Source organism: Callospermophilus lateralis, chromosome 4, assembly GCF_048772815.1.
Source record: "Callospermophilus lateralis isolate mCalLat2 chromosome 4, mCalLat2.hap1, whole genome shotgun sequence".
Classification (NCBI taxonomy): Eukaryota; Metazoa; Chordata; class Mammalia; order Rodentia; family Sciuridae; genus Callospermophilus; species Callospermophilus lateralis.
Genome location: NC_135308.1, coordinates 77,710,450 through 77,824,814, shown reverse-complemented (window position 1 = coordinate 77,824,814; position 114,365 = coordinate 77,710,450). Strand labels below are relative to the sequence as shown.

Below are 114,365 nucleotides of genomic sequence, written 5' to 3'. Positions count from 1 at the left end.
GCCAGGCCTAAGTGAGACAGTGATTTACTGCTTTCCTTTGTGAAAAGATGATGCAGGCTCATTATCTTGTGTTTCCTTTTGTTTACTCTTTGATAGCCAGAAGGTGTTGAAAAGGAAATGACCCAGAGTTTCCTTATCTGTACAAAAGGTAAAGGTAAGAAGTTATTTGAGGTGGTGGTGAATTAGTCCTAAAGAAAATTTATCAATGTGGTCAGTTTATTGTATAAATTTAGCAAAAAAAAAAAAAAAAAAAAAAAAAAATATATATATATATATATATATATATATATATATATATATATCTATATATATGTAGTTTTTTAGTTCACCTGTGGCATTGTTCTTCCTCAACCTGTTTTTCTTAATCTTATGTATGCTTGACTCCTTTTTATTATGATTGTCACATGGTTTTGGTCATTGAGAAATCAGGATTATGTTTACATAGCACATAATATAACCTTTGCTTTTGTACTCTTAGGATCAAATAATACATAGATATATCACTAATCCTCAATTGCCTTCTTTATGGGCCTCAGGAGTACTATTTTACCTGGATAATGGTGATCTGATTTTAATATTTAACCAGAATCTTCAACCTGTACTTTTTATATGGACTGTTTTAAATATCTTAGTCAGAAGTTTTTGCATTTTTACTTTTTGCATCTTTACTTTTTACTGAAATATGGCTTAGACACTAAACTCATGCCAAACGGGTGCTACTAAAAACACAGAAATATAGCATCTTCTGAAGATATTGCTAACTAAACTAGAGCAAACCCTTGATTTAATTTCATATAACAAGCAATTCATAAAATGAAAATAAATAATGAAATCGGTTTCTAATGTGTTTCTAAAATCTATTACTTATGAAAAGAAGTTTTCACATTATTTTTTATGGATGTTTTCTTTTTAGGTGCCAGAGCCTCTGAGGACATAGTTTTGGACCTGCCAAATAATGTAATAGAAGGCTCAGCCAGAGCCTTTGTCACTGTTGTGGGTAAATAGATTAAATTTTGTTTCATGATATTTGACAATCTTGGTTGAGGTGAATTTCCTAAAATAATAGAATGGAGAGATTTTCCTAAGCTATCAGTTAGAAGAAATTATTGTTTAGGTCTTCCCTTTTTTATTTCCATAGGGGCTGTAAAGGGATTATAATACCATTCCCAAACCATGTGTTGCCAAGAAACATTAGTTTTGGCAGATGATCAGGGGTTCTGGGATTTTCTAGTAGAAGGAGAAATCTGTTTTATGAAAGGAAAAGTTCTTGTCTATCATGAACACTCTTTGGAGAGAGAAAGATTACAGTTCATACTTCATAGGATCAGTTTCTCCAAAACAAACAAGCAAAACACACTTTCCTAACTTCCTATTTTCTCTGGTTAAAGAGATTTTCTGAAATATTTTTCACAGCTGAAATCCCTTTAATTCTATCTGTGTTAGTCAGTTTTTTGTCACCATGGCTAAAATACTTAACCAGGAACAACTTAGAGGAAAAGTTTATTTGGAGCTCACAGTTTGAGAGGTTTCAGCCTATAGACTGCTGATTTCATTGCTCTGGGTGAGGCAGAACATCATGGTGGAAGCTATGGTGGAAGAATTAGGCTCACTTCATGGTAGCAGAACCAGAGAGTGAAGAGGGGAAGGGAAGACATGACAAATGCATCCTGCCAGGGCATATTTCCAGGGACATACCTCCTCCACGTATGCTTCACCTGCCCACATTTACCAGTCTCTTTAAACTAACATGGACTGATTAGGTTACAGCTCATAAGCCAATCATCTTGCCTCTGAATATTCCTGTATTAACACAGGAGCTTTGGGGGATACCACATATACAAACCATAGCATTTCTCTTCATATCCATCTACCTGGAATTACTTTATAAAAATTTTCCTTGTTTCTGCATTTTACACTCAAAGTGATTTTCTAATTCCCCTATGCCTTTTTTAATATTTATTTTTTAGTTGTAGTTGGACACAATATCTTTATTTTATTTATTTATATGTGGTGCTGAGGATCAAACCCAGGGCCTTGCATGTGCTAGGCAAGCACTCTACTGATGAGCCACAATCCAAGCCCTTCCCCTATGCCTTTTTAATCTTTGGCTATTCATGCTGAGATGGCAAGAATAATTGATAGGACTTTCTGTTTTTCCTGTTTCCACAGGTGACATTCTAGGAGTTGCAAAGCAGAATCTGGATAATCTTGTCCAAGTGCCTTATGAATCTGGAGAGCAGAATATTGCCCTTCTATCTTCTAATACCTATGTCCTTGACTACCTGAAATTTACTGAACAATTAACAGAGGAATTTAAATCTAAAACTTTCTTTCTCTTATCTAATGGTAAGATGACTTAGGCAATTTCTGCCCGTAGTTAGTCAAATTGATTGCTAATAACATCAAGAAGTCATAAAGCTGTAATTATACACTTGTCTGGTAGAGCAAAAGTGAACATGAGTCTAGCCAGTCTGAGTCTTAGGTTTGTTTTCTCTTTGACTTCAAAATTTGTGTGGGCATTTAGCTTCATAATTTAGTGCTGTAAAGATTCAGATTATAAATTAATTTATTTTAATGCCAAATGTTTTGACAGATTACCTTGTTTATTGTTGTTAATAATAGATGTAAATGATTTATATTTCATCTCCTGGATTTGCTTTCCAGTTGTGTTTAATTGTAGTATTGAGATTTGTATGTAGAAAGGGGCATATAATGTGATATTAAGGAAGCATGTGCTATAAAGGAAAAATCCAAGAGCAAAATGTCTTTGTTTTGTTTGTTTTTTTCAGAAAGGTAAAACTAAATAAAGTAAAATCATCTTTAAGGGAAAAGTATGGATTAGTAAGCAAAATGATGAGACAGTTATTAAGCTAGGCATTTTTCCCAGGAGACTTATTTGCCATAAAAATGCATAGGAAATAAGTTATTTATTCCCCATATGGATAGAGTATCCAACTGTCAGAAATTAAAATCAGAAGTATTCATCATTCTAGTAATTTTTGTGTAACATCAAAACTCAGGGAATGCGCTATACCCTTCTTTTTCTTGTATCTTCCTTAGGTTAAAAATAATGTCCTACTACATTGTATTTTAGGTTATCAAAAGCAATTGTCTTTTAGAAACTCTGATGGTTCATATAGTTTGTTTTGGCAGTGGAATCGGAAAGGAAGCATATGGTGAGACAACAATTTTATTTTTTATAATATAGGAATTATCTGAGGAGGGCTTAAAAGGAGGCTAAGGAGGATTGAGTTCAGTGTAGTTTTTCCAGCAAAGTAGATTTCAAAGTAAATTTACATAGAAGAATCAGATAAAACCAAATTATTTGATTATTCTAATTCTCATTTGACAATTTGCCTGTAGTCTCATATAATTTGCTTAACAGCTTGATCATTTCATGACAATCTCTATGTTTATACAGTTGGCTAACTTCATGGAAAATGGCACCTTCTACTCTACATTTCTCAGCATTCCATTTAGATTTAGGAAAGTGACCCTGATGTCGGCAGTTTTGTCTCCATGTACATACAATCTAACAGACTGTATGGCAAGACCTTTGAACTTAAACAGGCTAAAAACTACCTGCTCTAACTTATACAGATTGTTTTTCATAATATTTTAGTAACACCAAAGAAATAGCCACTATCAATCAACATTGGTTGCCCTCAATATTAGACAAGGTGAACGCATCCATCACCCAAAGGGAACAGCAGTGATGAGTTGGCTGGGGAGCTGACATCATCGTTTGTGTTTTTATCCAACTTTTGCTTTGGCCGTCCACATTACAGGCTCACTGCCCTTACTTTTAAGACATTGGAGAAAATGAAAGAATGTGTATTTATTGATGAAACAGTTCAAAAGCAGAGTTTAATCTGGCTTTCAAGCAAACAGAAAAGCAATGGCTGCTTTGAAAATGATGACAAGCTTTTCAACAAAAAGGTGAGGAACTAATAGCAGAGACATTCCTTGTTCCTCTGCCTACCTGTTCCTTCTCGTACCTCTGGCCTATTGTATCTGGAATAAGATCACTTGGTGGGGGAATGTTATGCCTTCTGAATGGTCTGTAGTCACAGGCCTGTGGTGTCCTGGTCAACAGCATGGTTCCTGTTGTATGCACGTTTAACCATAACCAGGATACAACTCTTCCCAAATTTCGCATACATTATAAAGTCCTTAGTCCTTCCATTGTCAATCCTTTGCTGTAAACAAATTGAAAAGAGGATAGAGAGGAAGAGAAGAAAACTTAGAGAGCAAATCTCAATAAATTTGGAGCCAAAGAATATTTTAAAGGAAAGGGAGAGCTTTGAGAGTATGAGAAATGTAAATTTGTACCTATTCATGGGATCAAGAAATCTCAGGGGACAGTATTGAGTAATTATCATTGTTTCAGTGAGGAAGACTATTCTAATACCCTCTCAAGGAAGTATGAATTGGTCAAATACCTATAATATAAATGAGGTGAAGTGTGTCCTTGGCAGGACTCACTTTTTGCCCTTTCCTGCCCACATTTAGGTAAATCACTAAGCATTCTTCCTTCCTTCATATTTCTGTTCTTTGAAGATAGCTATCCATCTCTTCCCCATCATGTGTCTCCTCTGAACTTTGTTTCCCTTTGGATGCTTGAAATCTCCTACCCTGATATGTTAGCATAACCTAATAGCTCCTAAAAAAATTTCCTGGGCTTTTCCTCTGTAACATTACTAATAACCACTTTTACTTTGGGAGTGAGGACTATAAATTTAATCATTACAAAATATGGATGAATAGTAACTCCTTATGAAATAGGACAGAAGAGTCTGGACACCCAATGAATTTTCAGGAAGCAGGTTTATTGGCTGTAGCTGGCCAGTCAAGAGTATGACTCATGCCTGAATTCTCCTCTACACCAAGAGTCTAGAAATTCTTGGAACTTTATACCTGTTGAATCCCAACACAAAGAAAAGACCACCAACTCCAATTTTTAATCAAATTAAAGCAAACTTGTATTTGTGTACACAAAGGGAGCTGATCAGCAGCTGTATCCCCTAACACAGGCTGGAAACCAGCCCCCAGCTCTCCAGGAACGAGGTTTTATAGCTCAAAAAGTTGCAAAGGTAGGTGCTTGAGAACTTACAGATAACAGGATTTTGACAAACATAATATAAAGACAGATAGTAGGTTCATGATCTACAAGGCATGATATTTCAAGGTAGGGAGTAAATTCAGATTCCAACATCAGAATTTATGAGACACTGCTGAAGTTTCAGAAAGATCTGTTATCTGGTCAGGGGGGGCTAGGATTTATGAGGCACCACTAAGGTTTTATAGAGAGGGTTGTTTCCTGGGCAGGGAAAACCAGGCATTGGTGAGTTCAAGGCATGGGCAGGAATTCCAAACAAGTTTAGAAATCGCAGTAATTTATAGTAAAAGAGAAATTAACTTTTCAGGATTTTGTGACGAGATGGCTCCCAATCTTAAGATGGAATTAGGCCAGGTTCATCAATACCCAGTTCAAAATTCTTTGAACTTTATGCATTGGTGTTTTACATTTTTGTGGAAGTCTACATAAAATAACTTTTTTATTTTGAGTTCTCAGAAAGTGCTTTTTAGGCCAGACAGAGGTTTTAAAGTTTTTACCAAGAAAACAGAGAAATATACTTTTGTGTCACAAGCTAGACTCTAAATTTGTCATACCTTTTGTGTGCAAACCTGGCTTTTTATAAGAAAGAGGAAGCTTCAAACCACAATTCCCTTTACAGACATTTTGCTGATACTATTTGTAAAAATCTTTCTGACAAAAGGAGAAGCTTAATTATGGTCAGGGTCTTTTCGGCGGGGGTACCTGGTCTACTTCACTTATTGGTATTTAACTTCTTCTTTTTTTTAATGGTGCTTGGAATTGAACTCAAGGCACTGTGCACACAAGACAAGCACTCTACCAACTGAGCTATATTCCCAACCTGGTATTTAACTTTAATGCAGTTTATTTTATATAACCCTCTTTAAGTTACTCCAGGACCCTTAGGAGAAGAGTTATTGTTTCTATGTAGAAAAATCAATGACTTTTTAATGTTCTCTTTTAAACCACCTTCTCCACATCTTTCTTCTTATTGGATGTGTTAGTGATCACTGCTTCTATTTGTGTGATCTTACCCAATCCATTCTCTATGCAGTATAGCTGGCCCTCTGTATCCAAGAGCTCCACATGTGTGGATTCAACCAGCCTAGGATTAAAAGTCTCTGGAGCGGGATGAAGGATTACTTCTGTATTGAACATGTACTAACTTTTTCCCATGTCATTATTCCCCAAACAATATAAGAGCTATTTATAGCAATGTAGAGCAATTTAGTATAGCAATTATATCATATTAGGTATTGTAAATATTTTAGAGATGATTTACATCATACAGAACCTGGTCATCCAGGGTTTTTTTTTTTTTTTTTTTTTTGGTATCTGCAGTGCATCCTGGAACCAATTCCCCATGGATACATAGGGATGACTGCAATAAAGTGTGTGTGTGTGGGGGGTAGATTATGAGAAAGAAAGATGCAAGAGAAAAATAAAAATGTGGCAGAAGAATGGTGATACCACTTAACTATAATTTAAATGTACTGCTAATCACATCTTACTTTGGTGTCCACCCTGTGCTATTTTTGCACCTTGAAAACTTTGTTCTTCAGAAATATTACTTTTCTGAAGAAAAAATACTTCTTTTTTTCTTAGATAAAAATGAGAGTTTTGTATTAGATCATTGGAACTCAAATGCCAGTCTGAATGCTATTTGCATCAGAATCACTACAGTACCCATTACAACTTATTTCCCTCAGCACCCATTACAATTCATATTTCTGAGTTTTTTAATTATAATCTCTTGTGTGGATGCTAGCTTATTTAATGCTTGAGTTTCTTAGGGAACTTTTATACACAGTGAATTGCAAATTACTTGATTTATAGTTTTTTGATTTTTTTAGTTTTATATTGTAAGACTCTACCTGACAACTGTTACCTCCTAATAATTTTGCATAGAGTTTTCAGTGACTTTCTATTTTACCCTATTACAAATTCTTTATTTGCTCTTTTCAAATTAATGCCAAATAGTGTCAAATAGAGTCATATGAGTTTCTTGGAGTTCCTGCTTAATACCAGGCCACATAAATATCAGATATGCATTAAATATATTTAAAATTGTTAAGTTTTATTTAATCATTACGTTGGATATTAATTGATTCCTGTTCAGATAGAATGGATATTAATTAGCAAGTTTAAAGTTTTTACATGTTTTGGTTTGAGGTTATAGTTTAGTGGTAGAACACTTGCCTAGCATATGAACCCTTGGGTTTGATCACCAGCATTGTGCGTGCATGCACACATGCACACACACACACACACACACACACACACAATTGCATGTGTTCAAGTATTTTATGAAAAAAGGATATTTGTGATATTTGTCCTGGTATTTCTTTCCACTTAGTTTCACTGCAGAAGAATAGCTGGGTTTTGGTTGTCTACTGTCTTATGTGACTCACTGTTGTCCTTTTTAGGGTGGCGATGAAGAGGACATTTTACTCACTGCATATATCCTTGGAGCGCTCCTTGAAGCTGGGCTCAGTGCCACTGTATGAATTCCCATCAACTTCCAGTTTCAGCATCTGAATGCACATTAAATAGACTCTAGATTAAGAGTGGTTCAAAATTCTTGGAGGAAAACTGCCATATTCTTATTACCTAAATTTTGTTTCTCACATAGTAATAATAACATTACAAATGTATTTCAGTGATACTTTTGAAGTGTATTACTTTTAAGTATATATGAATCAGTTTACATGCAAAATATATTTCAAAGATTACACACATATTATATATTATAATATATAATATATATATGTATATATATGTATATATATATATATATATATATATATATAATGAACAATGACTAGTTTAAATATCCAGCAAGCTTATACAATGTTGAGAATCATTGTAAAATATGTTTTTCCTCACTAGTTTCCTGTTCTGCACAATGGGCTCTTTTGCCTAGAGGAAGCATTGGAAAGCGGTGTCTCTAATGGCCATACTCAGGCAATCCTAGCTTACGCTTTTGCATTAGCTGGAAAAGAAGAGAAAGTGGAAGCCTTATTCCAGATCCTGGATCAATCTGCTGTAAAAATAAGTAAGTCATAACATTCAATTTTGCTATAGGAGATGATCTTTAAAACAACATGATGTAACTTAATACACAATCATTTCCTAACCCTGTCTTCACTAGAATGTTCCCACTCCTCTTAAGAAATTCAACTGTTTCCCTTTTTCTTTAAAGAATACTGTGTATTTTAGATTCCCCTCTTTCTCTTTTCTGTTAGATTCCTCTCAAATGAGTATAGTAATGTAAACCAGGCACAGCAACCATGTTATATACAATATCTTCTTCTGTTTTATTGTTTTGTTTTGGTTTTGGTTTAGTTTTAGCAGTTCTTGAGAGGAAACCCAGGGCCCCATGCATTATAGGCTAGTAATGTACCACTGAAACACATCAATAATCCATACTTATGAAACTTAAGCACATACCACTTTTGCCCTTACATAGTTGCTCTTTGGAGTTATATTATTTTTCTAGAGCTATTAAACAAAAGACCACAGTGACTTAAACAACATAAAATTATTTACTCACAGTTCTGAAGAGCAGAAGTCTAAGATGAAAAAGTCAATAGGTATAATTTTTTTTTTTTTACTTTAACTGGGCATCTCCTCCCTGTCTTCACCTGGTTTTTCCTTTGAGTATAAGAATTCCTGGAGTTCCTTCTATGTCTCCAAATTTCTTATAAGAACATCAGATTAAATTTAACCCCACCCTAATGAACTCATTTGAACTTTATCTCTTCAAAGATCTCATATTCAATCACATTCTGAGATCCCAGGAGTTAAGACTTCAGTAGACGAATTTTAAGGAGGTATAACTCAACTCATAACAGAGGCCAAAAATGGAATTTCCCCCTCCTTATCTATAAGTTCATAGGAACTTGTTTTTCAGACTATGTGAAAATTCATCCTTTTTCTCAGATAATGTGATATATTGGGAAAGAGAAAAGAAACCCAACACAGAAGAATCCCCATCCTATACTCCTTGGGCACATTCTGGGGACAATGAGAAGACTTGCTATGTGCTGTTGGCTGTCATTTCCTGGAAAACTCAGGACCTCAGCTATGCTAGTAAGATTGTGCAGTGGCTGGCTCAACAGATGAACTCCCATGGTGGCTTCTCTTCCAGCCAGGTGATTGATGTGGGCCTGCCATTTATAACAAAAATGCAGAAGATGATATGCCATAAAAATCTAGATAGCAAAGATATTCACCAAAATTTACCTTCTAAGATGAAGAACATTAGATAATATATAAATCATCTTAGTCAACAATTATTTATGGGACAGTTATTGTACATCAGATACTCTATTAGGAAATCTGTATAAACAAATGAATAAAATGAGGCTCCATATGTAGAAATTTACACTAGTTTACAGCTCCAATTTAAACAGTAAAAGCAGAATGCAAGTCTAGAAATAATTTCTACTACAAGCACCAGAATCTCAGTACATTAGATATCTGATGACCCTGTAGTCAAAGTATATATCTGTGAAGAAGAAAGATTTCTTTCTAATTCTGTGCTCTAAACATTGAAAAAAGTAAATGATAAGAGTGGATAACAGGAGAAATCCATAACCATAAAAATAATGATTTCTTTCTTTCCCTAGTGGAGAAAAATGAAACTTCAAGGAAATATGATTTATTTATACACGAAAAATGTTCATTTCCCTCCTATTTTAGTCTCAGTGTGTCATTAAAACCTTAGGCAGAGATTATATGTATAAATAAAATTATATCTATTATATTAAATATCATTTAAAATCTTTTAGAAAACTAAAATCAAATTAAGTTTTCTTGAAGACTGTCAAATGGCAACTACTTATACAAGTAAATATATTTTTTTAATTGTTCAGGATATTGCTTCTTGATGTTCTGTTGACTGTTTTAGGGATATTTATATGAATTGATTGAAGATTTACAAATGATGACTAATATTGCCTCATAACAGAACTTGGGTCATTGCTTGTACTATTTCTGTGCAGGACACCATAGTCTGCCTTCTTGCCATAACTCGCTACATGAAATTAACCTTCTCTAGTGATCAAAACACCATCACCTTTAGAAGTCAACAATCCAATGAGATTTTCCAGATCAACAATGATAACCGCCTACTGGTTCAACATTTAGAACTAACAAAAGCACATGGACAATACACAGTAGATGTGGAAGGACACGGCTGCACATTTATCCAGGTAATAGAAATCAACCTAAGAAGACATAGAAAAATGTTTACCAGTGAATTGGCATCAGACCAATTGTTCAATTGTATATGAAGGGTTATTTTGCCATTTTGTATTATTTTGTGATATCTCTATTCTTGCTCTCATACATGTTTTCTAATTAATAGCAGAAAATACAAGTTATTTTATGAAGAATCACTCACTTATTTTTATGAGTTCATTTTAGCTATATATACTATTAGGGTTCATTTTGACATGATTCTAAAACCAAGGAATATATTTTGCTCTAATTAAGTTTCTAGTACTCAATACATTGTGATGGTTCCAATTTTCACTCTTCCAGTGATATAAACCCAACTCCAATTTCCAATCATGCAAAAGATGCTGTGACATATTAATAAAAAATGTATAACAGTTTGTCTTAGTATGTATGTACATGTCAGTAAGTTCTCTGGGAGGCATACTGTGGAACAAATATTCAGAATTATAGGACATTTATCTTTATTTAACTAAATTATTAATTATTAATCTTTATTTTAACTAAAACATATCAGCACTCTCTACATGAGTCTAGAGACTCACCCAGGTTCATAAACAGTGGTGTCATCTAGCCTTCTAGTTTTGTTAGTCTTTTGGCTATGAGAAGCAAATATATTGTAATTTAAATTTGCATTTATTTGATTATTTATGGTTATGAATATTTCTTTTTTATTTTGTTGGTTCTTTTTAGTGTACTCACTGTTAAGTCTAGCTGGCTAGCAAAAGTTTCTTGAGGAATATTGCCATTAGAAAGTATTCTGCCTTCAATAAATTTTGTTGTTAAAAATTTTATGTCTGGGGGCTGCTGCTGTAGCTCAGTGGTAGAGCATTTGCTTAGCATGTGTGAGGCACTGGATTCGATCCTTAGCACCACATAAAAATAAATAAATAAAATAAAAGATCCATCTACAACTACAAAACATTTTTAAAAATTCTATGTCTGACGAAAACTAAACCTGATTCCTTGATGATAAGTATATCAAATGCATTAATAATAGGTTTAGAGAACAGTTCCTTCCATTCTTAATACAGGATGAATTTTCTCATGATGTGTCATCCTTTCTAGGCAACCCTCAAGTATAATGTGCCACTTCCTAAGGAAGCTTCTGGATTTTCCCTTTCCTTGAACATAGTAAAGAATAACTCCTCAGATATATTCCAGGCTAATTTTGATCTTACAGTGACTTTCAAGTAAGTGTTGCATTTTGATGTCAGCTCCCAGGTTGGATAATAGTAATGTATAAAAAACAATTAAATAGAAGAGAAATAACAAAATATAAATGATGCTACCTGAGATAAGTTCACATGGTAGTGGTGGTGATAGTTCTGCAGAACAGTCACTTGCCAGCTTTGTGTGCAGACACCACCATTTAGTACATCTTTAGCTAAATCAGAGCTAAGATTATGCAAGTACAGTTTGTACTCTGTGCAAATAAAAATGGAATATTTCACCATGCTGATATTAACAGCAATGCTTTTATTTATTTGGTGTGTGTGTGTGTGTAATTACTTCTAATTTGGTACAATGGAGACAGTGTATTTTCTTCTCAAGACAGGTATAGGTGGCCCTACAGTGGAAATTCCACAAATTATATTTTATACCTAGAAGAGCCAAATATTAGATTTCTACTTTTTAGAATGGAAAAAAATCATCTTGAATTCAAATATGATTTATAGACACTAGAGAGTTTTATCATAAGTTAATGTCGAGAAAAATTATTTGGGGAGAGTGTACCTAGGATTTATAAATGAAAAATCTCTTGAATACCACAGCCATGGAGTAAATACATTGTGGAACTCTTAACTTTATGTCCCATTAATGCTTTCCAGAGGCAGAAACAGGTCTAGAATATGTGAGGGCATATGTGTACCAGAATACTGTCCTTCAAACTAAGATCTCTTCTACATGTTGTGCCCATCTAAGGTTAGCATGAGTATAAGTAATATAAGTGTATAAGCTTTACTTATAAGTTTTGGCATTAAGATCTCAGCTGAACTTAAGAGCAGTGTTTAGGGAGAGTTTAGATCTAGATACTTTCTTATAGCTCTGGATTATGTTGGTTTGTATCATCTCATCTATTATCACTCTGGTTGTACCAATTTTCAGATGTTTGAGGATAAATTTTCTAAGGTCTTTCTTCTTTAGCTTTTGCCTTTCCTCCAGACTTTTAGCCTATCAGTATTTATCCATCTTCCCCCTTTACTATGAATTAAGTCACATTTCTAAACTGATGTCTAAACTAATGTTGTAATTGTTTTTAAATTTAAGATATACTGGAATTCACAATAACTCCATTATGGTCCTTGTGGATGTAAAGATGCTATCAGGATTTACTCCCATCCTGACATCCATTCAAGAGGTAAACAGTTGAAATACAATCTTTTGGTACAGAGAAAATTATCCTTGTAAATAGATGAAATAAACCATTGGTTAGCAAACAAATCCATGTAATTTTTACTTAAACATCCTCTTTAGAGTCCACATTTGTATTTTTGCTGTAACATAACTAGAGGGATGATGTTTTCAATTTGGAGCAATTCACAGTCATTTTCCCCCCATGGCTCATAGTATATTTGTTTGGTTCCTATGTGTGCTTATATAAACACCTCATAAATAATAACCTGACAAAATAACAACATGAACATACAATTTGGGAATGCTTCCCTCTGTGTTCTAATATCTAACTCATCTTCCCTGCCACTTTCTTCTAAGCTTGAGAACAATGTCCAAGTAATGAAGACTGAAGTAAAAAATGACCATGTTCTTTTCTACATGGAAAATGTAAGTTCACAATAATTTCTTTGTTTCATGCCTTTTTTTGTTGTGTCTTCTGAAAGATTATTGGGTGTTTCTTTTTCATATAGACATAAATTAGAGAGTTTACAAAAAATATGAGATATTAAATATCCTGTCCAACTGATCCTCTTCTCCCTGTTAACTGTAAAGTTGTTTAATTCAAGCTTTCGTTACCTGAATAGATAGTTCTCAAGTTTAGAATCTTCACCTCCTCATTTTTCATTCCCAACAACATCTGACATAGTCTGGTTACTGAGTAGAGATATATTTTACTCAGATTTTTCACCACGGCAACTAAAAGATCCGACTAGAACAATTTTAAAGGAGGAAAGTTTAATTGGAGGTTCACGGTTTCAGATGTCTAAGTCCATGGAGAGCTGACTCCATCCCTCAGGGCTCAAGGTGAGGCAGAACATCATGGTGGAAAAATGTGGCAGGTTGAAGCAGCTTACATGGTGATCAGGAGGTAGAGAGATGGTCCACTCACCAGATACATACCCAAAGCCATGTCACAATTCCCACTTCCTCCACCCACACCCTACCATGTCAGTTACCAATCAGTTAATCTCTATTGGGGGATTAATTCATTGATTGGGTTAAGAATCTTATAACCCAATCATTTCTCCTCTGCACCTTCCTGCATTGTCTCACACCTGAGCTTTTGGGAGATACTCCACATCCAAAACATAACAAGATATAATTATTTCATCATTTGACTTCAATTCCAATGAAGGTGGAGATAATTTTTTAAATTCATTGAAATTGTATATATTTAAGGTGTACAGTGTGATGTTTCATATGTATTTGCTTAGTGAAGTGAATGTTATGATCAAATTAATTAACACAATATCTCTTTATATAATTACCTTTTTGTGAAGATAACACTTAAGATCTATTAGCAAATTTTGAGTATACAGCAGAGTATTATTGACTATTGATCTCATACTTTAGATCTTTATAACTTATTCATTCTATATAACTGAAACAGTACACCTTGATTCCCTGACAACTACCATTCTGCTTTCTGCATCTGGGAATTTAACTTTTTATATTTTACTTCTAAGTAAGATCATGCAGTATTATTTTCTTTATATGATTTATTTCACTTAGCATAATTTCCTTCAGGTTCATCAGTGTTGTCAAAATTGAAGATTTCTTTCCTTTCTAAGGCTAAATAATTTTCTTTTTTTAAAAAGAGAGAGTGAGAGAGGGAGAGAGAGAGAGAGAGAATTTTTTAATATTTATTTATTTATTTATTTATTTATTTTTTAGTTATCAGCTGACACAACATCTTTGTTTATATGTGGTACTGAGGATCGAACCCGGGCCGCACGCATGCCAGGCGAGCGCGCTACCACTTGAGCCACATCCCCAGCCCCACTAAATAATTTTCAATTTTGCATATGTACCATGGTTTCTTCATCTGTTCACAAACACTTAGGTTATTTTCAGATCTTGGTAATTGTGAACAGTGCTGCATTGAACATGGGAGTGCAAATCTTTCTTCAATATAATAATTCAGTTTCTTTTGAATGCATACTCAGAAGTGGGATTGCTGAATCATATAGTAGTTCTACTTTAACTTATTTAAAGAAACTTCAAATTATATCATGAATTTTAGAGCCCACCTTTCTATGTACACATCACTGTCACTCACATGAATATTCCTCTAACATTTTCAATTAAATTGCTTGCACCTCAATATAAACAATGGAACTGAAGGTGGTATACACTTTAACAATAGCTAGCTCATAGTTTTTGCTATTATGCAAGATAATGATCACACTAGATGTCTTTAATTGAGTAAATCACGAACAGCCTCGTGTTAAATTTCTCAGTAATTTCTTTTTCAGACATGTTAAGATGTATTTATCATTGTTTCTTTCTAGGTTCCTGGTATAGTAAAAAGTTTTACTTTTTCTGTTGAGCAAAGCAACCTCGTATATAACATTCAACCTGCACCTGTCATGGTCTATAATTATTATGAAAAAGGTAGGAAATCTAACATTCTATGAGCTATGGGAGCTTTCCAAAGTCATCCTCTGTCTTGAAAAACTAAACAATGGATGGTTTTACATTGTATGATGATTATTATTACTCTGTGATATATTCCTGATTAGCCTATTTTCCAGTTACTGGAGTTTTTCAACACTTTATTTGTGATATAATGTGAAAAGACTCCCCTTTAACTTGAAATACAAACCATGCTAAGATTCTAAGTCTTTCTTGTTTTTGTCATTGTTGTTGATTCCAAGACTTACCCTTTCTTGCTACCTCAAAAGATTCACTTATGGGCGGGAGGGTGAACAATATTCTCAAGTGTTATAGGAGAATTTCAGTAGCTTATGTGCCAGAACAGTTTCTAATACATTGTAGAATCCATAAAACTCTTCCCTGAAAGGTTGATACTGTTACTTTCTTGTTAAATTGCATATGAAGTTTGTCAAAAAGTATTTTAACTCTGTCTCTGTCATTTGTGAATTGAATGCATTCTATCAAGTAACTTAGATTTTAGCAGAATATTTATGAATTTCTAAAATGGAGAAGTGACTGCTTCCCTTGAAAATTTATTGAAAGATTAAATATAACATGTTTATATTGTCTGACATAGTCTGATTATGGACAGTTGGAGTGTCAATATGGATGGATATTCCCTTTATTTTTCAGATGAATATGCCTTTAATTCTTACAACATCAATAACATTCCAGTTTTCTGATGAATCAAAGGTAAGGAAATAACCAAGATTATAGACTTGAAAGCATTCTTGGTAGAAAAGTGAAAATATAAAAATAGAACAATGTATCAAGCCAAGAGAAGTCTGTAGTACCTCATAAGAATTATGTACATATGTGTGCTACATCACTATTCTGATGTTCATTAAAACTTTCTCATATTGTCTAAAATAGCTTTAAGAAGTGTATAGCTATTTAAGTTTTTTTTTAAGCAACTTGTCATTTTTGTTTATAAGTTTGCAGGTCATTAAATCTATGTGCAAATATATTTGATATAATTCATGTATACATCCTATGTATTTATGTATATTTTCTGAACATGTATATATTAGTACATTTTTATGTCTATTTATTAACACAAAAATATATGCATATATGCATTTGTCTATTTCTTAAACTATGTTTTAAATCCCAGGTGGAGAACTACTTCTTTTGACAAATTCCATTTCTGTATCAACCCTGAAGGAGCCATGATGACCTCACATCCTGAAAAATTTGAAATCTGTTTTGTCTTTTTATCAGATTTTATTTCTTTATTATCCCATTAAATGCTGTCATTTCACATCTGAGTGCCTCATTTTCATTTATTTTAGTATTCATTCATAGTTTTTATTCTAGAAAACTTGAGGCTTCATGTGATACCACCTTGTATAATGCACTTTATTGTTTCCAACTCAGAATTCAAGCTTTTAGACATTATGACATATAGAATTGGAATCTTCCAATATGCAAAGAAAGATTGAGAAGTGGAGGAAAGGAGAAAGATTATGTGAAAGTTGAAAAGGACTTTATAAAAGCTCAAGGAAACAAACATAAACATGCAAACACAACAAAACAGACTCTTCTCAGTAAAATATTATAAAGAGGAAAAAAGTAGAGAAGAGTCACAAATTAAGTGATAATTTTATTGGATTTATATGCAAGATCAAGATGTTAATCTCAGAGCATTTACCTTTTTAAATTTTTTTATTCTTCTGAGTTTATCATTTACTGCTGAAAAGTCATACTCAATATTAATCCTTTGCCTTATTTAACACAACTACTGAATGAATAATGAGGCAAGAAGAGCTTTCAGGAAAAGGATTGGGGGTCACTATTTGGACTTTGGCTTTCATTGTTCAGAATAAACCTGGCACTCACTGCAGAATTTGGGTAGAGGACAGACCTGCCCCAGTTGTTTTAAATATATCTCTTGGCTTCTGTATTGAGAAGAGGTGGTAGGAGTGCAAGAGGAGAAATAAGGAAACTTGGTAGAATCTGCTGCAATGATCTAAGCAAAAAATGATGGTTACTTGAACCAGTGTTAAAGCTGGGCAGATGGTGAAAAGTGAACAGGTTCCAGATATGTTTTGATGGTAAATCCAATAGGTTTTCTTGATGGATTAGATATAAGGAATGATAAAAATAGTGAACTGAGATTATTTTAAATGTGTTTTGCTTGAGCTTTGGAAATATAGAATCATCATCATCTGAGCTGGTCATGGTTGAAGTAGGTTTGAGATGGAAGATTAAGAATTCATTGGGGAGGTTTTGATGTTATAAACAGAAGTGGAGATATCAAGTTGGAAGTTGAATAATCAGTATAGGAATTTGAGAAAGGGAACTGTGTATTAAAAATATAAATTTGGGAGTTTTGGTAACGTTACGAATAATCTCTTCCCTTTCAGGAAGTGAGTCTGGATAGAGAAAAGAATCAAGAACTTTGCTGTGAGCATTGCAAGGTAGAGAAGGCCAGTTAAGAAGGAATCAGCTTTGGAGACCAAAGGAGGGGCGAGTGAGATGGAAAGCCAAGGGAAACTAGAAAGGAAAAAGTGTCAAGTACTTAGTTATGGAAAATGACAACTGCAAATTGATCATTTACTTATGTAGCAGAAAACAAAGTTACAAACTGTTTGATTTTGGTCTCATAAGAAATATCATATATCAAAGTAACTGGATTCTGTTGAGACCATGGCCTGGTTCTAATAGGGCAGTGGAATAGGTTGCCAAAAGGTGAAAGAAAATGCCTGAAGATAGTATTCAAGATACAAGGTTTATTGGAAAACGCTTTCAGGGAAATTCATGGTGACAGGCTAGAAAGAGAGCACCTCTATCCTTCTTGGCACTTTGTCCAGTGGCAGCCAAATGGAAAAGTAGCCCTTATCCTTTCCATAGTGCCACCAACTGTGTACTAGTTACTACACAGGAAGTGTTTTATAAGGTAGGCGACAGAAGCAGTGACATTGTTATTTTGCCTAGTGTGCTTTGTTCTTTGTATGACTAGCATTCCAAGAAGCAGGTATTCTGGTATGCACGCAAGAAAGTAGTTCCTGCATATAATACTAGTTTTCCCCAGTTGCTACATAGGTGAGAAAGAGAGTTAGTGTCCTGTTCAAGATAGTAATTATTTGGATGTTCTGGTCTGAGCCCGCTTTTATTGTTCCCTTATCTTGACTAAGTTCTTGGGAATGGAAAGAGGAGTTTCAAGGACATGGTGTTTTATTGTCCTTTTTAAAGGATAGCATGCATTCATTCTTCTTACACCCCTAGCACAAGTGTACTAGAAGAATCACATTTTTTTGGAAAGAATTTCTTGAACTTCATAATAGCCTAGGGTACTGGTTCTCTTTTTACAGTAAAAAATGTGAATTCTTGTGTTTTACCTTCACTAACTTAATGAGAATCTCTGAGATAGTGGTGCTTGAACTTTAGTTGCCAGAACCACCTAGGTAATGAGATTGTTGAGGCTCTTTCCCAGGAGTCTGACTCAGACCATCTGGATGAACATAGTCTTTGTATTTTGAATAGATTCTAAGGTATTTCTGGTACTGTTAGGCTCAGGAAAACAACTAAAATTTTCTGATGTAAGAGTGTAGCTTTGGCATCAAAGCTCTCCAGGCATTTCTCCTATTGAACTGGTTGAAGGCTGCTGCTTAGGAGGCTTGCCAATTCAAATGTGGTTAGAAGAGTAGCAGCATTGGCATTGCAGTGAGCCAGTTGGAAGTGAAAGGTGTCAGGTCTACATACACTGAATCAAAACCCATATGTTGAGGAGATCCTCAGATGATGCATAGACATGCTAAAGCTTCAGAAGCCCTGTTTGGACCATGTCTGAATGCTTCTTTCAGGAAACACCACACATGTAGTAGTAACTAGAGAGAATGGGGAACCTTGAGTGGAACATCTCTCTGAGGATAAGGGAAATTCTCAGAGCTGAAATCATCTGACAACCCAAAGTCCCCAATATTTGGGATTCTGAGTGCTTCTACCATAAAGCAGAGCATCTAAGGGCATACTATAGTAGAGCACACTTTGGTTTAGTAATGAGGGATATATATATATATATATATACACACACATATACCAGAAGGAGCTATACAGAAATGCTTCTTGGTGTGGCATCAGCAAAGACTTCACTCCTTGTTTAAAAGAGAGGAGAAAGTGGAGAAAAAGAAAGAAATGCAAAAGTAGGACATTCTTCCACTGTTGATTCCTTCCTTACAGATGGGATATTACTGGGTAGAAATAATCTCCACTTCTTCACGATCCAAATTGTGGCCAAAAAGGCAATAATATTTATACCCCAAGGATGTAGAGCATAAATAATATACAAATACTTTAAGGGCACAAATGAGATGCTAAATCAATCCCAGCACCACCATTCTTCAAGTTTGTTCCCATTTTCCATAGTAATTTGTGTCTGAGTAGGAACTTGGGAGAGTGTGAGTATGTGACATTTCATCATTGTAAGGATTTATCCAAATGTTTGCTATATGTCAGTCTCTTTGCTGATCCCTTTAAGTATATTGATTTATCTAATTCTTATTATACGTTTATGACTTAACTGTTATTATTCCCAAGTATACACAAAAAGAAATACAGGGAATTTAAGCCACTCATCCAGTTCACTCATCTGGTAAGTGGTACAACCAGGATCTAAATACCAGCTGTAAGGCCTTCACTATCACTGCCTTATAAGGAAAGGAAGGAAAATATTGCACACTAAAAAGATGATGGTCATATACGAACATTTAAAAGTCAGTGTAATTGTAGTCCTGTCAGCCCCAACAAAAACATAACTATTTTTATGAAAAAGACCTGCATCTACTGTAAACCATTCCCACCCAGCAAAGGGCCTTCATTTCCCAGCCACATTCTGCCTCCAAGACTCCATCTGCTTCCTGTGGCAATAAGTTTCTGGAAATGTGTATGACTTGCCATGATAACTTAATGCCAGATCAAACAAGTTTACAGATACTCTATTATGTTCAGTAGTGGTAATCTAGAGGATGCAAGCTTCTATCTACCCTGACACAGCTCCACCAGAGTCCATTCACCTTTGGATCTCAACACAAGGAGAGACTTTCAGGGAGAAGACAAGTGAACACTGCTTACCTTATTCAGCATGAAATACCTACCCACTGTGGTTCTGGAAAGAGCCCTTGTTAAGAACAGGTTCTGCTGGGAAAAGCCAAGTTCTCATTTGTTAAATGACTCATAGTTAAGTTCCTGGCAAATTTCCCCTAAGCCTTTCAACTCTACCTGAGAAGAGACACTGAATGTTATGCAAACTGATGACAGCAAAGGTTGCAAAATGATTAGGTTACTTTCCTGAAGTTTGTGACTTTCTTAATATTCCCCTTAGGAATACTACCACGCTATAAAGAAAGTGAATCAGAAAACATGGCAGGATGTAGGAAAAAATGAGAGGTTATATTTCAAAATTGACATTGAAGTAAAAATATCTTTTCACTAGGAATGGAAACATAATTTATTCTTACTCTTTTTACTTTTCATGAGAATATATGACCTATTTACTTTTTAAGAATATATGTTACTTATATATTCTTCAATCATTTTGAACTATAGACAAAGATATCTAGATATAAATTTTTCTCTTATTTTAAATATAAGAAGTCACTGTAAATAAAAACACAGTATGTATCACCAGAATAAAATTCTTGCCATATATCCACAAAATAAATCATAATAATCTTATTTATATTTTAATTAATAATCACTGAACTTAACTTTTCATTAAAATAATTGCTGCTCTTTGGGGGAAAAATCAATTTGAGGTATTCCAAATACATCCTTGACTAGAACAATAGTCTTAAATTTAGGAGCATTTGTTCAAATTTTATTTGGAACACTTCTCTTATAGTAATTCTAAGGAGGACTTATACCAATACATTTTTTAATAGTTGTGATGAGGTAAATCTCTGTTTCACAGGATGAGGGAATGGATATTAGGATGTAGGTGAATGAAAAGGGATTTTCATATACCCTGTAAATAGTATGACCCAATTCCCTGAAAACCCACACCATCATTTTCTCCACTCTCTACACCACACCCTTAAATTTATTAATGATGTCTTTCTCCTCTTATAAGTAGTAAAATCTTTCCTTACATTAGAAGGGGAATTCCCCATGAGGTGGCCTGAAAATCAGAAACAATTGCTATGTAACCTCTATGCAAATAACATTGCTATTTATTGACTTAATCCAAAAATCCTTGTTCAGATCTGTGTTCATATGTGCATATATCTTTCTGTATTTCTTAATGTTTCCTTTAAAAAATTATATTACCTTTATAAAATTTAGATGGTCTAGTATGGAGATATGTAACTATGTATGTGTGTAGATAACATTTAATGTGCAGTTACTTTGTAGATCTGGGGAGACATCTCAAAAATAAGCAATCCTACTCTCAGTAAGATAAAATTTATTGTAAAAGATATAAGGATAAATAATATAAAGAGAATCATTCCATAAGCATTGGACTTTTATGGAAAGAGAAACCATATTTCTAAATGTGAGCCCCAGGTATACAAATTTTAGGTGCTACTTAGCAATACAGAGCATTTTCATATGGGCCAATGTAGTAAGCTCAAAGATGGAATAAATTTATTTTCCAGAGAGTTATAGTCATGTATTTAAAAATTATAATTGCCTTTACCAAATCAAATTATATGTATGTGTGTAAATATAAATTTCATTCACCTTATAAAAGAGAAGTTTTCTGCAAATTTTCCTCCTACTCAATAATTTGAACACTTGCATTAATTTGTGTTTTTAACATTTTTATGTGAACTTCCTGTTATTGATGTTAGACTTGGACTTCCAAATTGTAATGAGTCAGTAAGATTTTGGAAGGCATTGGACCTCCAGCTGTACTGCTGTGATTTCCGTTGTGCATTTTATTTAGTAAGGGTATTCTATATAGAAGCAAATGTCTGACTGCATTTTTCAAATATTAAGTGACCATTTTAGATTCACACTTTGTAGTGAGTCTTATAGCAAGGGGAAAACAGACCCCAAGGAGTCAGTAATGGAAAAACAGAAAGAGTAGTAGATTTTGGTACTGCTTTTCATAAATAATATCATAAATGATCACCAGTCTGAGACTTTAAACTATCTGACATATAAAAAAAGTAGTAGATTAAAGGTATAAAGTACATACTCTTACTTAAGTGAGAGGGTTCATTTTTCTTCATATTTGGTCAAAACCTTGTAGATGAAGAACAATAAAATACCAAGCTATCTTTCTAGGGGGAGTTAGAGATAAATGCAATAGAAGTAAATAAAAATGAGTACCTCACTAAGCTGACCTGAAGATTATATCATGATGGGCATTATTCCATTTGCATTGACTGCAATGCAGAACAGTAGAAACCTAGGAGAAGACATTATTACTCAGAAAGGGGTGTTTGCCTTTTGGCATCAAAAGCCAGTGTGCTCTCCTTGGATAGAAAGACAGCATCCTAATAAGTGGGTTTGCTCACCAAGTCTGAGAGTCTGCTTACTTACTTCAGAGACCTGCAATATTCTAGCTGTTGGAAAGCCAGCAACAAATCAAATCCGCAAGCTGTGCCTTTGGGATTCTCACAGCCAAGTGGCACATATGACATGAAAACAAACAATTATGGTATAAAATGACATCCTGTAATAGAAATTTGTACCTAAGTAACAGGAATTTAGGGAAGCAATAGCCAATTTCATCTTGGGAAGTCACAAAATTTGAACTGAGTAACGAAGAATGAGAAGGAAATGTATACGTGGTAAAAAGGAAGTCAGAAATGGTGAGAGAGAAGGAGAGTCTAGACACATAAATGTACATGGAAAGATGAAAGAGCGTGGCAGACCTAAGAAACTGCTAGTGTTTTCATGGAAGGAAACAAAAAGTGTCTGTAGGGAAATGGTAGGTACAAAAGTATACAAGTACCTTAGTAAGAAGAAACTTGCTGGAGTTTGGGATTTATCCAATAGGCAGTAGCAGAACACTAGAGAGTTTTAAAGAAAAATTTATATAATTAATTTGCCTCTTAGGAAAATAAAGATTTTTATTCAATATAAAATGGATTTCCTGCTTAGTAAAAAGGGCAATATTAGAGGCAGAGCCTAATTAGAGACGTGATAATATGATGAAATCATAGCAATTGTGAGATGATCTTTCCAAGAGCTTCTTACTTAATCAAAACTCTAGCGATAAAGGACACAAAACACTTGGCAATAAATTTGTAATGGGAAAGACTAAAATTTAATTTAAAAAGTGATATTTCAATAAACTTTCTTGCTAATATACTTTGATATGTTCACTTAAGGCCTTGATGAGGCTTACCTAACTCAGATTCGTCTTAAGTTTGCCTGATTATGGAAGTGAAAGTTATGTCCTCATTTCCTCCTCAGATTCTAAAACAAATTGTTCCTACTCTATTTGGTTCTATTTATAACCTTGGTAAAGTAAAGGGGGCTGAGGTAGGAGGTACAAAAAGAACTAAAACCAAAACAAAACAAAACATTTTATTGCATTTTTTTTCCAAGGATTGTTGGGTATCAGTTTGCTTTAAGTGAAATGTGACTTTCTATGGTTATATCAATATAATAATCCAAATTTATCTTTAAGAAGCCAACTGCTCTTTCTAAATATGTTAATATATGTGCCATTTATTATGCACTTTGCTACATTTTTAAACATAAGAGCAAGAGAAGATAATTTTATAACAATAAATTTTGTTGATTACTATCTTTATTTTTCTTATAATTATTCCTTTGAATATTTGAGAACTGGAATTAATTATTTCCTCTTAGAATTTCAAGTATATATTTGGCATGCAAATTATACTATATGGAAAATACAACATCAACAATTAATAAGTAAAATCACATGATCATGTTTGAATCTTTTATTTTTCCAATCTGAGCTTCCATAAGCCCTTTTCTATTATTTTTACATTATTCCCATTCTAATAACTACATGAACTATTGCCAACCAAAAATCAATACTGTTATTTTCAACACAGATTTAGTTCTCAACCATAATATAATGATTTACCAAATACCAATTTATTTTTAATGATTGAATTTATTGGAATGAAATTTCATTTGTGCTAGAAAGATTCACTCATAGTCATTATGTATTAACTCTAGGAGTATTTTTTGTCAGAAGATGATGACACTCAAATGACACCCTAGTAACATAATAGACATGATTGATTACAGGGTGGTGACTAAAATTTCTAAAGTGTATCCAGTTGGATTACTTGTGTTATTCTTTAGGAATGATTCAGGAAATGGACCCAGAAGTATTGCACGGATATATAGCTCTCCACACTTGGCTTTCTTGGGCAGTGAGAATGTCTGAGCTTCCAGCACATTGACTCACGTGTGGATATAGAGAGCACAGTCTATTGACTTCTTTGTCTATTTGGATCATGAAGTGGATGAAAATACTTCTGGGTGTTCTTCTCTTTCATCTGTCTCTTTCTCAGTCTCCCCAAGTGTAAGTGATTGCATAGAATTTTGTTATTTCATGTGGAACCCAAATAGAGCTTGATATTAAAAATCAGAACTTGTCATATTTTTATTGCAGAGATTAGATTTTAAATATATCCTTACATAGCATAGTAAACATGTTAATTTGTAATGAATTCTGAATTTGAATGGTACCATTTTCTCTGTTAACATGTCTGCTGATAAAATTATAACACAATATTTATACCAATGAAGAGATGTCAAACAATTGCTGGGGGAAAAAAGCTAGACAAACACTAGGAAAAAATGAAATGGAATGTGGGTATCAGTTCAGGAGCAAAAGCATTGCATGAAGACAGATGGTAATTTTCATAGAACTAATGACAAATTACTTGCTTTTTTGCAAATGGTATTATTCTTGATGAATTCATGAATTCAACTCACAGGCAGCATATTCCTATTTCATGAATTTAATAACCTCTAATTTAGCATGCTGTATGTCTCTAACATCGAGAAACAGTACATATTTCTTAAACTGCAATCCTTTAGATAACTAAATAATAGCTAAGTATCAAATACATTTCTTTGACAATTTTAATGTTCCTGCTTAAATTTTGTAGGCAGTATGTTCTGCTGGTTCCTTCTGTTCTCCAAGAAGGCTCTTTGGATAAAGCTTGTGTTCAGCTTTTTAATGTGACTGAGTTTCTTGTTTTGACTGTCTCCATCAACTATGGTGAGGTCCAGACCAAAATACTTGAAGAGCAGGTTACAGGAGAAAATGTCTTCAAATGCTTCAGCTTTGAGGTAAACATTTCATTCTGCTCACTATAGAGAAAATACTGCAGGGGCATGAAAGGCACCCAAAAAACTGACTTTTAAGGACAAATGTTATTTGCCTGTCTATATAAAGTTATTTTAATGTTTTCAAAAACAATATACTCCTCAGTTTCAGATAATGTAAGTACAGTTATAAATGGAGGCAAGGAGAAAAGTCTATTTACTATTTTAAAAGAAATTTATTGAAGAGAAGAAAACACCCACATGCACACACATACATACACACAGAGAGAAATGGAATATTTTAAGAAGGCTAGAGATGCAGCTCAGTGGTAGAGTACTTACCTAGCACCCTAGCATGTGCAAGGATCTGGGTTCAATCCCTAGTACCATCAATAACAACAACAACAAAGATAAAGGAGAATTTATTTAAATGATGAGATAATTTATCTAAATGATGTGACAGAAGCAAGAAAAATGAACAAGATGGGTTATTCAATAAATAGAAACAACAAGTTACGGATTTAAATTCACTGGTTAATAACACACAATTAGTCATGGAGATCTCCTGACAAAACACCAGTCTCATGAAGTATGTATTTATTTGCTCCCTAGGTTCCTCAGGCCAGATTGGACCCAGTGGCTTTCATCACATTCTCGGCTAAAGGAGGCACAATCAATCTGGAAGAGAGAAGAGCTGTGGCAATCAGCCCCAGGGAAAATGTGGTCTTTGTGCAGACAGATAAATCCATCTACATGCCTGGACAGAAAGGTGTGTATACCTACATTCTGTTACCCTCAGCTAATATCAGTTATAGAATGTTTAAAATGATAGTATATAATACAAGCTCAGAAAATTTATTGCATTAAAATCTACTAGGGAGATTGCTTTAAAATACAAAATAGCTCATGTTACCTAAATGTTTGAAATTTAATTTCAGTATGTCTTGGGTAGGGAGCCTCAGAAACTATTTTTAAAGAATTTCTCAATATACTAATATCTAGTAATGTATATGTTTGGAAACCATGACATTTCAACTTATGTGAATTTAGGAATCATGGTTGAATTAGAAATTAAAAAGCAACAAAGTGTTTCAAGAACATATTAAGAGCCAGGAACAGTGGTGCACAACTGTAATTTCAGCTACTTTGGAAACTCAGGCAAGAGGATCACAAGTTCAAGGCAAGCCTGGGAAACTTATAGCAAGAGCTCCTCACAAAATTATAAAATGGGCCAGCAGTGTAACTAAGTGATAGAGTGCTTGCCTAGCATGCTCCAGGCCCTGTGTTCAGTTCTTAGTATCAAAAATACACACACACACACACACACACACACACACACACACAGAAACGGGGGTGGCGGGGGGGGAGAAACGAAGAGAGAGGTTCTCCTAGTGGCTAAGTAATTGCCCTGCATGATGTTGAATTAAACAGAAAAGCCTTCTCTCCTGGGTTTAGAAAGAAATCAGGAACACAGCTACAATCTTAAAAAGGCAGACATTTCTCATAAGCTAATGGAACACAAGAAAACATGGAGGTAGAATTAACTCAAAAGCCAGACCTTAAAATGTTAAAGAGATAAACTTATTTGGAGTAAAGAAAATAAATGGAAGGAATAAGAAATGAAATAAATGACAGTTGAAGAAAAGCCCTGATTGTGAGCTGAAGTGGCATTTTCATGCAGTTGAGAAATATCTATGAGGCGTCACTATGGCTTTGGGAATTATGACATGTAATCCACTATGAGGATTATTCTGAGAAATCTGCACATATTGTTATAGCACATTGTTTTTTTAAGCCATTAGTAGTTGTGATGTTGTAATGAGTAGCACAATGTGCTTGGACAAGAAGAGTGGACATGAACATAGAGTAAAGGTTTGAGGAAAAAACAGACCTGAGTGATTCTATACTTCTGCTCCTCAAACAGGCTCCTTTTAAAAAAGAATAAACAAAAAATTTAAAAATATTACTTCTTTTGACATATGACAGGATGATGTTCTCATTAGACTTGCAAGTATGATCCTGTTGAATAATAAATTGAGACTTAAATATTTATATATCTGTAATATAATATATGGTGACATTTATTTTTGATATACATATTGGGAAAATTCCATGCACTCATATATTTAAAGTTTAATGAAACATGCTGTTAAACTATTTTCATGTGTCAGTTAAAAATATATTTCATTTATGTGATGATCATTACTACCCAAAGTATATTTATGAAGACACCAATTTGGCATGAATATTCTTTGTATACAACCAGAGATATCAAAAATTGTGCTCTCTCTATATATACAAATTGTAATGCATTCTGCTGTCATATATAAATTTTTAAAAAATTTAAAAATATAATTCATTTAAACTAGATGTATTTTTTATTACAGCATTGTAGGTATACTTAGTAGTTGGGTTCATTTTGACAAAATCACACATGCAAAGAATTATATTTCAATCCACAACTTCCCCTCTTTAGCTCCCCCCACTCTCTCCCACTACTCTCCTTCCTCTGCTCTACTGACTTTCTTCTCACTTCTCTATTTATTTTTGATTGGTACTTTCTACATATACATAATGGTGAAATTCCCTTTGGAATTTAACATGATTTTGTTAAATTCAATGGATACTTCCTTCCCTTTTCTGTTCTCCCTCCTTCCCTCTTATTCTCCTACTGATCTACTCCATTGAGCTTTTCTGTATATTTATGATATTTGATCCAGTCCCCAGCTGCCTTCATTCTCATAGATAGATAGATAGATAGATAGATAGATAGAGATGTAGATATTTTTTTGCTCTGGATTTCACATTTGAGAGAAAAATTTGGCCCTTGATTTTTCTGAGTCTGGCTTATTTTACTAAGCCTAAGGTTCTCCATTTTCACCAATTTACCAGCAAATGCCATTATTTTGTTCTTCTTTATGGCTAAGTAAAACTTCCTCATGTATATATACAACATTTTCGTGATCCATTCATCTATTCACAGACATCTGGGTTGATTACATAATTTGACTATTGTAAATTGTGTTTCTATAAACACTGAAGTGGCCATATCACTGTAATATGATGATTTTCATTCCTTTGGATAAATACCAGGGAGTGGGAGAACTGGGCAAATGGTGGTTCCATTCCTAGTTTTTTAAGGAGTCTCCACACTGCTTTCCAGAGTGGTTGTACTAATTTGAAGTTCTACCAACAATGTATGGGTGTACTTTTTCCCTGTATCCTGGGCAGAATTTATTAGTATTAATGTTCTCGATAATTACCATTTTCACTAAAGTGAGATGAAACAGTGGTACAGTTTTGATTTGCATTTCCCTGATTGCTACAGATGTTAAATATTTTTTCATATATTTCTTGACCATTTGTGTTTCTATTTTTAAGAAATTTCTATTTAGTTCTTTGGCCCATTTAATAATTTTGTTACTTGAGGGCTTTTTGGCATTGAGTTTTTTGAGTTCATTATTTATTCTGTTTATTAATACAGCTATTTGAAGTTTCTGTTCTAATTCCCAAGTCTTTGATGCATTTTGATTTCAATTTTGTACAGAGTGAGGAATAAGGATCTAGTTTCATTCTTATATATATGTATATCCAGTTTTCCCAGTACCAATTGTTAAAAAGGCTATTTTTTTTCTCCAACATACATTTTTGACACCTTTATCAAGTATCAGATGACTGTACCTATGTAGGTTTGTCTCTGCGTCCCACATTCTATTCCATTGGACTTCGTGTCTATTTTGATGCAAATACTATACTGATTTTGTTATAGTTCTGAAGTATAATTTGAAATTGAATATTGTGATGTCTCCTACATCACTCCTCTTGGTTAGAATTGCTTTGGCTATTATGGGTATCTTGTTCTTTAAATTAATTTAAGGACTGTTTTTCTAGTTCTGTGAAGCTGGTCACTGGTATTTTTCTTGGAATTACATTGAATCTGTATAACACTTCTAGTAGTATGGGCATTTTGACAATATTTAAATTCTTCCTATTCAAGAACATGGGAGGTGTTTCCATCTTCTACAGTGTTCTTCTATTTCCTTAGTGTTCTTCAGTTTTCATTGTACAGATCTTTCACCTCCTTGGTTAGATTAATTTCCAGATTTTTTTCAGGTTATTTGAAAGAGATGTCCTTCTTGAATTCTTTCTCAGCAGAATCACTGTTGCAGTGTAGAAAATCTATTGATCTATGAATGTTGATCTTGTATCCTGCTACTTTGCTTAATTCATTTATCAGCTCTAGAAGTCTTCTGATGCAATTTTTTAGGTCCTCTAAATGTAGGATCATGTCATCAGCAGAGATAGTTTGAGTTCTTTTTCCATTTGTATCCCTTTAATTTGCTTCTCTTTCTTGATTCCTCTGCCTAGAGTTTCAAAACTATATTGAATAAAAGTAGTGAGAGTGGACATCTTTGTCTTATTCCTAATTTTAGAGGAAATGCTTTCAGTTTTATTCCAATCAGTATGATGTTGGCTTTGAGTTTGTCACATATAACCCTTATATTGTTGAGTAAGTTCTTTCTATCCCTAGCTTGTCTAGCATTTTTAACATGAGTCTGTGCTGGATTTTATCAAAAGCCTTTTCTGCATCTATTGAGAAGATTGGATGATTTTGTTCTTCATTCTATTCAAGTGGTGAATTATGTTTATTGATTTGCATATGTTGAACCAACCTTGCCTTCCTTAGATAAAGTCTACTTGATCATGATATATTATCTTCTTGAAATGTCTTTGAAAGTGTGTGCTAATACTTCGTTGCATCTATGTTCATTAGGGATATTGATCTGTAGTTTTCTTTATGCATCTTTGCCTAGTTTTGGTATCAGGGTGATACTCACTTTATAGAATGTTTGGAGGTAGTCCATCCTTCTCAATGTTATGGAATAGTTTGAGAAAACCTGATTTTTCTTCTTCTTTAAAGGTCTGGTGGAACTCAACTGAGAATTCATTAGGTTTGTGGTCTTTCTTTCTTTTCTTATTTTAAGAGAGAGAGAGAGAGATAGAGAGAGAGATTGAGAGAGAGAGAGAGAATTTTTAATATTTATTTTTTAGTTTTCAGAGGACACAACATCTTTGTTTGTATGTGGTGCTGAGGATCGAACCCAGGCTGCACACATGCCAGGCAAGTGTGCTACCACTTGAGCCACAGCCCCAGCCCCGTGGTCTTTCTTTTTTGGAAGGTTTTAATTACTGTTTCAATTTCACTACTTGATATTGGTCAGTTTAGACCTTCTATATCTTCTTGGTTCAATTTGAGCAGGTTATATGTGCCTAGAAATATGTCAATATCTTCTAGATTTTCCAATTTATTAGAATATAAATTTTCAAAGTAGTTTCTAATGGTCCTCCGGATTTCAGAATTGTCTTGGTGATATCTCCACTTTCATTTCTGATTTTGTTTACTTGGATCTTCTCTCTTTCTTTTTTATTTTTTGGTTCATTTGACTAGGAGTTTATCAATTTTATTTATCTTTTCAAAGAATCAACTTTTTGTTGCATTGATTTGTTGTGTTCTTCTACTATTCTCAATTTCATTAATCTTGGCTCTGATCTGTCTTAAACTGATTTTAGAATTAATTTGTTCTTCCATTTCTGAGTCCTTGAGGTGGAATATTACTTTATTTGGTTGGAATCTCTCTTTTTTAATTGTAACTTAAATGTAGGCATTCAATGCTGTACAATTTTCTTCTTAGAACTGCTTTCATCCTGCCCCACAGATTTTGATATAATATGTTGTATCTGTATTCTCATTTGTTTCTAAGAATTTCTTGAATCCTTGGGGCTGGGGATGTGGCTCAAGCGGTAATGCACTCACCTGGCATGCGCGGGACACTGGGTTTGATCCTCAGCACCACATAAAAATAAAGATGTGTCCACCGAAAACTGAAAAATAAATACTAAAAAAAATTCTCTTTCTCTCTCTCCTCTATCTCTCTCTCTCCTCTCTCAAAAAAAAAAAAAAAGAATTTCTTGAATCCTCTTATTTCTTCTTTGATTCATTCTTCACTTAAGAAAGTATTGTTCAATCTTCATGTGTTTGATTTCTATTATTTTTCTTACTTTTGGGTTCTGGTTTCATTCAATTATAACCCAATATGATGCATGGGATTGTATCAATTTGTTTGTGTTTGCTAAAACTTACACTGTGATCTAGAATATGGTCTATTTTGGGAAAGGTTCCATGAGTTGCTGAGAAGAAGGCAAATTCGGCTTTTTTGGAGTAAAATATTCTGTAGGTGTCTATTAGGTCTATTTGAATTATCAATGGTATTATTTAGTTTGGAAATATCTTTATTGGCTGTTTTGATGATCTTTTTATTGAAGATAAGGATACATTAAAATCATTCTGAACTAAATGTATTTTTACCTTTTATATTATTTTTTCAGAGCATTTTAGCTTTCTTAAATATATTCAGAAAAATACGATTGTCTCTCAGTATACAATGTGAAATTATCAAACCTTATGGATGCTCACATTATTTATAAAATAGCATACTGTTTCTGGGCATGATGACTTATGCCTGTAATTCCAGTGACTTGGGAGGCTAAGGCAGGAGAATCAGAAATTCAAGCCCAACCTCAATGCAGTTTAGCAAGTCCTCAGCAACTTAGAGAGACTATGTTTCAATTTTTTTTAAAAAAATAAAAGTGCTGTGGATGTGGCACAGTGGTAAATATCCCTTGATTCTATACCTACCAAAATATAAAAATTTAAAAATTGTATAGAATTTGCCTAGAAATTATGCACATCCTCCATACTTTAAATCATCCCTACATTATTTATTACTAATACATAGGTAGTGTTTATAAACAGCTGTCATACTGTGTTGCTTGGGGAATAATAACAAGAAAAATCTTTGTACATCTATACATGTTCATCACAGATACAATTGTTTTGTATATGAGTATTTTTAATGTCTGATTAGTTGAATCCATAGATTTATACCCCATGATATAAATAGCCAGCTGTAATACCTTATCAGTTATTGTCCTCCAGGACATAATATTAGGATATATACTTACTCCAGGATATACTATTAGGTATAATTATCATGTATGAACATGGATATGTTATAACTATTTCTTTCTAGTTGTTTACATATAATAGCACAAAAATCTGAGTAGCTACAATTGTTCTCAAGCTTCAGTGACTAAAATTAATTATTTAAGAAGTTTGTTAATCCCAGTGGCTCAGGAGGCTGAGACAGGAAGATCATGACTTCAAACCCAGCCTCAGCAAAAGCTAAACAATTCAGTGAGATCCTGTCTAAATAAAATACAAATTAGGGCTAGGGATATGGCTTAGTGGTCAAGTGCACCTGAGTTCAATCCCCAGTAAAATCCCACCCACCAAAAAAAAAGTAGTTTGTTAAAAGTCCATTTTGCTCTGAAAGCAAAAAATGTTTTAAAATCTGTGTTTTAAAAATAAATTTTATAGGTCTTTTCTTTTTCTGCTCAGGAGACAGAAAAATTGTTTTAGCACTGACCTGCTAGTTGACACTTGATCTTTGAGGTGGGTTTGAGTAAGTTGGGTTTTTCTTAAATCACAGGCTTCTTAGGCATCAACATGCTATGACTATGCAAAGCCCAAACAGGAGATGAAAAATACTGACATTGTAAGAACTGAGATGTATGAGTATTTTCATCCCACACCCTTCCACTCCCCTTTCTCAGAAAAAGTCCAAGATCCAAGGGTCTTTTGATGTTTTGGTTTGTTTTTATGGTGTTAGATAGACCTTTGCCATCACTTCCTCACTACAGGGCAGTCAAAAACATGGGAGTTCACATCAGTACTGGGTTACCAAAGGGAAACAGAAGCACTGCATAAGAAAACCAAGGTATTGATCAGTGCTAAAATTTAGACAGCACCAACGGTTTTTGAACAAACACTATAAATTTACTTGTGGTGGGTTTAGCCGTGCTCAGGAGGAGGAAGATTGTATATAGTAGACACAAGCAAATGCCAAGGAACGTTCCTAGATTCTTGCTAAGAAGAATTGCAGAAGGCAGAGGTTGGTAAGGAAGCTACTACTTCAAACAGCATAGAAATGTAAAAACTTAATCAAAATGAATTTCTTTATTATTCTTATCCTATCTACTTTCTAATAAAGGACCTTATGTGCACAGAAATGGTTTTTCTATACTGCATAAAATGAAGATTGAGTATTAGACAATTAAAGGATATACAGTTTAAAAAAGCCATTCATATCTGATATATAATGCTGTAACTGTTCCTGGTTTACTCATTATAGCAGTTCTTCTTTTATATAAGTACATTGCCATATTAACTATGACCTTATGCTAAAACTTCAGGGCACATATGATTTGTTATAGCTTCCTATGTGACCACTATCTTCATTTTGATGCATATCTATTTCTCATTCTGTCTCCTTCTAAGAAATTACAGATTATATGACATCAATGCAAACTAAAAATTATACAAGAAGTTATTGATGACTTTCATAATAAATTTAACCATTTAAAACTCTTAAGAAAAGGTTTATAAATTAGCTACATGCATTTTTTTAACTTTGTATTTTCCAACTTTCAAAATTGGCCTTTATCTTACATTGAAGTATCTTACCTTATTGTGATTAAAATCTTTAACCAGAATTATCTGGCTGGCTGAAAATTATGTACTTGTCTGACTGGGATTTTACTGGTTATTGTAATCACTTCTTACCAAACTTACCTCATATCAAAAAAAAAAGCAAAGAATTCTAACTCAGAAATCAGAAGTAAGGACAGGGTGGCCATGTAACTTGTCTGCTATCTCATAGGTAATTTGGACAGTAATCCTTAAAAAATTTAGAGCAGGTTCCAACTAGTATAATTTCAGATTGCAAATTCCTCCCAAAGCATAATTACTACCTGATTTTTGTTCCAAGAATTCTGTAGTAAGAGTTTTATTTCATTTGTTTAAAATACTTCTTCAAAACAAAACCTGTTGAACAAAGAGATTTTTATTATTTAAACATTAGGCTTAATATTATAGTTCCCTTTTAAAGGTATATACTCATTGGTAAATCTTTAAAGATGTCAGGCACTTGAATAGAGGAAGAAATGAAACTAAAGTTTTTCCATTTCTGCTGGCAAGTGGGGCCTGCATAAGCTTCAGGCCTCTGTGGCACAGAAATGTGCTACAGTTCTTAATGATGGGCCCCACTTCTATTATCTCACTCTTGGCCTGCAATCCTAGTTTCCTAGGAGGTTGAGATCTGCAGACTGTGAATGCCAGGGGTGGGGATAATGTGGGCTTCTTCAATGGGGCATTAGCTTAGCTAGGTAAGGCTGCTGTGAGACACCAGGTCAGGTGTACCCTGGCATACCACACCTCCAGCTTGAGCTAGCATATTGGGCTCCACCTGGCCATGGTCAGTGCTCACTGCCCATGTTCCAGCTTGCCCAGGCCACTAACTCTGCCACTCCACTAACCCACTGCTACTTCTCAGTGGGGATTAGTAGACTGGCTGTGTGGTGAATGGCTAGGGAGTCATGCCAAAAAAAAGTTCACCAAAAATCTGAAGATGAATTAAGGTCCAAAAACAAAACTCTTAAAACTTAAGGAGAGATTATTTTAATTAACTTACTAGTCTAGAGAAAATAGGAGCACACCCACTCAGCAGAAAAGAAACTTATTCATTTATTATGTTTCCAGTGACAACCATCATCATCTTATGAAGAATATTGACAGTTTGGCATTCTTTTAGCAGTAAGTTTTTCCTAGAGGCATAAGTGAACAATGTCAAATTAAATTATATGACTGTTCAGTTTGGATCAGGTAGCCATCCAGGTGACCGGTCCAGGATACAAGTTCACACAGAGTGGTGGTACTGTTAGGGATTTACTCTCCTAGATGTTCATACAGGAGAGGTGTGGGATGGGCAGTTTTCCTCAGAGATATATACTCTAGTATTAAAAAAGAGCATTGAAGAAAATATTGCTTAACAAAGAAAAAATAAGGCACCCATGATTCTAGCATGTAGGAAATAAGTTAAATAAGGAAATCAGTCTCTTTTTTTTTTTAAGAAAAGGATTAAAGTTATTATAGACAGAAGTGACAGAAATAAAGATAGTGCTCATAATGAAATAACACAGAGGGACATGCTAAATGGTTTCAAGTTAGGTGACACCATGGGGAGAGGCTAGATAGGAGGCTGGAAGGGAGGGGAGTTTAGAAGGGAGGTAAGGCTGGAGTTTTCTAAAGAGAAATGTTACTTGCACATTAAGTTATTAAGACACACTTATTTCGAAATGGGAGGTTTTCTTCAGAGAAAAGATAAGATTTAGTCTTCAGAGGGTTGCTTTTATGACTATAGAAGGATTAAGTAGTTTAGGGCATCTCCAATGGCAGAGATCCAGTTAGTGTATCTTAAAAGAGACCAAGAAAAAGACCTTTATGTGTTGAATAAACTTAATGACAGACTAAAGGAGAAATCATTGTCTAAATGGCAGTGCTAACAAGTGGGTGGAAGGATTGAGGCTAGAGGAAAATACTTGTTTAAGGTAATTGAGCAAAGGCTTCAGTAAAGTGAAGTTGTGCAACATGGGTGAGGAGAGTCATTCTGTGCAAGTGACAAGGGAAGCACAGTATTTCGCAAGTATATAGGGAGGTAACATTGGAAGAAATCCAGGATTTCTGATCTGAACACCTGTAGTTATAAAAATACCCTTTTATAAAATGTGAAAGAGTAGGATTAAGAGTAAGTTTAAATGAGGAAATGGAGTTCATTTTTAACTGGTGATAATAGCTCAGTTACTAGAGAGCTTGCCTGGCATGCTCAAAGCCCTGGGTTCAATCCCCAGTACCACCAAAAAAAAAAAAAAAAAAAGTATCAATGGAGTTCATTTTTAGACACACTAAACACAAGATGGTTTTTAAACAACAAGGCAGATAAGTAAGCAAGTAGGAAGTATGTTTTATAAATCCTTAGGTTAGAAGAAAGGGTTAGAGCAGTGACTTTGGGGAGCCATAAACAGGAAATCACATTTAAAATCATAAGACTTAATAAGATTGGTATTTCTCTGCCAGTTTATGACAGGTCCATGATATACAGAGGCATTTTTTCTTTATCTTCATCACTTGACAATAATCCATGCACACACATATGAGTGATAAAATATATTCTCAATGAACATTTAAAAAATGAGTATGTGCATAAGTAAATTGAAACAAGAAGAGGGTCAATAGTCTGGAAGAATGAGATTAACAAAGCTGATCTCTAACTCACTTTGAAAAACCCTTTTAAAGGGCTTTAACCAGATGACAACATAGGGTTTTAACCATCTGACCCTATAAATGCATGGTGTTTTTCCCCAAAGTGTAATAACATTGACCTATTGACACAAATTTTGACACCAATCTTCACTTTCCTTAAAAGGACAACTAAAGGACCCCACCCCATGGAGCATTTTAAAATGGTCTATGATATATTTATCTGGTAGAAAAGAATGCCATTAACTCATTGAAATCCTTTATATGATTTAAATAGACAATAGCTACTTGCTTTTTTTTTAAACAAATGACATCTAAAATACTTTCTCTTTAATTACAGCAAAAGGAAATTGTTTCATTGGAAGTGTAACTTTGGCAATTTGCTTACTCCCATTTTGGATGCAGGAAGTATCAGGGATTGAACTCAGGAGCACCTGACCACTGAGCCATATCCCCAGCCCTATTTTGTATTTTATTTAGAGACAGGGTCTCATTGAGTTATAGGGTCTCCCTGAGTTGCTTAGCATCTCACTTTTATCGAGGCTGGTTTTGAACTCGCAAATCCTCCTGCCTCAGCAACTACAGCCACTAAGATTATTGGTGAACACTAACACGTTCACTTATTCCCATTTTTAAGTCATATGGATGATGAATTATTCCCATTAGAGAGACCTAAAGGGCAAAAGGTAACCTCAGTGCAGAAAAGAAATTGAAGGAACATTCTGTGAGGAAAATAGGGGCAAAAGAAAACACCTTTAAGCAGAATGAATTTCATTGACAGCACTGTAACATGGATTTGACAAGGGCCATCAGGCTAAGAACAGATAGGACATAAAGAAGAGTGGGAGAGTAGAGGGGCCTGCAGTTGCTTACACTGCATATTTTGGAAGAAGAGAATTAGTTAATGACCTATAGACAGGAAAAAAAAAAGCATACTTGAATTAAGTCCACACAAAATTTCTGGGATGAATTGTACAAGTAAGATAAAAAGTTAACTTATCTCACTTGCTTCCTCTTTCTTTCATTATTTTAAGAAAGCAATTAAGCAACCTTGATCACATTTTATGATGATACTTGGGAGGAGAAAGTGCAGATGGAAGTAAAAGAATGAGAAAGTCATTTTGCTGAACTCTTTCCTGAGTCTGCTTTAACAGTCTCAAGATCATAGCCCCTGTATTTGATTTGTATCACTTTGGATATATGTGTTTCTACTCATTACAATTTGTTGTAGTCTCATGCTTTCTGATTCACCTAGGTTAATCCATTTAGGAGAAAAACTGTTATGACACTAATGATAAATACTGTTTTATTTCCTTCTTCAGTGATGATTCGAGTTATGTCTCTGGATGATTATTTGAAGCCTGTTGAGGAAATGGTAAGTTATACTTGGAAATATGTTGAGCATATACATAGTTCTGTTTCTCATATTATAAAATTAGTCTATGAAAAAGAAGAGATCAGACTTAAATTGTTAGTTCTGTGTTCCCATTAGTCAGTCTATGACCATTGGTGTTCCTCACTTAGAATTATAATACTTCTTCTTCTCCCTCATCCTCTTCCACTTCTCCTTCTCCCCCTACTCTTCCTCCTTCTTTCCTCTCTTCCTCCTGTTCATCCTCTTCCTCCTTTTTCTTCTCCTCTCCCTCTCTGTATATCTTTCTTCCCCCTCTCTCTTTCTCCCTTTCCCTCGCCTCCCTCACCCCCTCTCCCCCTCTCCCTTCTTCTCCCTCTGTCTCTTTCTCTTTGATCAACAAAATAAATATATTTTCCAATTTTAAGCAGAATTCTATAATTTACTGAACTGCCACCACTATAAAGCACTGTGCTACAGTAAACTGTTATCCAAAGATAGAGAAGATATAAATCATTGATTCCTCCTAAATGATTACATTAGAACTGAGTTTTTTGGGAAGAACAAAAATTACCATAAGGAAAGTGGCATTAAAAACATAAAAGAAAATGAATCATTGCATCCTTGGCATCTGGAAGAAAAGAATATGGCAGATCATAGGTTTTTAAATTATATAGTGGGTAAATTCTGTATTGAGTGAATGAGTATTATACAGCATGAATAACATTGTATAGTGCATGCATGAATGAATTTATAATGTATGAATGAAAGCATTATGGTTGCTTCATATTTTAAATTATCAAGAATGTTAAATGAGTCTGCTTTAATAGTCCCAAGATCTTAGTCCCTATATCAAGAGAGACATTAATTTAAGTCACTTCCTCAGAATCAGATTCTGAGACAGAGAAAAATGAAAGAATAAATTATTAAGGAAGTGCTTCAAGATAATTCAATATGGGAGTTGTGGGAAGCAGGACAGTGTGAGGGAAGAAGCCAAGCGTGTGTGCAACTGGTTTCAGGCTAAGTCATCAGCCTGATGGGCAGGAAACTCCAGAACACATGTTATAATTCAGAGTTTGTTCCATTTTTAGAAATATTTTCATATTTCAGCACCAGACGGTTGTTGGTTAGAGGCAGTCCCCTATGTAGAAATAACTTCCCAGGAACTTGCCAAGAGGCCCAATGACAGGGCTCTCAAGAAGTTCAAAGATAAATGCTGCTAGTAGGAACAGAGCTCAGGGAAATTGGGGCTGGGTGCAAAGAACCAGAAAAAGTAATCTGATAGAGAGCATTGGCCACATCTGCTACAGGTGTCAGGGAGAGGTGAAGCTAAGCCACTCCTTAAAAAACAGATGATCCAATGGTTAAATTAGGGATAGTAAGATATTTAGAAAGAGATTCGTGAGAACTAGCCATTCTGTTGTGATGTCCCACGTTGACTCATCGACTGAGCAGTTACATCAAAGCTTGTTAAGCTTATAGAAGCTAAATAGATGGTTTCTCTGTAGGTTGACTATTTCTTTCTCCCTCCAAATAATCCTCATCCTTAAATAGTTAAGACATCAACTCTTTTAATGAACATCTTTTTTTCCCCATCTCCTATAGCTACAGTAATCTTGTAGAATTGCTTCTTATTTTTTAACTTCTAGAACATATACCTATTTTGAATGCTAAAAATTCTTTTAGTAATTTCAATCCTAAATCACTTCTAGGAGACACCAAATGCTCCCTGTTCTCCTTGGTCAAGGTTGAAAGTCATTTTGTTTTTAAGGATGCTTTTCTTTTCTTACAGTGATTTCTACTGTAATCACTGAGTCAAAGATAACTAGCCTTGACTAGAAGGACCATGGGAAAGTGCAGGGTCCCCTGAAAATCTGAGGGTCTCCCTTGTTAGGATCTTCCACCAGTATTGTTTGTTTGTATTGTCAATAAAACCAAATATTATCATCTTATTTCCACATTTAGTAATTATTGCATTTACATGAAGCAAATAGAATCAAATAATTCTTCTTCAAATATTGGTCACAGAAAATAATATCATTTGTATCAGTCATTTCTGGGAAAGATTCTATGGCATAGCAAAGAACATTCACTTTTGTACCGAGATCAAAATTAATGTAGACTTTCCAAAAATGGTAATGATCTGAAGATTACATTTTGTGTATTTTCAGACCAACATTTCTAAGGTCAACCACAGTTTCAGTATCATATTCCATTTAAATAAGTGACTCAATATATATTTCCTTCTACAAGATCAGGAATTCGTAGTAATTTTGATGACAATTACCAAAACATAGTAGTGATATAATTATCAAACGGACAAAGATATAGAGCATGCACCTAATTTCTCCTTCCCAGTCTTCTTTCCCTTCATTCAGAAGGTGACATGAAGATGGTCTTGGTCCTGGGCTGGTTGTGCAGATTAATTTTTTACTAGAGAAGATTCAGCTCCATTTCAATCTTTGTTTTTGAAGAAAACAAGCATCTTAGAACAATGATATTAACTTTTACTTGATTTTTGCATACTAGTTTTGTGAAGTAGTCTATCCTTAGTAAAAACTAGACAAAGTAATAAAGATTTTAAATATTAAACACAATGAAAGACATCTGCACTGGAAGCATCACAAATAGTTTTTAAAAAAGAGATAGTACTCTAACTTTGACCCTCATTATTAGAATTTGGTCCAAGTGGTCAACCTCTACCTATGCTACCTTATGGATAAGAGTTATTTATTTCTCTCCTGTGAGGAAAGCCCATGAGAAGATCTGTCTCCCTTAATATTTGAGTTAATAACACAGTAGTAGTTATCTTCAACACCATCCTGACATTTCATCAAAGAAACACATTTTATGATTCTATAATACAAATAGATACCCCAATTCTGCTCCTTTATTTTTCAGTTCTGAGAATTCCAAAAGCTATGGATCCTGTTTGTATTTCTCTACATGTATGTTTTATCATTTTATTAGATTTATCATGTTTTACAGTTTGTAGGGAGTAAGTAGCACTTTGTTTTGAGAGGTGGATAAAGAAGCTTAGGTAGCTGTTTTAACTTACCCCTTAGCCTGTTCACATCTGTCCCATGGATTCTAAATTACAAGCTTCTTGGTTTTAGTGTCCTGAGAGATTGCACTAAGAGATGAAAAACAAATGGTTGACTTTGTGGGTCTAGGGGGGCAGAGAATGGTATGCACTAGTGAGAACTGTGGGGCTGTGCAAACAGATGCAGGAAGGCAAAGGAGAGAAGACCCTGAGGCCAGATTTAGAACAAATGCCTAAGATTATTCACTCAACTTATACAGAAAAAAAAGCATAAAGAAAAATTAAAAATTTAAGATAAATAATATAAAACTTAAATGATCAAAGTATTTCAGAAGTCAACCAGCAGTGTAAAACATTGTCACTGCTAGATTGAAGACTGGCCATGGATTGTCCATAAGGAAGTAAATCATAAGGTCAGAGAAGGCTTTTTTTTATTATGTTGGAAAGACCTAAGGACAGGGTTGCTTGCTGAAAATGCAAGGTGTGCATTTGTGAAAGCAAGAAGTCAATGAAAATTCTTGGAAACTATGAGACAGATTCAATATACATAATAGACATTCAAACTTTCAGTCAGAAATTAATGCTTGAGTTTTCTTAAATTATCTGCTTATGTACACTTACTTATTCAATAATAGTTTTATAATTAACCTCTGTACTCAGTGATTAAAATCAATCTTGAGAGTTCAAATACTAACATTATTTTATTTTTATTTCAGTATCCAGTAATCACTCTCAAGGTAAGGTAACTGAAAGTTTAAGAGGGTTAATTTTCCACCTCCATTTTAGAGCATCTTCTCAAACCTTAGTATTAAAAGGCAGTTAGCAGGGAACATTATCTATTTAAATTGGTAAGAAATTATTTAGTTTGTGTAGCCATCCTCAAGAGAATAGAAATAAGTTTTTTTTCCTTCTCTTTGATTTAAATTCACATCTATTTTTAATACTGACAGGAAGCCAGTATAATTCATTCAACACTTATTGAATGTATCTAAAAGTGCACTGGGGTCAAAATATAGTTCACCTATAAGAACTGAAATTTTGATGCAGAAAACAGCTGTAACAAAATAATAATTCTAGAGATATGATAATTGAATCCCCAGTACTGCAAAAATAAATAAATAAATACAGACATAAAAATATACTAAATGCTCTGATATATAGAGATATGAATCCATGCAAAACAACAATCACTTCTCTATGGTGAATCATTTAAAACTTGTGTTTTAAATCGGCAGATTAGAATTTTAAGAACTAGGAAGTTACTTGTTGAAACGTTATGATGAATGAAAAATCCAAAATGCAATACAACTTACGTTATTCCTCCTCAGGACCCACAGGGTAATCACATACAACGGTGGGTTAATGAAAAGGCTGTGAAAGGCGTGCTACCACTCTCCTTCCAGTTAATCCCAGAGTCCATCCTAGGATGGTATGAGATCACCGTGGAGATGGGCTCTGGAAACAAAGAATACCACTATTTCTCTGTGGAAGAATATGGTAAACATGCGGCTACAAAAATATGATATATTAATCAGAAAAAATGTAAAACTATCCATTTTTCCAAAGGCCTGTACTTAGTAATTGTGCATCTCTGAATCTTTCCTCCTAATCGTCACACATTTTTCTGTTGACCTAGGATGTCTATTCTATTTTTCTTTTGTGATGTCTAGAACTGAGTTTATATGATGGTTTCACTTTCTTTTTGGCCATATTTATGCTTTGAAGCACTTTTTATTAAAAAAAAGGAATTCACATTAGCTATGTAAGGAGGAGTGCTGCTTGTAGGATTTCAGTAAATCATAGGATTTCATAATGATATCATTATTCTTATTTTACAGATGAAGAGATTGAGGCACACTTACCCCAAATCAATATTTCAGAAGTTATGGATTTGGAATTCACACCCGCATTTTCCTATTCAATTTCAAAGTCCAGCCCTATGTACTTCTGCATCCTTCTAACACTCTTAATTAACAACAAATATCGGCAAAAAACCATGGATTATAAAAGGAGAAAATTGTTTTATATGAATGCCTTATATTCATAAGGTTGTCTTTTTTCTTTTTATAAACAGTGTTACCCAAATTTCAAATGACTGTGGATGCACCAGAAAACATCTTAATTGTGGACTCTGAATTCAAAGTTAACGTCTGTGCCTCGTAAGTACAAATTGTACACCATAAAATGATGTATTCATGGAAATAGAATAGAGTACAGAAGGTAGCTAAAAAGAAGCACAATAAAAAATGATGGAAGACAAAGGAAAAGGACAATGTAAAATTACCTTGCTGATTTTACTTCAAATAATGTAAAATGTAATTACATCAATAATTATTGGAATATGACACATGTTAGGTAACAGTTTGACTACTGATTACTGTCTTACAACATAACACATTGTTTTATACCATCCAATGCAGTGTCTACTGAGTGGCCCTTTGTGGGTAATTATATTCCGACAAATTAAATAAAATTAAACATTCCAATCCCTCAGTTGCACTAGCCACATTACATGTAACCAGTGGATTCTGATTTGGATAGTGTGAATGTACAATGTCATAAGAACTAGGAAGTTACTTGATGAAACATTATGATGAATGAAAAATCCAAAATGCAACACATTAATGTGCTCCCACATTAATGTATATTCAAGCATACTTTACACATCCTAATATTGCACAAAACACAATGTAGTAATAAATGACTTTTAGATAATACTGGCACGATTTAAGAGGGAGGGGAAAGCTTCACATAATGGTTGCACCCCACTATTTTTTTTTAAAAATACCATAAAATCTGCAGTGATTATGTGGTGATATATGGCATTCACATTTCAAGAGAGCTCTACTGGTATTATCATGTGTTTATTCTGACTTCTTGATGAAAGCTCTTCTTATATTACATAATTAGAGAAGAAAAGCATAGGTCAAAATGTATCATAAAGAAAACTGCCATAAGATCTCAAATTGCTCCTGGGCAATCCTGGTACACTGTGTGGAGGATATCAAGGGCAGACAGGGACTTGGAGGGCACATAACAAGATGCTCAGTTGGTATATGGCAGTGGTAATAGCCAGACAGTTCAAGTAATTTTCTCCCTCCCTTTGCCACTAAATAAACAGTTGGCAGAATTTTCATAAACTAGCAAAGACAGCAAGAATGCAAACATCAATTTATTTTATAACCTGTAATTTCTAGTTATAAACAGAGTTTCTGCTTGTGTTCACCCTACACTGGAAATTTAGGATGGTAAAGAAGGGATGTGGCTATCTTGAGTGTAACCTCCACAGTGGGAGGAGAAATAAAGGTCAGGAAAGTTTCACTGTACTTGGATTATAGAGGCAGACAAGTACCAGGCAAGTACCTGTGAAAAATGGAAACCCTAAGAGCCCACATGTCTATTATGTTCCTGTGATTCTTGTCTGTGTCATTTTTGCTGGAGAAACATTGCAATTAAGTGTGATAAGGCTCTCTGGGAAAAGCCAACTGGAAAGCATAAAACATAAGCATAAATGAGTAAGTAGTTGAAAATTCTAACAATTTTTTTTTATTTTTTATTTTTTTTATTATTTTTATTTTTTTCATCTTTCATACATTTGATTCAAGTGAGTTATGCATTTCCATTTTTACCCCAAATACAAATTGCAGAATCACATCAGTTACACATTCACAATGTTTACATGATGCCATATTAGTGACTGTTGTATTCTGCTGTCTTTCCTATCCCCTACTATCCCCCCTCCTCTCCCCTCCCATCTTCCCTCTCTACCTCATCTGTTGTTGTTCCGTTCTCTCCCTCCCCCCCTTTCCCCTCACAACCTCATATATGCTCACCATCTCTAGCAGTCAGAGAAATGCAAATCAAAACCACCCTAAGATACCATCTCACTCCAGTAAGATTGGCAGCCATTAGGAAGTCAAACAACAATAAGTGCTGGCGAGGATGTGGGGAAAAGGGTACACTTGTACATTGCTGGTGGGACTGCAAATTGGTGCGGCCAATTTGGAAAGCAGTATGGAGATTCCTGGGAAAGCTGGGAATGGAACCACCATGTGACCCAGCTATCGCCCTCCTTGGACTATTCCCTGAGGACCTTAAAAGAGCATACTATAGGGATACTGCCACATCAATGATCATAGCAGCACAATTCACAATAGCTAGACTGTGGAACCAACCTAGATGCCCTTCAATAGATGAATGGATAAAAAAAATGTGGCATCTATACACAATGGAGTATTATGCAGCACTAAAAAATGACAAAATCATGGAATTTGCAGGGAAATGGATGGCATTAGAGCAGATTATGCTAAGTGAAGCTAGCCAATCCTTAAAAAACAAATGCCAAATGTCTTCTTTGATTTAAGGAGAGCAACTAAGAACTGAACAGAGGGAAAGAGCATGAGGAAAAGATTAACACTAAACTGAGACAAGTGATGGGAGGGAAAGGGAGAGAGAAGGGAAATTGCAAGGAAACGGAAGGAAACCCTCATCATTATAACAATTTTAAATCATAGCACTAAGCTAAAAAATTGAGCAATTTATACCTGGAAAAATAATTGAAGATCATCCATAATAAAAACTTAGAAATAAATATGATGAGTCAATAGTGTACCTTTAAAATTAATCAAAGGCCTTAAAATTTAGCATATTGATTGATACAGTAAGAATATATAATATATATGTATATATACTGATTGAAAGAATGGATGGTGCTAAAGGCAGAATTAGTGACTTGGAAAATGAAATTGAGGAATTATAAAATGTAGTTCAGAGGATCTACCATTATTTCTTATAGACAATTTTGTTCTTTTCAACCTGTTGCTTGAATTTTAATAATGAGAATTTATTTGTGTACTTAGATATAAATAAAAATAAATATAATTTGTTTTAAAAGTAAAGTCCATAAGAATAATAAATGCTCATATACAATATTTTGGAAACACAAAAAAGCTAAAAGAAGTAAAGTACTATCTTAAGAAATGAAACAATGTTCATGTATACTTTTCCCTTATTATTATTTTTCTTCATTTATACTGTATTTTAGTGACTTACATAAATGAATTCTACATGTTGTCTATTTTGATCATTTTAATTAAAATATATGTTGGCCCAAAGAGATCAGTTCAGTTTTAGTCAATACCATTGTTTAGATTTACTCCAGAAAATAAAATGTAAGATAATTTGTTGTGGCAGTGGTGGTTTTAGGCACTAAAAATCTTTCAAACAATCCTATGCAAACTAATTATACCATTGACTTTCATGGTTGTATTCTTGTTATATCATTTTATTAGATACACCTATGGCAAACCTGTGGAGGGGAAAGTTCACCTTAGTGTATGCAGGGCATCTACTTTTTATGGTACTTGTGGACCTCTCAATTCACTCTGTAAAAACTTTACTCTTCAGGTAAGAGGCACATCTGCAAAATCATAAATAACTGTGCATTAACCTTATGACCTCAGCTTTCATTTACCTTCCTTTCTTCTTGTTTCTCTCTTTAGAATTTAAAATTATACTTCTCTTCTATATACCTATTTCCATTTTTAAAATTTCTATTTTTTTGTTAATTTATCATGTTCTATTAAATGACAAAACACAGATTGTATTACTGGAAAGCTCTAGAGTAAATTTCTATTAATTAAAAATGAATTTGGTTCCATATCAAAATCTATACTCTAACAATGTACTACATGGGATATATCTTTCACTTTATACTTTCTAGATATAGCCAGGGAGATATGAATATATTTATGTGTTTTCAAGATTATTAGACAGGTGATTTTTTTTCCTCAATCTTTTCTCATTGGAATTGGGTGTTTACAGTATTTCCAGATGGTACATATAACAGGTGGAGTTCTTATCTGCTAACAAGAGGAATTGACTTTTCCAAACTTCTAAGGGGAGGAATTTCCTGAAAAGATTCAAGTAAAACTTGAGAACCAGCATCAGAAAATCGACCCAACAAAGCCAGGATATGGCAAGGACTTCAATTATAATTATGCCAGAGTTTGACTTGTTAATACACAACTGCTACTTACATCTCTGTGTCACAAATAGCAGCACACCCACACACATGTACTATACATACACACACGTTATATATTTTTATTATTTATAGAGAAGAATTTTTGATTAAAAATATTTGTGAATCCTTTGGTTCTTAAGTTTAAAAGTTGAATTTGGACAATAAACAATAAAACAGTAATAATTATAATAGCTAACATATTATGGTTGTGTCAAATGCTAGGATTAAGTAGTTCATATACATTTAACTATTAAAACAACTGTATATGTATAGTACTGTTATTATCATTCATCTGCAGATGAATGGATTTAAGTAGGGAGAAGCTTAAGTATATTGCATGATGTCAAATGTATATATTAGTAGCATTGCTGTATCCTTAGGCATTTCAGAGGCTACAGAATTTTCTCCATTTATTTATTCAATATTGAGTTCCTTTAATATATAAATATTATTGTGTTTAGAAGCTCCAGTGTTAAACCACACAGACCTGGTCCTGTCCTCATGGGGCTTGCTTTTTATGAAGTGGTCATTATCTTTATTAGATGCACACTCAGGAAAAAGAATGAACCAATATAAGCCAAGAACATGGGAGTGGATAGATCCCAAAATGAATTACAAAGAAGCTTATGTTATGTAGATGCCCTTCAGAAGATTTGAGAGATCTTTAAATTTAAAATACAGCAGGAGTGTAGCCTAAGTGATTTACCTGACTGCTAACCTTTAACTCTAATGAAATTTGCCTGGACCTTTAAGATTGTGGAACTGTCTTGAGGACTTCATACATAGAGTTTCAGGGGCCCTGAGAAGCAGCATATGATTCTGGTTTGGTATTATTTCTCTTGTTTTGGTGATGCTATGGGTCCAACACAGGGCCTCACATATGCTGAGCATAAAATGGCATAGGATTTTAACCTGCCACTCAAGGACCCAGCTTGCTGATCTCAAGATGAAGGAGTACAACAGCAGCTCAGTTGTCCTGTAATAATCTACTAATCTATGAACGCATTTCATCACCACCCTAAATATCTTTGAAATATTTTCAATTCCTTTTGTTTAACCCTTTCCTAATTATGACATTTTAAAAAGTCCTCAATGAGGCATTCTAAGTTGACCAAATAGACACTGAGACAAATTCAAAGAATCTAATAAGAATAATACCTACCATTTACTAAATGTTCACTGAGTACCAGGCACTATGCTAACCACTTTACAGCAATATGACTGTAACATCTTGTTTTATACCAAGTAGTATAATTATTAAAATCACAGTGTTTGACTCAAAAGTCTATGTCCTTAACTTCCATATAAATTTTAATTCAATAAAAATTCGAGGCATAGTAACTACAAAACATAAAACACAGTTTCAAAACTGAAAAGGAATATGGTTGAAATTAACAAAATTGCAATATTACATCTGAGTAAATGTGATCAGATTTAGATGTGTTAGCTTATAGATTAACAAAGTAATACTGCCAGGAATATTCTGTTTAACTCATATTCTCTTTAACTCAGAATTGTGAGAGTTGATATTTGTTAAAAATTCAAATGAAATCAGAGTTAAATACATGAACTGAAATTTTAAAGCATATAAACACAATGAATTATTTTATAAAGTTCAAATTGGAGTAAAACATTTCTCTTAACGTTGCTTCCTGTAGGTTACATATTTTTTTCCAAAACTGGTATTTCTTATAGTCTTTAAAATTTGACTTATCTTTTATTATTACATTCATTAATGTTTCAGATGGGGAAAGATGGCTGTGTCTCCCAGCTTATTAACACAGATGCTTTTGAGTTAAACCGGGAAGGATACCGGAGTTACTTTGAACTACATGTTCTTGTCACAGAAAGTGGAACAGGTAATGCTCCTTAAACAGTAAGACCCAGTGGATAACATTTTCCTATTTGAACTATTATCTACTAAGGTTAATTTCACAATGTTAATATGTTAATATAGTCATTTTTTGCATAGGATATGTTACCAATTTTTTAGATCCAAACTCTGTTTCTTATTTTAACCATAAGGTTTTAGACACCTATTGATGGAAGGATAAATATTACTTTCAAATGAGACTAAAGTAGAATTCAGAATGCTAGTGTATTAGCATATAAAGGGAAGATCTGTTTTGAATATTGGTATATTCCCTTCCTTAATCATTGCAATATGTAACTGAGAAATATAGTGGTTGATTGCAAAATTTTGGGGGGAGCATAGAATCAAAACAAGGGAAGTAGAATACAGTTTTTTGAGAATATCACCAAACCTCTGAAAATAAATTCAATGAAATATCTTTAACCCACAACCAGGAATATATTTCTAATGACTTATTTTTTCTCTCTCTGATGCAGTATATTTCTCCCTCTTCATTAAATAGAAAGTGATAAATTCTTTTTCTTGAAATGGTCCTGTTCTGGCCATTTCTTTTCTGTTAAAATAGACTTTCTTTAACTCACCTATATGATATTTCAGTAAAAATTTCTGTCCATGATATCTTAAATACTAATATGCTTCAATCCATATTCAAAGTTTTAGAGATATCTATCACATCCATGTCACAGGAAATCCATGTCCTGTGACACATCTGTCACAGGAAATTCAAGTAATAAATAAAAATTTAATGGATAATTAAATATATTTGTCACATTAAACAAAATAAATAATGAAAGGATAGCTAACTAAATGATAACATACATTTATGTCTGCAATATTATGCATCATTAAAAAAATTAGGTTTTTAGAAAGGTATCAAAACCTCAAAATAATGTTTAAAAACATAATGTCAAACTACATATTTTTTACAATGCAGATAAACATATATATTTACACACATTTATAATCCCAACTACATTATTATAAAGGATAATTTAAAGGCTAAAAAACTTGCAGAAAATAGTCTACTTGTTAAATTTTGTTTTCTTTGGCATGTTTAAAAATTTGCATTATCTTTTTAAAAGTTTTAAATTTTTAATAATATACATATATTACCTCTCTTACTATGAATAGATTAAAATGTATGTCTTAAGCAGGGATATTGTGAAATAAAAGTTTCAAACCATTACTGATGAATAATAAGAAAACAACTGGGCATAGTGGCACAAGCCTATAATCCTAAAAGCTTGGGAGGCTAAGGCGGAGAATCCAAAATTCAAAGTCATCCTCAGCAAAAGTGAGGTGCTAAGCAATTCAGTGAAACCCTGTCCATAAATAAAATACAAAATAGGGCTGGGGATGTGGCTCAGTGGTCGAGTACCCCTGAGTTCAATCCCCAGTATCCCCAAAAAAAGAATAATCAAAAATCAGTGATGTTAATCCATCATGAAAGACTAGTAAATGAATTGAACAGTGTATAAAGAGCAAGAGCACTGGTCAAGAATGATAAGCTTCGAAATGGAACCACCATTTGACCCAGCTATTCCCCTACTCGGTCTATTCCCTAAAGACCTAAAAAGAGCACACTATAGGGACACTGCTACATCCATGTTCATAGCAGCACAATTCACAATAGCAAGACTGTGGAACCAACCTAGATGCCCTTCAATAGACAAATGGATAAAAAAAATGTGGCATTTATACACAATGGAGTATTACTCTGCATTAAAAAATGACAAAAATCATAGAATTTGCAGGGAAATGGATGGCATAGAGCAGATTATGTTAAGTGAAGCTAGCCAATCCCTTAAAAACAAATGCCAAATGTCTTCTTTGATATAAGGAGAGTAACTAAGAACAGAGTAGGGACGAAGAGCATGAGAAGAAGATTAACATTAAACAGGGATGAGAGGTGGGAGGGAAAGGGAGAGAGAAGGGAAATTGCAAGGTAATGGAGAGAGACCCTCAGGGGTATACAAAATTACATACAAGAGGAAGTGAGGGGAAAGGGGGAAAAATATAAGGGGGGGAAATGAATTACAGTAGAGGGGGTAGAGAGAGAAGAGGGGAGGGGAGGGGGGATAGTAGAGGATAGGAAAGACAGCAGAATACAACAGATACTAGTATGGCAATATGTAAATCAATGGATGTGCAACTGATGTGATTCTGCAATCTGTAAACGGGGTAAAAATGGGAGTTCATATCCCACTTGAATCAAAGTGTGAAATATGATATATCAAGAACTATGTAATGTTTTGAACAACCAACAATAAAAATTAATTTAAAAAAAAGAATGATAAGCTTTTTTGATTTTTCCCATCTTTATTAATTTACTTTTAAAAACTTCTGAAAAATATAACATGTATTAAAACTGCATAGAAAAAGTGAACTATTACAAAGAATAGTGACATTTTGAGATTTTTTTCCTATAGTTCTGTTTGGCTATATTTTGAGGATATTTTCCTAATAATACTTAATTTACTGCAGGTATACAGCTTACAAAATTAATGATTCTAAATATAGACTCATCAATGGTGAAGATTAGATTTGAAAATATGGAGACAGTCTACAAACAGGGACTCCCTTATTTGGGCCAGGTAAGAGAAGTGATAACTTCTTTACTTTCTCATTCATTTATTCCCTCATCTATCTTTCACTTATTTGTTCATTCATTCATTCATCTATCCAACAGCTCTTTTCTGAGAAATTACAATATTAGAAACTCTGTGTTAAGCATTGTAGGGTGATTTATTATGTTAGTTTTCACAGACCCATCTTGGTTTTGGCCTTTTATGAAGTGGTAACTGTTAACACTATCCTGTTTCACACACAAGTGTCCATGATTGAAAAATAAATTGTTTATTCTGCATCAGAATTAGGATTAAAAAAAGAAAAGCACTACTATTTGCCCTTGAGGGTTTTATAGCTCACAGAAAATAGACATTAAACAAATAATTTTATAAACAATGGATGAACTATAGTCATGGGTGCTCTGTCAGTGAAATACTGACCATTTAGTAACTGTTCTACATTAGGGAATTAGCAAACCTTACTCCTTGGTCAAAAACCAACAGAGTCCCATCTTTCTATAGCCAGTGATTTGGAGTGGTTTATCATTTTTTAAAGATTATAAAAACAACCAAAGGACATGAGAAAGAAATAATATTTGGCCCCCTAAAGTTTACCATATTTATTATATGATCCTTTATAGAAAATTTGCTAAACTCTGGACTAAATAGTCATAGAAAGTTTCTCTAAGGAAGTGATATTTAAGTTGATACAAGAACACTAATAAAATATTGCAAAAGTGAGTTACTGGACTAGATCTTACAGAGAAGTTTTTCTCAAACTTGATACTGTGTCAGAATAACCCAGAGGGCTTGGGAAACAAATGTCAGTAACAGCCATTTTATGAATAAATTTAGATTAAAGTTTGGCTTTGGCAAATAGATAATTTAATATATGATAATTTCATTTACTAAGCAGCCATTGAATATATGCTAACAATTTTTCTCTTCTTTATCTCAATGCATTTTTGTTTGAAATGTTTCCATGTTCTGTTACTTAATATGTAAAGTTGAGGATTATTATACCTTCAAGGAATAAAATTACTTTCCAAATATAAAATAATTTTCTCTGGACTGGCGAGTTTCCCTCAAACAGTGTCATCAAACTCAAATGATTTCAAATGATTTCCTGGGTTCCTCTTTTTCTCTTACATCTTTTCAGTTCCATTTAGAAGCATATTCTATTAAAAGAACATTTTGTGAGAAAATGATATATTTTTAGCATCTTTTGTATACTTAAGTTTCTGGAGTATTGTTTAATAGTTTGTTTTATTTAATTAGCTTAAATCTCCAAATTGAAGATCAAATATAATAGCAGACTTTTTGTCACGTTATGCATTTTGAGGAATCCTTTTTTTAAAAATCTAATCTTCCGGGCTGGGGATGTGGCTCAAGCGTGTGGCCTGGGTTGGATCCTCAGCACCACATACAAACAAATATGTTGTGTCCGCTGAAAACTAAAAAATAAATATTAAAAAAATTCTCTCTTTTAAAAAAAATCTAATCTTCAGGCTTCTAAACAAAAGAATTTTGTAAAACGAATTCTCAAGTCAAAGAATCTCTTTGTTTAAGTTTAATGAGAGCTCTCAGTACAGTTTTGATTTTAGATGTTCTCTTTCTCTTAAGTAATTTTGTTATTGTGTGTGTGTGTGTGTGTGTGTGTGTGTGTGTGTTTCCCATTAAATTTAGGCTTTGAAATTATTTACATTAACATTTCTAATATTCACTTATGATTTGAAGAACTAAGTCTGCCACAATTTATTTTTCATTTTCTATTCCTAGTCTTGTGGGTTTTTTCCTCCACTGGTTGTTGGCTTCCTTAATTATCTTTATTTTTATTTTATTTTTTAAAAAATTTTACTATCATTCAATTTTATTATAACCTTTCTTCTTTGGATTTTATTCCTAACTTCTTGCTATGATTACTTAGGTTAAACTTTCATGTTTTCAAATGTTTACGTTTCTAAGTACTACTTTACTTTTCATAGGTGTTTTTCTGTGCTATTTTTATTTTTGAAATTGTGGTAAAATACATGTTACATAAAAATTATTATCTAAGTCACTTTAAGTTTAGTTAAAATGATTTTTCATGATTTTACAGCTTTTATTTTCACTTTCTCTTTCACCTAAGAATGACTTAGGGTTTTAATTTTTTTTTTTTTTTTTTTTTGCCTAATATGTGTGTTTGTGATTATACATTAAAGAAAAAAAATAAGTAAATTTTTCTGGGTGTGTGATGCACACCTGTAATTTCAGATACTAAAGAGGTGAGACAGGAGGATCACAAGTTCAACACCAGCATGGGCAACTTAGACCCTATCTTAAAATAAAAAATAAAAAGGCCTGGGAATGTAGCTCAGTGATAGAGCACTTGTCTGGCATGCATGAGGCCCCGGGTTCCATCCCCGGTACCTTAAAAATAAAAGGGAAAAAAACAGAAAAGAAAGAAAAGTAATTTTTCTTTTAGCACAGGCAACATATATATTAAAAAGAAAAAAATAATATTATTGATAAAAATATAAAGAACGGCTAGCACTTCCCCTTTAAGAGCTTTATGTCCTGAGCAGCTCTCTAGGAACAACTATTTTAACTCTTTCAGAGATTCCCACAAATATTAATCTTCATTAATATTAATAATATTAACTGTCATTTTGCAAAACAAAGGATAAAGAGCAAACCTTTTACACCTGCCCCATTACTTCTACACTCTGTGCCCCAATGAATTACATATTTCTAATTAGACATTCAATTGTTATATTCTTTTAGTATGTGCATCTATTTTTCACAGGACAACCAATTTAGGATTCTAGGATTAAATCTTATTTGTGCAACATTAGGTTCTCCTTTGCTATTATTATGTGCATGTCACTACTAATGTTCAAAAAGTTCTAAAATTACTCCTGCCGCAGTCTCTGGCTGGGCACGAATCACGAGTCTCCACACAGCTTGTAGATTCAAACAGCAATTCTTTATTCCGGAACTCACACCAGCCGTCTACAAACACGTTCTGGGGGAATCCACGTTCTCTGCCCAAATCCACTCTCTGCCCAAATCCACTCTCTGCCCAAATCCACTCTCTGCCCAAATCCACTCTCTGCCCAAATCCACTACTCTGCCCCAAATCCACTCCACATGGGCTTCTGTCTCCCAAAATATACTGTCTGACCCTAAGAACTCAAGAGGAACTCAGCAGCAGGATACGCCCTATTCTAAAGGGGGAACACCCTAATCTCCTATTATGCTAAACTGCCCTATTCTAAAGGGGGAACACCCTAATCTCCTATTATGCTAAACTGCCCTGGTCCTTGAGCAAGGTCACCTTTCAGAAGTCCTTCCACTAGACAGCATGGAAGTAAGCTGGCAAGGAGATTGTCATACCTACTTGGCTGATGGCTCCCAGCATACTCCCAAAGTTTTAATTAGATGTTCAAAATGCACATGTTACATCTATCATTCTTGATCCATCTGAATTGCTGTCTGTGTTTCTCAAAAGTAATTGTCATTCTCAAAGATAATTCCCCTGATATCTTGATACTTCCCTTTGCTTTTTCCAGCTTCAAATGTCCTGGTTTTTAAATTCCATTTCCTTGGTTTCCACATTAGTTCAATGGATCAAGCCCTCTAGTAGCTTCTTGAGCAAGGACAGATGGTATTTGGAGAAGGTTAAATAGTCTGCATAATTTTTAATTATTGATTGGCCATTTTTAGAGTTTGAATTAAATATTTCTGCAATAATTGTGGATTTGTTAACATTTTTGTCATTTCTGCCAATGTTTGATACATATACACAGACAATGTTGAAATTTTTTTTGTATTATGTATGTAGCCTTTTGTCCCTATTGGTACATTTCACTTCTCCCATTCTGCTTTAATATTTTAAAAATCAGTTTTTGAGTATCACTTTTAATTCCTCTGTTTTAAACCTTCTGTATATTTTTATGCATGTTGATGATGAAGAGTATCTAGATGAATTTTCAAATACAATATAAAAATTTTCCTTATTAATAGGTTTAACCCATTTCTTCATTAATGCTGGTAGAGGTATATTTACTTCTACCACGTTATTTTTGTTTTCTATTCCCATAGAGTTTTTTTTTCAACCACCTCTGTTTTTTTAACCTTGTCTTCTACTCAGTTCTTAAAATTTCTCCTTGTAAGTTTTTCTTATTTCTTAAGTATTTAATACATTTAAATTTCTATTTCTATTTTTACCCTAAAATTTAAGTGTTTTTGAAATCTTAATTTTTTAATTTCCAATTTTACTGCCTATTATTCCACATTAGACTATTTTAATTCATAACCACATCTGCTTAATGCATAAACTTTTTTTTTGACAATATTTCTAGATAGTTACATACATTTATTCTAAAATTCTTCTAAATTATTCTTATCTGGATTTCCTAAACTGCTGATAATAAAAATTTATGGGCATAAGAGGTTATGAATTGTCTTTCATAAGATATATTGTCAAGGACCTGTCACATTTTCTATTTTAGGCTCCCATGCAAATGGTTCAATTAATTAGAATCCTCAGATCATGAAATGATAACATAGAACATATCACTTATTTCATTTATATGTTTATTATTTCTCCTTTATCTTTAGTTCCTCCCCACTCCAGTCTTAGTTATTTACTCTAATATACTTACTTATATTCTTAAATTTCTATTTGTAGACCTTTCTCTAAAATATATCTTCTGCAGTGGAATTGCTGGGTCATCATCAGATACATGTAAAGTTTGACTAGCTATTGCCAAATTGCTCACAATAATAGTTACAAAGTCCCCAGGAAAGACTCAGAGGTCTCACATTCCAGCAGCTCCAATAGCACTGCATCATCACATCTCAACATTTAGCATCACCCAATTAATCAATTATCTTGATAATCCATTGGGCTTTAAAGTGATTTGTCATTATTGCTTGAGTTTGCATTTATCATTTTACTCATTTGCTTCACCATCCCCTCATGTACCTTTTAGTGATTTGAACCTTCTCTTTTGAGAACTGCCTATTTCTATTGGTTTATCATATTTAAGGACACCTTGCTTATTCTAGATGTTAGACTATTTTGCATTTGGGTATTAAAATGTATTCTGCTTTTTATGAATCTGATGACATTTTGTTAAAAAACGACTGGCGACTTTTGTTAAAAATATTTCAAATATTTAAAATATTATAGAAAATAGTATATAAACCACCATGTACTATCACTCAAATAAAACATTTAGAAACTTATGCCAAACTTATTTCCTACATTCATCTACCAAGCTTCCCTTTTAGATTATTATAGATGTATCAGTCCTTCTTTAAACACTTTATTATTTTTTTCTAAAATAGATGGGTTTTTTAAACCTATTACCTCAATTTCATTATTCCATCAAAAAAACAGAATAGTACTTCCTGAAAAATCAAGTTTTAAACTCTCTAACTAGAATTTTAAGTATATTTTAATGTTATTGTAACAGAGAAATAATGTATCTAAGCATAACAGGATAGAAATAAGATCCATAGATTCTATTGGTTAATATGTCTCTTAATTCTATTTAAAATTAAAAGAACCCTCTTTCTTGTTTCTTTTGTTTTCTTGAAATATGTTTATTAGGAAACTGTGTAATTTTTCCTGTAGATTTTTCCAGTGGCTGGATTTTTCTGATTGCATCTGCCAGTTATCATTTAACACTTTTCTCTATCTCTTACATTTCCTATACTCTGGTAGTTAGATTTAGGTGCTTTATCATATTGGAGTTCATTTTTGTGGAGGAAGTCAAGAAAACTTCATAGATATCATCATATATTTTTCTTAGAACAGACTTTCTTATTGTGATGTTCGCAGCCATTGCCAATAATTTCTTAGATACATTATTTCTCTAGCCACTGTCTCTTAGTCTTGGCACTATTTAAATTTTTGGTCAAATAATACTTTGCATGGAGAGCATCCTGGTATGGCAGATGTCTAGCAAGATCTCTGACTTCTTGTTAAACACCAGTAGCACTGGTCCCCTCCCCATTTGCTGCAGCTCAAAATTCTTCAAACATTGTGAAATAGCTACTAGAGGGCAAAATATGTTAGCTAACAAATGAAGCATGATAGAGTTTTGTAAACTCTAGAATAATAATTCTCAACAAAGGGTAATTTGAGATACTTTTGAGCACATTATCTAAATGATATTATTTTATCTAAAAATTAATAATCATTCCCTAAAATTTACTTGTCAACCATGCCATAAACTTAGCTCAGAAATTTTATTTATTTTTCTCCCACACAAGATTTGGGTCTGAAGGGCGTGTGTGTGTGTTTGTGTGTGTGTGTGTTTAGAAGCTAAGCCTCAGCCTAGCTACTAAAGCCCAGGTCTTTACCATTCCTTCTCAAATGTTCTTAATTCCTGAAGGTATAACATCATCTCCCCCTATGATCAGGAACCCCAGGTTATCTCTTCCTATAGGGAAGATTTAGGAAAACTAACTGAGGTGACTCCTAACTTATCATAGGAGAGGGTAATAGGTGACAGCTACATGGCTCAGGAATCTTTGGCAAAGTAGTCTGTTCTACCATAATATGATGCAGCTGTTCAGTGTGGATATATTTTCTTCATTAGCATTTGAAAGAGTTAGTTCTTGGAAACTAACCTAAGAGCTCTCATCTCCTTGACTATTATAGGGGAACAGATGGCAGTCATAAACAGATGTGACTAAGTCTTAATAAATAAAATTGTTTTCATTAAAAAATATGGTTGTGTGAAGTGGTCTCTTCCTGAGTTTTAGATATTTCTTAATGGCAAATGCTCTGATCACTCCCTAGGATGGGCTAGTAAAAATCAATCATTTCTTTTCTACTTTTTAGAAATTAAATGATTACTCTGTGATGCATATTGTAGTAGCTGCATTATTATAAATTGCAAATGGCACATCTGGCTCTGCTTTGAGTATTAGAGAACTCCACACTTGGCTCAGCAATGTTAGGTGGTCCTTTGGATGGCAAGTTTATTACTAGTACTATTTTATCTTTGTGCTATCTGCTGTAAATTTCAAAACTTCAGAGATAAGGTTTCCAGAGATATCTATATTTGATCATGAAAATGGAGCAATGGTGTGGGCTAACAGGATAATTTCTCCGTAAGTGACAGTAGTAGTGTTATCGATGGCTAAAATGATAGTGCTTAAATATGTAAGACACATGACACATAGAGAGTGTCATGTGACACAAAGAGAGTGTTGCATGCCTCCCTGCAGTCTACAGTGAGCTTAATACCACTATTCAAGCCTATTTCAAAGTAAGGACAAAAAACATCCCTAGGAAGCTTGTGGATTATTCCTTCTGTGATAGAAAGGGCTCAAGGATCTTTCTTAAGTGTAATAAGATTAGAATAAATAAATGTCTGTGGGGATCATGGAAGCAGGGTATCATGTGTCAATGGCTGCCACAGTCCAGCTGCAGCAGAATATCCGGGGGGTGATGAATAACTTGTATATCTTGATGCAGCAGGAATTAGAGCCGTTTATTGTAGGATCTGAGCGATATTTATACATTTTACACAGCTTATCTAATTAGCATAAAATAGATACAGCAGTCAACCAATAAGGAATCTCCAGACTTAATGGCTCGCTTTTCTTACTTTACAAACCACTCCCTCTGGCATTTGGCCAGGTGCCATCCAGACTTGTTTACAGACTCTAACAAATGGCCTGTGAATCATAAGTTGAAATTTTTTATGAGGTCAAGCTATAAATTGATACTGAATTTAAAGTCCATGTAAGAGGTGCAAGTGAGGCATGAGTCTACAAATGCAATACAGGGACTGAAATAGGAAAATAACAGGCGCCAGAAATATCAGGGCAGGTGTTTTTCAGAAACCACATGAGCTGAAAAAAGGGTTTCTGAAAAAAAGGATTTTCCCCCTGATATCTGTGGCCTTAGATGTTGTTAAGAAATTGCACTTCAAGGTTCATGACTGGCATAGATATTCATGTAGGCTTTATATCAACCACAAACATGCCAGTTTCGTAAGGAATTTGAAAAGCTAATATTGCCTGTATCAGTAAGACAATGAGAATGAGATTTCTAACAAATAAATGTGATTTAACAGCATTCCCTGAAATGTTTTAGGGAGAAAAATTCTGAGTTCTTAATTTTAGAGAATTTGACTTTTATGCCACTATAAAGAAAGGATAGAAGCATTACAGAATACAGATTGGATAGGAGACATCAACGTATATGAGGAAAAAAAATAAGAAATTGATATAAGGCAGTAATGGTAAGAATGAATATGATAAATTATAAAGAATTATAAAATTTTAAATTAAAAATATTTTATTAACAATTACAAATTGTAGGTTTGGTTTCAGTAGCTAAATGAATGGTTGGGCTGGTCATTGAAATAAATAGGAGAAAAAGAATGAAGAGAAAGTAAGTTGTAGCAATAAATCATGGCATTTTGAGGGTTTCTGTGATATTTTTATTATAAAACATTCAGTATACAATTATATATATGGACTTGAATTTTCAAAGATCTTTATGGGAAGAAGAAATGGAGTTTAGATTGAACAAAATATTGATGGTATGCATCATGCAGTCAACAGGAATTGGAGCTACCTAGGAAGCACAAAAGGAGACATGTCCATGACACAACTTGACAGTTTCATCAAAATTGATCCCCAAATTTATTAGATGCTTCAGAAATTGCTTTTCTTCCTCTTAAACAGATTAAATTGCTTCATCCTGACAACTCTCCCATCCCGAATGAAGTTATCCAATTGCACCTAAAGGACAAAATTGTGGGTAACTACACCACAGATGCAAATGGCATTGCACAATTTTCCTTGGACACATCTAAGCTTACATACCCAAACATCACTTTGAAAGTAAGTTATCCAAAGGCAAGTAGAGAAAAACAAACAAGCAAAAATATATTGGCTAACTAAGGCTTACATTTATGCTACATTTTATTTTTGGAATAGAAATGGGGGGGAAGCATGTTACTTTGAATTTAGAGTGCTACAAAGTGGTTAACTATTAAAGAAATAGTCTCTATAAAATAGATAACCATTTTACAAATCCTGAGAAAGTGCAGGCTAGCCTACACATTAAAGTATATAAAGGAAAATTAACTGAAAATAAGCCACACTTCACTTTTATTGTTGAACTAGAAAGAGAATTGCATTTCTATAGAGGAAAATACTTGTAAAATCTTGTAATCTATTATCATGGATAATGTAAAGAATTTCTCTGCACACATTCAAGAGAGAAGCAACCTAGTATCTTAAATGAGTTAGTAATGACTAAATGTCAAATTTTCCTAGATATTTTTAAAGGACCTCACAGACTTGTGTGTTTGGTAACTGACCATTGTTAGATTAATCTCCTTGCTCTATTTGATAAAAATTTTTTTTCATTTTTCAGAAAATTCCATTGTGTTATTATTTTCAACATCAACTTATGTATGCATTCATATGTTCTTCATATAATATTGAGAGATACAATGTATACATACTTGTAAAAACATCACTTTAGTACAGAGCATAGTAAAACAGTGTAATATTACTGAAACAGGATTTATATAATAATTATAAAAACAATATAGTGGTGATTGTAGAGTATAACTGGAAAGTTGGATTAGGGAATTCAGTCAGACTATAAAGAATGGGCCTGAAATTTTCCTTTAGAGATAAGCACCATGATGAAAAACCATCTTAGCAATATTTTTTCACTTATCCTTTCTTTTTACTTTAAAATAACTAAATTTGATTTTTTGCCTAGGCAACCTACAAGGACAATGAAAATTGCAATGCACAGGGGTGGGTGTTGCCTCATTACCCACAAGCAGAGTACTTTGTGACCCGATTCTACTCCAGGACTAATAGCTTCCTAAAGATTGTCCCAGAGATGGAAGAACTGAAGTGCAACCAGCAGAAGAAGGTGACAGTGCACTACTTTCTCAACACGGAAGACCATGAGGACAAAATCTATACAGTAAACTTCAATTATTTGGTATGAACTGAAACATTCTGCCCAAACTAGAATTGCTTCTTGACTATAAAATTTCTTTGAACCTAATATAAATCCTTTGGCCTGAATATCATGAAAAAGGTCAAAGTAAACATAGAAGAAAAAATTTAACACAACTGAAATTTTAAGGCTCCAGTTTTAAATTTAAAAAACTAATAAATAAAGAGGAACCAGACAGAGGATGTTACCCTAACCTTGATTCACTCCATCATCCTTGCCACTCTTCTTCATAGTTGCCCATTTTTTAAAATACTATCTCTCACTCACATTTTTTCTTTCCTTCAGCATTTCCACAAACATTAAAGTATTTTGGACTAGTAAGTCTGGACACCAAATTCTCAGAATAGTCACTATATAACTCCACACTAACCCTTAGCTAAGCTGACTGTGGCCTCTTTTGTCTCCTGTAGGGCCTGGCACTAGCCAGCTTCATTCTGCCCTTTGGCCTTCTCTACTGCTGACTCATGAGCCTGTTGTTTTTAATGACAAGCCACATTCTTATCTATCTCAGGAGCCTCTCGCAACTTTTTCCCATTTGTTGTTCATAACTGTCATCTTTCCCTTTTGTTGCCACTGCACCTGCACCACCTGTACCCCCTTTTTCTGGTTGATTCTTCCCATCATTTCTCACTCAGGTGAAGTGAACTTTCCTATTCTCACTGGTAATTCAAGTCTTACTATGTACACTTTCACAGTACATTATTGTTATCTATAGTCACTCTGCTGTCCAAAAGCACACCGGAACTATTACTCCTAACTATAACATTGTATTCATTGATTAACCTCTTGTCATCCCTTCCTCCTTCTCACTCACCCAGCCTCTGGCCACCACCATTCTATTCTCAACTTATATGAGATCAACATTTTTAGATTCCACATGAGTGGTATCACACAATACTGGTCTTTCTGCGCCCAGCTTAATTCATTCAATCATCTCCATTTCCTTCCATGCAGCAATAACATGAAAGTCTCTTGATAATGCCTCTGTGAACTGTGTTCCATTAAAATAAATAAATTTAAGTATAATTCAGGAAATAAAAATATGAATGAAAAGTTTTTCATCTGATCATAGGAACTGATTTGGAATATGTAACACTAAATTGTTTTATAGGAAATTTAACCATGAATTTTAAATTCTCTTGAAGATTGTTAATAGGATTGTATGCTCATAGACTTGTATCCTGAGTTCACTGTTAAACATTTTCAGTTATGTTGTTCAGACCGGGAAAACAGAAAAATTGTGTAAGTTTATAATTAAGTGAAGTTTGGTTTCTATTTTATAAACTTTGTCATAATATTTTTTCTCCTAGGTGATTGCAAAAGGTGTAATTGTTCTTCATGGGCAACAGAAAATTGAGAAGAAAGATGCTTGTGAGATTTCTAATTTGAGCATGGGATTTTATGCAAATAGAACAATTTAGTTGGGGCATATTATATATAATTTATATATATATAAAGTCACAGCTTTCACATTTTTAGGCCTACTAACCCTAAATCACCCTTGGAGACCATGTAATACATAAAATAGACAAAATATCAAAGAAAAATAATCAATTAATAAGTATTTATAAAGCTAACTATATTTAAAGCATCGTATATGGGAGAGAGCAATTGTTCCTTCTCTTTCTCTTCCAGGAAATACAGTTAAGTATTTACACACTCAAACAAGAAGGAATAAACAATGAAACAAAATAAAATTTAAGAGTTTGAGGTAATCAGAAATGTCTAACTAGTCCTTCCAGAGCAACTTATGAGCTCCTTCTAAAAAGATTCCATAAATTAAATGTGTTAGATTGGGGGAGTCTTATTCAGTAGCAGTGGGTGGGATGTCTAGGAAGGTTTCTGCAAGATGACAGTCGGCTGTTTTACCAAGGCACTTCTTCAGTTTGAGCTTTTCTTTCCCCAGCTATGAAGGGCATATTTTCCATTCCTATAGATGTTAGTGCCCAGCTAGCTCCTTCTGCAGTTATGCTGGTCTATAGTTTGCATCCTGAAGGAGAAATGATTGCTGACACCACCCGATTCCAAATTGAGAAATGCTTCAAAAATGAGGTGAGGAAAAAGGAGCAAAAGACTCTTTTTCAGATTTGTTCAACTTATTGAAAAACTAAAATGAATTTGAAGTGCATTGTGCTTATACCCCCATTTATTCTGAGTTTAAAATGAAATAAAAGCTAGAATGGTAGTTAATATATTAGACAATCAAAAAGTATCAGGATTAGGCATTCACTTTGGATGTCGTTCCTATCCTTCTAAGTTACTGGTGTCATTAGAAGAATAAATCAGAGAACCCTTCCAACTTGTATGTTTGAAAATTAAAAATAGTTTGAAAGGTGATTCTTCCCAAGTGATTTGCAATACCTTAACCCTTTTTTTTTTTGTTTTGTTTTGTTTTGTTTTTATTTTCAGGTCAACTTAAAATTTTCTAAAGAAAAAAGTTCACCAGGATCTACTATCAGTCTTCAAGTCTCAGCTGCTTCAAATTCTCTTTGTGCTCTTTGGGCTATAGATCAAAGTGTATTGCTACTGGGGAATTATGGTCAGCTCTCAGCACAAAGCGTGAGTGAAACTACCTCTATTTACCACCAACTATAAGGGTTATGTTTTTACCTTTAGATATAATTGAGAAACCTTAAATAAACTACGGCACAAAGAAATTTTCTGGAATCCAAGGAAAAAATATTTCAGTTTAGAAATCAGGTCAAATGGACTTTATTTACTAATTATGCATATTCTCTCATGCTAAAAGTTAGCTTTCCCACTTTTAAAAATGAATTAAAAATTTTTAAATATTATTTTTGTCTTTTAAAATATATATAATATATATGTATATATACTTCTGTATGTATGTGTGGACATTCTTGTACTATTACTATTATATCTTTATTATAACTTTTGCTATCTGGTAGTGCTAATTTTCTGGTCTTAAAAATTATGTTCACTGCTATGATTTATTGGTTCTTTTATATGAATTTTAAGATCAAATTCTTATTCTCTGCTTAGAAAATGAACTGTTGCAAATTCTTAAAATAATTGCATTGAATATATACATTTACTTAAGGAGAAGTTACTTCCATATGATCTTGAGATTCCCATCTCTAAATATGCCTTATCTTTTCATTAAATAAATATTGTTCAATCCAGCTTTAATATTAAATATATATATAATATTAAATATATATATACATATATATAATATTTGATGAATGTCTGCTGTTTGACACATACTATAGTAAATGTCTGGTATATGTTATATAATTTTATTCTCATATAGCATTAATATAATATCCCCATTTTGACAAATGAATAATTTTAGGCTCAGGGAGATTTAACAAATTAACCAAGGGCATTATCTGACAATGTCTTTGAATGAGCCATCAAAGAATATTGAGACTTCCCTTTATCTGGAAGTTATTAAAATCCCATTGAGTTTCACCTATCTTTGTTGATTTTCTTTCAAAATGATTAAGCCAACCATTATTTAAGTGACTAAATATTGTTTCAGTCTTTATAGCTCTTCTTCCCCAGTAACTATATGTTACTCATAAGAAAAAGAATTTTAAAAATTGTTTATATATATATATAATTTTATATTTTTTATATAATTTTATATATATATATAAAATTTATATATATATATAAATTTTATATATATATATAAAAATATATATATAAAATTGATTCTCTTCTATCACTCAGGTATATAATCAGTTAAATTACAGGGAACTATATGGCTATTATTTCAAAAGTTTGAACTTAGAAGATGGCCCAGTAGTGCCATGTCTGAAAAACGAACAAATCCTACATAAAGGAATTTATTATGAGCCTGCGTTGGCTGACTTTGGAAGAGATGCTTATGATCTTGTGAAGGTAAGATGACTAGCATTAAAATGGTGACTGCATGTGACAATATATAAATAAGTAGAATAAAAATAATAAATGTCCATTGTATGAATTTTTAATCCAAGAATTATCAGTTTAATCTATAATTAGTATTAATATCTGAGAACTAATATTTCAAAAATAATTTATAAAAGAACTTATATTATACATTTGTTATAAATGATAATATTACATGATATAATATTATAAATAATTGATAATGTCATAATATTGCTAAAAGAAAACTAATATCTCAGAGAATTAAGTTTTATTGACACAGTATTGTATGCATTTTATGCTGAGTCTCTAATATAAATACACAAATTATGTTGCTCCTACATCTGTGCCCCAAATTCAAATTCTATTATGTTAAGTTATATACATTTTGAAGTGTTTACCAGTGAGATATTTTCACTAATCTAAGAAATATGTCAAATTCAAAACAGTGACAATATAGTGAAGTAGGAGATGAGCTGGGGTCTGGCTGGTTTTTTAGTTTGTTTTCTGTCCTCTCTTATTTAAAGGTTTTCCTCATTATCTGTTAATTGGGAAAAGAAGACAAAGGTCATTAAATCTAAGAACCTAGGGAAATGGAAAACATAGACCTTAGAAAATAGCCATCTATATATGTGACCAGTAGTGATGGAGAAATAAATAAGAGAAAGAAATAAAAACATCATCAGTTTGAAAAAACTGATCAAAATGATAGCCTGTACTGTCATATGATATAAAATTGATTTTTATCTTGAAAGGCAATAGGATTAAAAGTCTTCACCAACTCTCATCACCGGAAACCAGTTCTATGTGAGGATCTCAAACATCCAGGCTATGCTGATGAAAATTATTCAAGTGAGTTGTGATATAATGTAAAAGAGAGATGACAGCTTACAGTCTTGTAATTCATATAAATTGATCTAGCGCAAGAGGAGAGAATGTTGTTTTGTTCTGTCTTGTTTTATAATTAATTCAATAATTAATTCATAGCAAATGCTAGAAATATAGTGAGAATAAGGTAGGCAGATCTTTATATTCAAAGAGTTAGACTGAATTTTGGATCATGATAATATATAAAAGGCATAATTTCAGATGAACGTAAGTGCCCTGATGGCTAATATTTATTGAATGGTTGCTATGTACCAAGCAATATTTCAAGCATTTTACATATATCAACAAATTTGCTCATCACAAGGCTATAGATTAGAAACTGTTATCTACAATTTGGTAGAGAGAAAATGAAGCAGAGGGAGGAGAAGTAGTTTACCCAATGCCACAGAGAATAAGTTACAGAGATGGGAGTGTGGTCCAGGCATTCTGGTCCTAAGTCATATTATATTATGATTTTGTTGGACTCTTTCAAAAAAGTACTATAAAGAAAATATAAGGAAAGAGAGCAGACCATGAGGATGCTGTTTTAAGTAAGGTAGTCAGCAAAACTCTCTATTAAGAGAAAATCTTTGATCAGAAACCTGAAAATTTTCAAGTTCTATATAAAGAAATATCTGTAAATTTTTAAAAATATGAAGACATGATAAAAAAGGAAAACAAGAAAAATACATAAAAATCTTATACAAAATTTTGCTAGTAATTAGGAAAACTGATTAAAAGAACATCAAGAAATCAGTCCACATACATGCTAATAGCAAAAAGAAGAGAAAGAAAAGTCAGATAGCAATAACTGTACAAATTAACAAAATAGGAACACCCCACACACTACAGGAGGGAACCATAAGTCAGCACAGCCATATGTGGGTGAAAATCCTTAAACCAATATGCATTTACCTTCTAACAGCCATTACACTTCTCAGCATATATACCAAAGGATTTTATTCAAATTCACAAGAAGCAAGAATGTTATGGGATATCTAGCCCATTGTTGTGTGTGCTGCCATAGAATGGAGACAACCCAAGGGGCTTTTACTAAAAGGATGCATTAAAATCATGTGATGACTACATGCTATGGAATATTTTATAGCATTAAGAAACAGGATGAAGGCTGGGAGCAGTGGCCACGCCTGTAATCCCAGGGGCTCCTGAGGCAGAGTCAGAAGGATCCAGAGTTCAAAGCCAGCCTGACAATTTAACAAGGCGCTAAGCAAATCAGTGACACCCTGTCTCTAATAAAATACAAAACAGGGCTGGGGATGTGGCTCAGCGGTCTAGTGCCCCTGAGTTCAATCCCCAGTACTCTCTCTACCAAAAAGGAAAAAAAGAAACAGCAGGGATGTGTTTTAAGACCAATTTTTATGTGGGGAAAAGTAAGAAACATAGTAACATCCAAATTATACTATCATTTGCCTTAGTGAAAAATAGATAAATATTTTTCAAAACTTTTCTATTTGTCAAGTATATATATATACATATATATATATATATATATTCAGTATACACATAAAATAACTAGAGTATTAGTGGAGGGAAGAGTTCCTCAGGAAAAAGACAGGGATAATGTTTAGATATTTATATATCATATGTACTAATAATATATTATTTTATGTTTGCTTTCCAAGAAGTAGAAATATGGGCTAAAATTTGCAAATAGAAATAGACACAGATCATAGTCAGCATTCAAGATTATCTAGGTACATCTAAAATAAAGAATCAGGAGACTGTCTAGATGAAAGGCATTTGAAATTTAAAATGTGCTCATGAAACCTCCCATAGAATATGTTCTCATGACTAAGAATTAAAAGCTCCTGAGCAGTATGTATACTTTGAAAGACTATGAAAATGAACAACAAAAAGAAAGCTATCTTTAAAGCTAAATGGACCATTGAATAATAAGAAAAAGATATTAAAATGAATATTATATTGTTAAGGTATTTAAAAAGATGAAGTGAGCATTGGTGGTAAAATTCAAAGGAACTTTGGTTTTGTTTTTTGTCTTTTAATTATTTAGTAGGATAAAGTATTTCCATACTGGTTGTGTAGGATATGTTTAAATACAATATAACAATATATCAGTGATTGATGTTTTCAGGGGTGAATTATTTGACTTTTTAATAAGCATTTGTAAAATTTTCACAGGTTATTTACTAAATATAAGATATACCTAGAAATGGAATTTTAAAGCTTTGTCAAAGATTTTTGTGAGAATTGGATGAGTTTTTTGTTGTTGTTGTTGTTGTTGTTGTTGTTCTAATCAGTTATAAATAACAGCAGATAGAGCACAACTCTTCCTTTCTCTTGTACACAATGTAGATTTGTACCACATGTGCAGTTATACCTGTACCTAGGGGTAATCATGTTCATCTCATTCCACCATCTTTCCTACCCTCATGCCCACTTCCCTTCCCTTTCTCCCCTTGGCCCAATCAAAATTCCTCCATTCTCCCCACCCCCACCCCCATTATGGATCAGCACCCACTTATCAGAGAGAACATTTGGCCTTTGTTTTTTGGGGATTGGCTTACTTCATTTAGCATGATATTCTACAGCTCCATTCATTTACCTGCAAATGCCATAATTTTATTTCTTTTAATGCTGAGTAATATTCCATTGTGTATATATACCATAGTTTCTTTATCCATTCATCTACTGAAGGGTATCTATGTTGGTTCCACAGTTTAGGCATTGTGAATTGTACAGCTATAAATTGAAGTGGCTGTGCCACTATGGTATGCTGTTTTTAAGTCCTTTGGGTATAGACTGAGGAGTGGGATAGTTGGGTCAAATGGCAGTTCCATTCCAAGTTTTCTAAGGAATCTCAATACTGCTTTCCAGACTGGTTGCACAAATTTACAGTCCCACCAGCAATGTATGAGTGTGCCTTGTCATATAGGAAAAGTGCTTTCAATCTTGAGACATGGCAGTACTTCTGTCAGTGATGACTGCTATTATTATTAAATACTGCCCACAAAATATAACCCCATGTATTAAGAAATGAAGTTTGGGATATGAAATATTAATAATTTGCTGCCTTCCTCCAAATATGTTGTATTTTATTCTATTAAGACTTGTAAATTTACAAATAATAATTTTGTGTATTTATGGGGAACAATTGGATGTTTCAGTACAAGCATACATTGTGGAATGATCAAATCAGGCTAATTAACATACCTTTTGCCTTAAGTATTTATAATTTCTTTATGGTAAGAACATTTAACATCTTCTCCTTTACCTGGTGCTGAAGAACTACAATCAGAATCGTATTCTGATCGTGCTCTTGTTGGATCTTATACTGAAACACTGAGGAAATCATTTCCTGAAACATGGGTTTGGAATCTTATTACAACTGAGTGAGTTTTTAAATTATTATTATTATTTTTCTTCATTTAATTTTTTTTTGTCTGAGTGAGAGACAGTATCCATTGTCCTTCACAAAATGAGCATGCCCTAAAGAGTAAAGAGTGTGTCAAAATTCTGCCAAACTGTGATAGGTTTCTACTAAATTCTCTTTTCTTCCTTTTACTTTCTCATTTCTTTCATTTATTTACTTATTTTTCTTACTCTGTTACTTTTTGTCATTTACTTTTATAAGAACTTGACTCTGTTGGAAGGAAAGTTGTATATAAAATAGTCTGGAATTCTGTTTTTTGTTGTGTAACATGGTGAACATGACACTCATCAAGTACACATGGATATAAGGGAAACAGGAGAAAGAAGAAGAAATAAAATGCTAAGGAAGCAAAAGAGAGGGGAACAAAGAAGAAATAATGAAAAGGAGGAAGAAAGGGATGAAGGGAGGTTGAGAAAAATGAATTTCTAAACAGCATCCAAAAAATTAAAGTACAAGGCTAGTGTACACATTTTAAACTTGAAAACCACTTATGTGACTCGATTTCTATGCTTATCATTAAAAGTAGACTAAACCATACCCTAAATTATGTGTTCTGTGCAAATTAAATGCGTCTATAATTACATGTATCCGGCTCACCCAACATTTTTAAATGCTTGAGTGTCTAAGACCATTCATGGTGTCCACTAATAACAAAGATAAAAATATACTCAGATAAAACCATCTTAGTATTTTATAAGAAAGTGAGAGATTTGTGTCTATGTCAAATATCTCAGTAGTTTTTAATTTGGTAGGAATTGTAACCAAAAATATAGTCTCAAAAATATGTAAAGTTAAAAGGATGAGATCACAAAATTAAAAAACAGAGTAGAAGCAAAGACAACTTAGTACTACAATAGGAGCATCTAATGCTCAGAACACAAATACCTGATTTTGAGCTTCTTTATAGATAATGTATAACATAAAGCAAACAGAGTAAGATTAGAATAAAAAGAAGATTTGCTTACTGTAGTTTAGTAGCATTGAACTGTCAAAGGAAAGTCCATAAACATTTGAGTGGATGGGATGAAGTGATTATATGGTGACAGCTCCTCTCTTCAGTGGTACCTGAATCTCCTCTTTTAGCTCCACAGGAATAGCCAACCTTGGTTTGACAGTTCCCGACACCATTACACAGTGGAAGGCAAGTGGATTCTGCATGAATGACAAAGCTGGATTTGGCATCTCTCCAACCATCTCCCTGACAGCTTTTCAGCCCTTCTTTGTTTCCCTCACTTTACCCTATTCAGTGGTTCAAGGAGAAGCATTCACTCTAAAAGCCAATGTGTTCAACTATTTGAACAAAAGTGTTCAGGTACTAACTCAAGACTTCTTAGTAACATATATACCTTAGTAATAATATGCCTTTCCAGGTATGTCCTCCCTACTTTTGAGCATATTAAATAGCTTTACCAACATTTTAGTGTGAAGTTTAGAAATACAAATTACCATACCTGGGTGACTGTCTGAAAATTAAATAATTTAAGACAAGGTTTATGAAGTAAGTCATCTGTTTGTGAGAGGAGGATGGGTGGGAAGATTAAATGAGGAGATATGTGGCACCTCCATTTCTTCAACATATTCAAGAATTTTACACACAAATCCCTCTGAAACAGAAGGATTTACAAAATTAGTAAGATGGATGTTATTAAATTAGAATTTCAGTTGCTTGCCTTTCACCTTTGGATTACCTGAGGATATACAGAATATATGAGATTGTAGTAGTTTTGTGGACTTTTGACATCTGGAAGGTGACTTCAAAACCAAATAGCAATTTCATATTAGAAAAAAGCTCAACATCTAAACCTGGATATCATGTCTTAGTTTTAATAGATTCTAGTTCTGTTGCTTTGAACAAAGTACAACCTTTTTTAGTCTCAGATTAGGAAGGTGTAAAATTATGTTAATAATAGGTATTTCACTGCGTTTTTATGAGAATTGAATGAAATAATATTAATAGTCTTGCACAAAACACTGTCAATAGGCATTGGATTTATCTTACTCATCCCAGTCAGAATGGCAGTCATCAAAAATACAAGTAATAACAAATGCTGGAAAGGACATGGGAAAAAAAGGAACACTTTTACACTATTGATGGGAATGTAAATTAGTACAACAACTATGAAAATCAATATAGAGGTTCCTCAAAAGACTAGGCATGGAAGCACCATATGACCCAGCTACACCACTCCTTGGAATTTATCCTGAAGGATTAAAGTCATCATACTACAATGATACATGAATGCCCATGTTTACAGCAGCACAATTCACAATGGGTAAACTATGGAACCAACCTAGGTGTCCATCAACAGTGAATGGATAAAGAAAATGTGTTACAAATATACAACAGACATAATAAAATTATGTCATTTGGATGGAATTTGAGACCATTTTGTCACTCCTTTATTGATATCCATTTATTGGGTCAAAGTCACCAAACAATAGGTACAGCATGATGTATTCAAAATGCCAAGTAATATAAATAATCAACATATTTTTACTTTAACTGATACTATTTACTGAAAAGAATAAAGGGGATTGTATGTATTGTTCAGTAGTAGAGTACTTTTCTGACACGTGCAAACCCCTTGGTTCAATCCTTGGGAAAAAATAAAGATAAAATTGGAAAATAAATCATAAATATCTATTTAGTTTATCAGGATGCAGTATTGAGTAATAGTGATCTTTAGAAAAAAATAAGAGCATTTTTTTATATTCAAGGAAGTTTGTGTTTGCTTTTTTGTGAGACTGAATTGGAATATACTGTTCTAGATATTCTGTATATGCTATGTTATGAAACCAAGATTCATAAGAGCTTATGCTAATTTATGTGATCAAAACATCAACTTATTTTGCTGCGGATCTCTAAAGAAATGTCTTGTTTAGTCACTAGTGCATTGATTGCTTTTTCAAAATAATTAGTCAGAAAGTGTCAAAGGTCAAATTATAATAATTATGTAATGAGATTTTGAAAGTTTCCCCATGGTTTGGAAACCATTCTTTCTACAGCAGAATGTGAAATGGGAGAAATTTAACTTCTCAGGCATGCATGACTATATTATGTTTACATATGGAAAAGACTAAATCTTTTTCTGTATTTTTTTACCAATCTGTCCTCCACAGATAAATACTGTACTAAAAGCATCTAGTTTTTACCAAGCCAGATTTCTCTCAACCAAGGATGAAAATGATTATATCAATAGCAATGAAAAAAAGTCCTTTACTTGGCTGGTTACCCCACATAAGCTTGGTAAGATTTTATGTAAGACATACTTTTATATAAGATATGCTTTTATATTCTTTTATAATGCTCCTAAGAGTTTGTTATACTATTTCTCTACTATAACAAATTTACCCATTTCATAGTACCACCATCCATTCTCTCTCCCTCTTTCTCTATATATATAGATATAGATATAGATATAGATATAGATATAGATATAGATATACTTAGTTGTATTTGAACACAATATCTTTATTTTATTTATTTATTTTTATGTGGTATCAAACCCAGCACCTCACACATGTTAGGCAAGCACTGTACCACTGAGCCATAACCCCAGCCCCTACAATACTCTTTTATCACCTAAATCCAATATACCTGGGGATAGGAGTAGGGAGTTGAATCAATTTCTGACTTTAAAATTTCCTGTTTTCTATGCAATTCTCAATTTACAGTTCTGTACAATTTCAATCACTTTTACAATTTGCCTCAACTTAGATCCCAAAATGATCACTGCTTTCTTGAATCTTCATTCAAATGACCCTGTCATTCACATTTCTTGCCATTTCAGGTACAATCAACATCACCATTACAACTAAAACCCTGCAGAGGAGTAGCTATGACAACAGGTCATCCATGGGTCAGGATATTGGTTGGAAGGATACATTAATCAAACCACTGCTGGTAGAGGTATGAACTTAAAGGAAAATTGTGGTCCTTCATGTTGATTTCAGCACTGTTTGTATAGCTAAGATGTGGAATCAACCTAGGTGCTCGTCAGAAGGGGAATGGATAAAGAAAATGTGGTTTATATCCACAATGGAGAATTATTCAGTCATAAAGAAAAATGGAATCATTTCATTTGAAGAAAAATGGGTGTAATTGGAGGAGAACATGTTATGTGAAATAAGCCAGATATAGAAAGACAAGTACCATATACTCTTTCTTATATGAAAAAGTGTGAAATAAGCCAGATATAGAAAGACAAGTACCATATACTCTTTCTTATATGAAAAAGTTAAAAATGTTGATTTGAAAGTAGTGATTACTAGAGATTGGGAAACACAAGGAAAAAAGATGAGGATAGAAAAAGGGCGGTTATATTTGCTCACAGTGTATATCACATTTATGCATGGAAATGTCACACCGAACCTCATAACTATGTGCAATTAATGTGTGGTAATTAACAAAAAAAGAAAGAAAGAAACTTAACGGGCTTTGAGGCGAAGCCTACTTGTATTTCAAAATTTTTTCTTCATAAATAGATATTAAGTAGATGTTTCAAAATTCATAGAAATGGGTTTTATTCACTTATATAACAATACAGCACAATATTTTAATAAAATATTTGGGACAAAAGGACAGAGATAGCCATTTATTCCACTCCATAAAGAGAACATTTGCAAACAATGTTTATTATTCTTGAAATTGAGCAACAGAATTTTGGAGATTGAAGGATTTTTGAGAAAGTTCTTGCCTTCAGCTTTTGTAACACTCAGCTTCTTCTTTTATAGCATGCAAAATAAAATTTTCATTTCAGCATTATCTTGGACTTAAAAATTCATATATTCATTACCTGTTACAAATTTTTCAGAATGGTTTATTCATATATTATTATTAATTTACAAATGTTCTGAAATTACTTGAAAAGGAAATTAAGTATAACTACCCTCTCTTCTTTTAACAATTAGCCTGAAGGTATTAAAAAGGAGGTGACACAAGGCTCACTTATTTGCACGAATGGTAAGTAGATATCTTTACACAGGCTTACTGACATGGCATTGTTGAATGACACCTCCATTTGTCTTTGGGGATTATTCTTTTTTATCTCTAATATGTGGCTACTGGGAAAAATTAAGTTACTTTCAAAAATTAAAGTTTAACATCCTATGTATCAAGGTAATTGTAAAACTTAGGTCTTCCTTATTTCCTACACCCTAAATCAAAAACCAGAGCATCCTAATTTTATTAAATCTTAATTCTACTCCTGAATTTCTTTCCATCTAACCCTGATTCTTTCATCAAAATACTCATGATTACAAATGTTCTGTCCAAAGACCACCACCAGAGTAGAATGATCTCTAACTACTTCAAATACATAGCTTCTAGGACCTTCTCTTGTCAGCCTATCTCGGAGCCAAATTATGGTAAGTCTTTTTTCTAACTACTACATCACCAAAGATTCATTACTTACCCAGAGGTTTGACTCATATCTATTGTCTACAAATCTTTCCATTTCACCAAATTCAACAACTAGCTTGCCATATAAATAACAGAGTACAACAAATATTTTTCTATTATCTAACTTATTTTTCAGTGGTTACTATTTTTTTGTTTCCTTATTTGTTTGAATGTTAAAAATGCAAAATTCTTCTAATCAGAGAAGCCAAAAGTCTCATTTTATATTCTAGTATCTTATCACCTCAAGGAGTATACTTAGGTAGTAGAGCACTGTAGCACCTGTGTAGAAATTATATTGACCCTGAATTCAAAAAGTCTGGATCCAAACTAGATGTTCTCTTAACTTTTTTTCTGATTGCTTTACAGTTATGAATAAGCAATAAGAAGATATTAAGTAATTTATTAATAACATATAAATTATAATATAAACCCCTGGCTTTTAAAACAAATGAGAGTTTAAAACAAATGAGTTAATTGATGAACTTTTGTGTTTCTTAGGATCCACAGTATCTCAAACAATAACATTCACTTCACCAGAAAATCTTGTGAAAGATTCACTGAGAGTTTATTGGTCTGTTCTTGGTAAGTCTGAAATACTATGAAATGAGGAAATTATACATAGGTTTAGAAGAGGAAGAAAAAGCATTCCTGTTTTTGCCCTTGTTCTATTTGTTAGCTTGTCTGTCATCTATTTGGGTTCCATATATATCCTTCTAATTTTATGATTGATATTGATATATCTGACTAGATATTCAACTACACTCAGAAATCAATTGTCAGAAACTTTAAAACATCTTGATTTTTGGGCCTCTTACCTTTCCCTTTTTTAACTGAGATAGAGTCTAGCAATATTGCCCAGGATTGGCAATCCTCCTGCTTCAGCCTCCTGAATAGCTGAGATTACAGCTTGGTGCCACCAAACCCCAGCCTCTTTCCTTTTTATAAAGGTCACTGTAACTCTGGTACATACAATTTAGTCTCACTATTGATATTTCCATCTGGTGTCTTAATTAAAGACCACCACAGTAAAGAATAGTTCTGATGTGCTCTCAGAAACTAGTGATTTTCAGAACATAGCATGTAGGACTAGTAATCACTGGTATTTCACTCCTTTTGATTGGAATTATAATACTGAGGCAGAAGCAAATAACACTCCACACAAAGGTAGTGGTTCTTGCAGGCCAATGATCACGGGCAGACAAAGCCTTTTATTTCGCTCTGCAGGCTCTATAAACATAGTCATCTTCAAATAAATGCAAGATCTTGAGGCTAATCAATAACAACTAATAGATGCTTTTGGACAATTGCCCAAGGTAGTTTTAAAATGGAGATCTGAGGGATTCAGTGGAAGGGCTCTGCACTGCATGTGACATTATGTTTAATCCTCTTGTTGCCGAAGAAAAAAGATGGTCTAGAAAAGTGCTCATGAGCAAAACAAGTCAAATCAAAAACATCTTCCAACCTCCAACATCAAAACCCAAAATATGGGGGCTTAGCTAAGCTTACACTTTAGGCAAATCACTCTCATCCCCCAAACTATGCCCTAACAATAGATTGCAAGCATAATTATATTCATGGCAATCACCCCAAAGCATTCCATGATCTTATTTGTAAATAGTTTAATTTATTAAAATGGTGTTGAATTTACTTTGCTAATATTTTGTTGAAGATTTTTGGGTTTATGTTCAGCAAAGTTACTGACATACAGTTTTCTCTTCTTGAGTAAATGCTGGCCACATAAAATAAGTCTGGGAATCCTCTTTAATGTCTTGAAAGAATTTAAGAAAATTTGGTTTAATTATTCTTTAAATATTTAATTGAATTCACTGTTTAGCCATCTGATCCTGAGCTTTTATTTGTTTGAAGACTTTTTTATTTCTCAATCTTATTACGATTATTTTCTATTTCTTCATGATTCAATCTTGGCAGGTTGTTAATTTCTTCTAGCTCATCTAATTCATTGGCATATAATTATTCAAAATAGTTTTTTATGATTCTATATATCTCTGTGACATCCATTCTAGTGTCTTCTTTTTTGCTTTAAAATCTCTCTGATATTAATTATTTGAGTCTTCTCTCTTTTTACTCAGTCTAGGTAAGGGTTTGTCAATTTTTGTTTTTCTTTTCAAACAACCTGCTGCAAGTTTTTTTCCATAATTGTTTTCTAAGTCTTTATTTCGGTTCTGATAATTTATTTTCTTCCTTCTGTTGGACTTAGTTCTTTTTGTAGTCCCTTTAGGTGTAAAGTTAGTCTGTTTATTTGACATCCTTTATTTTTATCAATGTAGGCATTTATTGCTATAAACTTTCTTCTTCAGCTACTTTGCTATATCCGTAAGTTTCTTGTAGTTTGTTTCCATTTCTCTTTTTCTCAAGATTTTTTGTTTTCTTTTGATTTCTTCTTTGATTCATTAGTTGCTCATAAGTGTGTATTTAATTTCCACAGATTTGTGCCTTTTGCAATTTTCCTTCTGCTGTTGATTTCTAGTTTCATATGATTTTCATCAGAACAGATGCTTGAAGTGATTTCAATCTTTAGACCGTGTGCTTTGCTGTAACACAGCACAGCAGATAAGAAAATTGACTCTCACAGAAGGCTACCTAGATTTGAATCACAGATTTACCACTTGCTGTATCATTTTGGACAAGTTTCTAAACCTCTCTGTGCCTCATTTCTTTATCCTTTAAATGAACTTAATAATATCACTTACTTCATAAGCTTGTTATAAAAATTAAAATAAGATGCATAGATACCTCCAGATACATAGCCAGACTATAGAAGTGCTAGGAATTGACAGGAAGTGTGTAGGGAAGGGACTGAGTCCAGGAACTCTGAATCCATATTGATTTGGCTTATTCCTGACTCTGTTGCATCTTTTATGAATGATGGCAAAATATTTTTAGCCTTCTCTGCCTCTATTTCTACATAGATAGGAACTGTATTTATGTTATTTTTCTAGGGAGAGTGAATGAATTAGTATGAGTAAAGTGCTCAAAACAGTATCTGCTACATGTTTCATAGATGCTCAATTGAGGACCACATTTTGTGTCTTTTGATTGACTGACATTTTCTACTTTGTCTTGGGACCTCTTAGGACTTTTGATTCCCACAATCTTTTTAGTTCTTTTTCTCTTGACTGTGCTGGTTGGGATAACAATTCCCCCCCCCCCTTACTTCTGTAAATAGTGCCTTAAATTATCTTGCTAGTTTTATGGTATGGCCTCAACAAACAGAAGAAAGAGAAAGCTCCAATAATATTTTTTTAAAAAGTTATCATGAATATCCATAACACAGAAATCTTGAGCATAAACTAATTTTATTTATTAATTTTTATGAAGCACATCATATTGACTTGATTGTCTTTTCAGGAGACATTCTGGGTTCTGTCATGCAAAACTTACAGAATTTTCTCCAGATGCCTTTTGGGTGTGGAGAACAGAATATGGCCTTATTTGCTCCTAATATTTACATCTTGGACTATTTGAATCAGACTGAACAACTCACAGAAGAGATAAAATCCAAAGCTATTGGATATTTGACCACAGGTGAAACATTTAAAAGCTCTATTTTGTTTATCCCAGTTAAATCTCTGAATCCCAGCTGTTTTGCTTATTAAGTACATAAATGTACACATATATACAAATATACATATATATATATATATGTATATATGCCTATACATGTATATATTTATCCACATGTAATAAACATAAATATTCAATTAATCAAATTTTTCTTCTGGACAATTGCTTTTAAACGGAAAAATAATAACTCTTTTCTTATTTTAGGATATCAGAGGCAGATGTCTTATAAACACTCAGATGGATCATATAGTACCTTTGGACATGAAGATCAACAAAAAAATACATGGTTTGAATGTATTATTTATATCAGCAGTTAACTTGATATTTCAAAATATGTCTACTTTTAAATGGATTTTGGAGATTTTCTAAAAAGTATGGGTCCTGTCCTCCAAAGTATCTATATTATTTTAACAGGACTCTTGAGCTCTTGGATCAAACACTTATGGAATTTCTATATTTTATTTACTAAAAATGCATAGAAAATAAGCAAATCATTAGACAATACACAGTCACTCAGTGAGACAGGATAAGGGATGGGAAATCACACTTATTAAATAGCAAATTATTCCAATTGAAACATTAACATCTTCCAACTCATCTTCAAAGATAGGTCCAATATTGCTTGTGCTGACTTGTGATACTACTCAGAAATCATGTTGTATAGACATGTACTCTCTTAATGGCAAATGAAAAAAAACCCACTAATTTGATTAGAATAATAGTCGCCAAAAATAGTGCAATAAGAACCAATGCAAAATAAATTAAGCATAGGTTATGTTTTTATTGTAAACCTAAAATATAAGATGATCAATGTTATGCTAGTTGTTTTAAATTTTATTCCCATATGATTAACTTTTATTTACAAACACATGTTCACTCCTTGTTAATATGTTCTGAACATTAATATGGTTTTGAGATATAAAAAGATAAATAGTAATTAAAGTAATCATTGTTGTTTCTTTTATAATAGAGTATAATTAATCCCTGTAACAACCCAATGGAGCAGGTAACATTATAATGCTTATTTTGCATATGAAGACATAGTCATTTGTCTGCATCCAAATTTCCTTTTCCTCCTATAAAGACATAAGGCACGTTAGATTAATGTCTAAACAAATATTCCACTTTTACTTTGTTACCTCTTTAAAGACCCTGTCTCCAAATACAGTTACTTTCTGAGGTATTAAGGGTTAGGACTTCAACATATGAGAAAGAGGAAGATACAGTGCAGCCTATATTTCAGAGAGAGTAAATATATTTTTCTAAATGTACTCTACTAATTATGTGGTAGAATTTTAATGTCTTTCCAGAATCTGACCTTTTACCCTGCTCTAATATTTTGCCCCTCAGTACTATATAATCTTTGACCTCAGAGTGTTTGCAGTACACTGGGAAAGAAAATAAAGTACATTGGAACACAACATGGCAAAAGATGTAATAAAAATATACACAAACTGCTATGGTAACTCAGAGGCAGTAAAAGTTCCCCAGGAACTGTATAATGACGTGTTTGTACACATTAACATGTTGATGAATCTGACCTAACACTTAACTGTAAGGAATATAAGTCTAAAAGGGGAAAGGATGCATATCTAAGTACACACCTTATTCATCATGTCTGGAGGAGCCATTTCAGGTAATCTTCTGTGAAAACAAGTCATAAATGCCTGAGCTTGACTGCTAATAGGTTTTCTTTAAAAAAATATTTATTTATTATTTATTTAATATATGACAGCAGAATGCATTACAATTCATATTACATATATAGAGCACATTTTTCATATCTCTGGTTGTATACAAAGTATATTCACACCAATTCGTGTCTTCATACATGTACTTTGTATAAAGATGTCTATCACATTTCACCATCATTTCTAACCCCCTGTCCCCTCCCTTCCCCTCCCACTCCCTACCCTATTTAGAGTTCATCTATTCCTCCCATGCTCCCTCTCCCTACCCCACTATGAATCAGCATCCTTATATCAGAGAAAACATTCAGCATTTGTTTTGGGGGGGATTGGCTAACTTTACTTAGCATTATCTTTTCCAGCTCCATATTACCTGCAAATGCCATTATTTTATTCTCTTTTATTGATGAGTAATATTCCATTGTGTATATATGCCACATTTTTTATCTATTCATCTATTGAAGGGCATCTAGGTTGGTTCCACAGTTTAGCATTATGAATCGTGCTGCTATAAACATTGATGTGGCTGTGTCCCTGTAGTATGCGTTTTTTAAGTCTTTTTGGTATAAACTGAGGAAAGGGTTAGCTCGATCAAATAGTGGTTCCATTCCCAGATTTCCAAGGAATCTCCATACTGCTTTCCATGTTGGTTGCACCAATTTACAGTTCCACCAGCAATGTATGTGAGTGTGCCCTTTTCCCCACATCCTTACCAACACTTATTGTTGTTTGTCTTCATAATAGCTGCCATTCTGACTGGAGTGAGATGATAACCGGTTTTTGATTTCCATTTCTCAAACTGATAGTGATGATGAACATTTTTTCATGTATTTGTTGATTCGTTGTATATGCTCTTCTGAGAAGTGTCTGTTCAGGTCCTTGGACCACTAATAGATTTTCATAGGTATAACTTTATGTAACTTCTTAGACATTAAGAGAAGAGAAATGCAGGAAGTCTACTTTGGCTCAAGGTACAGATAAAAGAATCTGAGAATACAACATAGTGGAGATAACCCTTCATCTGGGACACATGATGAATGGGGAGAAAGAAAAGGAGGAACATGAGCCAAATGAGAGGACATTTGAAAGGAATCGGATATATTATGAGGCTAAAATTTGGGGAAGGAATTTTCAGGATGTGAAATTCAAAAATCCAGTTGTGTCCAATCACCTATGCTAATAAGAAGTTTGTCTTCCTCTCAATGTTTATTATAAATATGCACCATATGTAATTTTTTTCCAGGCTCACTGCATTTGTATACAAGTCATTTGCACAGGCCAAACGCTACATTTACATTGATGACAAAATTCAATCTCAAACACTTATTTGGCTCTTAAGTATTCAAAAATCTGATGGCTGCTTCATAAATCATGGCAAAGTCTTCAACAATGCTTTGAAGGTATGCATGGAATTCTACCTTACAGTTTTCTATTCTTTCATCATGATCATTTAGTGACTCCCAAAGTACCACTTTGGGAAATGTCTACTGTAATCAAACTGGAATTTCTACTCACATAAATTAACTCTCAGGAAAACCAGTAATTTCTTTTTCTCTTCACAAATATATTATTTTGTTTCCATCAGTCAGATTTAAAACTAAAAGAATCTAACAGTAGTTGTGGGGCACTGTGGCAAGATGACTAAGAAAAGTATTAATGGAAATAAAAAATGTAAGAGAACCCAGATAATCACCAATAATTTAATAGTTAATCATTTAAGAAATTATTCTTGGGCAGCTAAGGCAGGAGGATCACATATTTGAGGCCAGGAGGGAAACTTATGACTGGGGATGTAGCTTAGTGGTAGAGAGCTTGCCTAGTTTGCATGAGGGCCTGGGTTCAATTTTCTGGATCACACATGAATAAAGGTTTTTTTCTTAACTTTTTTTAATTATTAGAATTTAATTTGTTGAATTCTCACTTGTTAATATCCCCAAGGTAGTGTTAACAAATGAATTTGTCTTTTATTTCTGAGCTTTTCCTAAACTTGTATTTTCTTCATAATTATCATGTGTTTATAGTACATCACAGATTTAATATAAAACATTTACCAAAATATTATCCCTATGTCAACAACTCAGAAGCAGCCACTGTTTTGGCAATTGTTTCCTTCAGTCATTTCTCCAATGCTATATAAACATAATTTGGATTATTATGTACTGATTTTTTTTAATCTTACTTTTTTGAAACCTAATTTATAATAATGATTTGCCATTCCATTAGAATAACTTAAAATCATAAAATAAATATCTTTTTGTATACTCCATCATATGGATAAATCATCAATTTTAAAATTATTTGATCTTCTTGTATTAAGTGAAAACAATAAATAAGTTGAATATTAAATACAAACTAAAGTTACATAAAAATTCTTATATGTTCTCCGATTTTATTAACTTAAGGACAGATATCTACAAGTAAAATTTTTTGAAGTTCTAAAATGACACCAGACTGATTTCTAGTAAAGTTATGTCAATTTATATTTTCTCTATGTTGAGAGTGTCTATCTGAATCATAGTACTATCACTAAAACTGAGCAATATATGTATGAAAACAGTCTTCAAAAATGTAGGAACACAAAAAAACTGCTTTATTCTATTTCTGTTTACAGGTTAAACAATTTTTTTTCACATGATTACTTTCCATTTATATTTTCTCCCTTGTAATTTTCATTTAATCTTTGGAGTAACTTAGATTTTATTTACTACTAGATTATTGTATAATCTAAAAATCATTTATTTGTCTACTCTAAATAGTTTACCATTTGTATCACCTCCTGATAATTACTGTTGTCTGGGCTTTCTGATTTTTGAGGCCATTTATATTGATGATGAAGTTCAGTCTCAAACTCTTATTTGGTTTCTGCTTTCTGTACTTGCTATGATTTCTTTCTGCTCTGCTTGTTCTGTTGATCAACTTGCCTTTCTATTTTATGCTACACTCTTTTAATCATTGTAATATGTTAGTCTGCATTTTCCATGACACTTTCTAGGTTCTTTCTGGGGTGAGGATGAAGGAGAGAGTTGGGAGATGTTTGCAGAGCATCTTATGCCTCCTTTGATTTTAAATACATTTGTAGGACCATAATTTATTTTTCTAAGTTATGTTACTATTTCTATAAATGCATTATATTTTCATGCACTATTTCCTAATTTATGAGAAGTATCTTTTGAGGATATGAAAATCTTTGCCCCCCAAATTAGGAAAACATATACAAATCTGAAGTTTCCACAATACATTACATTTATTTTTCCATTCGTACATTACAATTATATGTAATAGTAGGTTTCATTATTCCATAATTGTACCTGCATATAATATAATTGGATCAATCTCATTTCCCTGTACCTTCCTTTCCCTCCCCTCTGCCCTTCACTATCTGCTTGCTCTGATCTTCTAATCCTCCTTCTTCTAATTTTATTATTATTTTAATTGGTACATTATAATTATAAAGGTTGACAATACATTGCATTTCAAAAGAAAGGCTTCTTTTCCCCTGAATTTCATGAAACTGACCTGATCATGTTTTATTCAGGGAGAAGGTAATGAAATCTCCCTCACTGCATATGTCATCAACGCTCTGCTTGAAGCTGGTCATCCAGTCTCAGTAAGTCGCTCACAAGTGATACCACTAACTAGCTTCTTAAGAATTCAAAACTTTATGCTAACAATAAAGTAATAGATCTAAAACTGTATGTTCAGAGCTATTGCAGAATACTGCTGAACCAATTTCCTTCTGTTAGATTTAAATACAAGGTGTCCCCAAAAGGTATTGTGTGGGATGATGCAAGAACATTCAAAGGTAAACTGATTAGATTATGAGAGGTGTAACCTGATTAGTGCATTAACTCACTAAAATGGATTAGCTGGGTGGTAATTATAGGAAGACAAGGTGTGACTGGTGAAGATGGGTCACTAGGGCTGTGACTTTGGAGTTCATATTTTGTCCTTGAGCAGAGCTCTCTCTGCTTAATTACTATCTTGTCCTGAGCTGCTTTACTCTGACAAGCCCTTCAACCATGATTGTTCTGCTTCATCTCAGGCCCACAGCTGACTGTGGGCTAACCCTCTGAAATCTTGAGCCAAAATAAACTTTTCCTTCCAAGTATTTATTTAAACAGTGATTTAATAGTCAAATCACACTGTGCAGGTAGAACTATGCAGATATTAAAAATAAATTCATTGAATTTCCCTTTGAACATTTCAGCACAAACAAGATTCATTCCTGATTTTTTTCTGGTAAAAACACACCTTCCTGTATTTGGACATAGGTTTTCATGTGCAAAGATTTTTTCTTTTCCTTTCCTTTTGCAGTTTGTGGCAGTTCAAAAGGGTCTCCAGTGCATAGAGGCTGCATCTAGGAAGAGAGTTCTGACTACCTATGACCAGGCTCTTTTGGCCTACACTTTCAGTTTAGTACAATATAAAGACAAAAGAGAATTCTTCATCAATGAGCTGAGCAAGAAAGCAAAGAAAGCAGGTGAGTGCCTTTGACATCTTTGGAATCACATGTTGAAAAAGAAAAATGGGTAGAAGGGGTATAATTAACATCCTTTCATGTTTCTTTATTTCTAATTGTGGGGTTTGCACTCCCTCAGATATCACTGGTCCAGTTACGCACATATAAAATCCTGTGCTTTGACATAGGTGCTACTACTGACTTCTCTTCACTTTTTCTCAGATGGCTCAGTGTACTGGGAACTGGAAGAGCGAATTTCTATGGAAGGCTCATCCTCTTTCAACTATCCTCAGTCTTCCTCTGCAAACATAGAGACAACCTCTTATGGCCTACTAGCCCTTCTTTCCAAGCCGAGGCTGACTTCAGGAGAGCTGTCCAGTGCTTCACAGGTTGTACAGTGGGTAGCAAAGCAGCAAAATTCCTATGGAGGTTTCTCCTCCACGAAGGTAACAATATCTTTTCTAAATCTCTAAGAAAACTGAGCACCTAATTGACCTTGGCAGTGTTGGTCTTTTAATGCATAAATTATATTTTTCCTGCCGGTGGCCGGGGAGCAGGTGTTGTGGTTCAGCAATAGAGCGCTCACCTAGCACGTGCGGGGCCCTGGGTTCGATCCTCAGCCCCACATAAAAATAAGTAAATAAAATAAAGATATTAAAAATATATATTTTTCCAATTAAATTTGTTATCACTATTAAGTTTGCTATCCTTATTTCACCTGTAGCTCATAGTAATCTTTAATTGGTGTACACTAATCGTATAGAATAGTGGATTTCAATGTGGTATGTTTACACATGCCTATAATTTTTAAATTTGCTGTGTTTCAGGTTTTGGGGAATATTTTCTCTAGTAAGAACTGCAAGTATTTATTCAAAAGATAATTAGCTTTTAATTTTTTTCTGTATAGAAGAATGCCTTTTAATGCAATAGCTTAACACACAGTTCAACAAATTCAGTCAGTTCAAATTAACTTCAACATATTACAAAGAACTAAGAAGCCTGGAGGGGCCACCACTTTGGGGAGGAGGGTGGGAAGGCAAATTGCTTCCCAGAATGGAAGGATACTGACCTCAAGGAGCCCCCTCTCCCCATCCCAAGAGGTGTGTCCATAACCACTGGGCTCTTGCAATAGCTTAGGTACCTCCATGCAGAAGGCAGCAGCACAGAGTCAAGGGCAGAGCCATCTAAGGATCACAGCTCTGCCTTCTCACCAGAGCAGGGCCTGGAAAAAAGGCACTGGGGCTGACACAGAAAACTGTGCCCAAGACAGGGTAGGGACAGCAGCTGCAGCACTGGAGAACCAGCTCAACAGACTACTTTGGGTGTAGGTGGGCCAGGGATTTTAGCTTCTCCCCCACCTCTACCCAGGAGCTAAGTTCAGATTAACTGCAGAGAGGTAAGGTCTGATGCAGCTACAAAGGCAGCATTCAATCTGCAGCACACTTGAGGCAGGAACAAAGCCAAGTGCTTTGCTGTTGAGGACCTGCTTGTCTGATATGCTAGCTAACTGAGGCAGCAGGGTGGGAACAGGGCTCTAGCTTCACACTCAGCTCTAGCAAGGCCCTTTGTGGTGAAACCATGTCTGTGCTTGACTATGCTGGCTTAACTTGAACAAGCAAAGCCTCTCAAAGGTGGAGGCCACTGCTGTCAGAGGGGCTGAGGAGGGTGTTTCAAAGCTCCCTGTGGGGCATGCTAGGTTTCGGGGGTAGCTGCAGGGGAGGACACCCCTGGCTTCTCTGGGAAGGTCTGACAAAAGATTCCTGCTGCCCTTTAAGGTTTTATTTCAGTTTCTGGTTAACTTCCTGCCTTAACTTCTGTGCAGGGCCATTCCTGGGCTCAATTTGTAGGAGGCTGCTAATGTCTGCAAGGCTGGATTTATAGTCCTTGAGTGACTTGTAGGCTTGAGCCCGTCTGTACAATGCTCTCATGTTCTTGCCATCCAGCTTGAGGGCTTCTGGGCAGTCCTTCACTGCCTCCTTGTCCTGATTCGGGACCAGTGAAGAGTGCTCTGTGGCTGTCCCTGGTAGATTCCAGGTTACTAAACAAGAGGCTTTCATTGTACTTCTCAATAGCTTTCTTATGGTTGCCCTTCTTTACAATCTCATTGCCTTCTTCCTTCAGACCTCTGGCTCTCTCCACATCCCCAGCAGAAGGCACTGTGCTCTTTGTAGTTTCGTTGGATTTGTTTTTGGTTATCTCTTTGTTTTCTGAAGGCAAGGAATTCCACCTCTTCTGGTCTGAGACAGGCACCACAGGGATAGAGCGCAGCTTCAGGCGCCACTCAGGCCCAAGTGAATCCATGAGAGCTCTGGTCATTCTGTTGATGCCTTCCAGGGCTGACGCCACACTGTTATCAATTTGCAGTAGAGTCTTGTAGTCGACATAGGCCTGAGGATACTTCTCTAGGGCCTCATAGACAGAAGCTCGCCGCAGCAGAGGCTTCATGCTGAAGGGAACCAAAGCCAATACTGAAGCGCAGTCTTTGATGCAGTCTGTGCAGTTTCCATCCTTTAAGTGGCATGCTGCTCGGTTGGAGTAGAGAACACTCTCTTCTTCAGGGTCTGAAGAACCTCGCACCTGCAGCAACCGCAGCGCGCGACAGTAGAGCGCTGAGGCCTTGGCGTACTGGCCTTTGCGGAAGCTCTGGTTGCCAGTGGCACGGAACCCCTCCACAGAGTCTGGGAGTTTGGGGGCCATCCTGGAGCCTGGTGGGCACACAAGGCTTTATTTTTTTTATTATTATTATTTTTTTTTTTTTTTTGAGAGAGAGAGAGAGAGAGAATTTTTAAATATTTTTCAGTTTTCGGTGGACACAGCATCTTTATTTTATCTTAGGTGGTGCTGAGGATCGAACCCAGTGCCAGCTTCCACATGTCAGGGGAGCACCCTACTGCTTAAGCCACATCCCCAGCCCAGCTTTTAATTTTAAAAGTGGAATTTTAAAATAGGAATACCTACATGCTAAAAATTTATATTTAAAATTAAAGCCATAATTTTATCAAAAAAATTGTATCAATGTTTTCTTGTTAGCAATGAGAATCTTTCTCTAACTGCAAAATCATTGACCAAATCTCTTTTGATCTGATATAATAAAAGTGACCACTTATTCTCTGTAAAAATAAATATCCATGGTTTCTACTTATATATTCTTTCCTCTCTTAGTTCTCTTATTTCACGTGTGTTTAGTCTCCTGGTCATATTTCATTTGCATGTTTTCTAATAGGAGTATTCATCTTTTTCTTGATACTTTCTAAGATTTCTGAATACAATAAAAGTATCAGTCATGCTGATGTATGTGATATCCTTTCCAGGTTTGTATTTTTCTTTCAAACTGTGTAATACTTTGGATAAATAGGTTTTTTCTTTTTCTTTTCATTTTTAATTAATTCTATAATGTTGTTTAAAGATCTCACTTTAATAGTAGGCTAAGAGTAACAACAAAGACAAAACAAAAACTATATAAATATATGTCCATACATTTATGGATTCATTACATTTAATTATTAATTAATTGTTTTCAATTATAAATTAATTTGTGATATTTTGATATAGACATATGGTAGAGATATAACTTGTTTTTTTTTAATTTTTGAGTAACTAGTTGTCTCAATGTCATTTATGCACTAATTAATCTTGCTACTTATTAAAACACTGCTTTTATTGGAAAATAAAATTATATATTCTTGTCATTTTAGGCTTCTCATTTTTTTTCACTAACTTTTAGCTTTTTATGTTTTAATACTGGTAGTCTGACTCAGTAGGCATTTAAAAAATTTCCTTATTTCTGCTCACATGTGTTTTATATTAGATGACAGTTTTGTCTTCATAAAAGAGTAGGATGGAAATGTTGCCATAAAACTCATTTATTAGTTAGGTACTGGGAATTGAACACAGGGATGCATTACTACTGAGCTACATCCCTGTTTTAGTCAGCTTTTATGCTGCTGTGACTAAAAGACACTACCAGAAAAATGTTAGAGGAATAAAAGTTTATTTGGGGGCTCATGGTTTCAGAGACTGTCCATAGACAGTCCATTCTATTCCTTGGAGCTCAGGTAGGGGCAGAACATCATGGCTGAAGAGTGACAGGAAGAAGCAGCTCACATAATAATCAGAGAGCAGAGAGAGAATTCTCCACTTGCCAAATATAAATATATACCTCATGTCCCCAGGGCCCCACCTCCTCCAGCCATACTCCACTTGCTTTCAATTACTACTCAATTAATCCCACCAGGTGATTAATTCACTGATTGGGTTACAGCTCTCATAACCCAATCATTTCTCCTCTAAACTTTCTTGCATTGTCTCACACATGAGTTTTGGGGGACACTTCACATCCAAACCACAACAATCTCCAGTTCTTTTAATTTTTTATTATTAAGGTATCATTAAGATGCTGAGGACCTCCCTACATTGTGCCTGGAACTTGTGGTCCTCTTGCCTCAGCCTCCAGTCACTGAAATTACTGATGTACACTACTACACCTGGAACAAACAAACAAAAAACAAAAGCATTTATTTTTGATAAATTATACAATATTCAAGACAATATAGTTCACAAAACAATGAAAAATTAACAAAAATTGCAGTAGCTTTTAAAACCATTTTTAATGAATCACAGCTATATTTGACTGTGATTTCTAAGTCCTATAATATGCTCTAATACAATCCTGTCATTATTATTTTAGGATACTGTTGTGGCTCTCCAAGCTCTAACTCTATTCCAAAGGCTTACTTATTCTAAGAACAGACAAAATTTGGTGCAAATTTCCTCTGACAAAGCATTCAATATGGACTTCCAAGTGAATGAAGAGAACAGATTGCTGCTACAACAAATTCCATTACCAGAGATTCAGAAAAATTACACTGTGGATGTGAGCGGTGATGGCTGTTTATACATGCAGGTAAATCTGGACTTTTTCCCCTATTTATCACAATTGTCAAATACACATGAAACTAAGAAGTGTAGTATAACCAATATCCAGATCAACGCTGTTCACATTTTTTCTATTTGATTTACTTGTTTTTTTCTTTTTTAACTGAATTTTAAAGTAAATTAGAGGCATCATACCACTCCTAAGTATGTTGTAATGCAGGTCCAAAATGTTCCATTGTTTGGCCGCAATGCCATTATCACAACTAGCACAAGAGCATAATAGTTTATAATATAATTTAATTACCACCAAATCTATTTTGTAGGTCTTTTCTTTTTCAAACCAGATTCAATCATGGAAATGCTTTGCAATTGTTCATTGTGCTTTATAAATCTCTTTAACTTAATAGATCCATTGAGAGAGCTATTTTTTTTATATTTTTGTGTGTGTGACATTAACTTTTTGAAGACTCAGACTATTTGTGTTGTAGAATGTCCTTCATTCTGGATTTATCAGATTGTTCTCTTTTGGGCATTATTTAATTTGTTGCCTCATTACCTGTGTTTTCTATTAACCGAAAGTTAATCTTGTATTCATTTTGCTCACATACAGAAATATATCACTCTTGATGTTATTATGTTTTACCATTAGCTGAACACCTTCAAATAATGGCCAAATTTCTTCTGCTGTTTTATTTTCTGCTTTTAATCTACCAATTAATATTTAAAATATTACATTGGGACCATGCAAAAGTCAATTTTTGTATCAATTTTCATCAACATGTCTTAACATACATTGAAGATCTTTGCCTATATAAGATATTTCAGTAAGGGCTAGGAAGTGGTGAATATTAATTCTAACATACCTTCTGCTTTTATTAGCTGGCATTTTTACATAATATAGATATGACAGAGTGTATAAAATAAATTAGGTATTAATGGACATTTGGATTATTTTTCTTCTTTCACTATTACATATAGTATTGTAATGAATAATATATGTAAATTACTTCAAACTTGGGCAAATGCAACTTCAGAATACATTTCTATTAGTGAGATTATTAGGTCAAATTAAATCTTTAAATGTATTTCCAAATCATGTTGTTATTGATTTTGATTCATAATTTTTTATTCATTTAATACAGGTATTCTCTTTAATCTTGTAACTCTTGCATTATAATATTAGCTGTTTCTTACAACAAAAATCAGATCATTTTAATTATTTCCTCAAAGATAGTATGGATATAATTTAGCAATGCTATTGCTTAGCTGTGTAAGGTTTGAAAAGTTAGTAATCTCTCTGAACCTAATTTCCTTTTTTACAAAGTGAAGACTAAAGTAGCAATGAATTAACTGGGCCACTGGAAATAATTAGTTATTACATAAAAAGCACTTAAAAGGGAGTACATTGTATATGCTCAATAAATGTTAATTAATCATAACTACTATTACCAGTGGCATACAAAATAGGAAGCACATAAGTTCAAATTGATTTTTAAATTAATTTTAAACTTCAATAAGGAGGTAATAAATGAAAAATTATTTTTATTGATATGTAAAATATTCTATGTTTATTTAAGACAACTCTGAAATATAATATCCTGCTGCCCAAGAAGTCATCTGGGTTTTCCCTTTCTGTAAATACAGCCAGTGCTTTCTGCAGAGGATTATTTGATTCAAAATTTGATCTTGTGGTTTCAGCCAGGTAATGACATTTTTTGTTTTCTTGGTAAATTAAAATGTGTCTCTACCTCTAATAAAGATAGCCTAGGTTTTCTTCCTGCCTTCAGGTAAAACCATACCCCAGTCTTTTTATGAAAGAATTTGGCCTATTTCTGTTATCTAGGGAAATATATTTTATCTTTTTTAAATTACCAAAATTGTGTGCAATAAACTAGATAAAAAATAAATATGGCTTCAGATACGTTGAATAGAAGACCGAAAGAGAATTGTACAAAAAAAGTTTTATAAATTTCTCTAAAAGAATTGTATTCCCTCCCAGCCACATGGGAGTCTGAGAAAGGAAGATCACAAATTCAAAGCCAGCCTCAGCAAAAGGAAGGCACTAAGAAACTCAGTGACAAGTTAGTTATCTCTCTGAACCTCATTTTCCTCCTTTACAAAATGAAGACTAAAGTAGCATTGAATTCACTGGGAAATTGGAAATAATAAGTTATTACATAAAAAGCACTTAAATGGAATACATAGTATATGCTCAATAAATGTTAATTTATCATTAAGCAACTAAGCAACCCTATCTCTAAATAATATACAAAATAGGACTGGAGATGTGGCTCAGTGACCAAGTGCCCCTGAGATCAGTCCCCAGTACCAGAAAAAAAGCAAGAATTGTATTTCCTCAAATTTCTATTTCATAAATTAACATTTATAGCATATTGTAGTTCTTACTTTGGGAACTCCAAATTCCAAAACGAGAATATTACTTGGGCTCTGCTTTCTATGTTCACTTGGAAATGGATTGAAATGTATGTTGTTTCATTTTGGAATACCATTAATTTCAGTTTATTCTGATGGTTTAGTCTCAGAACAATAAATGTAAATATAGTTTATTGGTAAACTGTTTTCTTAAATAATGATCAACACTTATCTGAGTTTTAAATTTTGTATTTTTTTAAAGTTATTCTGGAAGGCACAACACTTCCAACATGGCAATCATTGATGTGAAGATGCTCTCAGGATTTGTACCTGATAAATCTTCAGTTGAGAAGGTAAAGAATTAAATGCTTTTATTTAAAAGAGCTTCAGAATAGCTATAATGTTTTGCTCTGTGTTATACATTTGTCATAAATTGATGAAAATACAACACATATTCTATTCTTAAGGAATAAAGATTAAATCACATATATATCCAATAGTACATTATTCAAAGTTCTCAAATTTATTTGAATTCAGCTAATATCACACTCAATGATGAATAAAAATTGAAAGCTTTCTCTTGAATATGTGAAACAAGACAAGGATGCCCATTCTCACCACTTTTATTCAATGCATTACTAGAAGTCCTACACAGAGCAAAAAAAAAAAAAAAAAAGTCAAGAAAGTAAATAAAAGGCACCAATTAGGAAGCAAAAAGTGAAATTCTCTCTCAATGCTGGTGACATGATCATACAAAAGACTCAGCAAAAAACAAAAAACAAAAAAACAACTGTTAGAACTGATAAACAAATTCAGTAAAGTTATAAAGATCAATGTACAAAAATCAGTAGAATGTTAAAATACTAACAACAAATTATCTGAAAAGGAATTTAATTTATAATAGCATCAAAAATAAATGAAAATCAGGGCTGGGATAGTGGCTCAGTGGTGGAACACTTGCCTGACTTGTGTGAGGCACAGGGTTTGATTCTCAGCACCACATATAAAGATCCATTGACAACTAAAAATTATTTAAAAATAAATAAATAAATATATATATATATATATATATATATATATATGTATATATATATATACATACACTTCAGAGTAAATGTGACCAAAAAATATGTACATTGAAATTATATAATATTGATGAAAAAATTGAAGGAAACACAAAAAAGTGGAATTATCTTTCATGTTCATGGGTTGAAAGAATTAATATTGTTAAAATACCCCTACTAACCAAAGCAGCCTACAGATTCAGTGCAATCCCTTTCAAAATTCTAATGGCATGCTTACTAAAATAGAAAAGAACAATTCTCAAAGTTTTGGGAACCAGGAAAAACTCTAAAGAGCCAAAACAATCTTGAGAAAAAGAACAAGAGCAGAGATATCAACTCCTCTTTAATTTCAAAACTTATATGAGAAAACAATTATAATCAAAACAGCATTGTATTATCATAACAACAGTCATACTGACCAATAGAACAAGACAAAAACTTAAAAATATACCCAACTAGAATCAGTTGATTTTGGGCAAAGATGTGAAGAATACACATGGGAAAGGACAGTCTCTTTAATAAATGGTGCTGCTGAAAAAATTGAATATCTACACACAGTAAAATGTAATTGGACCTTTGTCTCACACCATATATAAAAATCAACTCAAGATGGATGTCAGATTCAACAGTTGAGGTACTAGACAAAAACAAGGGAAAAACTCCATAACATGGGTCTGGGTAATGATTTCTTGAATAGAACTGAAAAATTCAGGCAACAAAAGCAAAACCAGGCAAATAAGATTGTATCAAACTCAAAAGCATCTGCACAGCAAAGAAAATAATTAGAAAAATGAGGAATTATACCCCATCTATGTATGATATATCAAAGTACATAAATGCATTCTACTGTCATGTGTTACTAATTAAAACAAATAAAAACATTTCTTTAAAAAAGTGAAGAGACAACCTATAGGATGGGAGAAATTATTTACAAAACAGTCTGATAAAGGGCTGATATTGAAATTATATAAGAATCTCAAACAACTCAGTAGCAAGAAAACAAATAATCCAATAAAAAACAGGCAAAAAATTTGAAAAGACATTTCTCAAAATAAGAGATATAAATGACCAACAGATAGATAAAAAATTCTCAAGATATCTAATTATCAGAGAAATGCTAATTAAAACCACAGTGAGTTAACACCTTCCATATGTTAGAATTGCCATTATCAAAACCATGAATGATAACCAATTTTGGCATTGATGGTGCAGAAGTAGTGCCCTTGTACATTATTGGTAGGAATATATTACTGTTTAGTCATTTTGGAAGAGAATGTGGGATTTCTTTAACAAACAAAATAGAATTACTATACAGTCCAACATCCCCACTTCTGGGCAAATATGCAAAGGAATTGAAATTGGCATATCAAAGGGACATCTGTACTCCCATGTTCATTTCAGCATTATTCACATTGGCCGGAATAAGGAAGCAGCTTATGTGTACAACAGCAGACAAATGGATAAAGGAAATGTGGTTTGTGTGTACAGTAGCATATATGTAGAGTGGAATGCTAAACTCTAAAATAGAAATTCTGTCATTTGTAACAATGTGGATGAAACTGGAGGATATTGTGCTAAATAAAATAATACAGGCAGAGAAAAAAAATACCATATGATCTCATTTATATGTGAAATCAAAATTTTAAAATGTGATGTCATGAAAACAGAGTAGAATTATTTGGACCAGAGTTTTGGGGCAAGAGGAAGAGCTAGTAAAAGAAAAGATGTTGATCAAAAAGTACAGCATTTCAGTTATACCAGAGGAATAAGTTGTAGTGACATATGGCACTACACGTAGACCATGATTATTAATACTATATGTTTTAAACCTGATGAAGGGATAGAGAAGTTGGTGCAATAATGAATATATTAGCTATTTCATTTGAATCTTTCTACAGTGTATAGATAGATGAAAATACCCCAATGCACTCTTTAAATATGCATAACTATTATTTTCCAATTAAAAATAAATTTATGTTGAAGTTGAAAAGGTAAGTTAGTGTTTAGTTATTCTATTCTATTATTCTACTTAATATTTTTTTTTAGAAACCAATATTATACAGACAGATCTCTCAAAAATGTTGAACAAATGATACCCAAAGATTAGTATTTACTGTTGAGGCTACATGGAAACTTCACAAGTATTTATAAAGATGCAAGAAAATTACCAAATTAAAATTAAATATTTTTATCTTTGGATTATAAGTTGTTCATATTTCTAGTCCCCTAAATGTTTAATATACTTTTTTGCCTTATTTTTAGCTTCAAGAAGATGGCAAAGTACATCGCATAGAAATCAAAACTACACATGTGTTTTTCTACTTGGAGAATGTAAGTTTAATATTATAATTTGATTTGGCTCTTGGTGTATATGCTACAGGCACAATTGGTTTTTATTTTTTATGTTTTCTTTTCTATTTTCCTATGGGCATAAGTACCAAAAGAGCATTGTTTTATCTTTGTTTTTGTTTGTTTTGTTGTTATTGTTACTTTCATCGTAGTTTCATTTTGTTTTGTTTTTAGAGGTACTGGGGATTGAAACCAGGACCTTGAGCATGCTAGATGCTATCAGTGACCCACATCTCCACCTCACCAAAAGAGCATTTTAAAAATAATTCTAAATATTTGAAATGGGGAAAAAAGTGAAAATATGCTTTATATGCTAAAAATATTCATTTATTCCTAGGTTACTCAAAAGGAAATTCAATTCTCATTTTCCATTGAACAAGATGCACTTGTATCCAACATCAAGCCTGCATCTGTCCAGCTCTATGATTACTATTCAACTGGTAAGAATTTTACTTCATTTGAGTGCCATCATATTCTGCATTTGATTATACATAAGCCAATTATTGTTTTCTCCACTTATAGTTTCTCTTTTTGAAAACTTCACTTGTTATTTAGTGTTTTTAAACTTTGCATATCATCTAATACCGAGTACTTCGGAGTTTTAATAGCTAACATGTACAAAAGTTCATTTACAGAACATGGATAACATGTACCAAAGATCATGTACAAAAGATCATGCCTGAAAACACTTAAGAATGATCATATACATTTGTACAAAAGTCATAGGAATAAAAGTATATCTGACAGTTATCAATCAAAGAAGTTGTTATAGTAGCATAGGTGTATGAGAGCTTATTTATAAACAGATAATAAAGATGTTTTCTTCTTAAACAATGTTGTAAGACTGTTTCGAGTAACAATTTCTCTCTTCCAGATGAATTTGCAGTTGCAGAATACAACACACCATGCAAACAGATATCTTTTGAAACCTCTTAGTTCTCAGAGAAGTGAACTGTGATGGAAAGGAAGACATTTTGGAATTGGGATTTATGTTAAGAGAACATTTCCACTGTTTCAACCAAAGAAAAGTTTCAGACTCTTCACAATGCAGCACTTGTTCAAGTTCTCCCACCCACAGCATTCTCCTTCAGTCACTCCACCACCAATTTCTTTCTTTCTGCCTGAGGACTTTTTCTGGAGTCCTGGTAGCCAGCTTAGCCTGTGTACAATTTTAAATGGGAAGCACAGGTTTAATGTTTCCAAGAGCAAACTTCAACTAGCAGAGACTAAAACCACTAGACAAATGCTCCTGCCCCCTGCTTTTACTCAGAGAACTCCTGGGTCATTCCACATGCTTCTGGTAAAATCACCTTGAAACCAGTGTAAGATCAGGCAAGGCAGCGACCAAAGGAAGCAGATTTAAAAAGGTCTCTGAATGAGGCTTTATTTGAGATATCATTCCTGGGCGGAACTTGAACAGATGGACAGAGTGGACTGGAGAAGGATCTGAGGAGAAAACGCTCCACCTGACTTGGATTTTATGGGGCTTAGGCAGGAAGGGAGGGGCTTGGAACAGGAAAAGGTGGTTTTAGAGTCCCTTGGCCCGCTGGAGTTGGTTGAAGGAGACAGCTGAGCTCCAGGATTGGCCAGGAAGTCCTGATGATTGACAGAGGTCAGTCAGGAGATCCGGCTGATTGATAGGCTTTCTGTCGGTGCCTGATAGATGTTTTTTCCTGAGTGGGCTGCTTTGTTCTAAGTCACCGCCACTGACCTGACAATCAGCATTTCATTTTCTCACGAATGGCCTCTATAGATACAGTTTCTTAAATTAGCTCTTTTGCTTTCTTGCACAATCTCCTGATCTCTCACAGTTGTTTCCTGGGATCACCTCTGAAATGAATTATCTGCACTCCAGTCCTTGCTTCAGATTCTGCTTTCAGAACAAAGATAATATATCACAGCAATCACTGAATAACTACATAAAATGTTTCATTAGGTATGAAATATCTGTGTTGTTAATTTAGATCTAGTGTTTGTTTATACCATAGAAAAGTAGAACTTTTACAACATTTCAATATAAATATTGCTATTTTGACAATTATTATTGAGTAACACCTGACAAGAATCTATGTATTTAATCTTCCATTTCAAAATTAAATTTCTTTTCTCAGTATAAACCTAGTGTAAAGTAAATCCTTTTCTGCTTACTCACCACAATCACTTGGGGTACTTCTGAAAACATATCTGTAAGATTCTCTTGGATATAAAAAAATATATATTTTAATAAAAGATCAAACTTCCCCAAATTCTACAAATCTGGAGAATACATGCATGAAGATTTTACAATGATACAGGAAAGACAACAAAATCATATTTAATCATTTTTTATTTTTAAAATAAATATGATTGAATACTAAATATGATGTTTTAATTAAGATAATATTTTATCAGAAAAAGTGGAAAAGATTTCTCAAAATGTGTCATGAAGTACTTGAAAAAGTTGAGTACATGTGAGCACCTGGCCCAAGTTATCACCAACTCCTGAAGATAAATATTGATTTACTTTGGAAGCAATTTCTGAAATCACAGAAGGAAAACTTTCACTGAGATGAGTAGTTTTATAAAGGAAAGCAAATTAAATCAGCACAAACAAGTCAATGCCAATCAAATTATTAAATCAAGTTTGTTCAGCTCACATGTAGCCTGCAAATCTGATGAAAGCTTCAAAGTTTATAACTATGAAGATCCACATCTTCTCTGTCATGTGAATACATAGAATTTCTAGATATTATTTTAACTTGTGAAGTATACTTATGAAAAAACCATGTTTAGAATCCCAGGAAAACCAGAATTTTCCCTGGAGAATCTACTCTCTAATACTCAGATTTCACCTAAAATTCAGAAAGTACTTTTGTGATGCCAAAGCAGATTACGCATAACTCTATGGAAGGGATAAAGAAAGGAAAAAATATATGCTGTTTAAAATTCAAATTTTTCACTTGTAGAATTTGGATTTGAGAAGGGACATACAGGTTTGGTGATTTTTTAAATTTTATTTTAATTTTATTTTATTTTTGGATATCAGGTTTTGAACCCAGGAGCACTTAAACGCTGAGCCACATCCACAGACTTTTTTATTTTTCATTTTTAGACGGGATCTCACAAAGTTGCGTAGGGCCTTGTTAAATTGCTCAGGCTGGCCCTGAACTCATGATTCTCCTGCTTCAGCCACTTGAGTTGCTGAGATTACAGGCATGCACCACCACATCCTGCTGATAAATTCTTAATAATTTATTTTTATTCTGTCAAATGGCAGTTTTTATTTCTCAGCTTAATAGATAGCTTTCTGGTTTTGTTCTTGCACAATATTAGCCAGGGATCCTATGGGGAAATCAAATTTAGCTGGTATATCCTATCTGTGGTACTCTGAACATCCAGAATTGAGAGAACATTATGATACCTCACTCATGGTAATTGCTTGAATACAAAGTTTTCTATCTTTAGATTAAATCAAAAAGCATTTCAACAGAGTGATATTATGTATTATTTTAGTGTTGTTTCAGTTAGAAGGCAAAATAAGAATGTGTGAACTTCTAGGACTAGATTTTGTCTCTTGGTGTCTCTAAATTTTGCCCCAATGAGATTAAAAAACAAAACAAACTTTCATTTGCCCTTAAGAAGGAAGTCAGTCATAAACTAGAGGAAGATACCAAATTCTTATTAAATCTATCCTCACTTAATAATATCTGATCTTTTAGAGACTTGTAAACTTCATTAACTTTTACCTTAGGGACATCTATGCAGGAAATAATCTACCTAGTGAACAGGTAACATATTAATAATAACAATAATAGCATTTGAAAATAACACCTGTGATTTAATTTATTCTTCATATATTTGGGAATAAATGGTTTCACTCTTCATGTCCAGAACAGGGTTGCTTCTAGAAAGTAATTTATGAAACAAAACTATCACTGTGTCCTAAAATACAATCAGCAGACATTTATAATGTTTGCTTTACATCTCTTCTGTATAGGGAAACATCCTCTGATTTTCTTTTACAATCAGTCTCTTTCAGTACCTAAAGATATTATTTATTTAATCATATTTATATTGTAATAGTATCAGTAACAGGTAAAAATCAATTTTTGCAAGGGCTCCCCATCCCAAGGGCAGTCAATTTTCTTATAATATACAAACTACAAAACTGTTTTTACCTCCAATTCCTAAGCTAACATTCAAAAAATTGTAGAATGGTGTTTGATGAAGAATAAAGTTCAATAAATTTTTAGAGGTGAAGTTTACTTAAGGCTCACAGTTTCAGAGGTCTCAGTCCAGTGGTGGTCTCAGTCTCTGGTGGAGGAAAACAGCTCAGGATATCACCACAAGGAAGCAGAGGGAGAAAGCTCAGCCTGGACAAAATTATACCCCAAAGACATGACTCCAATGAACTGCCTCCTCTAGCCACACCCTTCCTGCCCACAGTTACAGCCCAATTAATCCATATTGGTAGATTAAGCCACTGATTAAGTCACACCTCTCATAACCTATCATTTCATTATTTCACCTTTGAATGTTTTTGCATTATCTCACACACTAGCTTTTGGGGATACCACAAATCCAAACTATAACATTCTGTCCTGGCCTCCTAAAGCTTATGTCCATTCCACAATGCAAAGTACATTTACTCCATTCCCAAGAATCCCTTTGCATATTTTGCATTGTCTAAAAGTCCAAGTCCAAAGTCTTTTCTGAGTCTCAAGGTGAAATCTCAGCATAATTTTGTAAAAATAAAAAGCAAGTTACATTTATTCAATATATAAAGGAACAGAGTAAACAATGGCTTCCCACAAGGGAGAGAGAGAGGCCCAGAAAAAAGAGATGGGACCAAAGCAAGACTAAAATCCAACTGGGCAAACAAGTCCTATTGTTCCACATCCAACTTCTGGGATACAAAGCTTCAAGATATTCTCACCAAAAGGCTTGTGTAGCTCTGTGACCATTCTGGTTGCAGCCCACATGGGCTCTTAGCTTGTTTCTGGTCGATTCCTGCAGTCGTCCTCAGCAGGCTTCCCACAGTAGGAGTACCTGTTAATCTCCAGGTTCTCCACTGCAGCTTCAGTTACTTTTTCACAACTTCATACATCACCCTCTCAGGGGCAGCGAACAGGAACTCTGACCCTGCTACACTTCTCCTGGCCTCCCTGGTCTTCCTTTAAAATTTTAGTGGAAACCTCCATGAACTCATAACTCTAGCATCCTCCATTCCTGAGGAACCAGTACTACATGGTTGCCACCAAAGTCTGCCATGATCTCAAGCAGTCACCAAGCCTGTTGTAACCACAATGGCAGAAACCTCTGAGTTCCCAGGCAGGTGAGCATGGTGAAATAACTTCCTCATCCCCCTCCCCCCGTACAAGCAGGGTGTCCCCATGGACTCTTCTCAAAGGACATTACTTTTATACCCTTGAGCCTGAGATGAGTGTGGACCTGACAATTCCTGAGATGCCCTCAAGACATCTTTTCTATTGTCACTTGGTAGAATATTTCATATTTACTTAGTGGCTCAAGTCTCTTTAACAATCACACCTTCTTTAGCCACAGTTTTATTTGCACTTTTCTGGCCAAACTACAAATGCTTTTCACATCTTTCTGTTCTGCTCTCTGCTCCTGATTATCATATTAAACTTGACTAAAAGCCACTAACAATATCCAAGTCACCTCCTAAATATTTTGCTCCCTTAAAATTTCCTTCACCAGATTAATTAGTGCCTTTAAATTCAGTCTCACAGAAGAAGGTATTAGGACATGGAAAAAATGTAGACAACTTCTTAGCCAGAATGTGACAAGAATAGCCTCTGGTACAATTTCCTTCTCCTCTCAACCTCAAGAGTCACGCCTTTACTGTACACAGTCCTACCTGCTTTCTGGCCTTCTGAATACCTACCAGAATCACCCACTAAACTCCATTTTAAATTCTAAAGATTTTCCAGCTTGTATCTATAAATATTTCAAAATTTCTCCTACCAGAAACCAACTCCACAGATGTCTGAATCACATGATCACATTCATCAGAGCAATGACCCCACCTCTGCATGACAATTTCTATTTTAGTCAATTTTTTTTTCATTTCTGTGACCAAAGACCTGACAGGAAAAACACAGAGGAAGAAAAAGTTTATTTGTGACTCCTGGTTTCAGAGGGCTCAGTTCATAGATGGTTGACTCCATGGCTCTGGGTCCAAGGCAATGCAGAATATCATGGCAGAATGCTGTGTTGGGGCAAAGCAGCTCAGGACATGTTTACTATGAAGCAGAGAGGGCCTCAATAAAATATTTTATTAATCTCTTGACTCTTCCCAAGTATTTTTCCTACTATGCCTAGCCCATCATCAACACAGTTCTCTTTCTCTCCATAACTGTCAGATGATTCAAAGGGGGAGGACTGACTGACTGACTGACACAATGAAAGGCTGCTGCCCCACTTCAGGAAGTCAGAATCATGAAGTCCAAGTGAATCTGTCATACAGCACATACAGACTCATATACAGTGAATCTAGTTAGTGTTATCCATTTTAGTCCTATTCTGGCCTGAGGCAGATCCCTCCACTTGTTTGGAAACCTCAAGCAATCACATTTTCCCACATTTCTCTTCCCAATCTCTCCTCTTTTACATGCCAAAGATGTCCTTCCAAATTAAATGCAAAGTGTGACACTCTATTCCTGAAAACATTGTTTTTGTTTATTATGACATTTTGGGGAAACACTGGTTATTTTGGACCTCTTTCTCTGAAAGTCAGAGTTATTTCCTTTTCAAATTCCTCTTAACTCATCATCCTGCTCCCATTTCACACTTATTATTTCTGTAGTAATTCTATTTTGAGTCAGGTTCGACCTTTTCATTTTAAATTTTGGCTTTATTTTCTAATGGTACTGTGCCTACGTTTTTCATAACCCAAAGAAGAGATCTTTACCCTAAGGGAAAGAGCACCACTCTTGGATCCTGCACAATAGTTGAGGAAGTCACATATGACCATGTCTGCTGTTCCTCCTAATATCAGCCCTTTCCTCCAGGGTGAAGCTCCTTTATGTTATCCAAGGAACTTAAGGGTCCCATTTTGATTTTCAAAGAAGGGCATCATTCACTCAAAAAAATAAATTTCTTATTCATTTGAGTTGTTTCTTGAGAATGCAAATCTGTTTTCTTCTCAGGAAACTGCAAATTAACAAATTAACAACTGTCAAATTCACATTTTTATTCAATGAAAAGGCAGGCTTCTGGGAGTGTTATGTAACTATCAGTTATTGATGTATATTATCATTTTATTGCATGATCAATCATAAAATATAAGTACTGTTACTCATTCAATTGATTTTTAATTAGCCTATGAGTCTCTGGTCATTCATTGGCTGTGGAGTAAGCTACATGGACTCAAAACAGATTTCTATGAATGCAAAAGACTTTATTTTAATAATAATTCAAAAATGTATTAGAAAAAGTAGGCCCAACTCTCCATCATGTCAACCTAGGAATCAAATTCCTCAACAATATTCCTAAAGCACAAGAAGTAAAATCAAGAATTAGTATGTGGGTGGTATCGAACTGAAAAGCTTCTTTATAGCAAAGGAAGCAATCAAGAATGTGAAGAGAGGACTGGGGATGTGGCTCAAGTGGTAGTGCACTCGCCTGGCATGCATGCGGCCCGGGATCCATCCTCAGCACCACATACAAACAAAGATGTTGTGTCTGCCAAAAACTAAAAAATAAGTATTAAAAAAATTCTCTCTTTCTCTCTCTCTCTCTCTCTCTCTAAAAAAAAAAAAAAAGAATGTGAAGAGAGAGCCTACAAATTGGGAGAAAAACTTTGCCACCTTCAGCTCAGATAAAGCATTAATCTCCAGAATATATAAAGAACCCCAAAACTTAACACCAAACAAACAAATAATCCAATCAATAAATGGGTAAGGAAATAAACAGATATCTCACAGAAGAAGAAATATTATTGGTCAAAAAGTATATGAAAAAGTGTTCAACATCACTAGGTAATAGAAAAATGCAACTTAAAACTACAGAGATTTCATATCATTCCAGTCTTAGTGGCAATTATGAAAAATAGAAGTAGCAGGGGTGATCCAAGATGGCAGGCTAGAGGGAGGCTGTATTCTGTGTCACTCCGTGGCCTGGGATTCAAGTAGTGGGAATACTGCGTCTCTGTGAGTTATCAGAGGACTCCCAACACCTGTTCCTGTGCAGGAATTATGGCCGCTGAACTGGCTCAGGTCTCCAGGCCTCAGGATTGGCATGCAAGACTCCTAGCCATTCACTGGCCAGGACCTCCGGATGCCTGACAATGAGCATCAACACCTGTAAAGGATTCCTGGCCTCTGTTCCTATGCAGGACACCCAGCTACTGACCACATGCAGGACCTCCAGCTGCCACTCCCATGTGGACCCCTGTCTACCAATGTGAGGCCCCCAGGTTGCCTCCATCTTGGGATGCTGAAACCATTTCCATAGTTCCATATGCATGATTGCCTGCACCTGGGGACACCGCACAGGGTCAGGAGACAGCCACTACCACAGCACTGCATGCCACAGAGCTGCATCTCTGAACATGCTGCCCGATGCCACCACCTGGCCCCACCCAACTGGACACCACATGGCTGAAAGCAGCCACCTCCGTCTTGGGACACATTTGTCACCATCTTCAGCTGGGGCAACTCCCAGCTTGGGACACCTACTGAGACTTAGAAGAAAAATCAAGGAGAGGTATTGGAACCCAGCAAGGACACACTACAAGCATATAGGGTAAAAATTGCAATATCCGGATCCACAGTGCTAGAAGGGAAGACACACAAACAACATGAAAAAACAAGAGAAGAAAGTGCCCCAAAGAAACCAAGATACTACATTATTAAATCCATGGGCAGAACAATAGCAAAATGACAAAAAAGTTCGGGATGTACATAATTAAAATGTTTTGTGGAATAAAGGATGATATAAGAAAGCAAATACAGGCAGCAAAAGATCATTTTGATAAAGAGCTATATAAGCAAATACAACCAAACAGAAATCATTGAAATAAAAAAAAAATAAACCAAATTAAAAATTCAGTAGAAAGCACCATCAACAGATTAGATCTCTTGGAAGACAGGACCTCGGACAATGAAGACAAAATATATAATCTTGAAAAGAATGTTGACCACACAGTGAAGATGGTAAGATGTCACGAGCAGAACATTCAAGAATTATGGGATAACATAAAAAGACCAAATTGAAGAATTATTGGGATAGAAGAAGGCATAGAATTACAAACTAAAAGAATGAACAATCTATTCAATGACATAATATCATAAAATTTCCAAACATGAAAAATGAATTGGAAAATCAAATACAAGAGGGTCAGAGGATGCCAAATGTTCAAAATCACAACAGACACACACCAAGGCACATTATAATGAAAATGCATGGCATATAGAATAAGGAGAGAAATTTAAAATCCACAGAGAAAGGAATCAGATTACATATAGGGGGAAAACCATTAGGCTATCTGCAGATTTTTCAACCCAGACCCTCAAAGCTAGAAGATCCTGGAACAACACATACCAAGCTATGAAAGAAAATGGATGCTAACCAAGTATCTTATATTCAGCAAAATTGAGCTTTAGATTTGAAGATAAAATAAAAACTTTCCATGATAAAAAAAAAAGTTAAAAGAATTTACAACTAGAAAGCCTGCACTACAGAACACTCCCAGCAATTTATTCCATGAAAAAGAAATTAAAATCAGCAAAGGGAGGTGTTACATTAAAGGAAAAACCAATCAAAGGAGAAACCACATCAAGTTAAATGCCAAAAAATAAACAAAAATGACCAGGAATAAAATCATGTCTCAATAATAACCCTGAATGCTAATGGCCTAAACTCACCAATCAAAAGACATAGACTAGCAGATTCAACTAAAAAAAGAAGACCCAACAATATGATGACCTTCAAGAGACTCATCTCATAGGAAAAAGCATATACAGACTGAAGGTGAAAGGTTGGGAGAAAACATACCACTCACATGGACCGCAGAAGCAAGCAGGGATTTACATCCTCATATCAAATGAACTAGAATTTAAGCCACAGTTAATCAAAAGGAATAAAGAAGGACAATTTATACTTAAGCAAACCATACATAAACAAGACTTAACAATTATAAATATATATGCCCCAAACAATGGAGCATCTACATTCATCAAACAAACTCTTCTAAGTTCAAGAGTCAAATAGACCACAACACAATAATTCTGGGTAACTGTAACACATATCTCTCACCACTGGATAGATCTTCCAAACAAAAGTCAAATAAAGAAACTATAGAACTCAATAATACAATCAATAACAGACTTAACCGACATATATAGAATATTTCATCCATAAATGAGTGAATGCACTTTCTTCACAGCAGCACATGGATCCTTCTCTAAAACAGACTATATATTATGCCATAAAGTAACACTTAGCAAATACAAGAAAAGTAAAGATACTACCTTGCATTCTATACAATTTTGCATTTGGCAAAATATAGCACCTCTTCATATTCAAAACAGTTCAAAAACTAGTGATAACAGGAACATATCTCAACATGTCTCCAACATCTGGAGACGAAATAATATGCTATTAAACACAATATGGATTCCAAAAGACATCAGGGAGGAGATTAAAAAATTCTTAGAGATAAATAAGAATACGGATACAACATATCAGAATCTCTGGGACACTATGAATGCAGTAATAAGAGGAAAGTTCATTGCATGGAGTTCATTCCTTAAAAGAAGAAAAAGTCAACAAATAAATGACCTAACATTACATCTCAAAGCCTTAAAAAAAGAAGAACAAATAAACACCAAAAGCAGTAGAGAACAAGCAATATTTAAAATCAGAACTGAAATCAATAAAATTGAAACAAAAGAAACAATTGGAAAAAATGACAAAACAAAAGTTGGTTCTTTGAAAAAATAAATAAAATTGATAAACCATTAGCCATGCTAATGAAGAGAAAGAGAGAGAAAACCCAAATTACTAACATCCATGATGAAAAAAGAAATATCACAATGGACACTACCAAAATACAGAAGATAATTAGAAATTATTTAGAAAATGTGTACTCAACTAAAATAGAAAATATTGAAGGCATTGACAAATTTATAGAATCATATAGTTTGCCCAAACTTAATCAGGATGATATACACAAATTAAACAGATAAATTTCAAGCAATGAAATAGAAGATACCATCAGAAGCCTACCAAACAAGAAAAATCACAGGAACAGTGGATACACAGCTCAGTTCTACAAGACCTTCAGAGAAGAACTAATACCAATACTCCTCAAATTATTCCATGAACTACAAAAATAGAGAACACTTCCAAACTCATTCTATGGGGCCAATTCATCCTGATTCCAAAACCAAACAAAGACACATCAAAGAAAAAAATTTCAGACCAATATCTCTAATGAACCTAGAAGCAAAAACACTCAATAAAATTCTGGCAAGCCACATACAAAAATATATTTAAAAAATAATGCACCACATCCAAGTGGGGTTCATCCCGGGGATGCAAAGTTGGTTCAACATATGGAAATCAATAAATGCAATTCATCACATCAAGAGACTTAAAGATAAAAATCATATGGTCATCCCCATAGATGCACAAAGGCATTTGACAAAATACAGCACCCCTTCATATTCAAAACACTAGAAAAACTAGAGATCACAGGAATATATCTCAACATTGTAACAGCTATCTATGCTAAAGCCCCAGGCCAACCTTATTCTAAATAGAGAAAAATTGAATGCATTCCAGCTAAAAACTTTCACCACTTCTATTTAACATAGTTCTTGAAATTCTAGCCAGAGCAATTAGACAAAAGAAATTAAAGAGATACAGATAGGAAAATAAGAACTCAAACTATCACTATTTGTGAAAAACATGAATCAATACCTAGAGGATCCAAAAAATTCCACCAAAAAACTTTTAGAATTAATAAATGAATTCAGCAAAGTAGCAGGATATAAAATCAACACCCATAAATCAAAGGAATTTCTCCACATCAGTGACAAATCCTCTGAAAGAGAAACTAGGAAAACTACCCCATATACAATAGCCTCAAAAAAAAATATTTGGGAATCAACTTATTGAAAGAGGTGAAAGACCTCCAAAAGGAAAACTACAGAACCCTAAAGAGAGAAATCAATGAAGACCTTTGAATATGGAAAGATCTACTTTGTTCTTGAATGGGCAGAATTAATATTGTCAAAATGACCATACTACCAAAAGCACTATACAGATTTAATGCAATTCCAATCAAAATCCCAATGACATTCTTCATAGAAATAGAAAAAGCAGTCATGAAATTCATCTGAAAAAATGGAACCCAGAATAGCCAAAGCAATGCTTATCAAGAAGAGTGAAGCAGTTGACATCACTATACCAGACCTTAAACTATACTACAGAGCAACAGTAACAAAACCAGCATGATATTGGCACCAAAATAGACTTGTAGACCAATGTGCACAATTGTACACAGAGATAAACCCACCTAAATGCAGTTATTTCATACTAAACAAAGGTGCTAAAAACATATATTGAAAAAAAGATAGCCTCTTCAACAAATGTGCTGGGAAAACTGAAACTCCATATGTAGCAAAATGAAATTCAACCTCTATCTCTCACCATGCACAAAATTCAACTCATAGTGCATCAAAGACCTAGGAATTAGACCAGAGACCCTATGCCTTATAAAAGGAAAAGTAGATCCAAATCTTCATCATGTTAGATTAGGCCCCAACTTTCTTAAGAAGACTTCTATAACACAAAAATAAAATCGAGAATCAATAAATGGGATGGATTGAAACTAAAAAGCTTCTCCTCAGCAAAAGAAACAATCAATGAAGTGAACAGAGAGCCTACAGAATGGGAGCAAATTTTTACCACATACACATCAGACAGAGCACTAATATCTAGGATATATAAAGAACTCAAAAATCTTAACACCAAGAAAACAAATAACCCAATCAATAAATGGGCCAAGAAACTGAATAGTTACTTCTCAGAAGATGATATACAATCAATCAACAAATACATGAAAACAAATACATCAAAATCTCTAGCATTAGAGAAATGCAAATCACAACTAAGATTTCATCTCATTCCAGTCAGAATAGCAGCTATTAAGAATACAAACAACAATAATTGTTGGCGAGGATGTGGGGGAAAGGGCTGGTGGGATTGCAAGTTGGTGCAGCCAATATGAAAAGCAGTATGGAGATTCCTTGGAAAACTTGAAATGGAACCACCATTTGATCCAGCTATCTCACTCCTCAGTCTACACTCAAAGGACTTAAAAACAGCATACTATGGTGATGCAGCCAAATTAATGTTTATAGCAGCAAAATTCACAATAGCTAAAGTACGGAACCAGCTTAGATGCCCTTCAACAGATGAATGGATGAAGAGAATGTGGCATATATACATATTGTAATGTTACTCAGCCATAAAGAAGAATGAAATTATGGCATTTGCTGGTAAATGTATGGAACTGAAGACTACTGTGCTAAGTGAAATAAGTCAATACCAAAAATCCAAAGGCCAAATGTCCTCTCTGATATATGGATGCTAACTCACAATAGGCAGAGGTGGGAGGAAGTGTAAGAGGAGGTTCACTGGATTGGACAGGGTAGAGTTGGGGGAAGAGAGAGGACATGGGAATGGAAAAGACAGTAGAATGAATCAGACATAATTTCCTATGTTCATATATCAATACATGATCAGCATAACTCCACAGCATGTACAACCACATAAATGGTAAGTTATATTCCATGTATACATGATATATTAAACTACATTCTACTCCCATGTATAATTAAAAACAACAAATTAAAACTTTAAAAAATAAATTAAAAACTGTATTAAAAAATTTTCTCTCAGAAAATAATAATAAACTAAAAGAATATAAAAGAGAATTGTATTTATTTTTTTATTTTTACATTTAGCTAATATTTTTATTTTATGTTTACATGTTTAGTACACACACACAGGCCAAAAATATATGGAGATACATATGTATATATTCATATCATTAATATTAAGAAGAAAATTGTCCTGTGATCTTCTAATAAAACTGTGCAATTGAATCTGGAATATGATTATTTGCAGAAAGACTAACTTCTCATTACCTTGGGTAAGTCTTAACTCATTCTCCTTGAAATGTTATTGTTTTGTTCTATGTTAAATATATACTCACAATTCAATTTATTTATTCTTCTTCTATACTTTGTGAAAGAGAAAATCAAGTATCATGTCTCATGATCACATGATTTCTTTTGTTCATTTATTCCACAAATATTTATTGACTGTTTGCTATTAGTTGATATTGTTCTTGATGGAAAGGAACAGTGAAAAATAAGACAAAGTAAGTATAAAATATAAGTATGAAATATAATATAAGTTCATATAAGTATGAAATATAATAATCACATTATATAATATGTCAGAAATGACATGTTCTATGACAAAAAGCAGAGCAAGAGCAATCAAGAGTGCCAGAAGATGAGAGATAGACTGCAATTTTATAATCCAAGGTCAAAGTAGAACTCACTGAAAAGTTGATAGATGAGCAAATGCATAAAGAGATGAGTTTGTTATTTTCTATATTAACATTTATAGAACAGCAATCAGGGAGGAAGTTTCACAAAGCTCAAAAGCTTTACATAAAGTGGAAAGGGTCTCAAGTGCTGGAGTAAGACAATGAGTTCAGATTGGCTGAAGTGGAGAAGGTAGAAAGACAGGAGGTGGAGGATGTAGGAACTAGGGGTCCCAGGGCACATGTGGGCAGGCATAAAAATTTCACTGATTACTTAAGAGAAAACTGGCCTGGAGAAAAGATTAATTTGCTACTATGGAAGTTTATAATGATGCAAGCTCAAGAAAGTACTTCTGCGGTCCTGAATAGACAGGCTAGAAGACTGACATCTCAGATGTCAAGTGCATGGGCTGATCTCTGAATATCATTGTAGTGGTAATATTAAAATGAGTTAAAAAATAGCACATTTCTCATATTTTTTTTAATCATTTGTCCTGCCTCTGAGAATCTGTGCAGGGATATACAGGAAGGATAAAAACATGTTCTGTTATTTATTCCCTGATTTTTCCTGCCTACCGTCAAACAGGCAAAGTATTCACAAAGAGAGAAAACACACAGAATTATTCACAATTTATAATGATAGATAAATTATCACAATAAATATTTCCACTTTTTCCATTAAAAATATTGTTATTATCCAGGAATGGTGATGCATTCCTGTAATCCCAGCAGCTCAGGAGGCTGAGGCAGGATTGTTGTAAGTTCAAAGCCAGCCTTAGCAACTTACTGAGGCTGTAAACAACTTAGCAAGACCCTCTCTCAAAATAAAAATATAAAAATGGATGGGGATGTGATTCAGTGGTAAAAAGCCCCTGGTTTCAATCCCCAGTACCAAAAACAAACAAACAAACATACTATTGTTATTAATGTCCTTTCCATGTTCATAAGAGCTTCAGTTTCATTCTACATATGTGAGTGAATCTAACTGTACCTCCCCCAATGTACACTATAATGATAAGGGCACTTTTTATCTTTGAGTAACTTAGAGTTGCTCAATGCTCTGTAAACACAGATCTCTTGGAAATGACATTAGTTTAACTTTCCAAAGGTTATGATGTCTTTTGTAGCTTTTATAAGTAGTCTTATTTTGATAGTTTAAAAGATCTGTTAGATAATTGTCAGCAATTACAAGTCAACCCTTTCACTTGTACATACATATTCTCCTCTTGTTTATGTAACTACTTGCTGCTAGAATTCATTTGTAACTTTGATTTTATTTTACCCTTTTTCATTAAAGCCTTGGAGGGTGTGAGAAAGTCTTCATATTCAACACGTTTGACAAATTTGTAACAGTTGGTGGAATCCTATGAGATTCATCTTTGACTTTGATATTTGTCTAAAATCTGTTATTCAGATGCAGATTTGTTCTCAATTTCAACATCACTTCTGGAATCTTTGAAATTGTGCATGAAAAATAATTGTGTGATTTTTTTAAGTAATAATTATATAAAAATAATTACCATTATCATACTGTTGACAATGTAATCATAGCATGAACTGTGGGCTTTTTAAAAAAATATGTGAATATTCTGTTTCAGTTATCATATGCATTTTAGATATATCTTGAAATGAACACTTACTACTTTTCTCTTACAAAAAGACATTTCAAAACATTGATAATTGTATAAACTCTTTTTTATTAGTTCTTTTAGTTTATACCTAACAGTAGAATTCATTTTGACATAATGATAAAAGCATGGAATATAATTTATTCTAATTCCATCCCCAGTATCTCCTCTTTCACTTCCATCCCCCATCCCCTAGTCCTTTCCTCTACTGATCTTTCTGTCACCTACTCATTGTTATTTTTAAAATTAACTTCTTGTGGACATGCATGATGGTGAGCTTCATTGTGGTATATTCATATATGTACATAGGAATGTTATATCAGATTAATTCAACTATCTTTTCTTACCCTTTCCCTTCATTCCCCTTTGTCTACTCCATGGGTCTTGCTTCTATTCTTCCTCTACCCTTATTGTGGGATAGCTTACACATATCAGAGAAAACATCTACCTTTGGCTTTTTGGAACCAGCTAATTTCATTTAGCAGCATAGTCTCCAGATTAATATCTATAAACACTCTAATAGTCTAGGCATCTTCAGCCCATCCTAGGCCTCATGCATCTACTTAACATAAATCTCTTTCTGGTATAAAAAAAGCATGGCATTAGAAATGGCTTCTTCTACCCACTTTTCCTTTACACACATATATTATAAAGTCAAATAGCAGAAATGACAATTTTCAATTAAAAACAGCACCTCTTTCCTTCTCCAACTATTTCAGTGTTTGTATTCCCTCTGAGAGTTGCACAAGAGTAAAGAAGAGGGCATGGGAAGAGATAGTAGAAATATTTTACTTCATATAGAAAAGAAATATCCAGCAATAATCTTCACCCTATAATAAAACTGAGAAGTGGAAGAGTAGCATAAGAACATAAATTAAAGTTATTGGAATTAAAAATAATGAATATTTTCCTGTCAGAAATAAGTTGAATTTAATTATTCTGATAATGAATGAGTATTGGCTTTGCAAATTAGGTAATTGTCAGAAATGTTCTATAAATATAATGAGCTAAATGTGTAAATCATGCATTTGATAAAATTAAAGAATTTTATGAAGTTCTAGATTGACAAGAGAATATTTAAGTTGATATTTTAATTTCCTCAAATTCCTGAGTATATTGTGTCTTTAAATAAGAAAGTAGGAATTGGTAGCCATTTATAAGTACTGATAAGCTTTTTAATTTTTATATTTCTAAGAACTAACCATAAGAATAATTCTAAAGATGGATTTTCAAATCCTTTTGCAATTGGCATGGTTTCCAATTGCTTTAACAAAATTAGTGAAGGTGTATTTAATTTATCAACTTAAACATAATTAAAATTAATTTTTAATGATGATTGTAATGTGAACTTTGGCTTATAACTTGGAAGCCTAAATGATTAAATGACATTGTTAGAATTTCCCCCATTTCTATCTCACTTTAAGTGAACACATTTAATTTTTCTATTTCCTGTAAAACATAATAGAAAATATAATGTAATAGGAAATAGGAGTATTCTAAAATAGAAATAGACTAGAAAGAATAGGAAGAGAATAGACAATTAAAACCTGTCTCAATATAACAATAAGCAAAATTTATCCAAGAATATTCAACATCATTGAGAGAGCCAAATGGAATATTTGATTAATTTCATTAAGAAATTATTTTCAAACAAAAATTTCTTGTGTTATTTCTTAGGACTAAAGTAAATATAATATATAATTTTAATAAGTAATAAATTGATGATTTCAAAGATAACTTTATATATAAATATTTTATTACTACTTAGAACTTCAGATGAACAACACATTTTTATAATTTTTATTATATTTAGTTGCAGAAATATCTGATAGGGTATGAAATACTTGAGTAAAATGGCTGCCAGAAGTAGGATAAAAATACAGAATTAAAAAAAAAGAATTATATAAAATGTTCAACAGGTAAGGAGGTCAGATAAGTTTAAGTTTTCAACAGATATTGTTTGGTATAAAATTGTGGCAAGATTTACATTTCATTGGATACATTTAGAAAGTGTTACACTTTTATTTTTTCAATGATAGTTTATATAATACACCTCTTGACATCTTGCTCATAATGATAATTTTTGTGGTCAAGTAAGCATAAAAGATTACACAAAATTATTTTCATGGAATTCTTTCAGAAAATATAAGAAAAACATTTGAATATCATAAGATTATAAGAGCATTAGTTGACCATATTGAAAAAGTACTGCTTTTGCATTATAATATCAAATATTTAAAATATGTTTATTAAAATTCTAATCAAAATTTGATAATATTCCAGGTTAATTCTTTCATTTTAGAAGTTCAAACTATGAAGATGATTTTTTCACCATTCACAAAAGGATTTGTATACTTTAGTCATTTGGCATTACTTTAAACATATGCTTTGTTCATTTGACATTAGTCCAAATCTGGACTTGATGTGTATCCAGAAAGTATAAGTATTCCTGAGAAAAGTTTATATACTTAACTTGGAAATTTTTACCTGTGCTTATTATAATACTTAAAATTCTAATATCTTACATATCTGTAGTTTCATAGTTGACCAAATATTCTCATGCGTATTATCTTCACTTCTCTGTCACTCTTTCTGATTATATTTTAAAATGCACATCAAGGTGCTAGGGATAAACCTTACGATCTTGTGTAACATGTGCTGAGCTCTGGGTTCCATCTACAGCACCACAAAAAAAAAAAAAAATGTTAAGACTTTCCTGGCTCCAATTTACAGGAGAACCCAATAAAATATTCCTCAT

The 114,365-nt window shown here is 33.6% G+C and overlaps 2 protein-coding genes and 1 pseudogene across 2 annotated transcripts in view; 2 read left to right on the top strand and 1 right to left on the bottom strand.

Moving 5' to 3' along the window:
• LOC143398357 (ovostatin homolog 2-like) overlaps positions 1-15,855 on the top strand; it is a 41,474-nt gene extending 25,619 nt beyond the window's left edge. Inside the window, exons 18-31 of the mRNA XM_077109259.1 lie at positions 97-148; positions 914-997; positions 2,170-2,346; positions 3,095-3,176; positions 3,789-3,939; positions 7,525-7,599; positions 7,988-8,153; positions 9,041-9,252; positions 10,105-10,314; positions 11,408-11,532; positions 12,611-12,701; positions 13,055-13,123; positions 15,028-15,130; positions 15,806-15,855. Coding sequence (XP_076965374.1) covers positions 97-148; positions 914-997; positions 2,170-2,346; positions 3,095-3,176; positions 3,789-3,939; positions 7,525-7,599; positions 7,988-8,153; positions 9,041-9,252; positions 10,105-10,314; positions 11,408-11,532; positions 12,611-12,701; positions 13,055-13,123; positions 15,028-15,130; positions 15,806-15,855 — 1,647 coding nt within the window. The remainder of the gene's footprint in view (positions 1-96; positions 149-913; positions 998-2,169; positions 2,347-3,094; positions 3,177-3,788; positions 3,940-7,524; positions 7,600-7,987; positions 8,154-9,040; positions 9,253-10,104; positions 10,315-11,407; positions 11,533-12,610; positions 12,702-13,054; positions 13,124-15,027; positions 15,131-15,805) is intronic.
• Positions 15,856-24,910: 9,055 nt separating this feature from the next.
• Positions 24,911-85,222, top strand: LOC143398356 (ovostatin homolog 2-like). Its single transcript, XM_076855324.1, has 29 exons — positions 24,911-24,966; positions 25,225-25,408; positions 25,997-26,153; positions 37,922-37,974; positions 42,322-42,490; positions 43,068-43,152; positions 46,285-46,399; positions 48,763-48,877; positions 51,376-51,485; positions 60,156-60,314; positions 61,210-61,441; positions 61,958-61,998; positions 62,666-62,672; positions 63,350-63,510; positions 63,868-64,017; positions 65,158-65,328; positions 66,093-66,189; positions 69,434-69,575; positions 70,700-70,928; positions 72,737-72,863; positions 73,408-73,526; positions 74,528-74,579; positions 75,516-75,599; positions 78,387-78,563; positions 78,807-78,888; positions 81,534-81,690; positions 83,826-83,897; positions 84,605-84,770; positions 84,972-85,222. Exons 1-29 carry the CDS (start codon positions 24,911-24,913, stop codon positions 85,220-85,222), a joined length of 3,720 nt encoding a protein of 1,239 aa, XP_076711439.1.
• A 1,261-nt stretch (positions 85,223-86,483) lies between these two features.
• On the bottom strand, positions 86,484-87,446 carry LOC143396693 (mitochondrial import receptor subunit TOM34 pseudogene; annotated as a pseudogene).
• Positions 87,447-114,365: the final 26,919 nt, after the last annotated feature.

Excerpts from the sequence above, each read along its gene's own strand:
- LOC143398356 (XM_076855324.1), top strand. The coding sequence starts at position 24,911 with ATGAAATGGAATGTGGGTATCAGTTCAGGAGCAAAAGCATTGCATGAA. Across the intron at positions 78,564-78,806 it reads TATTGGATATTTGACCACAG|GATATCAGAGGCAGATGTCT; the intron begins GTGAAACATTTA and ends TTCTTATTTTAG. Across the intron at positions 81,691-83,825 it reads TCTTCAACAATGCTTTGAAG|GGAGAAGGTAATGAAATCTC; the intron begins GTATGCATGGAA and ends TGTTTTATTCAG.